Here is a 144,179-nt window from a genome sequence, read left to right as displayed (position 1 = left end):
CAGCTCCTTCGATGAGTACAGTTCCGAGCTGAAGTCTGGTCGACTTGAGTGGAGTCCGGTGCACAAGTCAGAGAAGTTTTGGAGAGAGAATGCTGTTCGTCTGAATGAGAAAAACTACGAACTACTCAAGTGGGTGGCTAATGTAGCATGACCAAATTGAATGAACTTTGCTGTTGACATCGTTTCACATTGCTTGTTAAGAAATGTGAGAATGAATGTTTTAATTACATTTGGTGCTGTGATGAATCTAATATGCATGGAATGAAGAGGACTTGAGTGGTTTTATTGTCCTGAATATTACAATAAAAAATGAGGGGTAGATAAGTATGCATAATGCACAATAACATTAAATTCTCTCTCTCTCTCTCTCTCTCTCTCTCGCTACCTACCTACCTATCTGAGCACTTTAATATAAAAACCTGTATCCCTGCCTGCTCAGTCATGCAATCAGTCAGCAATTCATCAATCATGTTGCAGCAGTTCAATGTAGTAACCACTCTTTACAACCATAGTGAGCAGAAAAGCATCTCAGATCACAAAAGATGCTGACAGATCGGCCACAAAAACAGTAAACCACAGAGAGTTCCACTCAGCCATGAACAGAAGGTTAATTGGGCACAAACTCACCAAATGTTTTGTCAGTCCTCAACTGACCAGTTTTGGTATGCTTGAGCCCACTGATTTGAGCCTTGAAGTAAATCAAACAAGATTTCTCATCAACAAGGCATTTCTGCCTGTAGCTCTCACCTTTCTGTCAAACTCCGTTAAAATATTTTAGGAGATGAGCAGTTTCTGAAAGACATCAGCACATGAAGCTCTTAATTTGTAGCTACATGATTATTATGCATCGTGTATACACACACATTGTGGATTTTAAGGCATTAAACCTGATGCAACAACTGATCCTTGTAGATCCTATCTACTTGTAGATGATTTTGTGTCTCCATCGTAAATGGATGTCTTTCTCTTTCAGTCACCTATTATATAGTCTTGCACAATTGTTCTAATTACCTGTGCTTTTTGTAATTGCAGCCCAGTTCATTCTTGGCTTGTTGTTTGCGATCTCTCTTCAAATCCTCACAGAATTACAGCAGCTTTATGTGTCCTTTCCATCTTAAATCACATGCTGCTGTTATCTTACTGCTTTGAACAAGAGCCTATATAAAGAACATCCTTCTTGATGCATGGCTTTGTATTTTATCTTTCTATTGAACGGACACGTCTGACTATAGTTCTCCTGCCCTAAATAGTCGGAATAGTATAAGGCAGAGACCTTTTAGGCTTGTGACTCACCTAAACTTTTATTTTCCAGTTACAGTTACACTGTTTAGATTTCTCAGTGTTTGTTACAGGGAAAAATGTCAAGACACAAAAGAACTCTTTGGTCATCAGATGAGATTGTGGTCGTAGAATGCACGAACATAAACGAACGATCGTGACAACTTCAGCTGAAAAGTCATAAAATCTTTTATTAAATCTCAAAAAGACATGAAAGTATGGCAGTGCCAGTGACCAAACATAAAATTAAATGTGGGATTAAAAAGGAAAACAGGTTGTTGAATCGTGGCAGCAGAGAGTCTCTTTGATGTCACATCAGAGTTTAATCTTGACAAAGCAAAAACGTACACAGCACGAAATGAAATAGCGGATGAATTATAGATTCATATATCCTGAAAGTCCACTTTGAAGAATTGCCATTCATGTTGTCATCTTTTACTCTGTCATCACTCCTCTTCACGTTTTCAAAGACATTTCTGTTGTGTGTTCACTGTGTGTGTGTGTGTGTGTGTGTGTGTGTGTATGTATGTGTATATATGTATGTATGTGTGTGTGTATGTATAAATATATATATATATATATATATATATATATATATATATATATATACATACGTATATATACATATATACGTATGTATGTATATATATATATATATATATATATATATATATATATATATATATATATATATATATATATATATAATTTTTTTTCTTTAATCCCAGGTCTGTCGTTAGAGTATCTTTCTCATATAAGCTCACATTATGTGTTTTTGCACAGTTGCTTCTAGAAATCTTTTACAATTTTATTAGGATCCTCACATACAGTGTGACCAGGAGACTCGCTCAAAAGACACGCAGTGTAAAACCGGCATCAGAGTTTATATTCCCCCAGATACCAGAGTCTCAGTTTTGATTGCAGTTACGAAACGAGCGTTTATTTGTACTACTGTGTCCCAGGATTCTGACCAGGCTGCTAGAGATGTCTGATGACCCTCAGGTTATTGCTGTGGCTGCTCATGATGTGGGAGAGTATGTAAGACATTACCCTCGTGGCAAAAGGTAAGCTGGTCTAGCAATCCTCTACAAACAGACTAGTCTAAATCTTTTTAATTTCCTTTTTTTAAGCTTTTAGTCATACACACATACATACATTCATACACACAAACACACACTTGTGTATACATTCTCGGCACAGTGACATTTACATATGGGCTGCTTCACGCAGGGAAGAGCCACGGTGGCAAAGCTCTTGTGTTGTTATCGGGAAATGACAAACTTCAGGGGGTTTACAACTGCATCACACCATCCTGTCACTGATTGTTTCCATTCCAACCTCCAACAGTAGGTGATTTTCCAAGAAGTACGAAGAGACTCTCCTGGTGATTATTATCTGTGGGTGTCCACTATAAGTGTACACATTTGCACTGCTTTTAACAGTGACCAAGTCGTTCTCTTGCTCTCCATAGGTGCTTAATGTTAAGAATCACCTCGGGTACTAACCCTTTAATTGGACCGTTCCAGAGCAATTTAGTCTCGCAGACCTGCGCTGCCGGAGATCAGGAATAATCCAGGATAATTACTGCCTTTTCATTTTTCCTTACTAGTTCTTATAATTCGCATCCTTTGTGTCTTTTCTGTCACATTTGAAAAGAGGCATTTGTTTATTCATGCATTTTTCTTTAGTAGTTTTCTGCTCTGTACCATTTTAACGATTAATTGAAAAAAAAAAAAAAACGTGCGCCATCACCTTGTAAATAAAAATGACATACCTAGGAGTGCAATTTCCTTAAACAATAGTGTTTTTTGCACTTTATGAGCCAGGTGCTTTAAATGCTCCTAAATTGATTCACTGGAAATTATTAGTGTGACTTGACATTAGACATGATGCTCAGTGTCATTGTAATACAGCTCCTTAATGCTCAGCTGAATGGACTCCTGAAATGAGCAGTTTTCAGATCTTTTAGTGAAGTGAAGTAGAATAAACAGCAATATCATTTTAACAGCAGCAGTGTCTAGACTTTCTAATGTTTAGATGACAAGATTAGATCAATCTTTTTGTCCTTTCCCTGTCAGGGTGATTGAACAGCTGGGTGGGAAGCAGCTGGTAATGAACCACATGCATCATGAGGACCAACTGGTGCGCTACAACGCCCTACTAGCTGTTCAGAAGCTGATGGTGCATAACTGGTAAGTTAAGCTTTGCTCAACAGCCCAAGTCATTTAAAATGTCAGACCCACTATTTTAAAATGTCATGTGCAGTGTTTCAGTAATGGTGCAGCAGGAACCCAAGAGTAAGAGACTGAAATAAAGCGATCAGCAGATGCAAATGCAATACGACAATAATCGAGATCTAAACGCTGTCAGAAGATGAGGGTTAATTTTCTGTAACAGCAGCTCAGACAGTATGGCTGGCAGTAATTTTAAATGACAGGTTCATAATAATGTGCTAATTTTAATCCAATTTTGTTTCTATAGTAACTGCTAATTCGTAGGGACTTGTTCAGCAGACGCAAAGCGCAAATCATGGCTAAGAATAAACACGTTATTTTTTACAAGAAAGCAACACTAATCAATAGTCATTGATGCAGCAAAGCCTAGAGAACTTTATTTTAGATTTATGTAAGGAGCTTCGGGTGTCAACGCTTTATAATAAGCGGTAAGTTTTCCACCACAGGAGAGTCTTAAAGACAGAAGACTTGGCACTTTATGGTTTCTTTGTAACATGACAAGGTTTCAGCAACATGAAATGTAACTATAAACTGATAAAAAATAGTATATGTCTTTTATTTAATAAATAAATAATATATAATTGTTGGCTGATTACTGTGGTGTAAGAGGAATAAAACACTGTATTAAAGGACTGTATGATTATTGGAAAAGAATTGCTATGGAAACCACCCTGTTTTTGATTAATGACCTATAATCGTCCATGATGTCATGTTTAATATCCTACATACCCATTGGCTAGTATTTTATATTCTAAAGGATACTTTACAACATGAAACATTTTAAAATGGTTCCATTTATAAGAGAGAATCTTGTAAACCACTGGTTTATCACGTAGCACTTGAAGAAGATGCGTTTCTTGGAAAGAGCTGATATTTTGAAATCATTAACAGTTTTTGTTGATGCTGTGGCTGTTATTGACTAAAAGCATTTGAAATCAAAGAAGAAGGAGAAAAACACAAATATTTGCTTTCTTTCTTATCCATGTCTAATCCCAAAGAGCTTACTTTAACCACAAATGAAGCCATTATGTGTTTGAATGAGTGACTCGGAGACGTGAAGTTTTGTAGTCTTTCTCAAAAAGATCAGATCAAATTGAAGGATCCTTTTGGATGTCTGTTAGAAATGTATTACGTATATTTCAGTCATCTTGTTGTCCACTTTTCTCTTATTTTGCGTGTGTGTAGAAGAATTGATTTTGGTCAAGGATAATGTCAGTACTTGAATTCATTTTTTTAAATTCACATTTATTTATGTAGCGGTTTTAACAATGGACAATGTCTTAAAGCAGGTTTACAGAACATAAGAAACATAATACAAAAGTTTAGTATAATACAAAGATTCACGATTAATATTAGACATAGTTAAATGTTTGTATTTAGCCCCAATGTGCAAGCCTGATTTGATTGTAGCAAGGAAAAACTCCCTTAGATAGAAGAGGAAGAAACCTTAAGAGGAACCAGACTCTAAAGGGAACCCATCCTCATTTGGGTGACACTGGAGAGTGTGATTATACATATAAAATACGAAAGTTGTGTATTGATGAGGAGGTTGTTGTCCTCAAAGACCACATGGAGTTGGCATCTAGTCTTAACTGTGCAAAATCCTCATGAAGCAGAATCCAACTGGAGCTGGAACATCTCTAGATGCGTCAGGATCCTCACAGGGTTTGGTTTCTTCTCAATGAAGGTCCATAATCTTTATGACACGAAACACAACTGGAGCTGGTACAATCTCTGGATGCCTCTGGATGGTTAGAAAGAGAGAAGCAAGTAAAGAGGAATTGGCATAGCTGCTGTTCATAATATTAACCAGCACTAGATGATATTGTGCATTTGATCAGATGTACTGGAGCACAGGATTATGGGAAGTATTATGAATATGCCTGGCTAAAGAAATAATGTCTTTAATCAGCATTTAAACTAGGAAAGTATGTCTGAGCCTCGAACACTATCAGGGAGGCTGTTTTAAAGTTTAGGAGCCTAAATATGAAAACGCTCTATTGCCTTTAGTAGACTTTAATATTCTGGGAACTACCAGAAGTCCTGAGTTTTGTGATCTTAGAGAGAGTGAAGGATTGTAGCGTGTTAAAAGACTAGTTAGATACATGGGAGCTAAACCATTTAGAGCCTTGTACGTAAGTAGCAGCAGTTTGTAATCAATTCTAAAGTTAACAGGTAGCCAGTGAAGAGATGACAAAATTGGGGTTATAACTTACTAATTAGGGCTTTGCATGCTGTTCTTAACCCCAGTTTATCATCGTTCTAAACCCTGCTTTTAACCCTGCACCAAGGAACCGTTCACACCTGGGGTAATGGATCTCCTGCACTTTTGCAGTGTTAATCCTTCATTGTAGTGCCAAACTTGTACAGTGTCAGAGGAAACAGTTTTATTTTTATGCTTATTGTCAGAAAAGTCTTTTTAGGACAAACCGGACGTCAGTCAGAAGTAACCGAGTATTTAAGGAACTCGCTGAAAAAGCGGAAGTTGGATATTAATGAATTTCTGGGCAACTAGACGGGAAATTTAAAAATGACAAAAAAGATGACAAAATCGTGAAAGATAACACTTCCTCAACCGAACAAACCACAGACAACGATGTGAATGCGTGAGACAATTTATTTTAAGCAGTCATACTGTAGTCTCTAAACATGGATGTTGTAAATAAGAAGGTTAAGACAGGGTGTAGGAATGTACAGTGTGAAACAACAGATTATGAAGAGCCAGATTAGCTGTTAACCTCTAGGTAAGTATGAACAGTGTGAAACCTGGAACATGTTAACACAGGTGTCTGTTTACACAGAGATTAATGACCCAGTGGTCGCACTAGGTCAGGTGTGAAAGCGTACTGTTTGCTGTATAAATAGTGTCTCACATTTGCCACATTCAAGCAAATAATTGTTTTGTTCAAGTACCAACGTTTTGTTCATTGCTCTCTTCTTTATACCTCTATCATACAGTTGAGGCCAAAATTATTAGCCCCCCAGGAATTTTGGAACATTTTCCTAAAGATCTTTCCAATGTTTGCAGCATTGATAAAACTTGATATAATCAAACATTCGCCAGTGCTATTTAGTAGCTTTTGGTACATTTTGGAATATAAAATACATTTTTAGGCTTGCTTTATAATCAAATATAGTGAAAATGGGGTGGTCAAAAATATTAGCCCCTTGTGAATATTTGCTTTCAAAACACACCCAATTAATCAATCAGCTTTCAAAACACACCTAATTAATCAATCAGCTTTCAAACCACACCTGTGCAGTCAATTGGCTTCCTAACAACACCTGGGCATTCAATCAGCATTAAAGGACTCCAAGGAACAGGGCACTTGAACACATTATTGGGAGAGACTACTTTTACTCACCATGCCAAAGACAAAGGAAATCAGTCTTGAGCTCAGAAAGAAGATAGTGGAGGCTCATGATAAGGGGGAAGGCTATACTGCCATTTCCAAGCTTTTCACAGTGTCTAGAACCGCCGTACGTTGCATCATTGCCAAGTACAAGGAGACAAATTCTGTAAGAAACAAACCTGGGCGTGGTCGTAAGCGCAAGATTTCAAGAACCCTGGAGAGGAAAATAGTCAGAGATATCAGCAAGATGCCCCAGACATCTGCCAAGATGATTGTTGCTGACCTGGCCTCTTCTGGAGTTGATGTTTCAAGGAACACAGTTGTGAGGGCTCTTCATCGTGGTGGGCTTCAGGGCCATCGTCCCAGAAGAACCCCTTTACTCCAACAGCGGCACATCACAGCTAGACTGAGGTTTGCCCGTGAACATTTGAAAGGTAAAGATGAGTTTTGGGAGTCTGTGCTTTGGTCTGATGAGACTAAACTGGAACTGTTTGGGCACATGGATGTTGCTTATGTTTGGCGAAGAAAGGGTGAGGCCTTCAACCCTAAGAACACAGTTCCCACAGTTAAACATGGTGGTGGGAGCATCATGCTGTGGGGCTGTTTTGCAGCTTCAGGCACAGGGAGCCTTGTTCGGGTGCATGGCATCATGAAAAAAGAAAATTATGTTGACATTTTGAGGGATAATATGCAGAAATCTGCTCGTAGTCTAGCCTTAGGTCGTCGCTGGGTCTTCCAACAAGACAATGACCCAAAGCATACATCGAAATTGGTCCAACAGTTCCTGAAGGATACCAAAACAAAGGTCCTGGAGTGGCCCGCACAGAGCCCAGACCTCAATCCTATTGAGAATCTGTGGCGAGTGCTCAAAGTGAATGTCCATGCTCGGAAACCACGTAATTTGGACCAGCTGGAGCAATTTGCAATGGAAGAATGGGCTAAAATCCCTCAGGAAACCTGTGCCAACCTAGTAAAGAACTACTCTAAGAGGTTGTTGTCAGTTGTGGCTCAGAAAGGGTTCACTATTGACTATTAATGACCGGGGGCTAATAATTTTGGACGTTTCATTTTTGCCCTTTCTTGTTTCAACTCACTATTTCAATTAAATATCCTAATCAAACTTAGTGGAGATTTTGTCTTTGTTATTTTGGAAACAAACACACTATAAAACACTTGTTGTTAATGGTCATTTCCATGGAGAAATCAAGAGTTTTGTCTAATTTCATAAGGGGGCTAATAATTTTGGCCTCAACTGTATATGTATCGTTATATGGTGCTATTATGTGGCTACGATTGCTTTGTGCAAGATTATGAAAATCTATATCGAATAAAAGTTTTTTTTGTTTTTTTTTAATGTGCATGATCAGTGATTCGTAAATAGCCTATTTATAACATTACCTCAATGTTTTTACCTCTGTTTACTAGCAAGTCTGAACAAGCTAGAGAGAACAGGGGAATAGAAAGAGATTTTAAGGCACTCATCTATGAGCATGAACCTGGTCATTATATAAAAGAAATCCTGATAGTTCACTCTCTGTAATGTTATCGGAGTCTCAGCAGCTCAGTGACAGATGGATAGTAGTGCTGTAAATGCCCATTAGGTGAATCATTTAAGAGTAAAGCCTGACAACGCTTATTGCGCGCAGAATAAATGTACATGTAAAAAAACAAAACAGGAAAGCCTTCCAATTAGAAGCTTAAAAGCTTTTTAAACATTTTTTCATATCCAGAGGGTTTGTAAAGTCTTCAGATTCTTTAACTTTTTGCACACTTCATTGTGTGTATTGTGTTTTATTTCACTCTCACATTCTCACTCATTTTCTACCGCTTATCCGAACTACCTCGGGTCACGGGGAGCCTGTGCCTATCTCGGGCATCATCGGGCATCAAGGCAGGATACACCCTGGACGGAGTGCCAACCCATCGCAGGGCACACACACACACACTCATTTACTCATGCAATCACACACTACGGACAATTTTCCAGAGATGCCAATCAACCTACCATGCATGTCTTTGGACCGGGGGAGGAAACCGGAGTACCCGGAGGAAACCCCCGAGCCACGGGGAGAACATGCAAACTCCACACACACAAGATGGAGGCGGGAATCGAACCCTGACCCTGGAGGTATGAGGCAAACGTGCTAACCACTAAGCCACCGTGCCCCCTGTTTTATTTCAAACGGATTGAATTTGACCATTAATTTGCTCCCAATTATCTGTACAGAGTAACTGAAAACACTAGAAATCTAACATTTAGACTAGTATTCAGAGATGATCTCGATGTATTTAGAAGGATATTGGAGAAGCACCTCGGATTCTCGCACTCTTCCTGGCAGAATTTCTCACATGCAGACAGATTGGATAAGAGAGTCTCTGAACTGCGTCTACAGGTCTCTACACAGATGGTCTATGAGGCTCAAGGAAAACATTCAGAGACTCGTTGCTAAGCTATTCCAGTGTTGTCACTGCTGTATTCCGTGGGTCTAAGAGAACCTTTTCAGCATGCTGTAAAAGATTTTCCAAAATCCAAGAACCTATTTGAAGTAGGCTGCACTTATGGTTCTTAATGTTTTCCAATGGATTTATACCCATGCCACGCTCTATGGCTCAACACTATTTGAACGCGGCAGTCAACAGAGAATTGTGGGACCTTGTGCACATTTATGTGTGTGTGCCTTTCGAAATCATGTGCAGTCCAAACTGTACAGGTAGATCAAAGTAATCAAAGCAAACACAAATGCACCAAAGCTCAGTTTGGAGTGCAAAGCCCAGGTTCTGGGAGATTTTAATAAACATAGCTAAATGAGACAAACAATTCTTAAACATTTTTGTTTTGCTATATACAATTATGTATAATTGTTTGTAGTTTGGGAGGCACGGTGGCTTAGTGGTGAGCACGTTTGCCTCACACCTCCAGGGTTGGGGGTTCGATTCCTTGTGTGTGTGGAGTTTGCATGTTCTCCCCGTGCCTCGGGGGTTTCCTCCGGGTACTCCGGTTTCCTCCCCCGGTCCAAAGACATGCATGGTAGGTTGACTGGCATCTCTGGAAAATTGTCCGTAGTGTGTGATTGCGTGAGTGAATGAGTGTGTGTGTGTGCCCTGCGATGGGTTGGCACTCTGTCCAGGGTGTATCCTGCCTTGATGCCCGATGACACCTGAGATCCCCGTGACCCAAGGTACTTCGGATAAGCGGTAGAAAATGCATGAATGAATGAATAAATGTTTGTAGGTCAATAGCCAAAAACGTAAATGATTCATTTGAAAAATGTAAAACAAAATGTGCGAAAAGTGAAGGGGTCTGAATACTTGGCAACCTGTTTGCTGTTCACATAGACATTGAGCTCTGTATGTAAGAAAGGCTCCGCAGGAACGTGTTCAAACTGATGTGTAAAAATATGTCAGCCAGAAGGAGGTGTCTTCAGACTTCAGTCTTCTCTGTAGCGCATGTTTAATGTTAGGGTTTTTATTTCACCCAAAGGAGAGACAAAGTGTAACTGGCGTAATTGTTGCCATGGGTTTGTTCTTTTAGAAGACGTTAGTGCTGAAATGCACTGTTTATATATAGCACAGACAGTCTTCACTGGACGCTCTGTCTTTAATCAGTAGGAATGACGTCTTGTTCAATCAGCTCCAGTGTTGAACTGTGTGCGCTACTTAAAGGAATGAACAGGAAGGAAAGCGACATGATGTTCACATATCTTCCTGACTTTTGTAAGCATCGGTGAGCTCTTCCAGTGCTACAGAGTAACAGATAAACACAGATTTTGCACTCCACCTAGAACAGGTCATGAGTCTCTGTGACACTTGCTGTGTGTGCGTGGTGTTTTAGCTTGTGCTGCTATTGAGGTGTCTTGCTCTCTCGGGGATTACTAGGGGTGCACAGAAACATGCTGTTATCGCTTTTATTTCCTTTTCTTTTTACCACAGCAGCTGTTTGATGGGTCGTCTCTTCGGGGAAACCTGTATTTCGGTTTAAAGATGATGTGATTTAATGTTAGAGCAATGCCTTTGCTGACCATTCCAGAGTTTTGACGATTCAGAATTATTCTATAAACGTTACTTCCGTTCATTATTTGCTTAAATCATCCGGAGCGTCTGCCATACTAGTCCCCGTGGTTGAGCTGTTGCTATGGAAACACTAATACAAGCCTATTGTTTGAATTATAGCCGGAACTTCAGTCCGATCTGATGTTCTAGAAAATTACTCAATAGCTTGAGAATAAAGTATAGCTGATGCATTATATAAAAAATGCTTAAAAAAAAAAAAAGAATCTAGTCCCTGTGCTCTATTGTAAGCGCAGTCTGGATGAGTATCAACAGCCATTTATAGAGCAGGATATGTTTCATTCATTCATTCTTTTTTTTTTTTATTACTTTTTTTTTTTTTATTAAAGGATTTATAATAGCTTCTCTCGGATAAGAAAAAGAATAGAGAGCAGATACATGTCAATGCAACGGTCTGTCCTTGTTATCGAGTCATTTGCTTAGCAACGGACAAAGCAAGCCAGAAGGAAAGGATATTTTCTAGTTCAAGATGGCGAGCTTTTAGGGCTTTTTAAAGCTTTTAAACAGTAAGCAGTTTCGCACAGTAAGAAATCCAAACGGTATTGTGTCCTGCTTATGAAAGATTTGAATAGCCTGGATCCTCTTCTGTAACAAAATGGATCCATGTGAATAAAAGATCATTCAGAAATGTGAGTTATATGCAGTACAATTGCAGTGTGCCACGTGTTCAGCTTCATGTAGGTCACAATGAACTTGCTTTGAAAGTGAAAGTGTAATTAATATCTCTTTGTTAGTCTACAAACGACTTGTTTTTTTTCCCCCACTCGACTTCTTGAAGCAAGTGGCTTAAAAGCTTGCTGCGGTGTCGGCTACATACCTGCAGCTGATTCAAGAAATCCATAAAACTGGAAGCAACAGGGAATGGTGTGAAAGGCTTCTAACGATTGTGTCTTGTTTTGCAGGGAGTATCTGGGCAAACAGCTGCAGTCCACAGAGCAGTCCACACCGGCTGTAGCCACCCGCAGCTGAACTCTCCTTGCTCGTGTTCGCATCACTGGATGTTGTGTGAATCTCTGTTATTGCTGCATTGTGGGGAAAAAATATAAAAAAAACTTTTGATCCTGTGTTGATGTACTGTGTTCGTGTTCATACAGTAAGCACACCGACTGCTCCAAGATTACTGAGCTAACAAAGCATGATTAACGAATATACGCTTTATGTTACAGGAAGTGTGTATAGTCTTCTTTTAGTTTTCCATCTGTAGCCACTGTTCACAGGGGCTTTACTCTCATTTGGTAGAATTTTCCTGCTTGTAATAAAACGATGAAGTAGTTTCCAAAGTGAGTGATATTTCGTGTTATTTATGTCTTATGTGTAATACAAGAATGCATTCCAATAAAGATTAAACATGAATAAACCAATCTTACATGGTCTGTTATACATTTCTGTAATGTTGTGTGAACTGCAGGCCACTTCATCTGCGTCTGCATTTATTCAGTCCCCAAATATTTATATCGGCCTCTGCATTCATATTTAATCTAGACGTGAGCGTGGTCTATACACGTGGAACAGTTGTGTTCGGTTTTCTTTTCTTTAGTACGTACCTCTGAAACATTGGAAAACACTGAAAATATTTGATTTTTCACACACAGATGTGAAAAACGAAGAAAAAAAACATCTCCCTTTTCCAGTTCCTAGATGTTTTTGGGCTAGTTCTTAGTGAAATTTACTGAGACCTTCCAGTCCTCAGTTGTCTCTGAAAGTAAACGTATGCTCTCAGAGGACTTGATTCGTCATGTAGGATCCTGGTCCTGAAACACACACCTTGTCTGAATGTGAAGCTTTTCTAGCAGGCTTTATTCAAACAAACAACATGCACTTCCTGTTCATTTCAGCATTTGTATTCATTTAGAACACATTATCTATTCAATTTTAATAATGCATTCACAATTTGCTTCCACTCCTAGTAAACTGGCATTAAACAGAACATCTGCTACTGAACAGAGCGAGTCTGAAAGCTTCTCTGTGCATTACTCTCCATCGTTCTGTGTGTATGTTTTGATCATCAGACCTTATTCACTCTTTATCTACGAGACTCGCTGATGGACAGAAGGTCTCCACCGGTTTCATGGTAACGTTAATATTCCTGCATGTCGATTAATGTAACTGTTTAGAAATGCCAGTGCGTTAATCTTTTTTCTCAGGGGAACAAAATATAACTGATTTCAAATGTAACCCACAAATAGGCTTCCTGCACATATTTGTCAATTGAGGAACGAGCTGACTGCACACTGCAGGTAGAAAAGATTTTAATGAATGTTTCGTGTGTCTCAGCCTCAGACCACACACTGTGAGAAAAATGGAAGGTTAACACTGATGTACATCATGATAAGGGTTTTTTCCCCTCCTCATAATACCTGTTGATGATGATTGTACTATAGTACTATAGTAATTTTGCATTACTCTACTCTTACATGAGCTATTTTTTTTACTCCTAAAACAGTCAGATACGTATAATACAGTATATAGTCAATACACCTCACTTTATTTTCATTGGTGATGATGTGCTATGGATGTGTCGGTGAAAGTGGTATAATTATAAATATAATCTCACATTTCGGTGGATGTTCTGGACATAACTCTGTCTCTGATGAGCTGCACAAATCAACAGTCTGGGCTAGAAAGAAATCAGTCCAGCATTGCTTCTTCGTATCATTTTATGTTTGTTTTTTTCCCACCACTGGTCACTTTGGAGTTCCTCCAAAGTAAACGAAGAAGGATAACAATAACCGCAGCAGGAAGAAATGTTTGTTATCAATGGTAGTTCAAACATGATGATAATGATAATGATGATGATGATGATGATGATGTTAATAATAATGATGATGATGATGATGATGATGTTTGTGATGATGATCAAACTCTACAGTGATCAAAACAACAAGTGTCATATCTCTGGGTTCACTGGCATAAGATGAACTAAACATATTGCTCTGATATTTTTTAAAATCCTTTTTCAAACCTCCTACTGTACAATGTTTTCATTACGTTTTTCACAATATTTCAGTAGATTGTTCTCAGACAGTGAAGACCAAAACTGAAGACTTAGTGCACTAAAATGAATCTGAGGTTATATCCCTGCTCGGTTTTGGCGCATTGACACCAAACTTTAACAGCTATACCATCAGTCTACATGGGCGGCATCAGAACAGCACCAAATACTGGTCCTGAAATATGGGATAAAATGCACTTTTTGCTTCTAACTTTTGAAAATTTTGTCCTAAAATCATGCAAGTATGTAGATTCAGGGAAACATACTCTACATACATTAAACACCAAGTTTTATTCCGTTGGCCATTTAGAAGTGATGTTAAGATGCTATAGTTTACAAACCCATTGAAATATCATTAATTATACAATTTAATCCAAATGAATCATATTTTTTACACATACATTTAATGTTCTTAATGTGTGACCCTTATTTTTATTATTATAATTAGTAAAAGTATTTTAAAGACATAGATATACAAAAACGCAGAGGAAAAACTGCTTGACTATAAAACATCAGCCATTTGTCTTGTCTGTAACGTGACCTTTATAGCACTTTAGCATTTACCTGCAGTATATATCATATATATTATTCTGATTGTTGCATGTACAGTATCATAATCTGTTTTTCTTTGTTGGATGCTGCTTGTAACCATTATGTTTGTTTCCTGAACCACAGTCCAATTTACACTATTTCCCAAATGGCCACCAAATGCTGTGTGTGCAGTGTGCAGGGGGATTGGCAGATGCAGCACCTGGGTAATTTGTGTACAGACACTCTAGCTGAAATGGAAAATAAGCCACGGAGCTGGTAGCTAACAGGTGGGAACCCTGTATGCTTTCTCTGTGTCCTGCTGGAAATAACCTTCCACCCTATTAGCACTGACTGATAACTCTTTCAGATGTGACGCTGTAAACAATGACATGTTGTGACCAGTTACATTTTTATGTGCTGCTTTATGTGGCCTCAGTGTCATTAGATTTAGAAGAAGAAAGATAAGGGTGTAAATGATGTTTATTTGGGTGAATTCACTTTTCCCAAGTCAATGCAGGGAATGTTGCTCTCTCTGTGTGTGTGTGTGTGTGTGTGTGTGTGTGTGTATGTATATATATATATATATATGTATATAAAATTAAGACAAAATTTCCTTAATAAAGTTGATCCGATGGTCTGACCATCCTGTGTGTCCTGAGCAAGTTATCAATTCACCTTATTGACTGACTCCCCTTGCGCTTGTTAACACAGGTCAGCGGATTGCCTGTTCCCTTGGTTACAATTAAAACAAGAGTGACTCTACAGTGTGCTGAGTCTCTGTGTCACACTGCCTACGCTTTGTGTAGCACCACAATGGGATGAATGAGTGCAGCCCAATGCATCACACTCTAAGAACTTACTCAGGGCAGTACATTAAAACACCTCAGCATCTCTGTACGTATGATTAGGCCTCTTTATTTGCTTCTTATAGTACTTGAAAAACAATACAGAGAAGGAGAGAGTCATTGACTTGCCAGATTAGTCAGTAAACAGATTTGCACATACAGTCAGCTTAATATTTAGCTTAATATTTAAGGACACCCCAACATGGGTTGCTATGGATGCATAGAAATTCACGTGATGTAGAAAAAAACCCTCATAGGGTCAAGAAAATCTCCTCTATTATGATGTGACTATCTCTCTGTGCTCTTAACTGTAATCCCCTGACTACAAATATTACAAAAGTTTTAATGCTGAAGATCTTTTAAAGTATAATCCACAGCACTTCTTTAGACAGTGCAGCATCGCCAATATGTCTTTACTGTGCTGTGTTACAATCAAGCGAGTGATTGGGTCCTCCTGGCGTTTTTTTGTAGCCGAGCCACTTCTTGCACAGATGAACCTTTCAATGCCGCCGGGAGGTCCTATTTAGATCCTGATTACTGACATCAGTGGTATTTCATATGAATTGAGCACAAAAACAGCTTTAACAAAGAACATCAGTCACTGAAAGGTGCTGTAGAGCAAAACCCATATGTCAGTATTCCTGCTCATGTCTTACCATAAACATTACTAGGAACCTTATGAATAATCGAAATATATTCCTATATAATGTGCGGTCCACTTAATCTAACCTTATATTTAGGCAACAATGAAATCAGTGACAGTATTTCATAAATGCTCCAGCAAGTGTAATACCTGATCTAAAAGGTTAAGATGAGCCTCCATTTCTCACTGAAATGGACGAAGGGTTAGCACCACTCTGTACGAGTCTATAAATTGGGCCTCCATTATTGCGCCATCAGTGCTAATGGCTTTAGTGAGAGCTCCATCTTTTGCTTTGTGCTTGTCTGACGCACAGGAGGACTTTGATCACGTTTCGTAGCCGCTGAACAAAGTATCTCTACTTTCAGTAATTTTCAGCTTCCTTGTAGAAGAAGACATGGTGAGAAATTTGAGAGATGGCATGTGTAATGTTCAGCCTTGTATATAGTGGTGATTTTCAGAAAATGCGTTTGTATACAAGACACGATCAGACAGGGTGACTGAATGCACATGAAAGCATGACAGAGTTGTCTGACTCTCAGTAAAACCTAAATAACGTATTAAAGGAAAGACATTTCATCTCACAGACGGTGAGGAGACTTTGTTAGATATTAATCACCACCTTCAGCACAGTAGCAGTAATTTCATTTCACTATGTCAGCTATTATGGTTGAAATGACAATAAAAGCTACTTGACTCTTCTTGACTCTCTTGAAGAGGAGTTCAGTGAGGTCAGTGAGGTTGAGGTCTAGGCTCTGAACAAGAGGTTCAAGTTCTTCCACTCCAACCTCCACAAACCATGTCTTCATGGAGCTGGTTTTGTGCACAAAGTCATTATCCTGCTGGAACAAATGGCTTTCACTTCTTAGATCTAGTAAAGAGAAGCTGTAACACTACAGCATATAAAGAAATATCAACAAATATAAATGTGTTTAAGATCAAGTGCTTTTGTTTGCCTGGAATATTGTGCACTTGTACAGCAGGTCTGCTCAGTAGCGCATTGTACATGATGGGAATCAATACGTTTCTCATCCTCTACTAGCTGTAGGAGAACTAGCAGAGACTGACATCCCTGATTGTTGACATAGTAACACAGGTAATATTATCCTTTGTGTGTTTAAGACTTATGACTGAATCACATCACCGGATCTATCACTGTCACGGGGTCAAATGAATATTTTTTCAACATTAATAACAAGTGCAAGCATAGATGTTGATCTCTGATATTGGTGCTCTGAATACTGTTGTAAATGGTTCATAAAAATATATTCTAAGGTGCTGTTGAATTCTTCAATCTGATTGGTCAAAGGAGTTTAGATTCATTTTATATAACATCTCTGAAAGTCTTAATGATTGCTTGGTGATTCATAGGTTTAGATCCATGCACTCTTTATGAAGTTATGACTACAAAATACAGATAATTTTTGTGAGAAAAAAAAATTTAGCGTTGATATGGTCATGTTTCCGGGATGGATATAAACATTTATGGAAGGGGTCTCTTGTGTCCTCATAACAAATCAGTAATTTGCACTGGATGTTTTTTCTGGATGAGCTCCGGATGAGGTAAAAGTACATCTTTCTTTACCAAAATAAAGAAATATTGAATAAAACTTCAGGACATTCTCTTATTGGAAAATAACAAACTTTTGGGATGAATATCAATAGCAGTAGTCCTCATCATGTTTTATTTTGTATCTAACATATGAAATACCATAGCCCAAATATTGCCATTTTCATACAGTTTATGTAATAGACATGGAATATATGATCTAATTTAATTTAAATTGCATTTTGTTAATGTCACCAATCCATTAGATAGGAGACTGAGGTGATATGAATAAATGTGGTTGTTCAAGCTTACAGATTGAGCGCCAGTTGTTTTCTCTGTCCATAATGGCTACCTTGCTCTCTTTTAGAGTGCCCCTTGTCCTTTAGGTATGGAAAATAATTACAGCTTAAAATGCTGTATGTAGTAAGTCTGCTACTCAAAGTAGAGTACCTTATTTTGTACACTTGATGGCCAGATGCTTGTGGACACCTGACCATCACACCCATATGTGCTTGCTGAACATCCCATTTCAGATTTAGTCCACTTAACTGTTATAATAAGTGTTTTCCACTAGATGTTGGAGTGTGACTGTGAGGATTTGTGATCATTGTGATCAAGAGCTTTAGTGAAATCAGACACTGATGTAGGGTGAGCAGATCTGGGGTGCAGTCAGTGTTCCACTTCATCCCAGTGGTGTTCAGTGAGGTTGAGGTCAAGGCTCTGTGCAGGATGCTCGAGTTCTTCCACTACAATCTCGACAAACCATGTCTTCATGCCACTGGCTTTATGTACAAAGGCATTGTCATGCTGGAACAGTAACACTACAGGGAAACTGTAACACTACAGCATAAAACAACATTTTAGACAATTGTGTGCTTCCAGCGTTGTGGAACATTTTGAGGAAGACCTACATATAAGCGTGATGGCCAAGTGTCCACAAACCTTTGACCATATATTATAGCGTATAAACGTCTGAACCAGATGCTGTCTGAATCTGTTACTGTGTGATGAGATGGTAGTTAAAGATTTTTGACACTGCTTCAGGCTGACAGCTTCAAGATATCTGTGCAGATGTTTTTATGCTCTTCTCTCTTCTGAAGCATACCGTAGTACATGCAAAATCAAATCTTCTTCCCACATTTAACTTTATTCAGTGGATCAGATAGTGTGTCGCCCCCAGACTACAGTCTTTAATTAACAAAGCACCAGTTGTAATTGCACTAATTTCTAACGCTTATTCAGCCCTTATTCACCTCACAGATCAAGGACATGAAGTTTGGAATAAAATCTTGAACTGACAGATTCCTGATGCTCTACAAGTAAACTCTGGTTGCCATAGAAACGTCACAGCCTCTAAACAAACTTGCTGCATTCAGGGTCCTGCATTCACACTTCAAGGTCATTATGAAAGCATGAGAACACTCCTACCTATATTTCTTTCTCTCTCTTCTTCTTTGCCTCTCTTTCATTCTCTCCTCTCTCATATGGACTGACATTTGAATTTTTTCCTCTCTGTTCCTTCATAACTCTTTGTACTTTCGCCCCCAAATATTTCTAGAACATCTATTTACATAGCAGAGATTGTATAATATAAAAACACTGGAAATATACCATTTTCTTCTTCACAGCCTTGTTGTTTAATAAACATTTAAGGATTTTAGCAACTCATCTATTTACGTTAGCGAGAAAACATAAGCATTAGTTGACTCATGATGTTTTTAGACGTGTTGTAGTGTCGGGTTTAGGACTCGTGAGCTCCTTTCTTGCATAAACATCACAATAACTTTGAAGAACTCTTCTTTAGACTTTAAGCGATGGTTTCATTAAATAAACTGTTTTTGTGTTGCTTCAATATGTACATAAAGCAAGTATCAGCTACTTGAATTGAGCCTCAGTGGAGGCTGAAGTACACTTGGCTCTTTTCTAACACGGACCTTTTAACATAAAAGCCAAATGAAGTTGCAGTCTGCCCCAGTAATTCTTTACATTAGGCGATGAGAGAAATGAGTGCAGGAACAATAAAGTGCACTACAGAAAAATACCAGTCTCTTAGCAACACCATCTTCGCATCATATTGTTTGGGGGGAAAAAGGTAAGTGGGTTCTAGACATTTAATAGTCATGTACAGTATATAGGTCCATTAGTGTTGTGTTTAGTTTAAATCAATACTGCGGTGTGCCACATGCATGGGAACAAGACCATTAGCAGACTCGCTGTTCATTTGCCCGGGTGCAATTTTCTGGTTCGCTAAGCTTTATCCTAGTCAACATGTAAGATCACTACTGGTTTCATTCGCAATGATATCTCTGATCATTTGTCAGGGATTAAAGAGAAAGATTTGTATTGTTCATTGAAGTGCTTTTTTCCCTTCTTTGTAATTTTACTTTGCTATGCATTATGCTCTTGTGGAGCCAATGACTGGCACTTCTCTTTTTCAAAGTCCCAAACTGCCTGAGCGAAAAAGAAGATAATTGCTGCTCTGGTATCCATGGTTACATCCAAGCCAGAATATGACCATTTTAAACAGACCCTTCTTTATTCACTAGGTCACTGACAAAGTTGCTATTTAAGGTGTAAAAGTACTATGTTGTTAGAGGCGCTGCTCATTTTCCTTGTAGTCACATACTGGTATAACTTATGTATGCAACTTCATTTATAATCGTGTCAAAAATCATAACGGGAATGGGAATTGAAATAGGAAAACCATTCAAAAATGTCTTTGCTTAGATTTGGTTCGATTTAAAAAAATACTGCTTTTCAGCCTTCATGTAAAAAACAAAACAAAATAAAACAAAACAAAACAAAAAAAAAAACACTTAAGTATGTTAGCAACTCAAGTGTTTTAAGGTATTTTAAATATCAGTCTATATCCAGTATATACATTTAAATCAGTCAGCAAATGAACATTAGTTGGCTCTTGTTATGATTTTAGACGTGTCGTGGTGTTCGAATGTAAATATCACAACACACAATTCTAAAGAAATTTTACTGAGGGTTTCAGCAAGTATCAGCAACATGAGCTGAGCCTCAGAGGTGACTGACGAGCACTGAATTCGACAAGACTCTTTTCTAAAACAGACCATTTAATGTAAAAGCCAAACGAAGCTGCAATCTGCCCCAATAATGTGTTGTTAGGAGTGAGTGCAGAAGCAATAAAGGGCATGAAAACAATAATACAAGCAACATATCTTCACATTATATTCACATCACGTTGAACATCTCTCTCACGGACATGTTGAAAGAAGTGAATAATTTTGAGTGCATGTCAATAATGCAGATCATGATAAGTAAGGAATAAAACACTACAGGGTGTGTGCTGTGCTAAGAAAATAATTAATAATAAAATAGTCACCACCCTCAGGTTCAATAGTTTCTAATATCACCAATTTCTATACAGTTTTCCCATCATTTTTTATTTTTCAACTCTTATCTCACAGCAGTTTGACAACAATTTCCAGTTTTTAGTTTACAAAACAAAGAATTATACAATAATAAATAAGAATTTCTTATAGTATCTGTTTATTATTAGTCTTAAGTTACACAGCACGTTATGGAAAATAAATCATCATCTTCTGACCAGATGTGAGAATTCAAGAGCGCTGAGGGTTTTTCTCCTCATCGGACACTGTTCATCAGATAGAATTCTGTTCATCAGGTACTGAAGAGGTTAATGTGGCTATGATAACTAACTAGTCCATCAATCTAAACACCTAGAATAGGAACATGAACATCAGAGCTTGGATCATGGGGTCTGGTGTGATGAATCATGGTTTCTTATACATGTGGATAGCCAGTGTGTGTCACTTACCTGGGGAAAAGAAGATACCAAAATGCACCTCTTTCTACCCATCCCGATTCATCCAGACATTGTACCAGCTCCGATCGTCTTCCGTGCGATGAAGATCTCGGACCTCCACTGAGATGAGGCCGACTCTGTGAGAATCTTGAGACATCTACAGATCTACCAGCTCCAGTTGGACTCTGTGATACTAAGAGGAGATCTGAACTCCATGTGATCCTTACACCAATACAGCATTTGTTTGACTATATATTTGTAATCACACCCTCTAGTATCAACCCATATGAGGATCGACTCCCCTTTGAGTCTGGTTCCTCTCAAGGTTTCTTCCTTACCAATTTAAGGGAATTTTTCCTTGCCACTGCTGCCTGAGTCTCCTCAGACTTGCTCATTGGGGATAAATACATATACATACATACATACATACATACATACATACATACATACACACTGTGAACTATATATATCTTGAATTTTTATTCATTAATATTTATATTTCTCCTTATGTTTACCTTCTGTTCTATGTTTATGTTCTGTAAAGCTGCTTTGAGACAAAGTCCATTGTAAAAAGTGCTATACAAATAAACTTGAAATTGAATTGAACTATGGGAAGAAGGCTTGGGCAGTCTGATGCTCTGGACAATGTTCTGCTTGGAAATTTTTGGCCATGGCATTCAAGTAGACGTTTCTTTGTTACTACATGTACCACCTATGAGTACACACATGTACATGGCAGCAGTGTTCCCTAATGGCAGTATGCTCTTTCAGCGGGATCATGCTCCCTGACACACTGCAATCATTGCTCAGGAAAAGTTTAAAGAACATGACAAAGACGTCAAGGTGTTAACTAGGCCTCTTGATGCGATCAAGTATCTGTGGGATGTGCTGGACAAACATGATTCATGGAGGAACCACCTCACAGGAATTGATTCCATTTCGTAATGCATTAGAGCTGTTTTTGTGGCATAAGCAGGACTGACACAATATTAGCCAGGTGGTTTGAATCTCGTGCCTGATCAGTTTATATCTCTCCTGCAAATATCATAATAATTAAGTTTTGCTTTCATGTGATTGCAAACCTTTCAGCTTTCAAACACATAGTCTGATTAATTTTGATATCTTTCTAATATCCCTTAAAACTTTTTTTTTTCAAGTACAAAAACAATACTTCTTGTAATAACTGCTTGCATAGCTGTTCAAAGCTATTTTTAGGTTGGAAAATGGTATTTACCTCATATTCATTAGCACATCTAGACAGACTGATATTTCCTAATTGGCATCTGGTTGTAGGAATTGGCTGCTACACCACTGCGGAAGTGACATGCAATAGTGTCCTTTTAAACAATGAAACCATGCCTGACACACGTGGCCTTTATCCACCACAACTCATATGCTAACCAGTGACATATTTGACACTAGTCAGACTCATGTCAGTGTTAACATTTTGTACATAGTTTAAAATGATTTACACTTTGGATGGGAAATTCTCTGAACAGTTAATGGACAGGTCTATGCTAGGGATTAGCAGTACGTTTAACAAAAGTCTGCACTACAGTAACAGTAATACTGTGGCTTAAATATTTAGACAACAATCTGTAGGATTTTTTTCTGGAACATAGTAGCACAGATCATTTGTACTTAATGAAAACATGAACTAATAAAGAGATAATAATGTCTCCGTGCAAGACAGCAGTGAATCATCATCATTTGTAAGTGTAGGCCTGCTGTTTCTTCATGTGACTTTAGTAATCCTATTTAGCATCGTATCAGGGATTACTTTGCAACTATGGAGTCAAGTACCTTAAATTAAATGACTTAAAATTATATTATCTTATCCCAGAAAGCCCCTAAATGATACCTCAAATTGTCCACTTAGAGAAGAATAAGAAGCCAGTGAATGAATTGACTCTATGATGCTTGCGTCTAGCTAGATTATGCCCACTGGTTTTATTCGGTAGTTAATTTACTGATGTAATAAAAAACAACTGCCACTGATTTATCAGGCAGCTGGGAAAAGCTGCTTGTTGTACCAACTGGCACCAGAGATAAGCTGTGGGTTTAGTGATAGCTACTTCATCACCTGCCAAGTTTAATGACAGACCACAGGAAATCCTCCTTCTCAAAACATTCACCATTTTCACCATTTCACTACTTTGTCAAGAATCAATCATATCCTATATCCTATATCCTAAGGGTAGATGTGCTTAAAAATACAAAATAAAGAGTTACTAGTTAAACTAGATGTTCCCACTCCTGAGGGAAAACTGTGAATATTTAGTATTTCTGATGTGGAGTTGCTGCCACTTTCTGTGCAATTAGAAACTCTGTGTTTAGGGGATGTATCAGGCAAAGCACAAAGTTCTCCACAGGTATCATTTCATAGAATGCTGCAAGGTGAGTTGACTCAAATAAAAATCAAGTCATATATCCTTGGGTAGAAGGTCACCCATAGTTATCTGGTCACCAAGGCAGGCAAGGCAATTATTGCCAGAGAAGGCAATTATCCTGCTGTTTTTAGAGATTCACATTTCAGATTGACATCTTGCACAGGCTTATAATAAAAGGACATAAAGGACTTTGGTACAAGGGCTGATATCCCACACTGGGCTTAAAAGTGCTTTCCGAAAGTCACTGAAAGCTGTAGTTGTAACAAACGTCTTTCCAGCTATCATGGGGCCACTGGAAAACAGTTGGTGACGCAAGTCATAAGCCTTTGCATTCTTTACCAGCAGGCAGTCTGGCTCTGCCAGGGAGAAGCATAACTGTCAATGTGTTTACTTAGACTGGCAAAAAGGTCTACCTGTGCCTGGCCAATTTGTCAAGTCTGGGCTTCCTCTCTATAAGGGCAACTATGAATGGGTCCACCTGAGGTGAGATCATCGACCTTGTGATTCTTTCATGGCTGATAACTCAACACTGTCTGAAAGAATGAGCACATGCTAACCTCATAGATTGAGTAAAACAAATCTGATTATCAGACAGACCACCTTCTGTCTGGTCCTCGGATCAGATATGTTCTCTGATCTTACATTCAGGGGCAATATTGCCCGATAAAGGACATATTGCCCCTGAACTTATATTCTCGTTGCTGGTCAGTTTCTCTCTCCACCTCTGTGTATTTGACACAATTTCTGAAACATATGCCCCTGTGGCATCACAGTGTCCCCATAAGCTTTGTTTCAGAAATTGTGTCAAATACTCAGAGGTGGAGAGAGAGAAACTGACCAGCAGGGAGAATATAAGTGCAGATTACCAAGTGGAAAGGAAAACTTATGCAGAATGAGCTGCATAAGTTTATAGAGAATGTAGAAAATGACACGGTGAGAGGCAAGGCGATGCTAATGATGCTAGACATGGGACTGCAAACTCATTCACACTTGAGGCAATCAAGTGTAGCCAATTTGCCTGCAAGCTTGGTTTGAGAATTGGGAGGAAACTAAAGAGGAGAACATGAACAGGAACTCCACACAGCACTAACAGGAACCACCGCTCAGGATTCAACCATGTATCTTGACTCCAATTTATTACATTTCACAGAGTTCTGTATAAACACTAGTGACTGTTTCTAAAAAACTGAAATTTGCTACCAACATCTATGCCACAGATCAAAATCTAAAAATGACACTTTTTCTTCATTCTGATGTTTGATGTGAAAAGTAATTGAAGCTCTTGACACGTATCTCCATGATTTTTTGCATTGCTGATTAGATCATTAGCGAAGTGCATGAATTTGCTCGTGTATATTCATTAATCTGGGGGGCACGGTGGCTTAGTGGTTAGCACGTTCGCCTCACACCTCCAGGGTCGGGGTTCGATTCCCGCCTCCACCTTGTGTGTGTGGAGTTTGCATGTTCTCCCTGTGCCTCGGGGGTTTCCTCCGGGTTCTGCGGTTTCCTCCCCCGGTTCAAAGACATGCATGGTAGGTTGATTGGCATCTCTGGAAAATTGTCCGTAGTGTGTGTGATTGAATGAGTGTGTGTGTGCCCTGTGATGGGTTGGCACTCCGTCCAGGGTGTATCCTGCCTTGATGCCCAATGACGCCTGAGGTAGGCACAGGCTCCCCGTGACCCGAGAGTAGTTCGGATAAGCATTAGAAGATGAGTGAATGAATATTCATTAATCTGTTTTCTGATTCTCTGAGAAATTTCCAGACAAAAAAGCCAATATGACGAATATATTTTATTGTAAAGAAACCATTCAGGTGTATTTAAAGTATATGTAGCTTGGAGGGAGGTATGATTTGGGATGTCACACCACTACATCCGATCCGACATGGAAATAAATAGAAAAGGGGGATTTCTTGCATTTTAAAGGGGTTCTACTTGAAGCCTGCTTTCTCACTCACATTCAGTAAGCTATATATTCTGGTTCACAGCAAATCCAAGGAACCCTGGGTATGAGATGTGAATACACCCTGGTTTGGATTCCAGTCCATCACAAAGCTCACAAACAGCATCACATACAAGCATGATTTCAGGAGGTGGGAACAATCCCACTTAGAACCTGATCTTAGGGTCAAACCAGAGGCAACAATGGAATCTATTCCTATGAGGAAAAAACCTACATAGTCCTGATATCTGAAGGGGAAAAGCATTAGATATTAGCAAATACCCTTTGTTAGTATTTAAATGGATATATACACTCCTAGAAAAGGGGTAGATTTCCTCATCAGTAAATTAATACCCTCAAGCTAATTAAAGGATTAAAAAACCCACAGTGATCCTTAAGACCATCCTTAAGGACACGACTTCTTATTCTGAGTGTGACATCAAACAGTCATGAATCTCAATTCATTGAGGTTTTTTCTTATTTTTTTCCTTCTTCTTCTCCTTCTTTTTTTAAATAGAAGAAATCGTAAAACCCTACAGACAAACACTTCCTGTCCATCATCTCCAAACTTCATCTGGAGTCTGTGTGCGTCTCTGCGTGCGGTTCAGTCAGTGCGCTGCGCTCTGATGTCATCAGGCGGCCACATCTGTATCGCCTCTGTATCGCCAGTGCGTGTGAAGAACGGATTTGTGTGTGCGGGAACAAACACTCATCACACTCATACTGCTTTTGTAGCATCGGAGAGTATCAGGCTTGTTTTTGCACTTCGCATATTTAATACGGTAAGCCTGCTGTTTCTTATTCAGGGTTGCACTGTTGCTCTACACCAGCCTATATGATTATTATTATTATTATTATTATTATTATTATTATTATTATTATTATTATTATTATAATCTTTACAGCTCCTGATTTTCATAATCAATCTTTTATTTTTGAATCCATTTTCGTGCGTAAAGTAACTATAATTGTTATTTAGGAACAACTGATCCAGTGTGATATGCAGATAGTTTTTTTTTTTTTTTTTTTTTTTTGCCATAGTGTCTCTAGAGGAGATGGATATCAGTGTGATGCAGATTTTTAAAGAGGATCAGTGTCAGTCTGCTGGTGTTGAGGAGTGTTTGGTGAACTTGGACTCGCTTTTGGAGGCACCTGTGAACTCCACAGGGAATGAGAGCTGGGCAAGCGAGGTGGAGACCCTCTCCCCTATCGTGCCTGTCATCACAGCTGTCTACTCCGTGGTGTTCGTCGTTGGTCTGGTGGGAAACTGCCTGGTGATGTATGTCATTATAAGGTAAGTTAAGGACCTGATGTCATTCACCTTATGCTATTATTCCTCTAAGATGTGAGTGTAGATGCAGTGTTTTTGTTTGAATGAGCTGTAGCTTGCAAAGAAAAGTCGTAGTCGAGATTGTTAGACTTGTTTTGAATATTGTTCTTGGAAACATTTGCTGGAGAAAAAAGTCTGACCAAAGAGCTAAGAACATTATTTTCAAATAGGTGATCTGGCGTCCCCATGTGGCTGTCAAAACTCATTGAAAAAAACAAAACAAAAACAAGAAATCCTCCCTGATTGTGTGCTGATTTTTGGATTGTGTAGCTTAAATGTACCAATCACTAGAATGTTGGCTTCCTGTCCATTCTACAAGGAACAAATACAAACATGAACATTGACCTCACTGGGGCAAAAAAAACGATGCCCATTATAATAACATGCCGGCATATATGTATGTTTTTTACTCCTACAAAAAATGCCTTACATTGTACATGGGATTGTGTGAGAAATATGTAATAAATTTAAACTCAAGTGTAAATGCAAGTAAACGCTTGAATCTTGAAAGATAAGATGTGCAAAATGAATCATGTAAAAATAATACGAACATGAATGAATAATATAAAATCTCGTAAAAATAAATGAATCGCTAGTAAAATCATATTCAAATATGAAAATAAATAAATATCAGATCATATACAAAGCATACATTACACGTGGAATTAAATGAATCATGTGAATCATGACAGTTACATAATTAAAATTAATTCATTAACTGTTTATCATGGAAAATCACATGTGAGTGTATGTAGGATTATTGAAGCTGTTTAATTTACATGTAGGAGGTAGTTAAAATTAACTGGTGGAATTTCCAATTATAGAGAATTTTCTGTTTTTTTGTGGCATTTGACACTTGCGATGTTTCTTTTAGCAAATATTCCTGTAGAAATGCTTATCATTTATGTTTTTCTAAAAGATTTAAAGCTTGTATGATTTCCTTCCTGCAAACTAATCAGAATCTAAATGAGTACTTCTTTACATCAGAATGGATGGATTTTTTAAAAAAATCATTTTGTGCTTTGTTTTACTGGCTCTATTTCAATCTTCTGGTAGATACACTAAGATGAAAACAGCCACCAATATCTACATCTTCAACCTGGCAGTAGCTGATGCCCTCGTGACCACCACCATGCCCTTTCAGAGTACAGACTATCTGCTCAACTCGTGGCCCTTTGGAGAGGTGGTCTGCAAGGTCTTCATCTCTATTGACTACTACAACATGTTCACCAGCATCTTCACGCTCACCATGATGAGCGTTGATCGCTATGTGGCTGTGTGTCACCCAGTCAAGGCCTTAGATTTCCGCACACCAGTCAAAGCTAAAATCATTAACATCCTCATCTGGGTTTTGTCCTCAGCAGCCGGCATTCCGGCTTTGGTCCTTGGAAGTACTCAGACCAACAATGGTAAACAAAACATTTCACATCCTCATGTTCCCTACTAAGGCCAGTATTTGCATTTACGTTAAACAATCTAATGGATATGGATCAATGGATATAAATAGTTTACACTTCCCTGTTAAAATGCCAGCTTTTTGCGATATATTCTATAAAAATTCTATAATATTCATCTCTTAAACTTTTCCAACCATGGTGGTAAAATTTTATTGTATAAAAATTATTTGCAAAAAAAAACAAAACAAAAAAAAAAACAATTAAAAAACAAACAAACAAACAAACAAACAGTACCATTAACGATGTAGCTGTGTTCAAAATGATTTTATTTTCATTTCCTTTTATATTCGTTGTATATCTCCATATTACCGTAACCAGTTGTTACATCCGTAGACTCACAAAGCCACAGAATTTTGTAATTCTCTCTATGCTAAATAATCAACAGATGGAATGTAACAAGAATTAAAATAACCTACTAGGAGTATATTTATGAAAAGCTCATTTTCTACCACATTAATAATTGGAAATCATTGACTTCTGCATTTGTCACACCAATAATTTCAGGCTAACCACACTAACCATGTATTGAAGGGAATCATCAACTGCCAATTCTGTACACACGATTCAGCAGATGCATGTGATTGTCTAGTGAGACTCATTAATAATGAGAAGAAAATTACCCCAAAAGCATGCTCACTGCTTAATTGATCACTGGCCTGCCTAACACATGGGGTAGGTTCACAAAAAAGCTTCATTGTGCCAATTTTTTTCGATCTGATGTAACCCATGTTTACATGAGCTAGCACCTGTTCCATCAAACCCCCCTCGTGTGCACATTGATTTCTAGGGCACTAAATTCTGCTCAAATGTCAAGTGATTCGCCAATTTATCCATTGTTTCATCCAATATTGTTTCAGCCGTCTCTGCCATCCATTGCTGTGTTGACACTTTGCCAACGCCGGATGAAGATGACAAGTGAATTCTGAGCTGACCGTTGACATTCATGTCACATATTAAATATGTATTGGATTTAGAACCTCATATGAAACTAGTTATATCCACACGATGCCACATTAAGGTAAAATCAGATTTGTGTCACATCAGCCTGGTAATATAAAGTAGTTTTAGACTGCTGCATCACTGGGGAGCTTCGTAAATGGGTCTTTTTGACCTAAACAGGATATAAAGGTTAAGAGTAATAGTTGTAATGGTTACACAAAGTTCTCTATAAGATAAGATGACTTTTTGTTCCTTCATTGTTCTTAGGCACTACGGAGTGTGCTCTGCAGTTCCCTGATCCCTATGTCTACTGGGACACACTGATGAAGATCTGTGTATTTGTCTTTGCTTTTGTGGCACCTCTGCTCATCATTAGCGTGTGTTACACACTGATGGTGTTGCGATTGAAGAGCGTTCGTCTGCTATCAGGCTCACGTGAGAAGGATCGTAATCTGCGGCGTATCACACGTCTTGTTCTAGTGGTGGTGGCTGTGTTTGTCGTATGCTGGACGCCCATTCATATCTTCATCCTGGTCAAGGCCCTGGCTCCTGATGTGCCGGAGACCACAGCCGTCATGGGTGCCTACTTCTTCTGTGTGGCACTCGGCTACACTAACAGCAGCCTCAACCCCATCCTCTATGCCTTTCTGGATGAGAATTTCAAGCGCTGCTTCCGCGATTTCTGCTGCCTGACTCGAAGCAAGGTAGACGGTGTGGGCGCGACACGGGTCAGGAGCACTCTCCGTGAGCACACATGCCAGGCAGAAACCAGAGGTGAGGTAGGTCGTGGTAGATCAGTATGACTAGCTGTGGAGCTCTCCTCCTTCCAAGGCCTGGAAATCTCCAATGACCTGGGATTGACACAGATCACCACCACCTTCTAATTAGGAGAGAGATGAATTCAGGCCTTTGAGGTGTGAGAGCCACATCCTTTGGGAGCGCATAAAAGGAACTGTTCCATAGTGCAGCGTCTAAAACAAGCATTTCATTCTACATACAGTTAGCTATATTCATATTCCTACAGTCACATCTGTAGGATTAATTATACATACTGTACTAACATCTTTTCTCAAACTGAACATATACTTATCAACAGAATGTCTGAAGGTTTCAGAGGAGCTTACAATCCTGTTGGAGTTTCTGGCAAGGACCTGATGCTGCAGGTATAAATCAGTCACCAGCTCCAGCCAATCTGCTGGCAAAGAGACTTTTTTGAGAACGTGCACATCCATTAATCCTTATTAAACCATCCTGATGTTTTGATTTATGAAATTTGATGAAATATTAGGTCCTTTCCAACATCCCACAGCTCTTTATATGCCATTTGTCCAGTATCCGAATGCTAATGATCCAGAGACCAGAGACAGTATCCAATATATCATGGATGAGGGTTGTGGGTGATGCTCCATATCTGAACATTACACAGCTGAATTCTATATTTAAGTGCATTATGAAAGAACACTGAGTTTAACGCAAAGGGAGTTCGATGCAATGGGATTTACTTCATATGCAGGAATGAAAATAAGAACTTTGTGGACATGTGAATGGGGATAAATGGAGATTAATGAAGACTGTGATACAAACATGGTATAATTTCACAAGTGAAACATGATCATATCTTAGAATAAATTTTTTTTTTTATTTTCATCAGTTTTCACATCTCTGTTTGCAGAAAATCATTAAGACATTAAGAGCCGCCGATTGCTGCTTTTCACTGCATTTTGTAAATGATCATGTGTATATAAAAAACTTCTTGCTTCTTAGGGGTTTATGCTTAAACAAATCCATAACAAATTTGATATTTAGTAATGGCTGGAAATATTTGATATCAAAAGAGGTATCTATAAACCTCGCGCTGCAAATCTTAGATGTAATTTTTGGACAGAGGGCTTTACAAAATCTAAACTTGAATCTGTAGTTATGTAATGTATGTTCAATACCATTTGGGGTCTTAATCAATAAAGTAAGATGATATTGACATAGTTCATGGTCACATTTGATCTGAATGTAATTGTCAGCAAAGTTGTGATTTCACCTAAAGATATGAAATAATCGTGTGATTAAATTAGTCTATGGTGTTTTTTTCTATCGTCTAAAGCAGCACATTGTAAGTTATTTTTTCAAATATTCACATATTTCTGTGTTTGGTTATGTTTGTTTAATAATCATGCAGTATACAGTAAAATATACAGTATAGAGTAAAATAATTGTGAGTGCCTATTGTGTAAATGGGTTTGACAATAGATATGGATTACCTGATTTTAAGGTACTCGTACATTATGTTCCCATTACAGCATAGTGCATTTTATTTCCCAAAACACTGTCAGATGAGATGAGTGTGGATTAGATTTTTAAGAAGAATCTGTCTTGTAATTTTTTTTTTTGAGCAGTCATTGTACTTGTGTAATGTGAATGTACAGTATGAGATATTGCTATATTATATATGTATGTATCTAATAAATGCTGCTTTGTTTATTGCTTTGATTGATGCACTTTCTTAAGTAAATACAGTAATTAACTATTTGATATAAGGGAGTCATGTCGGGGGCAGCACAGTGGTGCAGGAGTTTCACATGCTTTTCTCATGTCCATGTGGTTTTCTTTTAGGTTCTCTAGTTTCTTCCAGAGGTTTGTAATTGTAAAAAAAAAAAAAAAAATTGTACTCAAGTAAAAGTACTGTTACTTCAGAATAATATGACTCAAGTAAAAGTAAAAAGTAGACATCCAAATAATTACTTGAATAAGAGTAAAAAAGTACTTGGTGAAAAAACTACTCAAGTACTGAGTAACTGTTGAGTAACGTCTGATTTATTTTTTAACACGACAACAATCAGAGAGACAAAAATACAAAATAATCTTTAGGCAAATTATGGCTCATCCAATCAATAAAATAAATTAAAATTAATTACAAAATAGCTTAAATTAAAATAATTCAGGTAAATTCAAGTACTTAATAAATAAAATAATAAGAATAATAAATAAATATGCACAAGTAACACAAATTTCCAAACCTTTATACTTTTTTACCAGGCAGAACTACAACGAGGCAGCCCATAAATTCTCATTTACATTTACAGCATGTGACAGACGCCCTTATCCAGAGCGACGTACATAAGTGCTTAAATCTCTAACATTGAATACATTAATGCTGGCTCATTAAGTTACATACTTAAGATACCATGAGTTTAAAACATTTGTTCAAAGTTACAGTGAAAAAGTGTCAGGTTTTTTTGTTTGTTTGTTTGTTTTTTGAATGCAAAAGATAAGGAAAGAAGTGCTAGTTGAAGTGTTTCCTGAATAAGCAGGTCTTCAATCTTCATTTGCAGAGGACGGTTTGCGTTCATAGGTAAACCTGCCAGCAGTGTGTTGCAGTAATCCAGTCTAGAAATGACAAGAGACTGAACAAGTACCTGAGCAGCCTGTGTGGACAGAAATGGCCGAATCCTTCATAATGTTCTCATAAACTGTGTGTGTGTCTCCAGTGACAGAACAACAGAAGGAAACACACACACACACACATTTCATTTCTTTTGTGTTGTGATTGTTGCACATTTGATGCCTTGATGAAAGGGCAATAATAATGAAATACATCTCTACTCCTTTAATTAATTTCAGGAAGCCTCTAGTACTTTCCTTAGTTTCAGGTAAGCTAAAGCTTCTGGTTGCAAAGCTGTTTTTGTTTCTCAAAATATCTTCCTTCATGTTCATCAGAACAAAGAAATTTATACAGGTTTGTAACAACATGATGACAGAATTTTCATTTTGAGTGAACTATCCCTTTAAATATGTGTGTTCGGCGCTGCAAGAAACGACACGTGTGACCTCATCTGTTTGTCGGCTTCTTTCTTGCGGCGCTGAGTAAAGTTGAGCACATAAACTAACTAACTAACTAACTAACTAACTAACTAACTAACGCGTCCCGCCGCTGAGATTGAGTATAGTAACGTGACGAGACTGCACAACTACGTTTGATTGGTGAAACACAGTCACGTGGTAGAGCCTTAGCGGAAGTTTCTCTATCTGTCAAAATAAAACATTAAAATTGATGCGTAGAATACCAAAGAGGTAAAAAGAAAAGTAACGAGCTCATTGTAGCCCAATGTACCGGAGTAAGAGTACAGTTTCTTCTTCACAAATGTACTCAAGTAAAAGTAAAAAGTATAGTGTTTTAAAACTACTCCTAGAAGTATAATTATTTTTAAAAACTTACTCAAGTAAATGTAACGGAGTAAATGTAACTCGTTACTACCCACCTCTGGTTTTTTCCCACTCTTCAAATCAAAATGGTGGATTATTTGGTCACTTTCTATTACACTTAGGTGTGTATGTGCGTGTACCTTGTGATTAATTGACATCACACAGCATTCCCAGTTTGGCTCACCATCAACCCTGACCAGTATAAAGAGTCTGTTTCTGTAGCTACACTATTATGTGGCATGTATGTAACTTGTAAAAAATGATTATTAAATTAAAAAGTGTAACACAAGTGTTAAATTCTTTGTTATGGATCTGTTTTAATGAATAAAAAGCACAAGAATTACCTTATTTTTTTATTTATTACAATTTGTCTAGAGAAACTGTTTTGGCCACTAATACAGAAATGCATTAAATTACCACTGCTTTTTTAGTAGAATATTTATTTATACACCTGGTAACTACCTGCATTTACAATTATATGTGTTCATTTCTAAGTGTGTAATATATTTAATATCTATTTAATGTCTACATTTAATATACATTTAACATATCTACATTTACATACTATAGACACACACAATACTAGTTTAGCATGGGATTGAATCTGGAAACGATATAAATTATTTACATAATGCTATTATATTTGAATAGCATTATATTATAGCATTATAAATATATATTTATAGCATTATATTTAAAACACTTTTGCCCTTACTGTACCAGTAACAGTAAATCGACCTATCTGACATTTTCAATCAGTATAAACAAATGAATAATTTTATATTTGTTCATCAGTTATGGAATCTAAATAATGTCAACATATCATCCATGCTAGACTAAATCTGTCCATATGTACATAACGTACAAGTTATTAGCAAGTGGCAATATAAAAGAAAGAATTTTTTTTTACACAGCATTCAATTTTTATATATTAAATATTATATAGTGGTTAGCACGTTCGCCTCACACCTCCAGGGTCGGGGTTCGATTCCCGCCTCCACCTTGTGTGTGTGGAGTTTGCATGTTCTCCCCGTGCCTCGGGGGTTTCCTCCGGGTACTCCGGTTTCCTCCCCCGGTCCAAAGACATGCATGGTAGGTTGATTGGCATCTCTGGAAAAATTGTCCGTAGTGTGTGAATGAGAGTGTGTGTGTGTGTGTGCCCTGCGATGGGTTGGCAGGATACAGGGTGTATCCTGCCTTGATGCCCGATGACACCTGAGATAGGCACAGGCTCCCCGTGACCCGAGGTAGTTCGGATAAGCGGTAGAAAGTGAGTGAGTGAGAGTGTTTGTGCTGCCGTGCTATTTCCTTTATATTCCAGTATCAGAGCTTAGCACAGCTTGCAATTTCATATAAACCAAAGATGCAGGTGCTTCTTTCTTAATAATGATGTTTTGAAGTAGAAGGCTTGCTTTACATGAATACATGAGTACAGGAAATGTGTACCTTTGAATGTGAGTTCATTAAGTGTGATTGAGATAATAAGCGGTGAAGCTGCATTCCTAAAGGTCATCTATAATGATGTGCAGTGCACACTATAGTGAAGAGTATGAATAGCTTTGATATCTATGTGGACAGTGATTACACAACGGGACTCAAACCTTTCTGTGTGTCAGATCTCAAAGCTTATGCAGGTTTGCACTTTTCAAACATGATTATTTTTCACTAATATACAGTAGTGTACGTCAAATGTGATAAGAATAAAGGATTTACACACATACATGAATTACAAATTTGTCACGTGCACCTCTGTACCTGCTACGTAATTGAACTTCTCTGCTCCTTAGACAGTTCCCACATCACATGTTCGATCCCAGTCTCTGTACTTCTTATGCTGTGTTCACACATACAGTGAAGTGCAGAAACAAAGCAACCAAACCATTTTAGATTCAAACGCCAAATCTCCCCCAGAATGTTTCATTTTAGCTTATAGAAAACTGATATAGCGTGGTAGTTGTTCCACCCATCGATAAACATTATTACTATGGCAACTAGTAGTAGGAACACCTACTGGCAACTTCATAGACTGATGACTTAGAGAAATAAAATCAGTACATATGTGAAGGTAAAATAATAAGACACACCTGTATCCAATCGCATGCACCTTTTTTTACGATTCTGTTTATACATACTGTATATATAAGATCCACTTCTTAACCCTTCACCTCCTCCTGCACCCTCCCATCTGACTGCTGCTTACTTTGCTGCCTTCTTTAATGAAAAGAATTCTCAATCACTCTTACTCTTTCCTTAGCACGTTCTCCTCATTCTGCAGAAGAGATTCTGCATAATATCTGCTTCACCAATCCCAACACAAGTCCCAGACCATCTCACACGTTCTCCTCAGCTTTATCCTTAATATCTGGACAGCTCTACCAGTTTTCTCAGTGAGGTTATGCCCTCACATGGGTTTTCCTACCATTGCCATGTCGATGACAATCAACTTATCCTCTTCTTTCTTCTCTGACATTCATGTTTCAGAGCCAGATCTAAGCATACATTTGGCAGACATTTTTCTGATGGATCCCAGCAAGACTGAGCAGCTGTACATCCCTCTAGATCCATAACCATAACAGGAGCTTGTGATCTCCTTCGACAATATTCAGACCATATCATCTAATAATGTTTGTGTAGTTCTGGAAAACCAACTATTCTTCGAAGATGTTCCTTCAGGTTTTTTCAAGTGGACCCAACATCACTCAAGATACAAGGAGGACATGCTTCTCTGTCCTAGCACCCAGGCATATCCTGGCTCTCTGTTGGTCTTCAACCAAAACAACATTAAAAATTAAAAAATCAGTTTTATCTGTTTTCTTTCAGATTCGTTCTAACCTACTAGAATAGCTTGATTGTGTTTTTTAGCCCCCGATCTAGTGAACTAGTCTAGTGAACTGATAATAAATACTTGCTTGACACTAAATAAATACTTGTAATCAACCTGAAAGTTGTCCTTAAATTGCTAGATTTAGAATCTCAATCTCTTCTAATTTCTTTTTTCATCTTCAGAGACTTCATGCACATGCCTGTCCATTAAAGGACACTGTGCACACATATACATTCACACACTCATTTACACCTAGGGGCAATTTAGAATAGCGAGTCCACCTACTGATGTGTGGGAAGAAACTAGAGGCATGAGGAAAACATATGAGGTGTACATAAAGTGTGTCTTAGCTCAAAATCAAACCAGAGACTTTAGAGCTTTTGATGCTACATGCTGACGATCTCTTATAACAAACAAAAAATTCAATAGCTTAGATGCAAGATTGCACATCATCTAGCTTATTGAACAGTGGATCCGCAGCATTGTCATGGCAACCAAATTTACATCTGAAGCATTAATTTAGCTCAGTACAACAAACAACAGGCAAGAATCATTGTGTTTTCCACAACCACTCGCATTCCAGCACAAGTACTCTTCAGGCTTCACAGCCAAATGTGCTTGATTTATATTTATATCAGAATCCTGCATATGGGAAAGAGTTTTATTCATGTGATTGGAAGTCAGCCAGTGAATCCATATCTGCTAAAAAAAACAACAAATGCATTTATGATATAACCAATCTGGTCGTATTTGCAGACCTTGCCTCTAAGCACATTTTTTCCTTTTTCTCAGGGAATTGATGATGCAGGAGACAAGCGCAGCTCAAATTGGTCTTTAATCATTCTTCTTTTCCTAGTCATTTTTAAACCAGTGTTTAGACTTCATGTTTCAGCCCTAACACTGACGTTGCCATGGCACACTATGATGAACGGAAGCTGCAGTTCATGGTCGCTTGGAACAATTAGAAGACATTAATTCATCATCATAGCCTTAAATAATACGTTTGCTTAAATCTCTCTACTTTGAAAATGCATTATTTGTATTAATGAATTATTATAGAGCTTTCAACTTTCTATGACGTTTTCCTGTGTGTTTATTTTTGCGGTTGTAATTTTGTTTGTTTGTGCATTTATGCATTTTATGCATTTGTTTGTTTGTGTTTATGCATTCTGCTGTCATGGACACATATAAAGAACATGCTTATTTGTCAGATGCTATGGCTGGGAAACATCAACAACAACAATTATTCATTCATTCATTTTCTACCGCTTATCCGAACTACCTCGGGTCACGGGGAGCCTGTGCCTATCTCAGGCGTCATGGGGCATCAAGGCAGGATACACCCTGGACGGAGTGCCAACCCATCGCAGGGCACACACACACTCTCATTCACTCACACAGTCACACACTAGGGACAATTTTCCAGAGATGCCAATCAACCTACCATGCATGTCTTTGGACCGGGGGAAGAAACCGGAGTACCCGGAGGAAACCCCCGAGGCACGGGGAGAACATGCAAACTCCACACACACAAGGTGGAGGCGGGAATCGAACCCCGACCCTGGAGGTGTGAGGCGAACGTGCTAACCACTAAGCCACCGTGCCCCCCAACAACAATTAAAAAATACTAAATAAAATATAATAATAATAATAATAATAATTAAGGATACACACACACACACACACACACACACACACACACACACACACACTGAAACCGATGTACCAGCTTGGGATGTGCACAGCGAATGATCTTATAGGATTCGATTCTTCTGAACTATTTGATTCTGCTAGAACGGTCAGCATGGATAATTCTTGATTCGTTTTGATACTTCTGACTCACTCAGAAGAATCATTCAAAGGAATCACTTTCCGCACGAGTCTCCGAGCTTCCAGCTTTGGCCTGAAGCAGGATCAGTCTGTCAGTAACATTAAAAATGAACCGGCTTTTCGGTAGAAGCAGGAACCAGGCGCCTCCCAACCTTTCGGACTGTATCGGAAATGTGAGCCGTTTCTTAAATTGCTGTGTGTCTTGTAGTCTAGTGCGGTGTTGCATTGCATCGTGAACACCAGGGCACTGATGCTTCACTCATGATGGCCGCCGTTTCAGATCGATGCTCGAGCCGAGGTGATGGAGAAGAAGATAGCGAGGATCGACACAGAGCTCATCAAGTACAAGGACCAGATGAAAAAGATGAGAGATGGTCCAGCCAAGGTACATAAACACCCATAAACAGTGTTAATGCATGCAAGCTCACGCATTTGTCCTGCACAATCCATCAGGAATAAATGCATTGATGTATTAACTCTGTTTTACAGAATGCAGTGAAACAGAAGGCAATGAGGGTTCTCAAGCAGAAGAGGCTGTGAGTGTCGGTATTATAATGAAGCATACTGGCTTCATAGATTTATCTGTTAATGGTCTTTATGTTTACTGTCACTGTAACATGATGTAAGATTTCAGGTAAAGGGGAGCTGCTGACCATTATTGAAAATCAAAATAAATTCTTTATGTTTATATGCACTTATTAGAAATGTTTAAGAAAATGTACACATAGTTGACCCTAATATCCAGACTTACATTTTTATTTCAATTTATACAATCGAGGGTTAAAGGCCTTGTTCAGGGGCCCAGCAATGGCAGCTTGGGGATTTGAACCCATGAACTTTCAATCAGTAGTCCAACACCTTAACCAGTGAGCTGACACATCCCACATCTGTAGTACACTGACCTAGGTTTGAGAATATGTTTCCAAATAAATAATTTGTTCATAATAAACATATACCTGATTTACATTGCAATATATTATAAATATATGCCAAAATTTATGTTTTGAAAAAAAAAAAAAATTGCATGTTCTACAGTGTTTTTGTATTACTTGTCTATATGATTACTGTATATATATATATATATATATATATATATATATATATATATATATATATATATATATAATGCAAAACGACAAATTGTTGTATATTATTAATGTCTAAAAATAATAAAAATAGCCTGTCGTTAATTAATGAGGACCGCTGCTTTCTTGCATGGCTGGAGTCCAACACAATGTGCTGATTCCTTCCCCATTAACACACCTATTGAGATTGATTGCTTGATTCCATCGATTAACTGCTAAACCTCATAGTGAGCTAATGAGTTTGGTGTAATCGAGCATATGTAAATCATCTATGCTGGGCTGTGACTGAGAAAAACACGCAGCTGGACACCTGTTGTACTCTGTAGTGTATCTGATATGGGTTTCCTTCTTTATCCTGTTATGTTAAAGATATGAAAGCCAAAGAGATCAGCTTGCCCAACAGTCCTTTAACATGGAACAGGCCAACTACACCATTCAGTCATTAAAGGACACCAAAACAACCGTAAGCCTGTTTCCTTTGATACAACTAACTTGTCTCAAGTCTCCAGGTCTAGTATAATCAAATATGTTGAATAAATTTGTTACCACAGATGTGAAGCTAAGCTAATCTAAATGTGATAAAGATTACATACAAAAAATGAATGTGTGGTTTATAGCATTTTAATTGTTCTCTTATAGGTTGAAGCTATGAAGACTGGAGCTAAAGAAATGAAAAAAGCCTATAAGCAAGTGAAGATGGATCAGATTGAAGTATAACACAGTTTATAATATTCTGTTACACATAAATGCAAATTACTAACTAAATAATATATTCCTCATGTATTTTGTCTTGTATAAAGTTCTGTGGATTATAGAATTTCACCAAGTTATAACATAATTATGACTGTGGGTGTGTGTGTTTGTGTGTGTGTGTGGAGTGGGGGGGGTCCGTTTTAAGTCTATTGTTAAATGAATTCTGCTTATATCCTACTGAGCTTATGCTTGGCTATTAGGACTTACAGGACCAGCTTGAGGACATGATGGAGGAAGCCGGTGAGGTGCAGGAAGCTTTGAGTCGCAGCTATGGTACACCAGACATTGATGAAGATGAACTAGAAGCAGGCATGTTGTATCTAGGCATATCTGTGAATTAGAAGTTGTTCGTTCTTAGTTCACAGCTCACTGTGTTTGGTTTTGCTTCAGAACTGGATGCCCTGGGAGATGAATTACTGCTGGACGATGACAGCTCCTATCTGGACGAAGCCTCGTCTGCACCCTCCATCCCAGAGGGCATACCAAGTGACAGCAAAACAAATAAGGTTACAATCATATCAGTCAAGTCTGAATGTGTTTCTTCATCCCTTAGCATACTTTTATTTTACAACATGTTTGACTGTAGTAACACTTTACTTTATGACTCTTGTGAAACTGTCTGTATTGAAACATTCCTAATTAGATATAAGCAAATATATGGAGTATATATGATATATAAGTATATATGCATACTGTACATACTGTGATATTTTTCTGTTTCTCAGGATGGTGTTCTAGTGGATGAGTTTGGATTGCCACAGATTCCAGCCACATAGACCGGGATGAACAATGCAGATCTGTTTACTGAAGATCGTTTTAATAATTTTATTATCAAGGGTGTTTTGCCATGGCATGCTTTTCTAAAGAGCATTTGCTAATTAAGCATGTGACCTTGTATTTCTCTGTTTCGATTAATATGTTGGTCAACAGTATATATTTTTTTGCTGACACATCTAGTAAATAATCTTCATCATCTCATCATCATCGTCTTCATCATCAACATCATCATCAGCATCCTTTATCCACTATATTTATATATAGTGAAATCAGATTGCTAATAAATAAATCACAAACATGTACATAAGAACATACTAGGATACCTGTGTGCTTATTCATGATGTCAGAGTTTAGTCATTGTTGAGTATTTAACTTTTCCAATCTCTTAAAAACACCAACATTTTATTTCGGGGCTAAAAATGGTTATTTATCGACAGGTATTTGCTTGTCATTTTTACTGTTATATTTTTACGAAATTAGATGTTGGATTGCTTTATTAATTTATATTGATTTTGAGATATTTCCTTGCAGTCATTCATTTTATTATATGTCACATACACAGTTCTGGTCAGTATGCAACTTGCAGTAAAATGAAAACCCAGCCACTCCTTCTAGACTGTAAATATAAATAAACACAATATAAGTTCTTCATATAAAAAAGGAATGAATAGAAATAATAAGACAGAAAAGGATGAATGTAATAGAATGTAAGGTTGTTTACGTGTTACATGTACTAGCATGTTGTGCGATTACGTTAAATGTAGTAATGGTACAGAGTGCATTGTGCAGAGTTTTAATGGTGTAAATGAGTGTTTTGTGAGATGGACATGTCCATACTGAGGAGTCTGAGGGAAGAAGCTCCTCCTGAAACTCTCAGTTTTAGTCATTAGAGAAGGGAAGCGCTGAACTGATTGCATTGAGATGAACATGCTGTTCCCATTATGGGTGGAGTCTTTGATGATTTTACAGCCCTGGTGCTTCATCTTCAGTTGTACAACAGAACAGTTAGGTGAAAACAAAATTGGAGTTGCACTAACTTTGGTGCTTATAGTGATACAGCAGGTAGTGTTTCCTCTTCCCAGTCCAAGATTTTTTGTTTCAATACTGAGTTGATTGTTCTCCACACGTCTGGATGAGTTTCCTCCCGGGCCCTCTTGTTTATTTCCACCTAAAAGGCGGATTTGCTACTTTAAATTGCCCCTATGTGTGTGTATGGTACCCTGAGGGTTGTATTTTTGTTGCTGGGATAGGCTCTGGATCCACTGTTACCCTGACTGGCTACTGGAAATGAGTGAAAACCTAGAAATAAATATGCTCAGCCTGGTGGTGCAGTGGGTCACAGCTCCAGATCCCCTGGTTCATTCCTTATTTCTGCTACCTGCTCAGTGGAGTTTCAGATATTCTCCCTGAGATACAGCATTCTCTGCGTTCTCTGATTTCACTGATTTCATCTCCTAAAACATTCCAAATGACCTTTAGATGTGTGTGTGTGTGTGTGTGTGTGTGTGTGTGTGTGTGTGTGTGTGTGTGTGTGTTGTGTGTGTTGTCTGTGTGTGTGTCTGTGTGTGGTCTGTAATGAACATTTAGGGTGTAAAACAGGAAAAGAAAAGTATATAAATGGTTATAAAAGGTTATTACATGTCAGTGAAGCCCATAACACAGTTGTCCACTGGGTGGTAGTGTGAGACAAACGATGGAAAGGCATGCTTTTACATCACATCCGGTGTCCCTGCCGGTCCACTGCTATTGTGTGGAGATGGCGGACAGCACAATTACAGTGACAGTTGCTCATGGTAAACACTGTTATCTAACGGCTTTTGTCTTTATAGACATATATATTTACTTTTTTAATATCTACACCTTAACTGTTAACGACCTAAAGACGGAAGTTAGCTAATTATAGTGTAACTGTTGTAGCCGGCTAGTTAGCGACTAGCCCAGGATTTGTGTTTATATTTTTGTGTTTTGAGTCTTTTTTTTTTTTTTTTTTTCAAAATTCGTAGATTCTGTGCGTATCTTTTTTTTTCCCATGAAAAAGATATAACCATGACATCCGTGTTTGTTTCTCAGGAAGCTCCAAACACAACATCACACTAACAGAACAGGATGGAAAGGAGCCAATACTTAAAGACCTGTCAGAAGCTCTGGCCCAAACCACTGGAGTACCACAGGCTTGTCAGAAAATAATATTTAAAGGTAATAATATAAATAACATTCCTTTTTTAGCCTTGTTTTGGCATATAAGTTTAACACGAGTCTTTTAAAGAAAAGGCAGAAAATTAGGTCTTGCATTTATATATATATATATAAATGCAAGACCTAATTTTCTGCCTTTTCTTGAAAAAGTATATATATATATATATATATATATATATATATATATATATATATATAATGCAATACCTCATTTTCATTGTATATATTTATTTATTTATATCTTTTATTTATATATTAATATAACATATTAATATTTATTTATGTATATATTTTATTATATATAAAGTTATTATATATATGTGTGTGTGTGTGTATATATATATATATATATATATATATATATATATATATATATATATATATATATATATACTTTTTCATTGATATATATATTAATATATTATTTATTTTTATTTATTTATTTATTTTTGCTGTAGGGAAATCCTTGAAGGAAATGGAGGAAAGTTTGTCCAGCCTTGGAATAAAGCAAGGATGTAAACTTATGATGATTGGAAAAAGGGTAACGTCTTTATATAAGTAATCTTTAGAAAGAGATCATCTTTTAAAGGTTTATTGATTTAAATGTTTTCCACTTTCACTTGCTAGAATAGTCCAGAGGAGGAGGCTGAACTGAAAAAGCTGAAAGACATCGAGAAGTCTGTGGAGCAAACAGCCAAGAAGTTGGAGAAAGTGCATGGTGAACTGACCGGACTGAAAAATGCATGTATTCATTCTTTTCAGTGTGAATGCTTGTAGATTCCTCATCCTATATTCTGTGTTTATTTCTTGGTGTTGCTTATTATTCATTTTTTTATTATTATTTTATTAGGGCTTTTTAGCAAAGGATCTACAAGCTGAAGCGCTTAATAAATTGGACCACCGAGTAAAAATATCTGCTGAGCATTTTATGAAAATCCTTGAGGAGCTTGATTCCATGGTAATTATTTTTTAGTTTGCATACTTATTTTGTTTGGTCTAGTATACCGAAAGGGACAGCTTGACAACTCACTATGAAGTTTTTTGGGGTTTTTTTTTTGGTTTAAAATTTTCTGACCAGGAAAATTTCTTTCTCTCTCAGCCAAACTAGAGCAGCTCTGAAATGCACCTATTGCTTTAAATGGCACTTGCAACACACACTTTATAACTTGGTTATATCTTTTTTTGCAAAGATTTTTCTGGTATAAACCACTTTTCTGGAAGTGTGTGTAGCATTGGTGCACTTATTTATCTCATTTGCAGGGATTTAAAGCTTTTCTCTTTGTTTAGAATCACGTGAGTCTGAAATCAGACCAATGCTACAGGGGCACCAGCAGCAATCACAGATTACTAACACTCACTCATGCTATGTGACGCAAGTCTTGTGTATATGCATCCCTAAGAATATTCCAAACAAATTGTTTACATCCAGTACTTTGAGGAACATAATGCGAGCACAACCTTCTCATTCAGATTAACACACAATATTATGTACACATCATAGTTAATGAATAATTCTAATGCAAATTTCTCACTTTATTTGCAGACTGTACCTGAAAATTTTAATGACTGTAGGATGAAGAAAAAAGGACTTGTAAAATCTGTACAGGTATGGGTGGATTTTTATACGTATATAGTTACAACTTGACCCACTGTTTAAGTGATCATAGATCAGTATATCAAATCTAATTTGTATTTTTTCCCCTCTTACAGGGATTCCTTGCTCAGTGTGACAAAATTGAAGCCGGCATATCGGATCATCTGGCAAAGATTCAGAACAAAAACTTAGCCTTGACTGAATAACGGGAAGTTAACAACAGCGATCACATTAATATTTGCTCTGTGAGCGACTGAGGAACAATCACACTGAGCTTCAATACTGGAGCAGGTTCAACAGTGTTTATTTATGTATTCGTCCTTTAAAGGGCAGCTTAAATCCTGTCGCAGTGATCTGGAGATTAAAAGGTGTAAACTGATGCAGAAAATTAAATAGGTCATTAATTATGCCAAATCACATCATCATGTTTGTGTAAATTATTTTGCTGTGGGCAATAAAATGTTTGTTCTTTTATGATGCCTTCAATATTAATCAACAACTACTCATGTTTTCCTTTCCTACTCAAGTTAAAACTTTAAACCTGCAAAACATTACATTTGTTCTTTAAGTGGTTTAATAACTTTTGGAATATTGTAAAAATCATCTGTATCTATAGACACCAAAACCAATATACCAAATAATTACATGAATGCTCTCTTTGTGTCTGTGCAGTTTTCCTCTGTGTTGTCTCAGTTTCTTCCCAGCTCCCACAACATACAGTACGTGTAGGTGGACGTTGCCTAAATTGCCTCTACAGGTGTGAAACGTGTGTGTTTGTGTGTGTGTGTTTGTGTGTGGTGTTTCCCATGATGTTGGTGTTTTCCTGCCTCTTTGGATATCCACCATGACCAGAAAATACATCAATGAACAAATTTGTCACAAAAAAAAAAAAAGATTGAAACATTTCATATTGGTTACAAAAAATACATATTTACTCATTGCGTAGAAGTAAATTATTAATGCTAAGTATCCTAATTCAGCGTTAAATGTAGGATAAAAACAGACCGGCTGTGACATTTGATCTAGATGTTCAGGTTTAAGTTTAATAAACTAATACAGTAATAAAGGATGTTAGACTTCGGAAGCAAAGTTTACTTGTCTAACTAAGGAATAACATTCTGTAGTCCTAATCCTGTTTAGTCAGATTTGTTTAGCTGTTTTACTTTACACAGATGTCTGTGTTTACACTGATACGATAACACTCTCTTTTCATTACAGCACCATATCCATCTTTTATTTCATTGTATTCGTTCCAATGAATAATTCAATAACTTACAACATGAGCTGCGTCTTAATATAACACAAAAATAAAACCAGTTATCTTGGGCTAGCAAAAGGGCTAATGTTTTAAATAACCCGCTGTATTACATATGTAGACGGGTTTTCTAAACCTGTACAAATACAGTCATGTGTAAGATGGTTAAAGCAGGATATGAGAGAAGGGAATTGTTTGTAAGGAATTATTTTTAGTGATTATTTAATCGGACATGTCGAATCTGGCGCGTGACACCTAGCATTTTAGCTAAGCTGAACTTTATTAGCTGATTTTTTTCCCCCTCCAAAACACGTTGAGGCCGAAATAAAAGTTCCATGTTGTTAGAAGCAATTTTCAAACAAACTTGGACTGATTTATGGTTAATGAGGTGGGGTTTAAACGGTGTGCCAGGCCACATACCCTGGACTGAATCTGGCAACCTTGCAAGTGTCCGTGTCCCTGTAGGCTAAATTTAACGCTCCGCTCGCCATACAAGGTCGCGCTGCTCTCCACCGAGTGTTCAGCATTATTTTTGGCCTCTGTGCTCCCGCACTCCGCTCTGCTCCCCCGCACCGCACCGCACCGCTGCCTTGCCCGGATTTTGGCCACTTTTGGAGTCGAGTCACTTCTATCTTACTTTTTTGTCCCCTCTCTAAAATTTGGAGTTTGGTAAGAAACTGCATTTTATTTCCTTTCAATGACTGTCTTCTTGTGTTTTGATTAGCCTTAATGACAAAACATAATGATCTGGGATTAATGTTGTGTTACAATGTCTTGTATATATATGCTTACTGTTCTTCTGATTGAATTTGCCTGATTTTAGAAGTTGGAATTTGTTACAATAGCCTTTAGTTCATATTCACCTGTTATCCACTTTATGTTGTATTAGATTAAAAGAGTAATTACTAGAATATTGTTATAAGCACCACCATAATAGGTGTAGATTGGCAGCCAATCTAGTTATCCAGTTTAGATAATACTCTCCTAGATCCTTCTCGTGTATGAATGAAATCTGATGAATCTTTCTTCAACACTGATTAAGTCTAAATGAATTTCTGTACTATTTTTAATCCTTGTGGGTTTGTTGTGAACCAATAACAAGTCAAATTTCTGAATAAAATCTTATTAGGCATTTAAGGTATGCACAACGCAATGCGTTCGGTCTGAAATGCAAAATAGGCCTTTAGCCTAACATTTGAATTGATCATTTGATATTGAAAATGTTCATGTCTTGACCCAAATGTGATGGAATTGACCCTTAGTTAAACTACAAGTGCACCTAAAGCAACAAATCGAGGAGAAAACAGGCCTCCGGGATACTCGGAAATCAAGCTCGAGTCAATCCAAGATCCACTCAGGATGTCAGGATCCGTACAAGTGCAGCAACAGGAGCTGCAGCGGCGGAATCTGGAGACTAAGTTTGAAAGCAGCTACCACCAAAGCTCGCTGTCGTCCTTTAGCCACCAGACGTATGCAGCTCACATGAGCAGCATGGGGTAAGAGGAGCCAGTGGTGACATGTCACTGTGCTCTTCCTGGATGTGTGCTGACTGGTAGACTAGCACCTGGAAAGCTACCTCACACTACTGCTGCTTTTTAATCATGGCGCCTTTAACCGGCCTAGAGGCTTACATGCTTATATATAACAACTGGTCTTCCTTACTTATCCTTACACGTTGCTCAGGATAAGACCTCTCTTCTAAACATTATATAAAGACAAGGGAAAAAGTTGTTTCCTGTGTATTGTTGGTCTTTCAGCCTAATCCGTGTGGCAAGATTATATGTAAGACCCTTTAAGCAAAGTTTTCTTGGCTAACCAAGTAACAATTTAACGATGAATGGCTACCGAATGGATAGAGTTAGTTTTGTGAATAATTATGTAATTTTATTTCAGGTATATGTATATTGATTAGCATTATAACTTCTTTGTAATGAAGTGCAAGTGTAATGCTTGATTAAGCCATGCTCCAGACCCTATTGGTCAAGTTCAAATCGATTCGGCTGAGTTTTATTTATATATAGCTTTTAATAATACATGTTGTCACAGTGTAGAGGAGACACTGGCAAGGAAAAACGTCCTCAGACGACGGGAGGACGAAACGATAAGAGAAACCAGACTCAAAAGTGAACCCATTCTCATTTGAGTGGCACTGGATAGTGCGATTATAAATCATTACCCTTATACAAGTGTATACTATAAAGTTGAGCAGTACTTAGTGTGTCGAAAGGATACTCAGAATGAGCTGCATGTTGTTCATGATTACAGCAGCAGTTCCTAAGTATAATAATACACTATCTAGGTGAGATAAATTGGAAATAAACTGTACTTGGAAAGTATAATCTTTAGGGTATCCACAGCATCGGTTTAGGTATCTGTGCAGTCATACGCATAGTTTTCTCTAAGTTGCAGGGTTATGTAAGCCTAGAGCTTTTACAGTATACTGATGAAAAAATATTACATTCTTTGCTCTAGTTTTGTCCTGCAGACAAATATATTACTGTCCATCTTGGATATTGATACAAAGATACGTTGATTTCTTTATTTGTGTTGTGCATCATATCCTAAAAGTACATTCAGCATTAACAGATTTCTGAACTAGGACAAGACTTTAAGTCTGTCGAGAAACCGATGCTCTTAGTTACATTTTGAATTTCCAAGAGTTTTATGACTATAAATCATCACATGCTGAATGTGTAATAATAAACTGTAATACTGTCAAATCAGATTCTTTTAACTTAAATTTTTATTGCTATTAACCTGTTAAAAGCTTTTGTCTAACAAATGGCTTCCTTCAATAAGTAAAGTGATTTAGTTCTTCATAGTTCTCCATGACCTAACTAGAGGAGGAAATCGAACCTCTCTGCTGTAAAGAAAAAATAAGCCAAGGTTATTAATGTGTCTCATTGCTATATGTAGCTCGTGAGAGGGAAATGTAGAGGCTTATGATCCCTGTTACTGTACAGCGACTGTACAGCCACTTTATCACTTGGTATTGTAAATATGTGTAAAAATGAGAAGGACACAAAGTGACTCAGATGCTGTTTTGTTTTTTTTAAAACTTCCAGAAAAAAATCATTTGACATATATACTTTTGGATCGGTTCGTCTTTATTACAAGATTACGGAAAACTTCATCATATAAATCCCGTCAGATTCTGTGATAAAAGCTTCGATTGCAGGGTGTAATAGCAGATGAAGTGATGCTGAGAATAAATACAATTCGAATTGCTGTGATCCTTCTCGGTAATAAGGTTAGTGCTGAAGGCTGGTGTAGTCCAGAGAGAAATTGTGACACTGTGAAGGATGAAGAATGAATCTCCACAGATAGCAGAGCTTTGTGCACAGCAGGATCTGTTTGTCAGCACATCAACAGTAGGAAGCCCATAATACCTCTGGCAGGTGGAAATATGTGACAGGACTATTTACATGCCTCCAGATTTATCTCCTGCTTCCATCCAATTCAGACGGCTAAAACAACAAACTTTTACGTGTAGAAGTGCAATGTGTAAAGAGGAGGATTATGAGTTAATGAGTTAATAAATCCTCAAAGTTTAAAACGAGTAGCAACATTATATTGAATAGTAAATGTTTACGTTGTTTAGGCTAGTCTGTGCCAACTAGTTAGATTTGCTTTAAAATGTGGAAATGATTCAGAGTTGAATACAGTAAGGCAATAACCATATAACCAAGCCTTTATTTTAACCCGTGTAAGGTTACAACAGGCCTGTGTACAAGACAATGGACCTCATTTACTACAGCAGATACAAGCAATTTTTCTTTGTTTATTATTTGTACTTCTTAAAAATCCATTTAGGAAAAAAAGTTTGTATCCTATGAGTGCCCCTGATTTTCTGTAAGTTTATAGTCAACCTTCAAATATTATAAATGACACCGGTAATTGATATTGTATATAAGGATTGTGACGTTTGGTTTAAATAGTGTTTTTTGAATTGCATAGACAAATGCAATAAAAAAATTTATTAATGACTTGAAAGAAAGCAATCCAAAGACAAATACGTCTAGTGTCATGAAATTGGAGGTGAAAACCACCAAAAAAAAAACATGAAAGCAAGCACTACAGTATATACGATGGCTTCACCGGACAATCACAACATTAACAACAACAACAACAAAAACTCGACAAAGAAACACAGACACCAGAACTAAATTTGGATGCGAACATGGAGTTACACGAAACAGGCGCTATCATGATATCTAGCTTACGGTAGCTGAAGTGTATTATTGGGAGTTATAGCACATGCTGGATGTTTAGTAATCATTTTGTTTTTAGCTCTGTGAGCTTTGCCTTTTAAGGAGATTTGTGGGTGTCACTTATGGGGGCGATGTAAATCGGCTGTCCCCTGAACACGGTAACTAATCTGGAGGCAAAGCATTTATGTACGACTTTGCTAAAAGATAAATCAGGCCCAATAACAGCAAAATCAGTTTTTTTTTTACATTGTGTTATAGCAATGCAATGTAATGCAAGTTTTATCCCTGTGCTTCACATAGTTCAGTATTTTTAAATGTTTAACAGTTTTGCTTTTGCATAACTATAGATCAGTGTCTAATCCCATTTAAGCTTTCATTAACACACTAAACAAAATCATCAAGTAACATTAATCTTTTCATTCCATCCAAGCTGCAGGAACTGTAACATTATTGTGTGTTATTGAAACAAGTAAAAGAAAACGCTGCTAGTTTTGGTTTTTATCATATTCTGGATTTGTGGCATGATTGATTTTTTTTTTTTTAGGGTGCAAACTTCAAGCAAAAAGCAGGAAAAGAAGCTGAGCTCTATCTCCGGGTTAGCATGGATTTATTAATCAGAACAAACACAAGGATAATAGTTTTGATGAGAAATAACACTTTCTTGTGGTGTGACTGCTGTTTCTCTGTGTTTAGGGTTCATACTTCAAAGAAGAAGCAGGAGAAGAAATTGAGCTCTACCTTCAGGTTCGTCACTCAGGTTGCTATTCTTTATCAATGCAAGTTCAGGAGTATTACACTTGATAGTAAATAACACTGAATTTGTTTATTCTCTGCTGTTTGTACTGTGACTTCTGTTGGATTTTTTTGCTTTAGGGAGAAGTCTGCAAGTAAGAAACAAGAGGAAAAAAAGACTTTGTACACCAAGGAACACAAGTGCGCCTGCCTGGCACTGGACAAAGAGGAGAGTGTTATTGGATACGTGGTTCCTGTTTGTAAAAGCAGGTGGCTTTCTTTCTTATTCATTCGTTTCTTCCTCTTCCAAACATAGAATACTGGCTGAATTGTTTCAAATGTACCAAACAATGTATTAGGGTTATTTGTAAACCTACCAAATCATCTCCAGGGTCACAGTAGCTTTTGTAAAAGATAATTTGGTAGTTTTTGGAGGATTCTAATTGATTCGCTTCTTGGACTGTTAAAATGAAATGATCTGAGCTTGTATTGTCCATTAAGTCAATCAAATTTCTTTTATCAGTTATTTAGCCACACAGGATCTGATGGAGAGCCAAGAGGATGTGAAGGAGGAAGGTCTGGGCTACGTGGTCATGAAAAACCTCTTCTCCAGAGACTCTGAGTACCAGCTGAAACTGGTGAAGAAGAGCCGCAGCACAACCATGAGGGAGTCTGCAGAAAAACTGACCCTTACCAAGAAGGTCATACTTCTGTATTTGTTCTGAAGCAGATTCGTTGTAGCTGACAGTCTTTGTGTTGTGTTGTTGCCTTTCTGTTGTTACACAAGCTTTCAGGAAGAACAATAAAGGGGTTTTTCCTCAGTGACGCCATTGAGGAACCGTTTTTGGTTCCCCAGTGAAATTTTCAGTAAATGGTTATTTAAAAGAATCTGCTTTTCTTAGTGCCTTAAAGGACATTTTTCTCCTACTAAGGACCTCTTGTGCAATGGAAACGTTTCCCAAATGTTTACGTTTCTTCATAAAATCATTGACCCTCTAAGAGAACCATTTAAGAGCCAGAGTTTTTATTAATTGATAGATCTTGTTTATGCTATCTGCCCTTCAGTGATCATGTGATCAAGCAGGAAGTTAAACAAACACTGTGTTCTGCATAAAGATGTCCAAATCGTTGCTAGCTAATAGTGATTTCTACACCATGAATGAATCAGGTTGTTGGATAGCTTACATTTACATTTACAGCATTTGGCAGATGCCCTTATCCAGAGCGACATACAGAAGCGCTTAAGTCTCTATCATTGAATACATTAACTCTGGTTCACTAGGTTACATACTTAAGATACCATGAGTCTAAAACATTGTTCAAAGTTTTTTATTTATTTATTTATTTTTTATAAACATATGCAACAAACAAGGAAGGTAGTGCTAGTTGAAGTGTTTCCTGAATAAGTAGGTCTTCAACTGCCGTTTGAAAATAGCCAGTGACTCAGCTGTCAGGACCTTTAGGGGAAGTTCATTCAACCACCTTGGTGCCAGAATAGAGAAAAGTCTTGTAGTATACTTGCCTCTTACCCTGAGAGATGGTGGGACCAGTCGAGCAGTGCTGGTAGATCTGAGGGTGCGGGGTGCAGAGCGAGGAGTGATGAGGGCTTTGAGGTAAGAGGGAGATGGTCCATTTTTGGCTTTGTAGGCCAGCATCAGTGTTTTGAATCTGATGCGTGCAGCTACTGGAAGCCAGTGGAAGGATTGCAGCAGCTCTACTCTAGCCCTGTGTTTGTAGTTTTCTCATACTGGTGCACTGATGCCTCATACTCATACTGTTTATTTGGCTTCTTATTACAGATTCATGAAAAGCACGAGTTCCAGAGGAAGCTGAACACGGACAATCTGGCTCATCCTCCGGAGTTTATTGTGAAGCCGCGTGGTCAGACTGTGTGGGAGGGAAAGAGTGTGACTCTACACTGCACTTTGGCTGGCTGGCCCAAACCTCGCGTGGCCTGGTGAGGCCTCATGTTCTGTGTTTATTGCTTACCCTGACTGTTTCTTTCAGTTTGTGGAATAACTATTGATTTTATATCCATGTAAACAACATTTATCTACAAACATGCCAAAGGAAATATGATTCTACTAAAAGAATTTTTAAAAATAGATTTTCATAAAGAAATTGAGCTTAGAACTGGAAGATAAATATTTAAATGCCCTATATAAGTTCATATATTTTATTTTATTTATAAGTTTTTATATATAGATCATAACAAAAGCACAGCAAAAAAATCTGATCAAGTGAAGAATCTTGGGTAAAGGAAACATTGTCAGGTAATTCTTATTGTGAGATTATTGGATAATGAATCCAAGGCCATTTTGCTAAACATATTTACTAGTTATAAGATTTTAATTGTTTAATTTTGTTGGCAGATCATTTTGGTTCTTTTTTTGAATAAACATAGGGGAAAGGTAAAAATGTAGCAGCTCATCATGGAGCTTTTTTACCCAGCAGCCCCAGCATGTCACATGCCCATGTCAAATTACTAATCACTCGTGTGATACCTCTAATTAGCATCCCTGTAAAAGTCCTGTGTTTGATCGTCGTTGCTGTTGTCATGGTGATTTGTGATGTGTCGTGTCCATCATATCATATCATGTGTCACAGCCTCATCCTTAGACTTCAGGATTCTTTTTTTTTTCTTGATTTCATTTTGGTTGTTTTTTGTTTGCCTTGTACTTTATAACATAAGTTCTCTACACTCGCGATCACCTTCACCTTCTATTTCGTGATGTCTGCCAATAGAACCGAAGCATTTTAAGACTGAGTTTAGTAACAATATTTGGTTAAGACAAAATCCAGTGAAGAGAAACATTAGACAATATTAAAGATATCTTTACTTGCAAAGCTATATTTTTTGCCATGAGGATAAAAACATGCTTTCTTCTTTTCCTCCTCTGTGATCAGGTACAAAAATAATGTGCTCATCGATGCAAAGGCTCACGCTGAGAAGTACACTGCAGAAAGCAATTACAACATGCACTCACTGGAGATTAAAAAGTAAGAGTCTTGTGTCACTCGCCTCTTGTTTATAAACCTTACGACTTTTTAGTTACTTTGACTTTGGTGTGGAACTGATACGTGTTGTGACGGACAATATGGATGTGTTTATTTGGAGTAAAATTCATCTTGTTATTGCATTACAGCTGTGATTTCAACGACACGGCTGAATACCGTATCTCAGCACTCAATGTGAAAGGAGAGAGCTCTGCCTTTGCCTCGGTCATCATTAAAAGTAGGTGAAAACATCTAGAACATTATTTTTTTTTTGTTTTTTTAAAGTTATATGGTTTTATTGCAGTTGTCCTCGACACAAAAATGAGACGAGCACTTCAGGAAAATCTCATTCTCTGTATTATTATCATGAATGACCTACATAGGGCAAGGTGACATGGATTTGCAACATGTTTTGGTAAAAATGTTATATTCAGTACATTGTTTATGAAAAAAAATTAAAATCTAGATTTTGTAAATCATATTGTTCAGAATTTGTTTTATGACTGTAGCTTGCCTGGGGTGTGAAGAATGTATGTGTGTGTATGTGTGTGTGACTGTGTGTGAGTGAGAGACTGTGTGTGTGTGTGTGTGTGTGAGAGAGAGAGAGAGACTTTGTGTGTTTGTATGTGTGTGTGAGTGACTGTGTGTGAGTGACTGTGTGTGTATGTGTGTGTGTGTGTGTGTGTATGTGTATGTGTGTGTGTGTGTGTGTGTGTGTGTGGTGTCCTGTGATGGATTGGCAACTCATCCAGAGGATCTTCCTACTTAGGGTTTCTGGAATGACCTCCTGATCCACCATGACCCTGACCAGGATACATGAGATTAATAAATGAACACACAACTATTAGTGCTTAAATACTGTATATGAATTTTATTTTAATTAAATTGAATTGTTTTACTTATTTATATTTAATTCATTTCACATTGTACTTTTCTGAAACATCTCCTTACCTGATTGGTGGATCATTTCCGTACTCTAATGCATTATTTCCCACAGTGCAACTAATTCTTTTTCAAATGGACTTGTGTGGAGCAGGCAGGCATTTGAGTGAAGTATATTTGGAGCAGAACAGCCAGCTGACCCCTTCTCAGACTGTTCTATTTTAGGCCGTTAGCACCCTGCTTTCAGAGGTCACTTGCTTGGGTTTCTTTACAGAATAATTCAGTGGCATGTTTGTCATGATAAGGCTGAAATACAGTGCTTACACATCTTTAGAAGAGCTGTGCATTTTTTATTAGATATCACTTTTATTTCCTGTAGAATCTTAAGCAAAAATGAAAAACTTTTTTTCTGTGTATTAAAGCCTTAAAACAGGAAATGATTCTTGGCCTTTGCTCGTCTACTCGCTAGAAGACTAATACAGATCAGTTGGGAAAAAAATCACCAAAAACCTTCCTCTCTTTCTAAACGGATTACTCACTCATTCTCACTCATTTTCTACCACTTATCCGAACTATCTCGGGTCACGGGGAGCCTGTGCAGGCGTCATCGGGCATCAAGGCAGGATACACCCTGAACGGAGTGCCAACCCATCACAGGGCACACACACTCTCTCATTCAATCACACACTACGGACAATTTTCCAATCAACCTACCATGCATGTCTTTGGACCGGGGGAGGAAACCAGAGTACCCGGAGGAAACCCCAGAGGCACGGGGAGAGCATGCAAACTCCACACACACAAGGCGGAGGCGGGAATCGAACCCCCAACCCTGGAGGTGTGAGGCGAATGTGCTAACCACTAAGCCACCGTGCCCCCCCTCAACGGATTAGAGATACAATTTTTGGTTTAATTGGAGAAGATTAGACTTTTATTAAGTGGTACTGCTAATGCATTTGGGAAAATATGGGGCCCTTATTTAACAGCTGGCTAAGAGGTTAGATTTGTCCTTGGACTAACGTGACTCATGGTTTGACTGGGCGCTAATATCGTGACTGGTGTACTGTAGCAGTGTTGATGGTACAGTATGGTAGTTTATCTATCTATTGCAGAGATGCCTGAATGTGAGTTGAGAAGATTTCTTTTTATTTCTTTTTCATATTATTTAATTAATTTTTTTCTATGTTTGTCTTCTTTTTTTTTTTTTATCTTATATAAAATGTATCTATAAATAGTCTTATTATTCCTTATTAATGTTGTGTTGACAACTTTTTCGATTCCAGTGAATGCAAGTTATTTATTCTTACAGAACTGAGGTCTGAGGTCTGTTTACTTCTGTCTTTTACAGGATTTAAAGATGGAGAAGTGATTGAAAGACCCCGTAGGTTTCTAGATTTGAATCATTTATGCAAACTGTTGATTATTGTGTTTATTACACTTACTGGACATGGTATAGATCTTCAACTAAACATATACACCAAACATCTTCCACTTTAAAGGTCTAATTCTTAACTGTCTTCCTCTGCTAAGATGGTTTCAGTCCTGAGTATGGCGTCACCTTCAGGACCTCCATTATCGATAAGTTTGGAGTGGCTTTTGGCCGGGAAGGAGAGACCATGAGTTTGGGCTGCACTGTCATCATCTATCCCACTGTGAAGCGCTATCAGCCTGAGGTGCTGTGGTACAGGAACGGTGGGTAGGCACTTGATATAAAATGAGTCAGTATGCTGTTGTCTTTCAGTGTGAGATGTTTTGGATTATTTGGAACATTTTTATGAAAATCTTGCCGCTAGTCGGCTACGTGAAAACTTGATGAAGCTACTTAGGAAGCTAAAATTCCTGGCAGATTTGATAAATGTAAATCAGCCTTAACGTAGCAAGCATATACGTGACACAAATTCATGACAGTAGCACCGGCAAAACTTCATAAAATTTTACAGAGTAAAAAAACGACATTATATACAACTTATACAAATTTTTTCCAGTAATGCAGATCAGCCACTGCAGCTAACACAGATACAAGTCTTTCTCCTTTATCTCCTTTTAGATTGTCAACTAAATCTGTGTGTAACTGAAATAATAAGCAGTTTAATCATGCCTGTAAAATGTGTGCCGATTATACCGATAAATGTTATCTGTTACACACGCAGTTATATACAGTACAGTACGACATGTTTGGAATAAACGCATGTTAGTGAAGGTTCATGTTAATGAATCTTCTTATGTATACACGTAGGAGCGTTTCTAGGCTTCGAACATTCCCAGTGTAGGGAAGTACGTATGCTAAATGAATTAGTAATTACTGTATGATGCTAAGTCTAAACTCTTAATTCTGTTTTGCTTCATCGTTATCGGTCAAATCATTTGAACGTATCTATTTAATTAGGTGTTGTTCTGGAACCATCCAGATGGGTGCAGATGCAGTGGAGCGGCCAGCGAGCCACGCTCACTCTCATCCACCTCAACAAGGAGGACGAGGGACTTTACACTCTGCGCATCAACACCAAGTCAGGCTTCGACTCCTACTCTGCTTTTGTGTTCGTTCGAGGTAAAGCTCACTGTTAACCACGACACTTTATAAGGCTCCACTTGTATCATTAATGATATCTTATTCATATTCAGGTGTAAAGTTCACTGAATACAATCAATGGTTTCGGTGTATAGTAAGTTGTATGTAAAATGCTTGTTACGAATTGTTAGCACCACTTTTTTAGCCAGAGTTATGAAGTCCTGCTCTGAATATTGCAGTATTAGTCCTGCATCCCACTGCTAAACATGTACAGTGTGAAATGATGAGGTGTTAATATTTTACAGCTAGTTGCCTAGCAACAGACAACCAATCAGCAACTGAACAGTACACCATACATTACATGATATGTACAGTCACAATAACTTTGGGTCTTTGTCATTTTGCTTTTGTGCTTCTCGGGAGATTTAAGAAAGGGGTATTTATGTGGCAACATTTTTCCACACTGATGATCCAGTCATGATTGTTGATGCCACGAACACACGAATAAGAAGATTAAGAGAGGGTTTAGGAATGTACAGTGTGAAACAGTCAGGATTTATTGTTTACAATCACCTTGGATTAACCATCTATTAAGGTGGATCGTGCTATTTGAGTCAGTATCAAACAATATCATGAGTCAACAACAATAAACACCACACTGTATTGGAGTGACAATAGGGGGCGTTCTAGCAGTGTGTGTCTTGTGCCATGTGTTTTTGTTTGTATTGTGCTCTTGTGTGTTTGGTGTCTTGTGTGTGTTGTTTGTTACCTTGTCCTTGTCATTGTGTGTCGTTTGATACCAGGTGTTCTCTATTTTATATCTTTGGCTTCTGTATCTTTTTTGTATTAAAGTTGCTAGTTTTTAGTTTTTTCCCCTAATTTTTTCGTGATACCTAATTTTGATACTTTTTAATAAACCACTGTCTATCATCAATGCATTTGGGTCTGAAGTTTGATCCTCTCAGAGGAACCCGTTTCATGACAGAGGGCACCAATGTGTTATTGTATACAGCCTCATAACCATTTTAAAACATGAAGAAAACGGTGTGTTGATAAATATAAAGGTGTGTAGATAAATATCTGGTGGCCTGGTGAAATGTTCACGTCTTCTACTTTATAATGTTTTGAAAGCTGAAATTTTAAGATTTTAAAGATTTTATTCCAACTCTACCCTGAAGTCACCAACACACTGTATTCCGAGTCTATAGACTTTTATTAAACTGGCACCTTATGTACAAAATGTGATCATTGCAGATCTCCTAGTGACTTGTAGAATGGTTAAAAAAAAAATTTTTTCCCCTAGGCTGCCACACATTTACAATTTTCTATACACGGATAAAAATGAATGTAAGAATAATAATCAGCTGAAATGTATTCGATTTCGATAAATTAGGAAAGAAACGCTAGATTTATGAGAGGTTTCTTGTCTCCTTTTCTGTCTTTAAAGCTGAAGTCACCAAAAGGTTTGCAGTGAAAGAGTATCTGTCAAACATTTCCGATATTCAGACGCAATATTTTTCAAGTTTTCAAAATCAAATTTTTCTAAGAAATACTGCTGTATGACTTTATCACATGTAGTGACAACAACAAGTAAATGTGTGTATGTGTTTGTGTGTCAGATGAGGACGTGGAGGTTGAAGGGGTCCCTGTTGCCCCTCTGGATGTAAGGTGTCAGGATGCGAATAAGGATTATGTGGTGGTGACCTGGAAACAGCCTGCGGTTGAGGGCAGCAGCCCCATCCTGGGCTACTTTATAGACAGGTCAGTGTGTGTGAGCAAGTCCAACTGCATGAAGTGAGTCAGACACGTTTCAGGAAACTATTAAGCCCCAGATCACGCTTGTCTAAAGGCTATTGTGGGAGGATGTGGAGGAGCACAACTTCTTTGATAGATAAATGTGGGAATGTTCTGTTAGAACAATTAATATGAGATCGAATGTTTTTTTGTTGCAGTGATAGAACTGTCAGTGATACAGCTTTTGGACTTTAAAAGTATATTTTTCAAATGGAAAGTTGAATATAGTGTAAGAAGCTGTTGATTTATAGAGTAAATACAATCTTCTTCTCCCAGTGATTAGGAAAGATATAAATGATTACCCTCTTTTTTAATGTAAAGAGTTTTCAGCAGTTCTATAATAGAAATGTGACTTCTGTAGGTTTAGAGTGCTTTATTAAGCTCCGAGGGGAAATTCTGCATGTCAGTACACACACAGAGACGGATACAAGCGCAGGCTTGGCAGTTTAATGAACTCTGTGGCAAAGGTGCAGAATCGGTAAACAACATGGACTAGGCAAGGCAAATGCACAATGATCTAGGGAGACAGTCAAAAAATGTTGAGGCTTAGTAATGACCGATAAGAATAACACAAAGTGTACACTTCACAAAGTGTTTGGGTAGAAAAGTTTCTTATAAAAGTGTTGATAGCCTGGAAATATGATATTCTTTTTCATTATTACTTGTTGGTTTTCATTTCCATATAATCCAAAATAGACAGGACATTTTACAACTATGAAATGGAAACATTTGCATCATTATTATCCACCGTAAGCAATATTTTGACATTAATGGGATCAACATCTCATCGAATTATAATACACAAAGTCTGGTTTGCTTGCTGTTCATATACTGTAAATCAAAGACAATTACAAAATACTGTGGTGCAATTAGGATAATAAGTGAGGAAGAGGAGGTGTGTTTCAGGCACTAGATTAGTTGATTTATTTCATGGAAATATAATGGATCATTGGAGAGTTGAATGTCGACAGTGTGGTAAGGTTTTATAAAATGCTTTTAACGTAGAAAATAATTAACGTGCTGTTTGCAGGTGTGAGGTTGGCACTCATCACTGGAGCCAGTGTAATGACACTCCAGTAAAATATGCCCGTTTTCCAGTCACCGGGCTCATAGAGGGACGCACTTACATTTTCCGAGTGAGCGCTCTGAACCTGGCCGGGGTGAGTCGCCCTTCTCGTGTCTCTGACCCTGTAGTTGCCATGGACCCAGCTGACCGGGCCCGTCTCAGAGGTGAAAGATGTTTCGCTACACTATTTCTTTTTTTGTTTCCTTTTGTTCAGTGCTGTATAGATTGATGTACTGTATGGAATTGTCTTTCTTTCTTATTACTCTTATATTAGCTGGTATTTCTGCTCCGTGGACCGGTATGATCAAATTCACTGAGGAAGATCCCACAGGTAAGAACTAATCTAATCAATTGTAATACAGTATGTGTGTATACTGTAAACATTTGCTTTCTTGCGTTTGTTATAGTCGGAGAGATCTACAATACACATAAAAGCAATTTCAACAAGAATAGAGGTTATTAAGGACATTACTCCTCTCCCCCTTTTTACTCTCTCTCTCTCTCTCTCTCTCTCTCTCTCTCTCTCTCTCAGTTGGTGTAATCCCTGGTCCTGCTACTGATCTAGCTGTGACTGAGGCCACTAAGAGCTATGTGGTGCTCAGCTGGAATCCTCCTGTGCAGAGAGGACATGAAGGAGTTATGTATTATGTGGAGAAGGTGAGCAAATATACTGTATGAAAGGACATGCCATGTCCTGCACTCTCACTTTCTGATCATAACGACAGATACGAATTCCCTACGTTTATATGAATCCGTTAATTTGTTTATCAGAGGAAGGATCATTTTTACAGCTGTATAAAGTTACCATAATAAAAGGTTACCAGACCGAATCACAGTGAAGTGCCGTGAAAGCAGAACGAGCATCTGTGACAAAATTGCACTTTAATCTTTGTTGCATTATTTGACCAATAATAATAATAATAAAAGTTTTATGTAACGTTATGATAGCGTAAATCATTACCATTCAATACACCTTCATATGTGAAGAAAAATCCACAGATCCACAGAATACCTACTTATATTCTGTACATAATCCATCCATTTAAATATTAGGCTTTTTTATTTAAGTAAGTAAAATAATCTTACAATATAATTTTTATTAAAATATAATATATAATATCGTTTTTCATTAGATTTAAATTGCCATTATTTATAGACCTACTTGTTAATGAGTTATTGAGGTGGATGAAGATATAAAAAAATACAGGGATCACAGACCCTTTGTCTTTGCTTCGAGACCCCTGATTAAGAAACGTGACAATAAACAACAGAAAAAACTTATCTTAATCCTCAAACAAAGCTAACTACCAAAGACGCTGGTTTCAAATATCTTTCAAATCCGTTTCCCTCAATTATTCTTGAATCTCTCCGTCGTCAGTAATTCATGTGAGTACTTCACACTGACAAGAAATACACTAAGAACTGCTTTTTGAGAAATCTTCTGTGAGATTGAACACAACCTTGACCCAGTTCTAACACTGTGACTGGATGTACTGTTTGTTCATTCACAGTGTATGGTTGGCACCGACACCTGGCAGAGGGTGAACACAGGGATGCCAGCAAAGTCACCTCGCTTTGCCCTTTTTGACTTGGCCGAGGGCAAATCCTACACCTTCCGCGTGCGTTGCTGCAACTCCGCAGGTGTGAGCGAGCCGTCTGAGGAAACCGGAGCCACGACGGTCGGCGACAGATTGGGTAAGAGTACGACCTTAATGTCACGAACCTGTGCTGTGCTGATATCCACACTGAGTTATTTATTTATGATATTGTCCTGTATGTCAGCGTGCCTCATCTGTGTTTCTACTAATACCACAGATTCTTGAGTTCACCAACAGGAATGCTTTTACTCAGTTGATGGATTTTATACAGTATATCTGTGTTATTTCTATCCTTAATCCTTGATTAACATTTAAATATACATAAATATCTCGTTCATAACCCATCAGCTTTATTTGTATACCTTTGATCGGCAATTAACGTTATTACATGTTCTGTACATGATGCTTATACGTATAGAGTTAATTACTATTGGGGCTCATCTTATAGTGTTAATTGGTATGATCTTAATTGTTTTTTATTTATATTGTTTTGTTTGTTATTGGTAGTGGGCTAGGATGGTGGACTTTTAATGGGTTTTTGGACCCGAATGTTGTTTGGGTCGTCTTTATCTGTCCTCACTCTTCAATCCTTTCAGACCTGCCCTCAGCACCAGGCCCTATCGTGCCCATCAGGAACACAGCCTCGTCTGTTGTGGTGACCTGGAGGGCTTCTAAAGAGTCCAGAGAACTTGTGCGCTATTACGTGGAAGTCAGCGTCGTGGGCAGCAATGTGTGGGTGCCGTGCAACAACAAGCCGGTCAAAGACACCAGGTGAGTCTGCTCTTTTAAATATCTTCTTGCATATTTATTACAAGTTGTTCCATTAATTTAGGATGAATATTTGAGTTGGAACTTTGACTTGTAGGTTTGTGTGTCACGGGCTGAAAACGGGAGATACCTGCGTGTTCAGAGTGAAGGCCGTGAACGCTGCTGGCTATAGCACTTATTCCAGCGAGTCTGAATCCTGCATTGTAAAAGCGGCTATTGGTGAGTTCCATTTTAGTCCAAGTTAAGGAGGAAAACAAGTCTTTATAGGTTAACGTAGGTGTCCACATGCACTTTCTTTCTGCGTGCCGGATTCGTTTCTGGTGAAATGGCTTTTCTTTATTAAACTCTTATCTGACTGGTTATTAAACACAACATGGTGGCTAGTCTCATTTTCAGAAAGTTCAGCTTGGTCTCTATTCAGTTCAATTATATTTGTATAGCGCATTTATTAATGGACAGCTCTACAGAAATGTATAAATTTAGGATTTAAATTGATCACTAATAAGCAACCAGAGGCGATGAGAGTAACGAAAGAGACGATACGAGGAAGAAACCTTGAGAGGAACCAGACTCCACATGGAAACTTGTTGCCAGCTTATCAGTTACCAGCTATTGACTGATGGGGACTTGAGTGCAAAACTGTATGTCTATGCATTAAAATAAATAATTCGAGACATGTAAAGTTACAATCAGACACGCACTATCAGTATTAAAACAAAATGTGACTTTTGATCTTATGATTTTTTCACAATCGCAGTTACAGTTTTGACTTTTTGCACACCGCAGTGCTTTTCCGGCATCTTTGAACTTTCATTTCCTCCAGTCTTCACCATCACTGCTCCATCACCATTTCCCCATTTTTCACAAGACCTCACAGTACATTATTTGTTTTTTAAAGACACATTTTGACACAGCCAAATGATGCTGTTCACAATCTGAAGTGGACTTGCTGCATGTGCACTGCTCTCTATTAACAGATATCTCTAATATCTCGCCCTGTTATTCAGCACTAAGGCCTAACCTCATTGAGCTCCACGACTCAAGCAGCGATGTAGTTTCCTTGTGTGTCTTTCTCACTAACCTGCCTTGAATTCAGAGAGCGAATGGTTCGAGCTTCTCGGAGCGTGTGACACCGTGTCACTCTACAATGCAGTATGTCCATGCTGTGTGTCTCTTGCTGTGTTTCATAAATGACTTTAGGGCATGCGGTGTGTTGAACTTGAGGATGAGAGTCCAGAGCCTTCCCAGAGTCCTGGCGGTGGGAGGGTCTGGGGGGAGAGCAGAGTGAGTAGAAGCATGATTGGTACTGAATGTACTGTCGGAAAGTCATCTCTCTTATTAACTGTTAATCCAGCATATTAAAAATGCATAACAGGTGATGTGTGGCTTTTTTTTTTTTTTAGATCCTTAATAAAACAATATCTGCACAGAATGTTTCAATGTACTGTCTTGGATGGTTTTAAGGTTTTACAAAGTATTATCAGTACACTTTAGAAAGGTTTCTATTTCTATTGCTGGAAATTTGTAGTGATGGATCTTAGCTGAATAATTTAAGAAGATGCAATAAATATATATCGTTAGTGGCATCAATTTTCTTACTTAACTGTGTACAAATGTACTGATTTTACCGATGTAAAAGGTATTGTTTAAGAGCAACAGCATCATTTTGCACATCATTTATATAGTAGTACACAGGATGGATAATATTGTGTGAATTGAGCCTCAACACAGCATAAATCTGGGATATTAACCTGAGCTGTTCCCTGTGCAGAGGTACCGTGTCCTCCTTCTGCTCTCACTATGGTGGAGCGTGTTCGTGACACCATGGTGTTGAACTGGGAGGCTCCTGCTAAAACCGGAGGAGCCGATATCAGGGGCTACTACCTGGACTACAGGTCCGTTAAGGGCAGCGTTGTGAGCAAGTGGCACGAGATCAACACCAAGGCTGTGACTGGAACTAGCTATAAGGTAAACTGTACAGCAAACCAATAGGCATTAATGCCTAAGAATGAGGACGCCCCTGTATGAAAGTTTATTTCATGTCAGATAAATCGAGCAGATACATTCACATCCTTCATTATTACAATCTGAAAGGAAAGTTCAATCAGCGCACACTCGTATCCGAGTAGGAGGCATGTGGATTTCTTAAGAGCCTTTTAGAGATCCCGAATGATTAAAAGAAAGTATGTGAATTGTAGACATCAGCACTACAATGTGGCATTTGACACAAATGAAATTTCTAATATGTACTTGTGAGAAGAAAAGGCATTCTTGACCTCAGTGGGATTATTAGTGTAAATAGAGGGAACGAGGAGTTTTCCAGTGTTTGGGTTCTACTGGGATTGATCCACCGCCTACATTACAAAGCAAAAAAATTGTGTGTGTGTGTGTGTGTGTGTGTGTGTGTGTGTGTGTGTGTGCATGGCTCTGTTGGCCTGCAGGGGGTCCCACAGGTCTGTTTATGGATTAGAGCTGTACTGAGATCTACATTGCCAGACAACTTGCATCCATATTAAATATTAATGTTTTAATTAAAGAATGTATTTTTAAAAATGAATCTATTTAGGAGAGCATTACACACACTTATACTTATGTTTAGACAGTGTTTTGGTTTTTTTTTTAGATTTAAAACCTGTTAAAAACTTCTACTACTATTACTACCTGTTCAGTACTAATAATGTTTCAGTACTAAAAATGTACATTTTCAGTAAATAAATATTTTACACCATGTTAAGGTTTCTGGTAGAATAAGAATAAGGGGGTGTAGTGCTCCTCTCTGACCAGATCAATCACTAATCCGGATAATCCACTAAGTATAGAGAAACAATTAATAAAGTCATAACCTGTGATTTAATACAATATGATTTAAAACTGTTTAAAAAGAGGTAAGCTCTGTAAAGCTTAGAGTAGGAGGCTCTCAGGCAGAGAGAGGCAAGAAGAGGATATAGCAATAAATTTACTAAAAAGAGAGAAAGAGTGTGTGTGTGTCTGTGTGTGTGTCTGTGTGTGTCTGTGTGTGTCTGTGTGTGTGTCTGTGTGTGTCTGTGTGTGTGTCTGTGTGTGTGTCTGTGTGTGTGTGTGTTTGTGTGTCTGTGTCTGTGTGTCTATGTGTGTGTGTCTGTGTGTGTGTATGTGTGTGTTGTGCTATTGTAATCTAAAGTGGTACAGTATATGCAGTCACTTAGGAGCCATGAGGGAGCTCTGTAGGAATGCAGGATTTTATATTTATATATTTTGTGAGTGTATGGCTCTTAGCATGGCTCATAGTTTCACAGAGGCCCAATTGTGGTTTTTAGCTTGAGATTATGGTTGGAGTGCTGGTGGTGCTGGTGGTGGCGGCAAATAGTGTGTCACATAGAGCCCCAAAATCTAAATCTTTCCATTGCAGTGTTATGTTTTTGTTTCTAAGTGTGAATAAAACATGATTATTCTGCACGGAATTTAAAACGACCTTTAAATGACTTTCCCTCTCTCCCTGTGTTCAGGTAGAGAACCTGAAGGAAAACGTATTGTACCAGTTCCAGGTTCGTGCAGTCAACCAGGCTGGTATTAGCGAGTCCTGCATCACCAGTCTTGCCTTCGAGTGTAAGGAGTGGACTGTTGCATTGCCAGGTAAATTATTCAGCCGAACCAAACTCTCCTGTGTGATGATGCTGGATGAAATCAGCACCTAGTTGTTCAGGTCATCGTTTCGTGTCAGTCAAATGATTCACAGACTGTCTTTATTGAGCTTGTGATGGTTTATAGCTAGTATCAATCACTTAGCATTAATGCAATAATCCTTTATTGATTGCTGTGTATATAGTTTTAAAAAGTCTTTCAGATCTGCACATTAATAGTAATTAATACCTGTGTGTCTGAAGGTTGTAATAAATGGAAAATGGCCTACAGGTGTCTCCATTTACAAGCGTATAGCGTGTGATTAGATGACATCCCCAAGTCCCGACTAATCTTTATTCAGTGTTTGATTATCACACTACCCTTTTAGTACATGCTGTAAATCAGCATTGTTAAGTTCTTGTCTTTTTGTCGGTGTAACGCAGGCCCTCCTCATGGGCTTCACATGCTGGAGCTGAGAAAGGATTCACTGGTGCTGCTTTGGGAGCCTCCCACGTTCACCGGCCGCAGCCCCATCACCGGCTACTACGTGGACATCAAGGAGGGGAATGGCAAATGGATAGGCGTTCAGGATAGATCCACCAGTAATACATACCTGCAGGTTAGGCTGGAAAGAAATGAACAGTCGTGATGGAGTGTGTAGGTCTGAAACTGAAATATGTTTCTCAATCAGAAGTATATGTTCTGATTCCATTAGAAAATGCACAGCTTCTTTTACCTAACATACTAAAAGGAAAACGACTAAATTTGAAAGAATTATAACATGAAAGCATTCTGATTATCGGCATTTTCCATATCTGTCTCCGTGTCATCGCTTTAGGTAAAAGGCATTTGCTGAATAATTTAGTACGATTTGTTAAGTCACTTACATTTGTAAATTAATGTAATTCTTTTTTCTTTGGTCCTTTAAACCTTGTAGAACTGTGTGTAAGTGCTCTTCATGGGTTTGGCCATGTGATGGCGTAGGAACATCACAGACCAGACAATCAGTGCAGCAACATTCCAGAAATGTTCCAGAGATGTAAAAATACTATTACAATTTTAGGAAATCATAGTTTTGGGGATCTTTAGGAAGCCACTTGTGATTTAAATAAACCTTTATCATAAATGAAAAATAAAATGTCCTTGCCATTTTAATATAATTTACTTATGCTTTCTAAAATGTAGCTGCAGCGATGGCTGATTTTTCCAGACCAATACACATATAGCTAATGAGTGTGTACCACATTAGAGACAGTTTCTCCTACATGGAATATTAAATAACTGTTGCATAGACTGTTATGAATGCTGTTATGATGTGTGTTATTAATACTAGAAACCTTTCTGTGACCCAGATATCTGGCCTAAAGGAAGGTGCGTCCTACACACTGCGTGTCCATGCTAAGAACATCGCAGGTGTTGGTGGACCCTCTGAAGCTACAGCCCCCGTCGTCGCGCAGACTCGGCCCGGTAAATATAGCAATTGAATAAACTGATCTATCTCTTTCATCACGTTTCCCAGGATTGAGATTAAAATGCCGTTTTCATGACTCCTCAGGCACTAACGAGATTGTGGTCGACGTGGATGACGACGGCGTGATCTCGCTGATCTTCGAGTGCTCCGAGATAACTGAAAGTTCTCAGTTCGTGTGGTCAAAGAACTACAAAGCTCTCACTGATACATCCCGTCTCACTGTGGAAACAGTCAAGGGAAAGTAAGTTTTCACTTTACTTATTTCCTTTTTTTCACACCTCGTGTTGTTTATCTGGCTTCGTGTTCTCAGGAAGATCTATAGTCCCTTTGTTCTTTGGAGAAAGGTTTAGTCACGTGGCACACGGTAGACATTTAGCTGTTCGTTTGGGCCGTTGGACAATGCTGCGTGGGCGAGAGTGTGAGGATGAATAGTGGCAGGCTGTCGGGAATCCAGAAGAGACGTGTGTCACCTTTGTTTTGCCAGATGTGCTGCGAAAACCGTGACAGTGGTAGGCGAAGTAGGGAGAGAGAAAAAAACAAGGAACTGGTGTAGAAATGGAAATAATATGCCAAATTAATTGGTGTCGTTTAACCTTTGAAGAAAAGAAAAAGGCTAATTAGTGTTACTGAAATTTTAAAAAGCTTTCTTTGGAAAGCATCTTGCACAATTTAAGCGATATACACTACAGTTATAACAGTGTCTTTCTGCCACTCATCACAGTTGATGTGTCCTCAGATCCAGAGCCATCTTTAATGATCCTTCACTGGAGGACCTGGGCATCTACTCCTGTGTTGTCACCAACACTGATGGCATTTCTGCCAGCTACACACTGACAGAGGAGGGTGAGTCACTCTCTCCGACTCTCTGGCTAATGATGGAGATATTCTATCTCCTTCTCATAATATTTTCCAGAAGCTAATGCGTCATGTCTTCTTTTAAACCATAACAAGTGAAGGACATGCATGCACACATCAAAGGCTTGCATGTAACTTGCTTGATAAAGCGGTGCAGATTGTATTCAAAGTAAAAATACAGTATGACGTACGCACAGTAACGGAATGCATTTTTATAATATTCTATAGGTCTGAGGCGCTTGTTGGACATCAGCCATGACCACAAGTTCCCCAGTAAGTACAGAACAATAACAAAAACAACAAAGTTGGCATTTAGCTCAACGCACTTCCTCTCTGATTATATGACTATTATGCTGTACATTTCCATGATATTTTACAGCAATACTTATAACCCTAGTGTTTTCTTTGTAGTTATTCCTTTCAAGACCGAAATGTCTGTTGAGCTACAGGAAAAAGGACGTGTGCGTTTCTGGGCACAGGTTGCTAAGTTTACCTCCAAATGCCAAGTGGAGTATGTTTTCAATGATAACATCATTACTCAAGGAAAGGTATGTGACTAGACTTGTTTTTTTTTTTTTTCATGGTTTTTTTCTGTCACACCCTGATCCACTCATGATCCTAATTCCTTAGAAATACACCATGAATTTTGACACCAAAACCGGCATCATCGAGATGTTCATGGACTCTTTGGAAATCACCGATGAAGGAACCTTCACTTTTAACCTCGTCGATGGCAAAGCTACCGGTCGCACCAGTTTGGTGCTCATTGGAAAAGGTAGTAATAGTAAAAATGTCCCTGTAACCTTTCATCCTGTCAAAACCTTCTTCAGAAACTACTCTGTGTAGTCAGGCATGTCCTCTAGAGGGCAGGAAAAGATCATACAAAAGCGTGCAGCTCTCACAGAAGTATTATTAGTGGCTTAGTTCAGGACATCCATTAGCATACACAGCATTCCCTTAACTGCTGATTGAACTTTATCAGGCTTTACTGATTGATCATGGTGCTCCATTATTGGGTGCCACTGTAGCACATTTAGCTCCTAGTCCATTATCGGCTAAACTCTAACGACTGTTCTTACATAGTCCATCTTATAGAGCGATACCGCAGCTTTGTGCTATCTCTTCCAGGTAAATTAGTGGTATTTATAGGTCACTGCTGGTACTATAGCTCAGGAGGAGTGCAAACTAATGTCTGAAATTAAATTCGATATCTGATCGAGTCAAACAAAAACACAAAATCAAACAAACGGCACTACATTCGGCGGAGATCACAATTTTTAAAAGGTTTTTACTATAAAAATTTTTTACTATAGTTCTGAAAACTACAGTATTGTTTCTATTTTACATGTATCTCAACCTCAAGAAAAGATTTCATCCCATTAGTGAAAAAGGAAAAAAACTAAGATTGTGATAATCCTGTCTGTCACAGTCATCTACAACTGAGTGTCCAAGAGAGCAAAAAACCATCCATGCTGTCAGGAAGAGAAGGATGGGAAGTTTTGCTTTCCTGTCAGTCACAGAAACACTATACGGTTGTGGGTGTGTTAGAGCACGTGTACGTAGAAGAGGGCAGATGGCATATTCCTCAGGGTCGATACATAGAGCTACTGTACTTATGTCTCGCTAGTAAAATAAATGTGCCAAATGTATAAATCCAGACATTTTGTTTTCACAAAACAGAGTTCACCGAGCTTCAGAAGAAGTCTGAGTTTGAGCGAGCCGAGTGGGTCAGGAGACAAGGTACTCCACGTAGCATTTCAATGCTGAATAACTTCTTAACCATCAACTTTTTCAGCAATGTCACCCTGTCGATTCTCACCTCCAGGTCCTCACTTTGTGGAATACCTCAGTTTTGAGGTCACCCAAGAATGTAATGTGTACCTAAAATGCAGGGTGAGGTTGTGCAAGATTTAATGAATTTTTCTCCCTCTCCAAGGTCAGTAGGATTAATATTTTATCTCCGCTTCTTCCCCTCAACACCCCCTCCTTCTCCTACTCTCATCTCTTCAGGTAGGAAATATCAAAGCTGAAACGGAGATAACCTGGTTTAAGGATGGAATTGAGATTGCGGAGGATGACGAAGATGCTCAGAAAATTGCCATTGCAGATGCTGTGCTGTCCTTCAACATCGGCAAGGTCAGGCAGCTGCAAGGCATTGTGGGGGGAAATGTAGGGTGAGCTTTGCTGGAAGCTTTGCTTCAGGCTTTATCTGGTTAAAATCTACTCATTTTACAACACTGACGCATTAATAATGGGACGTTTTTTATTTTCAACTCTGTATCACTTCACGGCTTTACACTATAAATATATTTCTGAAATCAGCTTCTGACGGCACACAAATAGCCAAATAAACCGTTCTCTGTGTCACAACACGATTCCGAGAGCGAATTATCATCTAGGTTCCCATTCATTACTTGTAAACGGTAAACGATGCCAGAAACGATTAACGCTGTTGTGTGTTGGTCTGTGGAGGTGAGCCTCCCACGCCGCACTTCCAGACTGCTATCGGCATTAACTTCAATATCTGTCTAATTTACAGCTCGTTAAAAAGAATGAAAAAGAAGTGAAAAAGAAACCTGCCGCTGAAGGAACCCCGAAGAAGCCCAAAGTTTGCAGCTTTTTTCTTTCTAAGTTATCGCCGAGTTTCATGTGATGTGGTGTTATGTGGTTTTATCTTTGTCGCCGTCATCTCCTAGTTCTATGGCGTCCCTGTTTGCCTGCAGCATCCGTGGCAGGAGAAAAGCTTGCCTTTTCGGATATTTGTGACTGTTTTGTTTCGTTTTCGTATTCAAACCTATGTCGTATCTGCACTGTGCTGTGGCCCTAGCGATGTTCTTCTCTTTCTCTGACTTCTTCTATATTTCTCCATACAGCTTTCGAAGAAGGACGCAGGTGTGTACGAGGTGAAACTGTTGGACGAGAGAGGAAAAGATAAGACTTTGCTGGATCTGACAGAAGCAGGTAGAAGAAGTGTTTTATAACTGCTATTATTCTGATCATGTACAGTATGAATCTTATGTGTTTCTGAAATGCTGTATCTGGGCTAACGTGTAAATTTGACTCTTCCTTGAAGGTTATAAGGCCGTGTTGAATGAAATGTTCAGAGTTATAGGTGAGTACTTTTTTTCTGGAAATGCTCCCTGATGTTAATGTGACAAATGAAAGGAACAACCTGATTAAATGAGTGTTAAAGGAGTACTGCGTGATACAACAGAACTGTTTATTTCCCACCGTGCTTAAAAGCATGTTTAAAAATGCTTAGCAGGCCCAGATGAGGTCGATTTTTGGATCAAAATGGCAAAAGGACTTTGAAGTGACTTTGAAGCAGGCTTTATTACTGGGGTTCAATAATCAGGCTCAAAGACTGCTAAACTGGCCGAGTTTCAATCAGAGCACAGGCTAAACTGATGTCTGAATTTAGGTCTGTGGGAAAGGTCTCAGTAAATAGGGTTGAGGTTTTTTTTGTGCTTGAAAATGCACATTGATCATGCCATATTTAAGAACAAATCACAGTGACTAAGCACTTCATGTTGTTTTTCTTTTAATTCGTCACTCATCGCTGTGTCATACTAATTCTCTCTTTTTTTTCTTTCTTTCTTTCTTTTTTGTCACAGCACACTCATCTACCGAATTGAAGGTTCAGAGCACCGAGCATGGAATCATCCTCTACTCGTTTGTCGTGTATCACACTGAGGAGCTCCCTGTTGGCTGGTTTCACAAGTAGGTTTTTTTTTTTCACTTTCATCTGTGTCTTTTTTATGTGAAAATGTTGCTGTGAGAGTTAGAATGCAGACAGGCTGCGTTTCCCAGTAATAATCCCAGTAACAGCTGCTTGCAGACAGTGTTGAGTTCCATATAATGTGCTGATGGTGCGTGTAATATGCAGCTTGACACTAAGAATTCACATTACTGCAGTTTGTCTCAAGATTGCTGATGTTAAACAATGGAAATGAATTCATATTTAGTAACCACTTCTGATTTCTGGCTGATCAGGGATGTACTGTATCCACATCCTATACTGGGAGTAGTGGAAATGAGACAGTAAATGGGATGGCAGTCTATCAGAGAACACACCTTCACACATTTATTCAGTAATTTACTATCAACAGTCCACCTACCAACATGTTTTTGGGAAACCAGAAGACCCAATGTGAACCAGTAGAACTCACACAGAAAGCTCAGGATCAAACTGAGGACCCTGAAGGTGTGAGGCTGTTGTGCTACATAATGCACGACCAAACCGGACATAAACAGGAAATATTTAAATAAATCCGCAGAATATGAATTGCTAACTTCTCTCAGGTCATATGAAATTTGCCTCTAGACAGCTTTTTATCTCCACCGCAATAGATCCACAAATGTGCAGTCAGGTGTGTCTTTTGAGAGCACAGCACTTTGAGGGAACAAAAGGCCAGAGAAAGTTTCTCTCTCGTGGTGAATTTGACAAAGCGGTTTGTGTCGTGCATTTACAATCCACTACATGAAAGTCGGAGCACACAATGAAGTTTCTGCACATCCCTAAATGCTGGCAGGGTGTTTTTTCCCTGTATGTCAGCTGTAGCAGTTATTCATCTGTATGAGTTTGATCGGGTGCCTCGACAGTGTCCTCTGACTCATACTCATTTGTGACCATTCAGAGATGGCAAGATTTCATACTCAGACAGAGTGCAATGTGGAGTCACAGGAGAGCAGCTGTGGCTGAAAATCAATGAGCCCACAGACAAAGACAAGGGCAAGTATGCCATCGACATCTTCGCCGGCGAAGGCAGCGTCAGAAGAGTTCTTGACCTCACCGGCCAAGGTAAAGGCCTCGGGAGTTTCAAGCATTGTGTAGCTACATGTACATTGCTATGTGTCTCAGTGTGATTGAACTGTCAGTTATAGACTAGAGGTTATTATTAGTCTACATATTTTTCCAATAAATATTCTCTTCAATGATAAAACAGTTGTGTTTAACAATATCTACTCTATTCTATTCAAGTATGGGAAGAAGCCTATTCAGAGTTCCAGAGGCTGAAGTAAGTGAATTATTATATAATAAATTATCTAAATAATTAATAATAATTAATTATTACTTTCAGATATCATTCACAAATTCTATATATATATATATACTTATAGAAATTGTTGTTTTGACAAGAAGGAAAAAAAACTCCTACTAAAGTCCTAAAATAGAAAATAACATCTGAGTACATCCTTATGACATAATCGGCTCAGGCTTTTTCTGACACTGCTGTATGGAAGCTGACCGTATCACCTTAACAGGCTCTGATGCTATTTAAAGCCTTCACTAACAGTGTGCTTATCCATTTCCTTCCTCAGGGCTGCAGCTATTGCAGAGAGAAGTAAGTGATTGTCTCTGCTGTCATAGTTGTGTTCTTTCCTGCAGACAGCTTGCTTCTGAAAGCATGTGGATGCTATTTCAAGCCATTTCCTTACCTACTTGTGTAGGATGCGTATATAGTAGCGACGCAGGAAGAGATGCGTCTCCTGTCTGAATGTCTTGGGAATGTTTAGAGCCTATAGTCTGTGCTGTGACCTCACTTCATGTTTTCAAAAATATAATGACATCGAGGGTCAGGAGTAAGAAATTCCTTCAGATTGTACATTGATTTCCAAGAGGTTTACTGACTGCTTATTTTTTTATTCCACAGACCGAGCGCGTGTGATTGGAGGTCTGCCAGATGTGGTCACTATCCAGGAGGGCAAGGTAATATATCCCCAAGTACCCAGGATGCCAAAAAAAACAAACCTCGTTATCAAATTATCTCATTATTACATTGTACCTCATCCTAAATTTGTTTTGTTTAGACTATTACAGAATCAAACGAGTTTGTTTGAATGATGTTATTTGTACAACAACTCTGATTGGTCAGAAGGTGTGGTTAGTTTTCTATGAAAGCAGCACTGATGATATTGACAGCTGTAGTTCAAATCACAGGTTTATATCGAAGCAGACATTACTGTTCCTAGAGTAACAGCTTTATTTTCAGCGACTGGTATGTTGGATGCACCATATAAATGTGTTATTGGCAAATTGTTGCAATAAAATTGGAAAAGAATCAACTTATGATCACATCACTCTGCTATTAATTCTTATTCCATAATATATACCGTAATTCCGTGTGTGATGTTGGTATTAAGGATTCTTATATTCTTTTCCTGTTCAGTCTTTGAACCTCACTGGCAACGTGTGGGGCGATCCTCTGCCTGAAGTCAGCTGGCTGAAAAATGACAAACAGCTGGTTCCTGATGACCACATCACACTTAAGCTAGAGCACGGCAGGTTTGCCAGCATCAACATCGCAGCAGTCAGTTCGTCTGACTCAGGCAAGTACGCCCTGCTGGTGAAGAACAAGTACGGCACCGAGGCTGGCGAGTTTACCGTCAGCGTCTACATACCAGAGGATGAGGCTGAGAAGAAAGAGTAGAAATATATATATATATACGCAAGCTGAAGGGGCCGTGATAAGACCAGTGTGCATCCTAAAGCATTTCACTCCAAAGCATGCGCAACCTCACTACATCATACGCACACAGACACGATAAAGCTGCTGACCAATTAGCAGTAATAATAAACATCTGATATATAATTCATAATAAACTGTGTGGTGATTTGAGTAGCAACAGATCTGAAACTCTTAGCTAAAACACTCAGCACATTTAGACAGTTTTAATAAACCACTTACTCTGTTTTTCTTAGAAAACCATTGAAAAGGTGAACACGGTTTGAAATAAAATGCTTTAAATGTCACCACATTCATACAGAAAACTAGCACGTGCCTTTACCGTTTTAAAATGTTACCTGTTTGTATTATTTGTGTCCATGTTATTTCCTGTTTAAACAGAATTGTTACCTATGGGTCATCTCGCTATGACTGAGAAAAATCTTGAGCAACAGATCAGCTAGGAGACGTAACGTTTTATTATTTTATTTTTTTTGCTTAAATGTATTCATTGTAATAGTACTGAAAGGAAAACTCTTGGAGATGATTACATAAGAAAGCCAGCACATTGTAGTAGTGTAATGACTTATAACGTACTCTGTAGCAGGATTTTAGGTTACACTAGTATTATATGGATGTGCTATGGCAGTCTATATGAAACAAAAGGCTTTCAAGGTTATACGCTGTCTGTTTATATCTTTTTGCAATATTGATGGTCAAATGCCACTCTGCATATGTCTTAACGACTGAAAAGAAAACACAGTGTAATGTGACCACCACGAATAAAGCCTTGAAATGCAAAATAAAAATGTATTTTATTGTTTAAAAATCTCGTAACCGTTTGAGACCTTGTCTCATATTAATTGTTGTGTAGCTAATGTACATATACAGACTCAGTCATTGTGTATTACAAACCAACTAAAACCTTCATATAAAATAACACTCTTCTATAGCAGAATAACTGCTTTGACAGAATAACACTGTGCTGTGACAGAATAACTCTCTGCAGAATAACACTCTTCTGTAACAGAATAACACTCTTCTGTAACAGAATAACACTCTTCTGTAACAGAATAACACTCTTCCGTGACAGAATAACACTCTTCTGTGACAGAATAACACTCTTCTGTGACAGAATAACACTCTTCTGAAACAGAATAACACTCTTCTGTAACAGAATAACACTCTTCTGTGACAGAATAACACTCTTCTGTGACAGAATAACACTCTTCTGTAACAGAATAACACTCTTCCGTAACAGAATAACACTCTTCTGTGACAGAATAACACTCTTCTGTAACAGAATAACACAGTGCTGTGACTGATTAACTCTCTTCTGTGACAATAACACTCTGCTGTAACAGAATAACACTCTTCTGTAAAAGAATAACACTCCGATTTGACAGAATAACACTCTTCTGTGACAGAATAACACACTGCTGTGACTGATTAACTCTTCTGTGACAATAACACTTTTTTGACAGAATAACACTCTTCTGTGACAATAACACTCTTCTGTAACAGAATAACACTTTGCTGTGAAAGAAAAACACCCTATTGTCACAGAATAACACTCTGCTTTGACAGAATAACACTCTTCTGTGACAGAATAACACTCTGCTGTAACAGAATAACACTCTGCTGTAACAGAATAACACTCTTCTGTAACAGAATAACACTCTTCCGTGACAGAATAACACTCTTCTGTGACAGAATAACACTCTTCTGTGACAGAATAACACTCTTCTGAAACAGAATAACACTCTTCCGTGACAGAATAACACTCTTCTGTGACAGAATAACACTCTTCTGTGACAGAATAACACTCTTCTGTGACAGAATAACACTCTGCTGTAACAGAATAACACTCTGCTGTAAAAGAATAACACTCTGCTGTAACAGAATAACACTCTTCTGTGACAGAATAACACTCTGTAACAGAATAACACTTTGCTGTGACTGATTAACTCTCTTCTGTGACTGATTAACTGTCTTCTTTGACAATAACACTTCTTTGACAGAATAACACTCTTCTGTAACAGAATAACTCTCTACTTTGACAGAATAACACACAGCTGTAACAGAATAACACTGCTGTGACAGAATAACACTTTGCCGTGGCAGAATAACACTCTTCTGTGACAGAATAACACTCTTCTGTGACAGAATAACTCTCTGCTTTGACAGAATAACACTCTGCTGTAACAGAATAACACTCTGCTGTAACAGAATAACACTTTGCTGTGGCAGAATAACACGCTTCTGTGACTGATTAACTCTCTTCTGTGACTATAACACTTCTTTGATAGAATAACTCTCTGCTGTGACAGAATAACACTCTTCTGTAACAGAATAACACTTTGCTGTGGCAGAATAACACTCTTCTGTGACTGAATAACACTCTTCTGTGACTGATTAACTCTCTTCTGTGACAATAACACTTCTTTGATAGAATAACACTCTGCTGTGACAGAATAACACTCTTCTGCAACATAATAGTACTTTGCTCCACACCAAATACTGGACTGGGTTTATGGACAAAAGACCAAAAACACACTGACTTGTCTACTGCTACTGTAGTAACAATTAATTTCTGTAAAAGTAAAAAAAAGTAATTTATGCAGTCTGATGAAAAACTACTGAGTAATTACTGTCTTCATTTCTCTTTTACATGTCTACAATTGACATAATTAATCTGACAGCATTGTATAGCTAAGGAACATATTTTTCCATAACTATATTAACTAATCAAGTAAGCAATGCTGATGTAATCTGAAGATTATCAACACTATATACAGAAAGGTAACAGCTATATTATTATTATTATTATTATTATTATCATCATTATTATTAATAATAATGATGATAATAATAATGATAATGATAATAATAATAATAATAATAATAATAATAATAATAATAATAATAATATTAAAAGAAATAGCTATAACATGACATCATAACATGATAACATGTATGCTGGGTAAAATTCCAGCACCCTCAATGTAAAACAGCTCCCTTTATCCCTGGATCATTATCTCGCTGGTATCCTTTGAAGCTCTTGAAATTGAAGACATCTCATAAATTGTACGAGGGATGCTCATCTGTCTCCATTGTCACAGATATTGCTGCTGCTGACTAAACATTTGGTGCCTGACATTTTGGCAGGGAACTGCTTTATTTTGATATGGTCTCAACATTAATATTATTTAAACTTAACACATACTGCACGTACTGCCTTTTAAATGGCTTACAGTTTTTTGATATATATATATATATATATATATATATATATATATATATATATATATATATATATATATATATATATATGTACACACTGTATATACACACTGCAGCATCCTATTCTAATGTGTATGGCTGACCTGTACACAGTGTTTTCACAGTGTTAATCAAGATGTCATATATATATATATATATATATATATATATATATATATATATATATATATATATATATATATATATATATATGTATACCCCTGATATATATAATAGGGGTGTATAACACAAAACGGGGTGTGTACACTTTGCATTCAGCTGTATTTTTCTTTGTATATACACACCCCTGTTTTGCGGTGGATATTGGATATAATCGAAATTTCTACCTATATATATATATATATATATATATATATATATAGATGTATATATATATATATATAAATGTATATATATATATATATATATATATATACGTATATATATATATATATATATACATGTATATATATATATAGCTGAATGCAAAGTTTACACACACCTGTATATATATTTTATATAGATTTTTTACAAATTTCCATTTGAACAATTCATTTGACAATTTCCATATTTTAATCCACAAAACAGGGGTGTGTAAACTTTGCATTCAGATGAATATCATAAACACAGTGTACAGGTCAGCCTTACATACTGTATATACAAAGGAAAATACAGCTGGATGCAAAGTGTACACACCCTTATTTTGTGTTATACACCCCTATTATATATATATATATATATATATATATATATATATATATATATATATATATATATATATATGACATCTTGATTTTTTAGAGGTACAAATTTCTATTTGAACAATTCATTTCCATATTTTAATCCACAAAACAGGGGTGTGTAAACTTTGCATTTGCTTTGTGTATAAACTTTCAGCTGTATATCATAAACCCAGTGTACAGGTCAGCCATACACATGAGCATGGGATGCCGCGGTGTATCATGGGTAGGGTCTTTTACAGCGACCACTGTCGCACGTCACACAGCGCCTCACCGCCGCTGTTTCAGCCTACAGGACGCTGGTTAAAATACATCAACTGTCTTACGATTTAGCCAAAAAACAACAACAACAAACAAACAAGAACAAAACACGTCTTCCCGCGTGTTTCTGATGAAGATCAGCATTACGTCTGAGCTCCAGAAATGACAGGGTAACGTTACCGTCGGCGAGGAAGCTAACCACAAAACGGAACGTAAACAGCAGCTCATCTCATCGCTACATTACAGCGTCTTCACATAAGGTGATTATAACCGTGTGCATTGACATGCTCTAATCTGTCACAATAGGTTTGTGTTCTGTTCTAAACCTCGCCGGTTGACGATAAAACTTAGGTGTTCGTGTAGCTAACCGGCTAGCAGACAGGTCATATGATCTTATGAGTGACTGTCGCTGTGTTAGCACAATGCTAACATTCAGCTAACGTCAGTGGTGTTGGATTCAAAATGGCCATTAGCTCACTTATACGTAATATAGCGCGTTTTATACGCTGGTTTATTTGATTAACGTTATACTTCTAGGTGTCTGGTGGTTATATATATATATATATATATATATATATATATATATATATATATATATATATATATACGTAATGCTTTAATAAAGGTTTAGTGTCCTGTTTACATTTTAAGTGAAAATATCCCAATTTTTCGTACCGGTGTAACGAGTTTAACGGACGCCGGGTTGTTTCCAGGTAACAGGCAACGGACGCGTTATGGGTTGACAAGCTGGTCTAGTTTGCATACGAATGATATAGCTGTATATATGTATATGTATATATATATATATATATATATATATATATATATATATATATATATATATATAGTGTACATTACTGCTACAGTGTGTTGAAGTTCATTCACTTTCTTTGCCAACTCATCATTGCATTGAGCCAAAGATCATGGCGGCGTCTCCTCACATAATTTACTGTAGGAGAAGTGAAAGTTTCCCCCCTCCTTTCCTTTTCATAAAGCGTTTTGTACTAATTCAGAAGTCTTTTAAACTCAAAAAAAGTGCAGCATTGTGCTTAAAATAATTGACACAACACTTCTAAGTTTCACTGAAACAGCTGGTATGTTTTTGTTCAAGATAATCCGAGCAAAATGTTCAACTTAGAGATGTTTCGGTCATTGAGAACATGTTTATACTCTTACATTTACACAGAGCATGGGGGACTCGAGTCATATGACTTGACTCGAGTCAGACTTAAGTCGCAATTTTGAGACTTGAAACCTGCTTGACAAATATTTAAAAAAGACTCGACTTGACTTTGACTTGACATTCATTACTTGAGACTTGACTCGGACTTGAGTTAAATGAATCAGAGATCGGGGACTCGACTTGACTCGAGTCAGACTTAAGTCGCAAAGTTGAGACTTGCTTGACAAATATTAAAAAAAGACTCGACTTGACTTTGACTTGACATTTATGACTTGAGACTTGCTTGTGACTTGCACATGTGTGACTTACTCCCACCTCTGCATTTGCATTTACAGCATTTGGCAGATGCCCTTATCCAGAGCGACTCATATTATCTCTCTTTTTTTTTTATACAGCTGAGCAATTGAGGGTTAAGGGCCTTGCTCAGGGGCCCAACAGTAGCAGCTTGGTGGACCTGGGATTGAACTCACAACCTTCCGATTGGTAGCCCAACACCTTAAACACTAGGCTACCACGTGCCCACTCACTGTTGTATGGGCAAATATGTTCTGTTTCTGTTCTGTATGTTATATGAATAAGTAAAAAAAAGTAAAATGGCAGTAGATAGACGTTAAAAAACTTTTATTTTTCCCTCTCTAAACAAATCACACTTTTAAGTTTCACGACTTAAAATCTTTATGTAAACTGGAACCAAATAGGTGGCTAAAAGGAGATATATAGTTTTCAGTAAGTTACAAAAATCTTGGCTGGAAATCACATCTTTAATTTGCTATTAATCGCATGACCGTGTGAGTTTATCTTTGGCATTTGTCAAAGCTGAGTTAACCACATAAACCTGATCAAATAGAGATACCTTTCCCTGAGATGTTTGTTTTTTTGGTGACATATTTGAACAAATCATGATCTCCAGATATATATGCTTGTATCTGCCACCTTTCAAGAGGAATGCAAGATACAATAACGTTTAACACTAAAAGTTATATTTGCGCAATGATTATTTTGAAGTAATTGACTGTACTGTAGGTCATATTGAGTTGTTTGGATGGCCAAAAGGACCAAGACGGTATATTGTAATACAGTTACAGTTGAATAACAGTTTAATAATGACACTTGAATAACCATGATATAATATTTCCTATTTAAAACTGTTTAACTCAGGCTTAGGCCTTCTGTTTGTGTAGCACTGTTTTTCTTTTAGTGAGGAGCTGAAATGTCACGCCATATATCAGTTAGGATAAAGGGTAAAATTCCACTCTGTCCTCAGTGCTAGTTGGCTGCTTTCGCAGAAGCCCAAGATCCTCATGTTAAAATCATTAACAGGGCTGTGCTGTTTTTTGAGTCAGGAAAAGAAGCCTCTCGGTGGTGGTGGAGTTCGTTCCTACACGACACATGCATGCACAACTCTTATCAGCAGCCTCCGTACCAAGAATCATGTACTCTTATCTGTCTATAAAGTGCTGACTCTGTGTCCCTGTCCTCACGGGTCACACAGTGGGCGTGCATTCACCTCATTGGACGACTGGACTCGCAGCATTAGTGAAACATTTGAGAAAACATCATTACGTGAAAAATTTATATTCAATAAGGCCAATCATTTTGTGTTTGTACTTGCAAAGCCAAGTGCACACGATCTATGAGGTATATTAGTATGACAGGGAAAGGGAAGCACTTGGAGGAGTTTAAAATGTATTTGTGGTGTTATCTGTAATGAAGCGATTGCATTCTGGGGCAGAATTAGACTCTCCCTGCAGTGGGACTGAGGAAGACAACAGAGAGCATGATGACTCTTCAACCCTAAAGGCAGCCTGGTCTTTTGTAAGTAAACCCATGTATGGGTCTGTCAGATGGCCTGGACCTGCCACATAAACTCCTTTCTGATTATTTTATTACCTAATATGCATAAATGTCAGGTGCATAATTTCTCTAGAATAGTAAATTTGGACTAGATTTAGATTATTGATATGTAGGGTTTTTATTTTTCTTCATTCCTTCTACCTTCTTCCTTCTATTTTTCTTCTTCCCTTTCTTGTTCTTCTTTTTTTCCTTCGTCGTCTTCTGAACATATAAACTATTCAAAGCTTCAAAATGAACGCTCACGTTGCTTAGAAAGCTAGTTTCCCTTTTGCTTTCAGTACATGTTTACTTCTCTGGGAGGTTTACCAATTCACCATGATAAGGAGTTTTTTTTTTAAACCTTATCACAGTTTTATAGTATTGTTAATCGGCACAACTGTAAATATTGGCATGTACATTGATTAGACTAAAAAGTTGAATGGATAATTATTAATAACTCCCCAGCCTTCACATATTCAGATATTTTTAACCACAATTAAAGATCGGCCTACCATTTTAATGAACCCGTTTTTTTTATGTTGCATGGCAATGTATCAACAAAACATCAACAGAAGCCTCTGAAATAGTCTGAAAGGTGTATATATATATATATATATATATATATATATATATATATATATCTTCACGTTTTTGCTTAACAAATCATCCCCAATTTTTTACTTGTGTGTAAAGTATAAGCGACCGCCTGAAAGTAGTTTAAGGTGTTGTAATGGCACTTGTAGTCTTGCTATACATCGTAAAGTAAACTTTCGTCTTTCTTTTTCAGCAGGTGTTTATCACTGTGGTCCACGAACGATAACGAGTCTATTAGCATGGACTCCCTGGCACCATCAGAACACTTGCAAAAAGTTTTCTTTCTTTATTCTGTTCACACGTGATTCTCTTTGCTCATCCACTGTAATCCTGTGTTTAAAACACTGTACCTGATTTCGGTGTCAGCCAGTGTGGACCGTCAGACAACAATATAATCTTTGTTTGTTGATATAAATAATACTTTGGCAAAGCATACACATCTTTTTCCCCCCCTGATTACAGAAACATTTCATGCTAGAAGTTTAGAAGCAGGGTTAGCACGGATTTACTCAGGGCACCACTTTGGCTACGTTAACCTTGTATTGTGCTGCCAAATGTGTACAGTGTGAAATGATGCAGTGTTAGAACATTATGGCAAGATGATTAGCAACAGACACCCAGTCAGAAAACGAACAGCAAGTACCTCAGGACGTAATAACACTTAAGGCTTATTTATTAACTTTAACAACGGCTCGGTGTTGTAACCCGACAAGGTAGACAAGCAGAAGGTCTCAGTGAACTAATAGCGAACTACACGACAAAAACGACCAGAATATGATTGGAAATCTGTGAACAATAATAATACCCAGCAGACCTGTTGTCCTTCCCCCCATGACTAACGCAAACCCTTGAGACGAGCCGTATAAAGCCGCTCAAAGACTTTATGCTGTCATGGGTTTTAACACCGCAGGTATGCAAACAAGAAGGTATAGCAATATAGCAATAGCTTTAGAAATGTAAAAACCCCATAAGTACATGCGAACTGCCCCCGGTGGTGTAATGGGAGCCTGTTCAGTACAGTAGTATGCAGTTTGAGATTCATTCTCTACTCAGGATGGCTGAATATTGCAGAACATTTTATTGTGCCCATGAGAAGGAGTTACTGAGTACTGGGTGAAAGAGCAAAACCTCACAACGAGAGCTCGACTTATACCGCAACTGGGCTCATTCTGCGGACTCGTAAATAACACTCATCATGCACAGTGTACGAGTCTCCTCGCTGTAGCTAGCTTGATAAAAGAAGGACAGCAAAAGAGCAGCTCAGGTCTAATGGGGACACTGTGGGTTCCGGACCTGCAGCTAAATGTAAAGGATTTTTTTCCCCTCATGGCTAGTGTAGAGTTCAAAACCATAACATCTGTTTGCTTACAAGTGTTTACTTTTTGTATTTTCCAATCTACGTGCTGTGTTTTTTTTCTACACTGTGTAGTTCTTTTGTCCACAGAGGACTAAAAAAAAAACCAACAACATACTGTATATCAGCCAAGCAAAGGGACTGAATCACTTCTCATCCAATATAACAAATATTTAAACCAGGCTACATGAATACACAATGTAGGTCAGGGTGACTCACAAAAGCATCGGAAGATTTTTCTTTAAGACTAAACAACAGCAAAATAAATGAAAGCCACACTAAGTTACATTTTTCCCCCCTCTAAATGGGTCTTTTAATAGGTCAGAGCCATTTTTTCCCCTCATAAATCTTAAATAAAACATCAACCATTCAGTGTCTAAAAATCAAATCAAGTAATTCAAGGTTTAACTTAAACCACTCGAAATGTTTAACTCATGAGTGCTTTGTCAGTTTGGTGGAAATATTGACTTATGTTTTGATGATGTGTTTGTGTTCACACAGCTTTTTTGGGGGGAAAACAGCAATGTAGACTATTTCTAGGTCTTCACAAAATGAAGCGGTCTAAATAAGGAATGACCTAGATTTACTCGTTTAGACTTCACACTGGTGGCTTTCCTGAAAAACACCATGCCTGCCACCAAGACTAAAATAGATTTGATGTATTTTGTTTTTTGTTAGACGTTGCAGGCGATTATCCTCAGTGAGCCAGCCGGCTTTTCACACCTGCTCCAGATCAGAAGAACGTACCGGATTCAGTCCTGTCCGCGATTGAGTAAATGCTTATTTAAAAAGTGAACCATAGGTTAGTAAATCATCAACTGTTTAAATGTGTGACCACGTTGGATAATTAAACCACTTTAAGAGCAAACTTTCACACAGGGACATTAAAACAGCTCACATGTACAGTTGCTGACGTGAAAGCTGGCATGTGGGCCGGGAAGCGTATCATGGTACTGAACTCAGGGCTACCTTTAGGAGGTGGGCCGAGTTCAGGCTGCACTCGAACTGTGCCACGATTTCCCAGGAAAGTGAACGCAACTCGTACTCTGGTCCGTATTTTCTTCAGGAAGTAAAGTGTGTGTAAAGTAGCTGCTGATGACATCATTAGTTTAGCAAATGTGACAAGGAAACATTGTAGAACCTGAAAGAAGGGAGATGTTTTAGGCAAATTTAGCATAGTAAAAATGTCGGAAGGAAGGAATATAAAGTAAACTAAGTAAAATGTTGGCAATATTTACACTCGTGACCCTTATTTGCAGCGTGCAATGTGACTGAGCCTCATAAAAACAAACTAGTATTTTTTTTTTTTTACACACCACTGTGATCCTGACTAGGAAGTTATTAAGGACTTCTTCTACTGCAGCTCCTAATATTACTGTATCTTAACACCCCCCCTTTTTTTATTATTTTTTTTTAACACATCATCTATTCAGTTTGAATAGCACATACATATTTGGTTACATCACAAGTTCATAAAGCAAGTGTCTCTTGTTAAAACAGTCTCTCAGGCATGTTTTTGTTCAACATAAGAGTTGTGGTTCTGGTTCTGCTTAGCCTTGGGGTCCAAGCATGCAGTTTTCTCATCGCCACTTGTTTTGAAATGTGAATTAAACTTTTACTGCCAACAGAAACAGCCTGAGGAATGAATAATCTGCTTATTCATAACAACTTCCCCACTGTTTGCCTGTACTGGTCATGTAAAAACACAGAGAGTTTTTAAAAAAAATGTAGTGCAGCATGTTTTTTTTTTTTTTTTTTTTTTTTTTTTTGGTAAAATCTGTCCTCTGAATCTAATTCAACTTTTATGGATGTTGCTCATTATTAGTTCAAGCTTAGTGGCACTTATCATGTTATCTGAAACTGACATGTTGTACACTTCACTTAGGAAGTTGTTAATGGTAATGGATCTAATGATGGCGTTAATATGGGACTAACATTCTGATAGGAAGTGCTGATGTGTGCTGACCTCCTCCTCTTCACTCCTTGTGTTTCTGAGCAGGCAGACACCATGAACTATGTGGGGCAGCTGGCAGGTCAGGTGCTGGTGACAGTGAAGGAGCTGTACAAGGGCATTAACCAGGCCACGCTGTCAGGCTGCATCGACGTGGTGGTGGTGCGGCAGAAGGACGGGACCTACCAGTGCTCTCCTTTTCACGTGCGCTTCGGGAAACTCGGAGTGCTTCGCTCCAAAGAGAAAGTGGTGAGTGAGCGGAAGAGGGATGTGAAACTCGTGCTGTAAAGTCTGACCGGTAGCTGATTAAATCCTGGCTCTTTTAGATCCTGCTTGCAAGTATCTTTAGAGCAGGATCGTCATGGTAACCGCTTCCGCATAACCCCACTCTGCTGTCATGTTTCCAAAGCTGTACATGAAGAACATTTGTTTAGAGCTTTTTTTTTTCCTTCCAAAAAAAGCTTTCATGTGTTATGAGTTCTGAGATTACGTCTTTTTATATATATATATATATATATATATATATATATATATAAAATTATGTATATATAATATATATATATATATAGAGAGAGAGAGAGAGAGAGAGAGAGATAACAGATTAAAATGAGTTGGAGTGACCTAGTCTGTAAATCCCCCTTTTACTTATTTTTATTTCTTTGCTAATTGCCCTGAGTTACACCCTGGCCTAACCACCAAAACAAGTTCAGTGAGTAGAAGCGTTTTATCATCAGTGGGCCTGCGGAACACACATTAACAATGTTATGAGTAGGCTGGAAATGTATCATCATCATCACGAGTTATGAAACACCATCCCTTGTTGAATGGAGAAAAGACACTTTCACTACATCCTCTGGAAATGAGTGTGTGAATGTGTGTGTGTGTGGGGGGGGTGTCAGTGTATGTGCATGTGCTTGTGACCTTGTACTGCTTTGTTTTTTTTTGTTTAGTTTTTTTTGCCTGTCATGGCCTAAAATAGAATGTAACCGCTTATATAATGGCCTCGGAGTGAAGACAGAGAAGGCAGTAATCTGCTTTACATTATGGGAAAGTTATAACAGGCTCTCGCTCTAAAAGTACTGCACAAAAAAGTACTGTGCATAACACCGTTGTGAGCACTGAGCACGGATTAACGTAACCGTTTTAAAATCTGTTCGAAAAATATAAACGCCAATAAAATGGCCAGTAACGTAAGCATGAATTAATAATCAAGTGTAAAGTAAAACACTCTGATGCATATTAGAAGATCGAGTAATTCATGAATCATTAATAACACAGCTAATATGTAATACCTCGGATAAACCAGTTTCAGACCCAAAACAAAAAAGCTCATAAAACTCCGACCTTGAGAAGTCTTTAAACAAATGAAGCCTATAAAAACCAAAACTGCATGTTTTTTTTCCAGGAAGCGTTTGAGGTTAGACTGAAGCTGGGGTAGCAGTGTTAGGTTGTCATTGACATCAAGGTCACATCTCAAATGTCTGCCTTTACAATCGTCCTCTTTATTAGGAACACGTGTACATCTGCACACTAACGCAGTTATCCAGACAACCAATCATGTAGCGGCTGCACAGTGCTGAATAAGAGCAGTTAAATGTTGGATAAAAGACCAGGTGATGTTCCAATCTTTATCTTTTCAAGCTGGGTGAGCCTGTACCCGTTGTAACCTGAGATTTCTGTTCTTATCTGACAGGAGTAAAATATGACGTGGTCTTTCATCAACAAAGTGTTTTCGCCCACAGAGCTAGTGTTTTGTTTTCTCACACCCTTCTGTGTAAACTTTAGAGACTGTCGTGTGTGAAAATCCCAGGAGATTCGTAGTTTCTGAAATCCAAACTTAAACCAGCCCATCTAGCACCACCAACAAGGTCAGAGTTACACATTTCCCCCTCGTTTTGATGTTTAATGAGGACGTTAACTGGAGCTATTCACTTGGATCTGTGTGATTTTAGGCAAGTTGGCTGACTGGATAACTCCAGAAATGTGCTGATGGTATTCCTGGTAAAATTGGTCAATAACTGCATATATGTTTAAATAAGCAGTTACATGGGCTGGAATACATTTCAGACATTTCAGAAGAATCTTTATTCATATACACTGCATAATAACTTCTGTCCCGTTTCCTTTTGCCATTAAAAGATCAAGTGCATTTCTATGTAGTCGAACAACAGGAAATGTAGGCGGACATGCAAAAAAGTGAAAAAAAAAGAAGAAGGAAACAGAAATGATGGGGGATGAAGTGGCTCTCTCAACCCACAAGTAGTGAGGAGATGCTGAGAGGGAGGTTGCTATGGCAACAGGTTTCTTCGAATAAGAAGTGCCTGCCAAAGGAGGAGTGGGAATAGTACCATCAAGGTTACTTACATAATAGGAAGACAAAGAAAATGTGACAAAATATTTTCCCGTGCTCGTTGAGAGTCGTAAATGTCTCTAAATGCCATATTTTTTTACCTGACCGTCCCTCATCTCAATCATGTAGAGGCTGCCAGGATTCAAAAGAAACAAACCCTGATCCTTCATTCAGTGCAGGTATTAGCGCGCCTTTGTCTGGCTTTAAATATTTGATATTGGGTTAGCATGAGGGACAGCTCTGCTTCAGACTCACCCCACAACATCATTAATGGCATCGTTAACATTCTGCCCCTTATTTCTGAACAGGATGCCCAGATTGCCTAGCAACCTTGAAACTGGATTCGAGAGGCCTTTCCCCTGAGTGGGGGCAGAAAGACAGAGATTGAGTAAAACAGAGACTGGGCGGATTCTCTGTAAGAGTCCAAAACAAATCAGTATTCACCAGAGGGTTTCGATCACTGCTAATGTTTCCAGCAGCCTGGCTGATGGATGAAAAGTGAGCATTCTGCATACATGATTTGGCAGTGTCAGGTGTGAGATATGATCTCGGCGTCCATGACCAAATGCCAGCACACCGGTCCCATTTTGTATTTGTGTGGCATCATTAAAAATGCATCGCTTTAGCGGTAACCCAAGGGCTCTGTTTTTAAGAAGCTTTTACTCTGATGCACAGAAAGCAGACGCTGTAGTAAAAAGGGTTTATTCAGTAAGCGTTGATCATTTCTATACAGTACATGTGTATCTGTTACCAAGACCAGATACTAAATAGCATTTAATAAAAGCTATCAGATCATTCTCGGTGACATTCTGTACTTAGGTGCTATGATATTTAAATGGCAAACATCTTTTTTCAGCTATTGAATATTCTTTTCGACTGATGTGAAAACCAGGGCGAGGTACGGCTCACTCACGGCTCCAGGGTCCCCGGTTCGATTCTGAGCACGGATTACTGTCTGTGCAGACCTTTTATTAGTTCTCTCGGCGTGCATGTGGGCTTCCTCTGGGCTTCCTCCAGGCTTTCACATGGGTTTCCTCACCTCACACTGTTCATACTTGTAGGAGGAATGGCAACTCTGAATTGCCTCTAGGTGCATGCGTGTGTGTATAAGTGTGTGTGTGTGTGTCCACTGTGACCTTGACAAGGATGTAGCAATATCTGAATGTGAAATAATGGAGGAAAGTTTGGTACAGAAGGGCAGCAGGAAGTTGTACAATTTCAAAAACAAATTAATTTCCCAACACAGTCCCCTGCGCAGATATCAGAAGGGCAAAGCCGATTCTTTTCTAGAAGCTGTACACTAAAGAGATTTGTTTTTACGAGATCAAAAGATAAATATGAAATGATGTATAAGAATTACAGCTCTAAATTCTTGATATGTACATTTACACGTGTTACTCAGCTTAGAATATTGTATTAGAACAGCTTAGTAATGTTATATTAGAGCATGTGATTGACGGGTGTTTCTCGTTGCTCAGGTTTGTCCTGTTACATAGCTTAAATAGTTAAACCTTTCAAAGGATGAAAACTTCTGGACGTCCCGGAAGACGCAAACATCAGTAGTGAGAATCTGAAAACCAGACTGGAGCTCATAAAGAAAAACAGAGATGAGCCACAAAAGATATGGGGCCGAGATGAACCGGGGGTGTGTTTATCGTGCAGCAAGGCAACAACCTAAAACACACTGCCAACTCAACAAAGCACTTCATTGTGGAAAAAAATGAAAGGGTTTAGACTGAGTAAGTAAGTCACCAGAGCTTAACGCAACTGAGCAGCATTTCACCTCCTGAACAGGAGACTGATGGGAGAAACTGTCAACCCAAACAATAGCTGAAAGAAGAAACTGTGGTACAAACCTGAAAAAGCGACAAAATAGAAGAATAGGTCAGTGGGTTGCCAACTTGATGCAGTTATTTCCAGCATGGAATATCTAACTTAATATTAATTGGTTATTTACTTGAATTTACTCTGAGACTCTTTGTTCCTATACTTTGCGCACCAGAAAGTTGTGTGGGCTTCAACCAAAGGTGCCATGTTCTAGGTTCTGTAACACATCTGGATGAACATGATAGGAAACCAAACCTTGAAATTTTGATCTGTCGTCTCATGTTGATCTTTTGATCTCAAAAACAAAAGGTTTGGCCTTGATGTTCCAATGATTTCAGAGGGGACTGTATATCATAATACAACAGCAAGGAACGTATCAAAAGTTCACAAACTTGAATAGGAATGTATCAGAAGGTTCTTATGGGTTTCGTGAAGATTATTTATGATGAAGTTTTGATCTTTCGTCAGATTGACATAGAAATAAATGGAGACCCGGTGGATTTACACATGAAGCTTGGGGACAATGGAGAAGCTTTCTTTGTCCAGGAAATGGAGGTGCAGGATGTGAGTATTTTCACAGACTCTTCACATGAACAAACACATTCCCCAAATTCATCGAAGGCTACGTTCGAATCCTTTAAATCAATCTTTTACATTGTGTCTCATTTTATTTGCTTAAGGTTTTATTAGGTTTCTATTCCAGAGGTACGGTTAAGGAGCAATAATGTGAGTGTGATTTGTTCCCTTAAGCTTAAAGTACACTTCTCTCCAATACAGGAGACAGTCCCAGCTCACCTGGCCACCTCTCCGATCCCCACTGAGAGTCACATGTTCTGGGTTGGGAGCGACAGGGGTACGACTCAGGGTCTAGACAATGACCCTCTGGACCTTGAGGAACCCCCAGAGCTCCCGGTGCCCAGTACAGGCACGGCCAAAAAGAAAAAGAGGCGGAGAAAGAAGCATAAATTAGACCCCCGGCGTGAAGAGATGACTCCTCCTGCCTCTGTCAGTGCCTCAGCCAATACAGACGACATCTTTGAAATGGATCTCAGCACTGATGAAGAAGCCACTCCCAGCACACGGTGACCGTTCACTTCTCTTCCAGTTTTTAGTTACATTTTCTGTGCAGTTACGAGAAACATGAAAGCACACGATTGAACTCAGTGCATTTTATGTAAACGAATCTTTAAAGATAAACTCTGTCCCATTTTAGATCATCTTCAATTAGCACATTAAAAGAAGTTGAACCCAGAGTACCAGCAGTTCGTCATTCTCCAGAGAGCTACCCGTACTCTGATGGAGACTGGTCACCTGATGACAGGTAAATACTCATTTGATCCCAACACACAGGACACACTCCGTGCTAGATAGTGTATCAGGAATTCACTTTTGCTTTCACCTCCTATGTAGTCACACCATGTCTGAGGTTTTCTCCCCCAAGAGCGACTCCGAGCTGGTGATCCGGCCTTCAGAGAGCATGCTGAAGATGGAGTCTCACATGCAGTGGACATGGGGAGAGTTCCCAGAACCCACAAGGGTATGTATAATAAATCAGTGTAGGACTGGGTCCACATTTTGACTGAGATACAGATGTTCTAGTTTATCCTGTGGCCTGGTTAGGGAAGGAGAACACTGTTTACGGTGACATTATATAATTCAAGTCTTTTGCATTTTATTGTTTTGATTAAACAGTGTTAAGTTAGAAAGAAATTCAGGTTAGCGTGATTCATTCTAGCGTGATTTATACCCCAGTTCTCATAGGAAATGATTCATTTCTTGTAACAGCACAGCACTTGCAGTAGCACCAACAGAAAGGCAGCAGGTTTATATTAATGTGTTCTCCGTTTCTATAGTAACCGCTAATTCGCAGAGATTACTATGAGGGACGCTATACATAATCTAAGATTGAAAAAGTCTTTTTTTTTTTTTTTTTCCCCCCAAAAGAAAAATGTCTAAGCTATGATTTAGTGAAAAGACATTTACTTAACATTCATGGAAGTGTGTTTTACACTGGAAAGATAAATGTGAAGACTTTCCAGTAACAAAACTTTATTTGTTCTTCAAATGGTATAATACGGATAAATTAGGTCATTTATGCAATGACACATTCAGAGAGCTTAGTTCACTGGTTCTTTGCATTATAATGTCTACGCTTATCTGTCATTGTATGTACATTCTATCCCCTTATCTTATGGCGTGACATATCAGGTCAGAACGCCCTGGCCCGGAGTACACTCACAAATAATAAGAATCAGCAGAAAGAGAATGAAGCCGATTTTAAGCTGGAATAGTCAGCTTCATTTTAATCGTGTACACTTATGGGTTATGTTTAGAATTTATCACTCCTCCTTTGCTTCAAAATATTTCCTCTAGATGGCCAAAAAAGACAAGACGGAACTGCCCAAGACTGTGAAAATAACCCCATCAGAGAACACTCATTTCAGGGTGATCCTAAGTTCCGAGGCCATGGAGCCTGAGGCTGATGTGAAAGACATAATGGAACCTGCCCCCGTTTGCACTATTGTAAAGCCCGAGCCTCGTACCCCAGCTACCCCAATCACCCCACTAATATCTTCTGACTGTATCGCCGCTTCCACACCCTCTGAGCCCCAAACGACGGCCCCCAACCCTCAAGGTGGAGCTGTGATGGATGTCTGCCCAAAGACAGACTCTCCCTCCAAGAAGAAAGGTGAGCTGATTGTAATCTTATTGATGTGCTTTAGTGGCCAATGTAATCATTGTCTCTCTTATCCTTCGCTAAGCAGTTACAATGTGCAGTAATCTTTTTTAAAGGAAGCCAAGAAGGGTTGGGATGGCGGTGTGTATTTAATGCTTAATTGGCAGCGTTTACTCTTCCTGATAGGATCTAATCCTTTGTTCTGTCAGGGTCATGATGCTGGTAAAAGTGCTATAAATGCATTGATTGGAGACTGCTGAACTGTGAATGATGCTATTTAGGAGCATTGCTTTTGCTATTTGTTGTGCAGGAGTACCAAAGAGAAGTCAGCACCAGGGGCCTGAGGACATCTACCTTGATGATTTGAACGTGCTTGAGCCTGATGTGGCTGCACGCTACTTTCCCAAGAGGTACACAGAAGCTAGTATAACTTAAAGCCTGTGGCTTTTTAAAACGCCACGTCATGTCTTTCTGTACAGTGATATCCGAGTTAGCAAGTAAAAGCTCTGTCGTGTAGCTTTTTTTTTAAGAGGAATCCTGGATCAGCCTTTTAAAGTTTTTACTGCTAGCTGGTCTGTGAGAATAGCTGACTGGGCTTACCACGGATCTATTTTAAAACCTGTTTGAGGACAAACCTTACGCGTGCGTGTGTGTGTGTGTGTGTGTGTGTGTGTGTAGTGACTCAGACTCTAAGCACTGGATGGACTCAGGGATGCATTCAGGTTCTCAGTCTCCTCAGTCAGTGGGCAGTGCTGCGGCTGACAGCGGAACAGAATGTATGTCTGACTCGGCCTCTGATCTGCCCGACGTCACGCTGTCTCTGTGCGGGGGGCTTAGTGAGAATGCTGAGATATCCAAAGGTACACACATCAGTTTTGGGTACAGTATGGCCGATAGTCTCCATTTTTGCCGAAAGAGTTTAACACATCATGTTAACTTTTGTTTGATATCCCTCTTTTTTTTTTAGAGAAGTTTATGGAACATATCGTCACTTACAACGAATTTGCCGAAAATCCAGCCATTATAGACAATCCTAATTTAGTGGTGAAAATAGGGAACAGGTAGGAATGTTTTTAATATTCATTCGAAAGTAAAAAAATAAAAATAAAAAAATCCTTATATTTGTACTTATCTCTGCATACCTAATATTTTAAATACATTTTCCTCTCACAGATACTACAATTGGACATTAGCTGCACCTTTGATTTTAAGCTTGCAGGCTTTCCAGAAGAATCTACCTAAAGCTACCGAAGAGGCTTGGGTTAAAGAGAGGATGCCAAAGAAGTCTGGCCGCTGGTGGTTCTGGAGGAAAAGAGCAGATAGCACTATCAAGCAGGTAATGCTGTTCAAATTATACAGTCAGCTCATCAGTTATCGGCAAATTAGTAGTAAAAATGGGTTATAAATTGTCTTAAATCTTAAAGAAGTTTACAAATATCTTTGTGTTTAGTTAGCATAATCTCACCTAAACTTTAATTGAAGCAAATATATACTAAGAAAAAGAAAGCCTATCTAAACATGTCCGTTTTAGCCCACAGATAATTAGTATTCTGCATTCAGCATGTTGTGCATCTAGCCAACTGAGCACTGAGCCTTCTCCTGTAATGAGAGAGGGGAAAAACAGAACAATCCTCTAGTCTATCGTCGGCTCAAGCTCACCACACAGGTTTACAGAAGGGTTTTAGTCAGGGAACTGAAATGACCATGTCAAAAGCTTGATTCTGTGATATGTTGTAGATCACAGGCCTCCTGGAAGATCCTGCCATAAACCAGTTATAGCTTCTTGGCAGAGGCAGTCACAAAGAAAAGGCTTTTTTTTTCTGGCATGTCCTCCAAGTAGTCTGTTGGCATGGAGGAGGTCTAATTATAGATTTGTGCAGATTCTCTTCATATATCCAGCTGTGAGCCTCGACGAAATTTTCGCCCGTCTATCCGTCCTCCTCTCTGCGTGTAGGGACAAAATATCCTCGTGTCCTCCTCCAGAGAGGTTCATTACAGATCTCATTGTTTTGAATGCCTTATTTATTACCCTAAATATATCTGCTTCTATCTAAATAAGCCACACTTTTCCTTATTTCATTTGTGCATTCTTTTATCTTTCATTTATTAATAAGGCCATCTGACCTTTTGTGACAGCTCATATATTTTATTTAGATACTTGCACGTTTTTACTCACGAAAAATGTGTTTTACATTTCAAATAAAATACTTTTATTTTCAACGAGCCTAAGCAAATGTATTTAAAAAAAAAAAAGCAAGGAGAGATGTTTTTGTTCGCATCCGAAGCCCCTTTATTTACTCTAAAGCATCTTCATTTGCTTGCACGTCACCGTGTCTACCTCCATCCTACAGTTCGGTAATTGGGTGTTTTACAGGCTCCGTGATGATGGAGATAAACTGAACAAGTAGCTCATTACACTGAAGGTTTTTCATCAGGAACAAATTGAAGGGCTTTTGATAAGCGTAGACTTGTGTTCTTATTCACGTGGGTCTTTTGTGGTGTGTGTGATTTTGCAAGACCAAATAAGAAACGGCGAAAAACAAAGTGTGTGTTTCTGTAAGAAATGAATCTGTGTTTCGTGGTTCATTCAATTGTGTACTAGGCTTCTGCCACCTCTCATCGTCTTTCTTTGCCGTTTTTGCCTTTAGTCCGAGAATGCAGGAAAACTGGAGATGAAGGAGGAGCAACTGAAAGAGGGTGAAGCCTCTCTGGAAAATGATCCCTGCAAGTAAGACACCACATCACTTCCTGTCACATAGCTTACTGTCTGCGAGTTAAAGGGCAGAGTTTCAGTATGGTAAACAAAGGTGAAAACCAGATAGATCGCCTTGTGTTAACTGTAAAAAAAAAGCCATCTGCCAAACGCAATAAATGTAAATGATTAATTGACTTATAATTTTTCCCAAGTTGCTGACTGGATGTTTCTCAGGCTTGCCTTACAGTGAGATAGCCTAGTTTCTTTTAGATTTTAAGCTCTATGCAGTTTCAAGGAAGACTTAATTAGAACTAGTAAATGTTAGTAAATCTAATTCCCTGACCAAATGATTACTGTTTGTTCAGAGTGGAGTCTAGAGAATCGTCCAGCGATGAGGAGGGGAAGGAGGTGAGCGCAGCTGCTGCCTCTCTGGAGCGCTCGGCTCAGACCGAACCCCAGCCTCAAACCCAGACTAGCACACTTTCCTACAGGAAGTCCTTGCGCCTCTCTTCGGATCAGATCGTGAGTCTCCGATACTTTAACTTCTCTGCTAACGTAAAAGAAGCTCTTTTTTTCAGCTAGTTTTGCCCCGGAAAATTCTCTAACGTGGTAAGTCATTTAATGCTAGATAATATTCCCACAATCATCCAACATGTACCAGTTTGCCTATTTATATTTGAATAAATTTGCACTTTTCACATTTGCAATGCAATGTATGTCATTATTCTGTCATATTCAAATATTTATTCATTCTGTATTTTTAGTCATTTTGTTCATTAATATGAAACTGACCTTAACACAAAATTGGCAATATAGACAGACAGTGATGTCATAAAAGCTAATCCTTTTTTAATATCATTTCAATCATTTAAATTGGTCAAGACCGACCTGCTATGAGTAACACGACTGTTCCTCTAGAAGGTGTAAATTGGTCTAATTTTATTTTATTTTTTTTGCCTAGTCCTGATGAAATATTTCATAATCCTAAGGTTAAAACCACTAATTAGAGAAGTGGCTGTAACCATAGATACAGTAATGGCAGCAATTCTAACTGCAGTTAAACTGGCTATCCATGTGTCTGTATATACACATTCTAACATGTTGGCTGTTTTGTTTTTGTTTTTTTATGTCTGAAATCACTAACGTTTTACCACGGCTTGTGACTTGTCTTAAAAAAACTTGTTCACCGTGAAACTTGTAAAACTTTGTAGACTCGTTTTCCGTTAATCACTTAAATCACAGTACCTCCCCGAGTAAAACTAAGCTTAAATAGAGTTATAGGTACGAGTAGGAAAATCCATTTACTCTTATCCCTTAGCTTCTGTGTAAGTGGTGTTAAAAAGCTTTAGCCTTTTAGGCTTTACTAATCGATACGTGCAGTGGTTCTTCAGAGTCCACAAAAGGAACGAGATCTTCGTCTAATGCCCTATTAAAGGCTTTTCTGTGAAAATAAGTTATAATCTATCCCATAAACCTTTGCTGCTGTTATGTAGACTAATATACATCAGAGTGAATCGTTTTGAAAGGATTGTGTAATGGCAGTTATTTTGATATAGAGCTCCCTCTCCTGGCTTCAAATCATCGCAAACGATTAGCTGGTAAAGGAGTTTGAGTTAGGAGTGCTCGTAGCTCAGAAGGTTGTAGCTCGGAAGGTTGTGCGTACAAATCTCATGACCGCCAACCTGCCACGGCTGGGCCCCCTAATCGAGGCCTTGTAACCCCTCAACTGCTCAGCTGTACAGATGAGATAAATAAATAATTATGTGGTATCACATGTAATATTCGATATTGTGCTACGTCTGATTGAACGTGCACGTGCTATATGAAGTAAACCCTTGATCTTAGCTATTTAACCATGCATTATTAAATTAGAAGCCTATAATTTCACATGGCTTGACGTTTCTTGCCCTTCGCTGATTTTTGTAGCTAGTTTACAATGTTTGCGATCCAGGTGCAGAATATGATGTAATGAATGTCTGTGTCTCACAGGCCAAGCTAAAGCTGAAAGATGGGCCTAATGATGTGACCTTCAGCATAACCACCCAGTACCAGGGCACATGCCGCTGTGAGGGCACTATCTACCTGTGGGACTGGGACGACAAGGTCATCATTTCGGATATCGATGGCACCATTACGAAGTAGGTACTTCAGTGATACACCTTTCTCCTGCTTTTTTTCTGTGTTTTTTAACAGAAAGCATGAGAAAGTGCTGTGCTGTTGCTTTTAGTGGGCCAGGTGCACTTTATATATAAATCTGTGCTGGTGAGACTTTCTCAAGACCTCTTGGTTTTCGGTTAGTCAACACATTGTTTTAGAAGAACAGAAAAATGAAAAGCCATACAGTGTGTAAATGTTACTATTAACATTTCACTTACAATGCATAATAATGAGCTTGGCTCTTAGCCTATTCATGGAGGAAATGCCATTACATTTGAAAGAGATTGAACGAATACCAATTGGTGTTTGCACAGTCTAACAGATACCGACTTATTGAATAATCCGGAGTTTGTTGGCGCTCACAGCACTAATTTTAGCTCAAGGCCAGCCTGGGGTTTTAAAGTTTTAATTGCAGTGAAGGCAGATGTTATGTGCATCCATATTTTTTTAAAAAAAGGACAGTTTTCTACCTTTGTTCTTGCTAGAACAGTGGGTGGGCAGCATTAAAAAAAAAAAAAAAGAAGGAAAGAAAGATACATAAGTGGCGCTTATTATTTTGTGCAGCGTCAATGTGGCAAGAACAAGGCAGCGCATTTGGACCAGGCAAGAGGACGTCACCATAATGAGCCAATTTAAATCTAGCTCTGCTATACTGCCACTCGGGTTGTACACCAGATAATATGTTAAAATCAGGGACCGGTTCCTCATTAGCAGATTACATGGTTTAATCCTCATCCAAATAGTGAAAGATGTGGGGGTTTTTCTTTTGTTAATATTTCAAAGAAAGACACTTATATGGCTATATTTAGATCTATATTTAATTAGTGTGTGTGTGTGTGTGTGTGTGTGTGTGTGTGTGTGTGTGTGTGCGCGCGCGCGCATCTACAGATCAGACGTGTTTGGGCAGATTCTGCCTCAGCTGGGGAAAGACTGGACTCACCAAGGCATTGCCAAGCTTTACCACTCTGTAGCTGAGTGAGTTCTTTACAGATACAGTTCTTGTTACTCTGTCATTTTAACGTCAAAATGTTAACAACTTTACACTGATTTGTAACGTCATGTTTTTAAATCCTGTCGCTGGGTTCTCTGCAGGAACGGCTATAAGTTCCTGTATTGTTCAGCGAGAGCTATCGGAATGGCCGACATGACTCGTGGCTATCTGCAATGGGTGAACGATGGCGGCACTATTCTGCCCCGCGGACCTCTCATGCTTTCTCCCAGCAGCCTCTTCTCTGCATTTCATAGGTACCACAACTATTCAGATAACAAATATGACTCCCAAGTGGTGTGACAGGAAAACGTTTGCACCTTTTTACGGTTATAAAGATGAACTTTTTCTTCCTTTCCAGCCATTTTAAACATAAAACATTTTCTGAAGTATTGTCAAGATGTTGGGCCACACATTTACATGCAAACTTGTTTCTGTATTGTGAGCAGCGCTTCATCCTTAAAGCGTACAGCATTGCTGAGTTTGTCTTCTTTTCCCTTTACAGAGAAGTGATAGAGAAAAAGCCAGAGATTTTCAAGATTGAATGCCTTACTGATATCAAGAACCTGTTCCAGTCTAACAAGCATCCCTTTTATGCTGCATTCGGAAACAGGACCAACGTGAGTTGTATAGCTTTGAGCTCTGTATTGTTATCGCCTGCCTTTAGACGCTAGTGGCAAGTGTGATGTATACAGTAGATTCAGGATTGATTGAGGTGTGCTGTCTGTCATGCAACTTGCTTCAGCCGGATGGAAAAACAATTTGGCAGCAGATCATAATTAACTTCATTGACGGATCAAATATCGTCTCTGGCAAAGTCTGTATTTGGAGCTGTCAAGCAAAGGTGGATATATTTATAGCTTTAGGAGAGTTGTGGTTGCACAGATGCACAGTTGCACATGTACAGTGCTTGTAATCACCTGCAGAGGGCAGAATGCTCAGCAAACACATGCCAGCATTTCCAACAAAGCGTATGACAAAGCTTCATGCAATATGTCTGTATCCTTGAAACATTCAGGACAGTTGCATCTTTTCTTTTCGAGACATTTCTCACTGAAATAATAATAATAATAAAAAAAAAACGGATTCTGTTGGGAATATTATGCTTTGGGATAATTGACACTATAATAAGATGAGCAGTTCAAGATCGTACAAAGACAGCAGGATTTAAATTGATAAATGTATTTTCCATAATAAACATTAAACTCCTTGTGTTGGTGATACTCTGCCTGGATGGATTAGGTCATAAAGTATTGGCTCCTTCTACAGACATGATTCCATCTGTTTTTCTGTCTGACATTTGTCTTGTTTATGCATTTTGTGGAAAGCTGTTCTGTAACTTTCCATAGCCTGTCACGTAAGTCTGGCTCACCTTTTCGTTGTAGGATGTTTTTGCCTATAAGGAAGTTGGAGTGCCTGTTTGCAGGATCTTCACTGTCAACCCTAAAGGAGAGCTAATTCAGGAGCAGACCAAAGGAAACAAAACCTCGTAAGCATATCCACTTCTCACAAGGCTGTAATCGAACGAATCCAATTTAAATGACGTTCAGGACTCACAGAGCTTTCACTGGTTTTTCGAACCTTTTAACTCGAACAAGACGAAAGGGGTTTTTAAAATTTAAATGAATGCATCTTTCTTCTCCCTTCAAAAACCACATACATTACAATAAATATTTGAAGCTCCGAAGTCTTTTGGCCTTTGCTATCTTGCTGAAATGCAAAAGACTTTCTACACTCTCTCTTATTTGAGTCAAAGTATTGTTTCTTGTGAGCAACGTTTCATCTCCAAACTGTTTGGCTTCATTTTCAGGCGTTAATAACTTTTAAACTCTTACTGAAACAAACATGCACTGGATTATGTATGCACTGGATATGCAAGGTCAAGTTTTTTTTACACACACATATAAATGTGTATATATACATAGTTATAAATATATATTAGTGAAACTAATAGATAGTGAATAATTTCATTGTATTTATTGCAATATTATGCTTTAAGGCAGATTTCAGAATAATAAGCTGGGATTTATTTTTCTCTGCGCATTTGCTTTATATGCTCAATGACTTTTATCATTTTTCCAGCAGCTCAAAATTGTGTTTCTCTCTCTCTGTGTGTGTGTGTGTGTGTGTGTGTGTGTGTGTGTGTGTGTGTCTGTGACATTTTTATGTAGGTACGGCAGGCTGAGTGAGCTGGTGGAGCACGTCTTTCCATTACTGAGTAAAGAACACAGCTCAGCGTTCACCTTCCCCGAGTTCAGCTCGTTTTGTTTCTGGAGGCAACCCATCCCTGCGATCAACCCAGACGACTTACTCTCATAGGCTAGACATTCTCTCAGTCCCTGCCTCCGTTTGCCCTCGTATAGACTGAAGTAATAATCCTCTAAGGTAATTAGGTAAAGTCCTCGCAAATCCAAATGTCCTCACTACCTGTAGCTGCACTCTATCCAGCCGAGGCATTGTCTGTCCAAAACGATTGTAGAAAATCCATCCGCACATCCAAAACGGAACGATGCCTCGCTCTCCCCTTTAATCTGAAGTCCACGTTGAACTGTGGGGGTGGAGACGGTGCAATTTCCCCCACATTTTCACACACATCAGGGATATTCGAAGCCTGCCTGAGCTGAGTGCTGGAGCCTCTAACAGATACCCTTATTTCTAAATTAACCATTTAGTGTGTGTGTGTGTGTGTGTGTGTGTGGTACTTAATATAGCTGTATCATAGCCTTAGTGCTGGTGTGTCTGATACTGGCGGACAATAAACCCTCCAGGAGCAGCAGAGGTGTTTATTTCTGCTGTGGTGGTCCAGCGTAGGCTGGTGTTTACAGTCCTGTGGCCTAAGCACTTACCAGTTAGTGTGTGGGAACAATGTGTGATTAGTAGGAAACAGAAAATGAGTCACGTGGCAGAGCATGCAGGAGCACAGAAATGATTAACAAAGATATTTATTTACAAGCGCTAATTTATTTTGTTCTAGGATAATTAACTATTATTAATTATTATTACCAACATGCACTGCCTCTAACATGTGGTGGAAGAATATTCCTGCATGACTACGTGTCTGTAATGAGGTTTGATCAGAGGCTCTCTTGAATGCTGATGCTGCTATCAAAGCAAGTCGTGCCGCTGAACTTTCCGCCCCGCCCTTTTATCCTTTCGCACCGTCTTCAGTCTGACGGTGCATTTAAGGCTTTTAGTCGTGCTGGAAAAGCCCTGAGCACAGAGCAAGGCTTCCATCTGTTTTCCAGGTGTTTTCCACTCGTTAACAATTTCATTGTCTGGCTGCTTTCGAATGCCTTACTGATCGCACTTTCTGCAGCAGCAGCCAAGAGAGCAGCACGGATCAGCTTGCAGTTAATGAAGGGATCGTCTTATTGTTGGAAGCTATTCAGCAGCCTTTTGCATAGAAGGTTTAAAAGCCTTTTTTTTTTTTCTTTTCTTTGTTATGAGGCGAAAACAAGATTTGAGTGTTTTTACACTACACTCAACCCTACTTAATGTGTGTAATAAAAAAAATAGATCTGAACTGCTAATGGCTTTTGATTTCCCAAGACGATTAGCTTTAGCATCAGTTGATGTACCTTTTTTTTTCTTTTTTTTTTTTTTTTTTGAATATAGGTAAATATTGTTTTTTTTTCTGCTCTAGCACTGTAATGCACCAATTTCAGTGTTTTGTTTGAAGAGACTGATCGCAGCTGTTGTGCAGAAGGAGTGTCCCTTATTATTTTCCTGGACATCTTCCAACTGATGATTCTCTGTGGCCAAGGGAAGGAACGTGTCCTTGTCATGAATAGTTAATTATCAAAAGCTGGTCTGTGACTCCGTGTAAACCAAATGGTGTATGCACATGTCTTTTTTGTTTCTAGTTTCTTCTTTTAAACGTAGACGTAGAGCACTGCGTGTTAGTAGCATGCACACCGACTCGGAGCACAATAGCAAGTATTATAGTTACAATAGGATATTTGTATGTGGTAACCGTTGTTTGTTTGTTGAGGGGGAAAATAAAAGGGAATTCCATGGTTGTTTAATTTGTTTATGCACAAATGTATTATCACATTTGTTTTTGTTTTTTTTTGTCTGTATGAAGTGTAGAAGTGAAACGTCTGTTAATGATTAACAAAGCGATCCCATTCTTTCTATGAAAGTAATACTACTTGTGTGGGATGGACACACTCATCTATTGTTAAAAAAAAAAAGTTGAAAAAAAAAGTTACCTCGAAGCAGATCGTTTATCGTTCATTACTCTTTTGCTTTCATGCTCATAATTTTATAAGCTTTTATTTGTCGACGTAAGCTCTTTACGGAACAGAAAACAGCTGTATCTTTGATTGTATTGTTTTCAGTGTACAAATTAAACATTAGTGCATCTGACCACTCTAGATACCTTTACATGTATACTTACTGTATGGATTTATGGAGTTATCATTTTGGAAAATGACATGAAAATCTATTAAAATGCAATTGTTACAAACGTTTTCACAATTGTTTTACTAACCGACATCATCGGGTTTTTTTTCCTTACGTTTCCTCCAGGGTGATGTTTAGTGTTCAGTCAAAGAATTGGATGACAAAGTTAGGTAAAAAAAAGAGGGCAGAAATTAAACGAATGCTTGCGATTGAGTGGTTTAATCAGGTTGGGGAGAAAATAATCTCAGGACAAACATTTTCTTTATTTATGTAGCAGCAGAAAAATGAATATGTTCATGTTTTTTTTTTAAATTTTATTTCTTTGTCCAGCAGTGTAATAAATAAGATGGAATAGCCAAAGGCTATAGAGTTTGTATAAGGGGAAATATCTGTCTTCCGTTGTTATGGGATTGCGTGATAAATCATGTATAAATCAAGCTGTTCTACCCAAAGTTGAACAAAACCATAGAGCTTGTGGCAAATATAAACAAATCTAGGACTTTTATATATCATCCTCTCAGCTTCATGCTGTCGCTTTATCCTTAAATTCATGATTTTGACTTTGTCGGTTTGTCATTCCATTACAAAATATCATTGTTTATTACTAAATCACTATGAAATGCTTGATTCTGGTCAGAAGATATTGGATTAAATAAAAACAACACAGAACCGGTGATCTATTTGTGTTTTTGTAGGTTTATTTAACATTTCCGGAAGGTGAGGTGACAACATCTTTGTGGTTTCATGGTAACATTACAAGCTGCATTCATTGTATTCAGGAGAGAAAAAGTAATAACAGAACCTACTATGTTCAGCAGACATTGTACAACATTAACAGTAACTAGAAATGGTTGAATGCACAATGTGTGTGTTAATAAATAAAACTTGCAATCTTTGGTTAATTCCTGTGGAATAAGAAGAATAAAAGCCTTTAGGACGTGTTATCTTCAGAGTGGTAACAGCATCACATCATCCAGGCCTTTATTATTGTCCTATTAACAGCACAACTGTTTTATTCCTTACGTATAGCAAAATAGAGACGAGACATTTATAATACTGCTAGGAATTTTTAATTAAATGATTCTATACAGTCCGGTTTGTTGATTAAAGTCACTCAGGATAAACCACCTTTTTATATTAAGAATTGCGGTGTAAGTAAATACATTATATGATGAAAATATTTGGAGTATGTCTAAAAAGCTCAGTGCACTGCTTCCCATGGTGCAACCAATGCAATGTGTGGCACTTTGTTTTTCTGTAGTCGAGCCAAAGCCAAGCAGTGATTTCGTTGCAGTGTCGTCTGGCTCGCCACGGGCTGCCATGTAAATGTGGAGAGCGACACAGCCAGACAGTCGTCTGCAGTTTATTCATTCCTTTTCCTATTTGCTAGATGTTATCTGTGAACCTGAGTGGAGTATAGGAAGACCCCGCTGAAGGTGGAGAGGATCTCTTTGGCCTCGGAGAGGGCCAGCGTGCCGGCCGTGCGCACTAGCGCGACTCGATCGCCTGCGCGCAACGAGAGGACGAGGCTGAACGAGACGGAACTACCACACTGACAAGGCCTTGATGCGTGCTGCCTGTCGTGTCCTCCATAGCCTGCTGAGTCTAGCTTCTGCACGCTGCGCTCAGACACAGAGAGCACAGCCTCGAGCCGCCCGTGCCGTGGTGCCGTCAGCACGGCCGAGATTAGATAACGACCGTTCACAGGCACCGTGAAGATTCCTGCAGAGTAAGCAAGGAGAGATTACTGTGCTGCCTACTAGGACTGGCTGTTTTGTAATAAGTGAGTGTAACCTTATATCATCTTTACAAAGTAGTTCAAACGTGGATTATATATTTCAGCTATAGTTAGAACCTTTAAAGTATGAAGTCGTTAAAAAAAAAAAAAGTAGATCTGCAAATTTTTATTTATTTCTTTATTTAATTTAAAATATACCTGTTTGGGGATTGTAGTGCCCTCCGTCATTAACTAGCACTTTATTAAAACGGATGATTCCAAAGTCTCCTAAATGCTCCTGACGTGTGAGACCAGCTGAGAAGGAAAAGGTGTCTACCGCCGTTCTTTCATACGACACTGCGAAAGAGAAAGAAAAGTGGTGGTGCTTAGATTTAAATACGCTCCATTAATGTGTGTGGAGGAAAATAATAACACTTTTGCACACAGTAATCCATTTCTAATGTACCTGGTGATGCAACAAGCCTTTGTGCAGGATTCCAGAGCACTTGGTTAGCTAATGAAAAATATAAAAGACAAAAAAGTCATACTGATTACAAAGAAAGATTGATCAAAGACAATATATATCTTACCTACAGAGAAAAGCTTTGTACCTGTGACCGGGTAGGGTTTATACGCCATGGGATTTACGGGAGGATAGCTTGCTGTGAAGATGCAGGACATTTGTTTTTTAAGTTTAATGTAAAACATAGCAGAAGTGAATTACAAGAACTTGTGTGATCTCTGACCTGGTGCGCCTGCAAATCCGTTGACGGGTTTGCCTAAGTCTTGGGATCCACGCTCCCGTCGAGAGGGGACTCTTTGCATGTATCCGGGCGGTCCGGCCACACCAGTCAAAATGACTTGATTGGGCTGTTGGCGTGGACTTGAGGGTTGAGGCTGAAGAGGGGCATAGGGCTGGCGTACAAACGGACGGGAAGTAGCAGGCACTGTCCTGTGGGGTATCCGCAGAGGAATGTGGATCTCTGGAATATATCTCCTCGGTGGGAAAGCAACGGGTTGCTCCTGCTTCACTGGCACTCCTGAGAGAGAGAGAGAGAGAGAGAGAGAGAGGGGATGACAGACATGGCTCATCTTGTGGGGGTAAAATCCTGGCAGATAAAACACTCAGGCAAAGAATATATCAAATTCAAATTGAAAAATCAGCCATCACAAATTAAAAATATGAACAGAGTAGACTAGATGACCGCATTATCTCATAAAGATATGCATTAGGGATGTAACACAATATGAAGAGATAACGTACAAAAGGATACAAATACAGAGGGCAGTAGGAGGTGCATTGTTACTTCTTTCTGTCTTGTATTCTCTCTCTCTCTCTCTCTCTCTCGCTCTCTCTTCTTCCTATCTTTCTTTTTTTAAAGAATGCTTGCCAGAAAGGTTTACTGAACATCTGGTTAAGACTAGAGGTGTGCTTCAGGATTGGGATCCCACAGGATGCAACAAAAAAGTCATGCGAGTGGAAGGTTTTTACTTTCACGTGCCCAGGAGCAAGCAATCACATACTGTATGAAGCTCGTGGGAAAAAAAAAACCAAAGTCTACAGATAGCAGTGTAGCACAATGCAGTGCAATACATCTACCACTTTCCTTGGTTCTGCCTAACTGCCTGGTCAAGTTTGTGGTGTTAGAAATTAGGCCACAAGTTTGTTTTTTTGTGAAGATTAGAATTAAAATGATTGCACTGGAGCATTGTAGCTGAGGTTCAGGAACTGTTAGGGCTCACACACCATGCTGACACTGCTTTTCAAACATGTTCGAGGACGCAGTTGAAAATATTTCGAGTTTCGGTCACATCCAAACTGGGTTCCAGTCAGTATACAGATATTTGGAGCGTACACAAGCATTTGATAAACCTTAATTAGGTATTTAGCCCAACATTAAAATTCTCTGCATGATTTGTACTGTAATAACTTCATTTTCACTATTATGTCCATTATAAAGGGCAAAAATGCTTTGCTCGAGGATTTAGCCTAATGGGCAAAAAACAAGTTCCATTAGTGGCTAGATGTTTAACTACCGTCAGCAGCCTCACACTGTGATGCTTCCTCAACCTAGCATGTGTTGTCCATCACACAAGGGTTTAGTCAACACTGTAATTGCATTTTTTCTTCCTGCTTACACCCGGCACGTGTACAACAAAGGACCGAATCCCATGAGCACTCAACCTGTTTCCTGCGTCATCACCGTTCGTAACACCAGGTATCTCAGAAACACACACGTAAAGCCCATTTCCCATGAGATAATTGCTATCTAAGTGTTTCCCACGGGGGATCTGTTTGGAACAGCAGAGGAAATCACAAGCTACTTTGTGCAATGGCTCAGAATACTACACACAGATGTGGCATCTTAACCAACAGTGACTCACTAAGATATTATCAAGCCAAAATTACTCCTGGTTCTGCAAAACTCCCTTCCTGTCTGACTCCCTCATCCGACACATTCTGGTAAACATGATCAGCTGTATTGAATTATAAAACTAATTCTATAGCAAAGTCTTCGGGAACAGAGTTGGTGATTGCTGGTGTAAAAGTATGCTATATACGGTGGTGTTGACTTAGATGTGGTGCTTGTGTATGGAGGATGAGTTTGGGTTTGCGCTTGGTCTAGGGAGGCTATGTTTACAAATTACCAACATGGGAAGACCGGATTGAAATGGGATAATTGAAATTATCTGCAAATGCTGGCTTCCATTTTAGCCATTAGTTTGGATGGCAAAAACGGAAGGAAGGAAGTGATCTTACACACACACACACACACACACAGTGTTATTAACGACCACAGTTCTGCACCTCAGTGAAGTAATCTCACTCTTGAACTGATCCAATAAGAAAACATCCAGATGGGGCTGTGGACCCTGACACAGAACTCTGACCCAGCACTTATTCTTCGCTTGCTGATTTCTCCACCAAAGTATCTGTTATAGTGATACTAAAAATAGTCACCCGTCCTAAAGTCACTCAGGTCACCACAGAATGCACTGATAGTGGGAAAGGGCGAGAGATACTTTTGGCATTTTATACTCGCAAGATATCAATCAGCCGGAATAGCAGGACAGGAAAGAGGATAAGTGTAGATAAGCTGAAATATACAGCATAACAGACAACTGTGGGGATTATTTTCAAGGTCCTCTATTCCAGAATTCCCTCAAGTGGTTGTTTCTTGTATGAGCTGTGAGCCTAGTAGTCTTCTACACGGACCGAAGGTCAGAATCTTATATTGTGGTGAGAGTTATTAATTTGTGAAAGAGACATTTCGCTATAAACTATTTAGAAATCAATGAAGAGGATTGGATTTAAGAAAGCGATCCACATACTTCCCAGCATCTTGTGTCACTGAAAGAATAACTGTATGAACCGGATCCAGAATTGCACAATGGCGCACCTTTCCCCCAGACTGCTTGCCAGAAGCAATGAGTAATGTTTAAGACTCTGAAAAAGCGAGCCCAGTTAGTTGTCTTGTTGGCTATGATACTTAATTTTTTTTCCACCTTTTTGGGCCTGTTTAGAACTACAAAATGGTTTGAGTGTGCTCTTTCCCAGTCTGTTAGGGAAAAATGCCACAAAAAATATTTTGTAGGCTAATAACTAACTCTTTTTAGTGCACATGTGATGTTTTAATTACACTGCAAAAAGCTATGAATGTTAATTTCTGAAATACAGGTGTTTGAATTCCTGAGGAAAAAATTGTCACGTTGCTGGTGACTCAAAATAAAGCTCACTGTATTGTATGTACAGTCCAGTAATATACATACTTTGAGTTCATTCATTCATTCATTCATTCATCTTCTACCGCTTATCCGAACTACCTCGGGTCACGGGGAGCCTGTGCCTATCTCAGGCCTCATCGGGCATCAAGGCAGGATACACCCTGGACGGAGTGCCAACCCATCGCAGGGCACACACACACACACTCATTCACTCACGCAATCACACACTAGGGACAATTTTCCAGAGATGCCAATCAACCTACCATGCATGTCTTTGGACCAGGGGAGGAAACCGGAGTACCCGGAGGAAACCCCTGAGGCACGGGGAGAACATGCAAACTCCACACACACAAGGTGGAGGCGGGAATCGAACCCCGACCCTGGAGGTGTGAGGCAAACGTGCTAACCACTAAGCCACCGTGCCCCCCATACTTTGAGTTAATATTTAGGTATGTAGCCGGATTTAGTTCTATACCTTACCTAAAAACAAACCGATAATGTCTTCTTAAATGAATATAGAGTTAAATAGGAAGTCTATAGGAGGACTATTCTTTTTTTTTTGTTTTGTTTTTAGCGTGCCATAGAGGTTCACAGGGCATCTGGTGAAGATTAGAAGTATATGCATTAGTACTGTATCCCACGGAACCTAGCAACCAAGTCGTGACACACAAAGGCACTGCGCAATACATTTCCAGCATCATCAGTAACTGCAACCGCAGGGTTGTTGTGGTTTAAATTAGCCTATTAGTTGGTATGTATTTTAGGATGTACAACTAAACCAAACTATCTATATTCATTAGAATATATCAATATGTCTATATGCCTTATATTATCATGTGTCTTGGAATAAATTGGACTTGTGCCGAACACGAACTTCACGCTTGCTTGGGAATTAAAAGTACTTTATATCCACCCTGAAATGATGACATCAGACTGTACAGGGAGGCTCCCAGGAATCAGCGTGCAGGCGTTACATCACGGACGGCTCATAGCCCAACATCTGCACCGGGGTGGGGTAGTGAGTCTGGTTTACAACACCGTACATCCAGAGGCCCAGTCTCTGCTGGTTAATGAAGACCAGACCCATACAAACATACACATACTGAACTTCCTACTCATTTCCTCATTCTGTGCAGGGAAAACTAGTGAACGACCAGCAAAAGGACATTTGGATGGACCACACAACTCATGAGCTCACAAAGCTCAGAAAAGCAGGAGAAGGGAGAGGAGTTGGAGAGGCACCCATTCGTCAACCTACAGAGATTAGTTTTGCAACAGTGACATAGGAAAAATTTTGTTAAACCTACACTATGACTTATAGGTTTAATGAATATGTCCAATTCTGTAGCAAAGCAGGTTTCTTTAAACATTACATAAAAGCTAAATCTTTTCGACAACTATCCAAAACATAGCATGGTTGGCATAGCAACATCACATCACGATTAGTATCACTTGTTTATGAGAAAGCCATGATTGTATCTGGCTCCATGCCAATGCTCATAACTCTCATTTTTGCTATATGTAGGGAGGCCCGTTGCCTTTCGGCAGCTCTGGGGAATTGTTGGCTTTTGTGCTCGCGTTGTGGATATTATAACACTTTTTACCTTTAGAATTAACTTCAGACTGTTTCTCAAAAACCCTCCAAAACATTGGAAGGACAGGACTGTGGATGGATAAATGAGTCATAAAGATACACTTAAATCCCTACAACTGAAAAGTGAATCATAATTCCTAAGTGTTGAAGCAATCCAATTTCCATTTAGGGGCTTTTTTCCTTTCTGTCGTGTCTGTTTTTGAATTGTAATCTAGTGGTCTTGAGACATGGTACAAGTAGAATATAATAGATATTTACATCGGTACAACACATTAAGCCTGGTGGAGAAAGAAATAGTAGTAAATCTTGATATATTTAATATTAGATCTGTATCTGACCCTGTATTATTTTCTTTCCCCGAAATAAAAATGATACCATTAATAGGTTGGTATCACCAGTCGTTTACTGTTTGTTGTTTGTAGTACACCGTTTCAAAGCTTTTGGATATTGGTTTTTGCTTTACTTACCCTGCTGTTTTGTGGTATGGTTCTTAATGTTCGTAAGCTGTGTCTGAACATTGTGCAGAGTGATCTGGAGGTTACTGATCCCCCGTGAGTGTATTTGCAGTGTGGAGTTCATCTGAGCCACGTTTCTTTCCAGCTCCTCGTTCACATCCTGAACTTGATTTCTTTCATCATTTCCCTTCCGACACAATTCTTCTAGTGTAGTAATCCGGCTGCCTACTGCGGAGATCCCTTCAGCCGCACCCGCTGCCTTCTCCTTACAAAGGGTCAGCTCTGCAGTCACCTGGGATCTCAGTCCGTCTAGTCTGTTGCTGAGCTCCTCCAACTGATTGTGGATTGGTTTGCTTGCCTCATGGGACAGAGGTGGTACCATTGTTGGTGGCTGAATCGGTACTACCTGCACTTCTTGGCAGCAACTAGAGTTCAGGGTCTGAATATCCTGGCTATATCTGCTCATGACATCTCCTAATCCTGTCACAGCCCCAGTCAGACCGTTTACATTATCAGTCAGAGGCTTCAGCTTGTTGTGCACATCCTGCATGCTAACGCTGTTCAGCTGATTGTCCAGCTTCACATGGTCAACTGCCCTGTCTAATTCTACAAGCTTTGCCGCATTGTTTTTAACACTAGTGCTCAGGACATCCAGTTGATTTCTACAGTGACGCAGATCCGTCTTAATACTCTCCAGGCCACCTAGGTGTTGAGGGTCCGTGGATGGTCCTGTGTTGCAGCCGGTGGTGCAGATCTGCTCAACGGCATTCAATTTATCCTCCAATCCCTGAAACACATACTTGAATGAATTAACCTGAGTTTGCAGGGCATCAACAGACTCGCTGAACATCCCTGGGAAGGAGGTGTTACTCATCTCGATCAGCATTTTTGTAAACTGGTCCTCCATAGAATTCAGTCTGATGTCCAAGAGTTCTTGGATCTTTGCTATCTCTTCGTTTAGAGCCTTGGTTAGCTTCTCATCCACGTAGAAGCAGTAGGTTTCTGCGTTTCTCTCCGTCACATTCATCCTGTCTTCAAGCTCCTCCATTCGAGGGCCAAACATATCTTCCAGCTTTAGCATGGACAGATGACTCAGTTCATTGTCCACACGGGCGTTTAAGACTTTCTGGGCATCTATCAGGAGCTGAATCGTATTTCGCATATCAGTGTCATCCTCTTTAAATGGAGCTGTTTGCCTGTGAGTACGCACCAGTCCGTCGGACATAGCCATATCCAGACGTACCTCGCGTATCTCTTTCCTGAGCTCGGCCTCTTGACTGTCCAGCAGATTTGTCAGGTTGTCAAAACTTCCCTTCCATCCCTCTGTACAGGTCTTCTGACAAGACAATATCTTATCATCACATGCGCTCTTCAGCTTTGTTATCTCATCCTTCATATCCAAAACCAGCTCCTTCTTTAATTTCTCAAACTTAGTATCAATGTAGGACTGAAGGATATCTATGTCTGAGGAGGCAATAGCAGTAACCGTTGGTCCCTGAGAAGCATCCATTAGCATTCGGATCTGGCCACTGTTTCCAATCACAGCCTCCCGCAGCTCCTCGATTACCCCTTCCTTGCTTTTCAGAGCATCTGTCACATCATTAAGCCTGGCCAGCACTTTTTCCATGCCCCTCTCCTCTACTCCTCTTGTGGCCTGGTGCCCATCCAGATGCACCTCGCTTTCCTCTATGCCTCCTGTTTTTGCACTGTCTTGCACATGCATGTTGCTGAGGAGACTGACGAGCATTTTGCTGGTGTCCTCCTGTAAATCGGTGCGTAGGTTCGCCGTCATGCTAGTCATGGCTGCCTGGAGGTCCAGAACTGTCTGAGAAAGGCGTTGCACTTCTTCTTCCAGTTGACGAGTTTTCTCAACCTCTTGGTAGGTGTTGTACTGCTCTGCCTCCTGACTCTCTGGCCCTATCACAAGAGAAAAGATGGATGGCAAATAGAACCTACTTATAGGAATATACCGTCTGTATGTATGTATAATAATCTGAATGTCAGATATTGGTTAACAGATACATTTGGTTTTCAAATCTGGATTAGATTCTAAGCATTCATTCATTCATTCATTCATTCATCTTCTACCGCTTATCCGAACTACCTCGGGTCACGGGGAGCCTGTGCCTATCTCAGGCGTCATCGGGCATCAAGGCAGGATACACCCTGGACGGAGTGCCAACCCATCACAGGGCACACACACACTCTCATTCACTCACGCAATCACACACTAGGGACAATTTTCCAGAGATGCCAATCAACCTACCATGCATGTCTTTGGACCGGGGGAGGAAACCGGAGTACCCGGAGGAAACCCCCGAGGCACGGGGAGAACATGCAAACTCCACACACACAAGGTGGAGGCGGGAATCGAACCCCGACCCTGGAGGTGTGAGGCAAACGTGCTAACCACTAAGCCACCGTGCCCCCCTAGATTCTAAGCAGAATAAATATTTACTATCAAATCTGTAACCAAGAGAGAAGACAAATTTCTTGACTATCTTACTTTGCGAGTTTTGTGTGTATCCAGTATATGGCTGATGATGTGGCTTTGGTTGAGGTTTTACTAGCATCTGTTGATTTGGGATGCCTTTAAGTTCTTTGCAGTCTGGACCTTGATATCCTGGACAACACCTCCATTCCAGTTCAGTAACTGTCTTATAGGAAATTCTGTAAATGGGTTGGAAATGGGTGCGATACCTGGAAAATAAAACGGTTTGCCAAAGTTTACAACACTTAATTTGTTAATGAAAGACACATTGCACATTTTAAATGGTAAAAGACCAGACGATTTTTTTCTAATCTTCAGCTGTCTTGTTTTAGTGAGTCTGTGGCCAGTGTAGCCTCAGATTCCTGTGTTCTTGGCTGATAGGAGTGTAATCCAAGTGGTCTTCTACTGTTCTAGCCATTCTACCTCAAGCTTTAATGATTTTGTGCATACTGAGATGTAGACAGTTTTAAAACATGATTATTTGAATTACCCTTTGTGTTGTCCAAACCAGTCCGGGGATTATCCTCTTGTTTCCACCGATAGAATTGCTGTTCTGCAACACTCACTTTATGTTTTTTGTTTCTCACACCATTTTGTGTGGAGAGAAGCAGTTTCTAACCAGCCTATCTGGCACCAACAACAATGCAATGGTCAACATAACTAAGACCATTTTCCCCATTCTTATGGTTGATATGAACCTGAAATTTCCTGAAGCCGCTGGGCCGTATCTGTGTGATTTTATGCATTGCATTGCTGCCACACAATTGGCTGATTAAATAATTGTAAGAATGAGTAGTTGTACAGTTTTGCCTTATAAAGTTCTCAGTAAGTGTTCCTGGAACAAATACATAAAATTAGCTAACTTTTTAAAATGTAACCTCCTTAAAAAAATGTTAAATAAATATACTCCATGGCAACTTAGCCCAAGTCTAAAAACAAACCATTTCCCTTAGACCAAGTGACTGAACACACACACACACACACACACACACACACACACACACACACACACAAAAACACAATCCCTCTAGCTCTGTAATAATGTACTTTGATTTGTACTTCTGAGACAACTGTGACTCCCTTTCCAAAAACATTCCAAGTACACCCACCTTAGACTGCTAGAACCATTAAAAAGTGTGTTTAGTAATTATTTCAAACATTCTGCATAAATCTGCATAAATGCACCTGGTTCTCCATGCACACGATTAACTGGAGAGTAACACAATTAACTCCAGTGAGACACTGGATTCCCATCAGTAATACAAAATGAAAGTAGGCAGTGGCATCATTTCCTGTGATGAGGAAGGGAATGGGTCAGTTTTCACATCTGTGAGCGCAATTATGGATGAAAATAACGTGTGTTCCCACAAAAATCTCCCAGATAACAAGCCATATTCTTTTCATGGTAACTGTTTACTAAGTAACATGTTTAAAAGGAGCGGTGGAAGAAACGTCAATATGAAATAAGATGTGGAACATAAGGTCAGACCTGCATGAACCTTTGTTGTTGTGTTGTGTTTATTCATGTTTGTGTTACACCAACGAATCTTAACAATTCTTATACAACACACACTGTCAGTCAAAAATAACATAATTGTTATTTGTAAGATGTCAAAATCTAAGCAAACAATAGGTATAATTGATTAAACAAATGTTAATGATTAAATATTTAGTCAATTGTGAAATGTTAAAAATGATATTTTGCAAAAATGTTTAGATTCTAAAATTGTTCACACTAACAACCCTAGAGTTGAAGTCAAATTTGCTTTAAACAGTTTTATTTGTAGAACGCTTTCAACATTGGACATTGTCAGACAGTAGCGTTAAAGAAATATAAAAATGCGGAATAAAGATAAAAAAGATTTGTTTAAAATTTTCTTATATTTATGAGCAATGAGCAAGCCAGAGGCAACAGTCGCAAGGACAAACTCCCTGAGACGATATGAGGAAGAAATTTTGAGAGAAACCAAATTCCAAAAGGAGACCATCCTCCTCTGGGTGACACAGAGGGTGTGAATACAGATAACATGGATCACATTGCCATGATGGCTGCCATGTTAAGATCATGTGACCAGTCCCCATGGAACAGGAGTCTTCTGTCATATCCACAAAAGGCCATTGTGCCTTCAGGCTTTCATTCCAGCCAAATAGGAGGCACACTTGTTAGTTGATTGAGTCCAAAATGAACTGATTAAATAAAGGAAAAACAGAAGTGACTCTTGCCTGATTAGAATGGAAGCCTGTAGCCACACTGGCCCTTTGAGGACAAGATTGAAAACTCCTGCCGCAGAGATTTTTGCACTCAATGGCTGCTAATTCCGCATTAGGCCCTTTCCCAAATGTCATCTTTTAAGACTGCACTTTGGTGACATCAACAAAGTACAAACTAATGATAAGACCTCAAGCATGCACCAGAAAATCATTTGGGACAGTCTTTGTGCTCACTGTGCTACACTTCAGAGCAATAGCTGAATAGTGAGTTGTGTAATTGGAAGTTATATAAGAATGAAAATAATCAAGGACCTTAATCAGTACATTAATAGTCAGCAATCTTCAGCAATTAACAAAATGCTATTAAAAAAAAGCAGCAAAGAGAAATCAGTGCTCGTTTTTTTTTTTTTAAATCATGAATCAACCACGTATGTTGTCACTGAGAATGATTGCTTGCAGTTTTACACTCTGATTAAAAATTTAAATTCAATACACAAAAACTCAACTGCTTGATAATGCAGCGTACAAATAAAGGTCTACAGAATTTGAGTACATGCACTGAGTTTATTCAGATATATAACTGTGGATAAGAACTGAGCCGGACAAATATTCTTTGCTTTTTAGCAGGATTTCTCTTAGAAACAGAGATAAACACAGCTAGGGTGTGTCACAAATACTGATTACAGCGGTTGCTTCAAAACACTTGAAACCAGTATAACTTTTCTGCTAGTCTTCACTGCTGTCAATATTCAAATATTATATCTGCCAATTCATAATATAAAAAGTACGGCTGCTTGATTGGCATTTAAATCACAATTCTGTGAATTGTAAAAGTGAGGCCTTCACGGAGGCATGAAATAAAGATTAGTGTGAACATGTTTAATGATACAAAACATGTAGACAGCAATTCAGATTTAAGCACACGACCCTATACGGATGTGTGTTTTTTTTTCTTTTGTAGAATATAACAAATAGAAGACTGTTATCAGATAATAATTAGCTGAGTTGATGTGGGCAAAATGGGTGCATTTCTGTGCTCTGAAGACTGACATCCCCTCTCTGGTACCTTCAAGCTGTTTTCAAGTTGAGAACAGTGATGTACATTTACATTTCTGCCATTTAGCAGTGATCCTTATCCAGAGTGAGCAACTGAGTAATTGAGGGTTAAGGGCCTTGCTCGGGGAGAGGGAGAGGGCAGTGGACCTGGGATTCGAACTTATGACCTTCCGGTCAGTAGTCCAACACCTGCAGGATGACCTGCAGGACATCTACAGCACACGGTGCCGGACCAGGGCCAGGAAGATTGTAAAGGATCTCAGCCATCCCAACAATGGACTCTTTTCTTTGTTGCATCCAGGGAAACACTTTTGCTCCTTGAAAGCAAACACAGAGAGAAAGAGGAGAAGCTTCTTCCTGCAGGCCATTCGGAGTCTAAACCAGGAAACACCCAGGATCTAGTACTGAACCTCTCCATCTCCATCACCACTGTTTTTCTGCACACCTTTTTTGCACTATGACACTTTAACTCTGGACTGTCACTTTAACTCTGGACTTGCACAGCACAGTGTCACTTTATACACTTTATACACACACCATACTGCACATGGACACTTTAAAGACAATCATTCAAAACTGTACGCATTTATGTGTATTTATGTATATGTATGTACATTCTTTTTTTCACATATATTTTCATATCTTCTATAGTTTTTATGTAGTTTATACTTTTTATTTACCGGTCAAATTCAAAAAAGCCTTTCACTGCATGTCGTAACCTGTATGTATGTGTATGTGACAAATAAAAATTGATTTGATTTGAACACTTTGACCACTAGGCTTCCACATCCCTATATAATTAAAATAAATGTAATTAAGATGCAAATGAATGTCTAATAATTTTACACTATGTGTGTGCTCTGTGTGTGCCCTGTTACTAAATAGCTTTCTGAATCACCATAGTATAAACACTAATAGCACGGATGTACAGCTCTTTTTGGTTGGTGGTGCAGTCTTTGGCTTGATCTCCTAAGCCACACCCTCTCCCTATAGTATTAGCGTCACTCATAACGGTTCATAAGGATCAGACCACGCCCAGTGCCCCGCCCAGTGCCCCGCCCCTCTCCTTGGTACTCACATCACTGATGGCTCGCAGTCTGGCTGGTTTACAGGACAGGGCGCAGCTTCAGCTTCAACCGCTGCGGGAAAATCCGCGCGCACTGCGCAGCTCACGTTCTTCTGCACGATAAACGCGCACCAGTTTCTGACAAATCATAAAACAGTGGCGATTTATAATCATCCAAGACATGATTCTGGATGAAATTCATACACAGCGACACTATTATGTAGACTGAAATCAGAGAAAACGAGCCAAATTACGCAATGATTGTATCCAATCACAGTGTGACGTTTAAGTGCGCAAACACATCTGGAACATCTGGTCTCATAGTTATGATTTCAACCAAGACTATAACGTTTTTGTTGCGTTCTTGTTAAAACGTCTAAACACTGTAAAACTCACTTGTCATCCTGTCATTTAAAACCTGTGTATTAAGCAAACGCGTTTTTCTTTTACGCACAAATGATTGTGTTAATGTCTTCAGCATTAAATAAATGTAGATAAAGTTCAGCATCCTGACATGAAACAAGCTTTTAAAGCATCATATGTTCAGTGTGTTGGAGTTGATACCCACTTGTTTCTGAGCCTGTGCGAGTTGTACTGAACACTTAAACACACCACGCTTCCCAAAAACAGCAGCGCGAGCCACAAACTGCTCAGATGAGGTTTAACACCCATTGTGCGTCCTGGTCATTAAAGAGCAACACAAACAATTACAGAAAAAAAAAAACCTTACTAGGGTCAGCCTTTCCAAAGCCGACGGACAAAAAAAGGACAGTCCAAGCTACTTCCCAAGTTTGAGGAAAAGTTAAGACTTAACTCTACAGGGGTCCCAAAAAAAAAATAAGGTTGCCAGATTGTCAGTTTTTGTCCACAATTGTCTTTTCCCACAATTCTTTATTTCTTGTGAACTAATACGTGCTACAATTGATCATGTTATATGTCACTTAAAACAATTAAACAAACAAAAAACAACAGACTTTATTGCACATCATAACTATTTAAACTTTTATACCGACACAGGTTGTATGTGTCCCAATCTGGCAACGCTTTACACAGACTTAATGGGGGCGGGACAAGTACACAATAGACACAACTCAATAGAGGACTTAAATGCCCCACAGCACTTTTAAACGGACACAACAATGTAGTGACTTGAGGCTATGTGTGTTTAGATCTCTGTGTTTCACAGTTAAACATCTTCAGTATTATTATTATTTTAATAAAAAAAGACAGAAAGAGAGAGAGAGAGAGAAAGAGAGAGACAAAGAGAGAGAGACCAAGAGAGACACAGAGAGACACAGAGAGAGGGGGAGAGAGAGGGGGAGAGAGAGAGACAGAAAAAGAGATAGAGACAAAGAGAGAGAGACAAAGAGAGACAGAGAGAGACACAGAGAGAGAGAGGGAGAGAGAGAGACAGAAAAAGAGATAGAGACAAAGAGAGAGAGACAAAGAGAGACAGAGAGAGGGGGAGAGAGAGGGGGAGAGAGAGGGGGAGAGAGAGAGACAGAAAGAGAGATAGAGAGACAAAGAGAGACAGAGAGAGACACAGAGAGAGAGAGGGAGAGAGAGAGACAGAAAAAGAGATAGAGACAAAGAGAGACAGAGAGAGAAAGACAGACAGAGAGAGAGAGAGAGAGACAGAAAGAGAAAGACAGACAGACAGACAGAGAGAGAGAGAGAGAGAGAGAGAGACAGAAAGAGAAAGACAGACAGACAGACAGACAGAGAGAGAGAGAGAGAGGGAGAGAGAGAGAGAGAGAGAGAGAGAGACAGAAAGAGAAAGTCAGACAGACAGAGAGAGAGAGAGAGACAGACAGAAAGAGAAAGTCAGACAGACAGAGAGAGAGTGAGAGAGGGAGAGAGAGAGAGAGAGAGAGAGAGAGAGAGACAGAAAGAGAAAGTCAGACAGACAGAGAGAGAGTGAGAGAGGGAGAGAGAGAGAGAGAGACAGACAGAAAGAGAAAGTCAGACAGACAGAGAGAGAGTGAGAGAGGGAGAGAGAGAGAGAGAGAGAGAGAGACAGACAGAGAGAGAGAGAGAGACAGAAAGAGAAAGACAGACAGACAGACAGACAGAGAGAGAGAGAGAGAGAGAGAGACAGACAGAAAGAGAAAGTCAGACAGACAGAGAGAGAGTGAGAGAGGGAGAGAGAGAGAGAGAGAGATTAAACGTGTGTCCAACATGACGTCACATCTACAGACACGCCCATGCACTAGACCCTCACGGCTGTCAGTCATCGCGTCTTGCGCGTAAACATTTTTTTGGATGCTGCAGTGACTGATATCGCTCTGAAAATGGAGACGCTGTAAGAGAAATGAAAGATGCATCTATCTGACTCACACTTAGTGACTACAAAGACATCTGATGACACCGGTGTGGCTCACTGACAGAAACGAAGTTATCTCTTTGTTAAAGGACCAGAGATCCGTCCTCTCTTTGCTCCTTATACACAGCTGTGTGTGTGTGTGTGTATATATATCCTGTATATAATTCCATTTCCTTAAGCAACAGGTCACACCATTATGTTTATAATAATAATAATAATAATAATAATAATAATAATAATAATAACAAAAACAACAACAATAAAATGCATTTTTATTAAAGCAATCTGTAATTACAGCGGTACACGACACGGAAAACGTAAATCAGCCTTTATACAAGTAAGTTATAGACAGTTAATAGCGCTTTTCCGTCAGCAGAGGGCAGAGTTGTTACACGAATCGCACCTCGCGGAGATTAATTGCTTCCATTAACGAGCCGCGGCGCTTCCTGTCACTGGTGCAACATATACACACATCTCCTGACGTTTCTGTTTCCAGCGTGCAACACTGATAAGTGAGACAAATGGATGCTCTAATGCTACGCATTCGAGTTTATAACTACTGTAATGTGTAATTTCACAAAATGTGATTAATTGCAATATAGTTTTTGTTGAGGCTGAAAACAGAGGCAGCACATAATCTTATTTTACTTCATAATCAGTTCTTTATTGTAGGAATTCCTAGTAGGAGGGAATACCTATTGATTTTTTTTCTCCCTGAGAAAAATGGTCCTATTACATTACTTTTTCCCATATTGTGCTTATATTCAATTTCATGGACATATTGATGGGACCAAACGGCATTTTATACCCTCCATGAAAGCAACAGATCATGAATGTAATGAAAGAACTTCTCTGAATGTCTAAAACAAATGATCTAATGTGACTAGAGTGACCTGGGCTCTATAGGTGTTGCTTACATTGGGACACACATCTTTCTTTGTTGCTCTACAGCATAGGTTCCCAATTTTCTTTACATTTTTCCTGATGTGAAGTGGAGGCAAAATGGGGGCTCTACAGGTCCAGGACTGGAAATTATGTAATCTAGGAAGTGTGTGTTTTTTTTACTGCAGATAAATTGTTTATCCCATTCACAATTTACATTTGATTGGACATGTGGCACATTTTAAATGGAGATGAACTGTATGAGACACTAATGAAGACCAAATAGTAGCCTAGTTCTAGTATATGGCTAAAAGTATGTGGACACCTGATCATCACATTTATATGCACCTTTTCTAAATTTAGCCTGCCTTTGTTGTTTTAATAACCTCCTCTAGGCTTTCTCCTAGATTGTACAGCATAACTCTGGGCATTTATACTGCTCACACAGGTAGAAGAGCATTAGTGAGGTCAGGTACTGATGTGGGTGAAGAGGCTTGGTACACAATCAGCGTTCCAGCTCGTCCCAAAAGTGTTCAGTGGGGTGGGGTTCAGGGCTCTGTGCAGGACACTTGAGTTCTTCCACTCCAACCTTGGCAAACTTCATGAAGCACGATTTGTTTGAAGAAGCTCCACATGGGTGTGATGGTCAGGTGTCGACTTACGTTTGGCTTTATAGTGTATGTCAAAGTGATATAAAACAAAAAAACAAATAACTACAACTAACATAGTAAAGGCGTATACACAAATATATCTTTTGCACACTAGCTTTGCACTGTGGAATGTGGTAGTACAATGGTTAAGGTGTTGGACTACTGATCAGAAGGTCATGAGTTCGAATCCCAAATCAACCAAGGGGCCCCTGAGCGAGGCCCTTAACTCTTAGTTGTATCAATTAAAATAATAATGAAAGTCCCTCTGAATAAGTCTGTTTGATAAACGTACTTTTGCATCTTATTACCTACAGTAATTTAGATTATATATAGGATGTATATATATATAGCTATATATTATATATAGCTATATATTATATATAGTTACTTGTCCTATAGTAACATATGTACGGAAGAAAATAGCACTTGATAAAAATAGTAGATTTTTTTTAGAACATGTTCAGTACGTCATTAGGACTGCGTATGGTCGTGCATCGTGAACCGTATGGAAATCATAGCGAAGTGGTTGAGATGGTGAGACACAGGAGGACAGGTACGCGTGTGTGAGCGCGCAGCTCTCCAGGCGCGCGCTCCGGTCGTGGCTCATCGCCGGCGCACTGACGCTCTTCTGAGTCACCGTCATCTCAGCGTGTGTGCTGCTGCTCGCTCCCTGCCGACAGCGTGTCGCCTCTTGGCCGCGACTCGGCGCCACAGATCGGCCCGCAGGCCGAAAGAGCTCACGTGCTTCTGCGGCACCACCGGCGCAAACGTGTTTCATTGTTCTGTTGTTTGTGTGAAATTCTCCTCCTCCTCCTCCTCCTCCTCCTCTTCCTCCTCCTCCTCCTCTTCCTCCTAGCAGCGCCTCGCCCCCAAATCACTGGACGCTTTGTGCTTTTCCCAGAGAAGAGGGACAGCGCTACTCTCTCACAGCTCTCACTGTATCCCACTGAGAGGTTGTAGGGCATCATGCAGATATTGAGAGCTGGTGTTAGGTTTAAAATAATAATAATAATAATAATAATAATAATAATAATAATAATAATAATAATAATAATAATAATTATAATTATAATAATAATAAAGAAAAGCCCATTGGTGTTCCAATAAATCCACAGTGCATGATGGACTCACATGTTGGATTCACGCCTGCATTTTTATGTTAACTCCAGTCTACATTTACTTCCCATTTACATTTCCAAGTGGTCTCATGCTGTCTGTCTGGGTTCTCGTCATGTCCATGGAGTGCTCTGGTTTCCTCTCATCTAATCTACTCATATTTATTTTTAATATCATGCTATTAACATGATAGCTACTGTAGTATCCTGACTCACACGAGTCACTTTTGTTCTTGCTCCACAAATGTAGCAGTCGATCACATGTCTGGTGATCTCATATCAATGCGTTAGTGGTATACTAGATATCATTATTATTGAGGGTTCTATAGAAGGTCATTTTTGGATGATTCTTTTTTTTTGGAACTTGAATTTAGTGCAACAAAGTTATTTGAACTCCATGAAGTGTGTTCTGAGAAAAATGCAATTATCCATTAATGGAACTAAAATGCAACATTTCAAAATGAACTGGACCTAATTAATGGTACATTTAATCTAAAAAAAATTAAATAAAATAAAATAAAAATTTACAGTGTGTAATTTTCAGTGAATATAAAAAACAAATTGCTTTATGGAACAACACCAAGCCTGGCTTTCCACTCAGATAAATAACACATTCACCTACACAAGAAAGCAGAGTGTACGTACTGTCTTGTTCTGATACTGTTTTGAACAAGCTGAGAAACACACACACACACACACACACACACACACACACACACACACACACACACACACACGCATTAATTTAGGTTACCGCAGTTTAATGACTCTAAAATGTTAATATGGTCATAAGCCTTACTCCAGAATATTTGATTAGGGTCATGACAGATGCATCACCTAAAATGCTAATGAGCTAAAATGGTGCACAGGAGGGACGGTTTCTGTCACACAGTGAACAAACAGTATGGATCAGCTGAATCTATAAGATCCCTTGACTTTAACAAGACCAGCAAAGGGCACGCACTTCTACTCGGGTTGTGCCACAGCGCCGGACAAAAGAGATAATGACTTGTACTGAGCAGATTAGCAGCTAGATGAAGCATAATGAATCATTTGGCTTGTGTGCTGATTTTTTGTTTTTCTGTCTTTTGCCCCACCCATGTGTCATAGCTCTTATACAACTACAGTTCATTAATATCTCAGTGTCACATTTGGTCTGTGTACTGAAGAGATGTGACGGAACTTGAAATCATGGTCCTTATTGAATCAGTATTTATTCAATAAAAATCTGAATAATGAATCAGATCGTGTTTTTTTTATTATACTAATTGTACCACTATAGCATTTTACAGTATATGTTATTTCCTATATTTCCTGTTATTTCAAGATGTGCACTTTGCAGAAGGTATCAGCTGAAGGTATTCTTGATCTTTTTCCTTGTAGTTACTAAAAGATTCGTAGCACTTTCTGAATATGAATAAATGAATATTAAGCTTGGTCAGGATCAGAGGTGAGTTTTTTAAATTTCATACACAATGCCGTTATGCTCCTACAAGACTTTATTTTACTACTTGTCTTGCTGCTACACTTTTCTCCATATGTTTTATACACACGCAGCATGATAGATAGTACAGAGTCAACAGTTTGTAGACGGTTGTTTGCTCTAGTTTCTTCCATTCAGTACTGCTCTGTTTTCCTGCCAGTCTTCTTACAAGCTGTCCTGTGTGTTTATATTCTTCTTTATTATAGTTTATTTATTATCTAATTTGCATCACCATTTGCATATATTTTCTCTCACACTGTCTTGTATTTGCAATTTATGTGGTGTTGAGTACAATGTTGTTGTATTATGCGTTGCAGTATAGTCCTTAAAGAGAAAAAAACAACTCAACCAAACTCTATATTTCACTCCAAAGTATTCTTTTAAGGAGGATTTGCAATAAAAACCCAATTGTTTTGACTTAATTAGACTAAATTGCTATAGAAATGATGCGTTCAGATGGATGTTTGCATATTTTGTTTGACGGTAGTTACTGAGATGACTATCATAAGTTATAATGTCTGTATAAGTTGGAATAATTCAATACCATAAAAATGTACTGATGGCATAATTCTTTATTTCGTTATGCACAATGACTTGGCTGTCTCACCTCATGGTGTATTTTCTACCTTCCCTGTTTTACTTTTGCCCCATCGGGTGACCCACCGTACATCATACACTACAGTGCTTTTAAAACTCATTATGCCTTGTCAAACACGTCAAGACTTTTCTCTGCTTTCAAACATCAGATAAAAGGATAACCTTGAGCGTTGGCATGGTGTGACTGTGCTCGCCTCCGTCAGTTTAATTAAGTGGTTGTGTTCGCATGAGCCCGCAATCCCTTATACTCAAATCCTACCTTTAATGTGTATGTGGATGATTCACACTTTAAGACTGAAATGTCACTTGAAGAAAAAGTGCTAGATGAAAGTCACAAATCTCCAGATGTATGTATTACTTACAGTTTCCATTTCTGTCATTAATCATTTTTACTTTAGTGATATTTCATTCTTTTTATGAGTAGCTTAAAAAAATCTCAGTATTCTTTATACACACAAGTTGATTTACCTTGACTTGAAGACATTAAGAGAATTAAATTATATGCCATCTTTGTATCATTATATTATTTACACGATATTTACTTTATCTTATTGTCAGGTATCATCATGCATCTTAATGTGTTTATGACAACATTATTTGTGAGTCAACCAACTTCCCATAATTGTTAGAGTCCTCAATATTTCCTCTGTCAGCATACATTCATCCATCCTATTTTAGGCTCATTTGTGATGCCATCTAGCAATTGATCTTTTGTCCCCAATGACTCAACTACATGAGTAGATGTTGGGATGATCTACATGTCCAAACAGATTGCAGAGGTGATGTCATAAGTTCTTACATCACTATGGAGCATATGGCCTCGCCTTTCGTCTACCAGAGGATTGGCCATATACGGTATTGAAATCGTTTCCAACCTGATCATTTTTTTCCAAGCAGAACAACTTTTTGACCTTCATAATTTCATTTGAATAATAAATAATGTTTTATCTCTTATCTATAAACCATATAAAAGAAAGCACAGACACTGAGAGATACTCCAAGCTGTACTTACAGTATGCCCATCTGCATCAAACAAAAAGGGCAAGTGTCCGGTTAAGCGATAAATGAAATGTTACTAAAAGCTTCCTACAAATACATCAGACTGTAAATCTGTCCTGCATTTAAAAGGTATGAAAAATGTTATCTTTAAAAGAGATAATGGCAAAGTTTTACAACATCGTCCTTTGCAGCCGTTTGAGAGCTCAAATAAGCACTTTGCCTCGTGGTGCTGTGAGGCCAGGAGCTGTGGACTTGGTGATCAGTAAAGTCCAATCAATAATTCATGTTAAAGACCAGCTAATGCACATGCAGACAGAGAGCTTTTGCTATGTGTCAGCCACACAAAAGGAGCACTGGAACAGAAGCAAAAAAAAAAAAAAAAAGCTGAAATGAATGACCAGGCAAACAAATGACATCAGGACTGACAGGGTCGCTCTGTGGTACACGGGGCTTGACTTGTAACAGGTTAAAGCTGTCCACACTCTGCCAGGATCCAAGATGCACAGGATTGCAGGGTCTGATTGAAATGAGATGGCCTTTATTTGATTAATGTCCTATTCCTCTATCTAAGTCTGAAGAGGATGCTGCGTGACAAGGCAATATTTCAGAGACACTCACGAAGGAATTTATTTTTATCGACCAGAGAAACCCAAAGTCAACAAAGCCACAAGAAGTGGGAAGAGGGGACAAAACAAGCTTATTGGAGCCTTCACTCAGAAAAGTCTCCCACCTCATCCTAATATTGCTGTAATGCTTCAAAATCAATAGTGGGCCAAAAAACAGGTCAAGTGTGCAATCTGTCCAGGAAATAACGCAAGCGGAGAGCAGAGGAGTCATCTGGAGGGAATGAATTCTTGCTCGGTCAGAGAACACAGGGTTAATGCATTTCCCTCATCCCCAGAAATGCCAGAAAAAGACAATGAGCTAATTATCTAATTAAAAGTGACTGAACCAACTGTCAGTTTCCTTTTCTCAGCTCACTCCTCCTTAGTTCTCCCTCATTTCCAGGACAAAGCATGGAAGTACAGCGCTCTATTGGCCATTAGCCCATAATGACTACTGAGTGGCAGAGTAAGCGTGCTTTACAGTGACTGTGTCTCAGCAGGTCACAAGCCTAAACTGCCAGCAAGTGGCAATAACACGCATGCCATTCGCCAGACTTCGCTCTTACATAACATACTGGCAAATGATCGCACTGAAGAGAATTTTCTACTGTTCAGAAAGAAAAGCTTTTCATACATGTTTTCATACAAATGCTATTCATCCTGGTTTCAATCTGGACTGACAGTTATATACTCTGTAAACCCTGCCGCCGTGGCTGTCAAGGCTTTAAGCTTCTTATAAGCCTCATCCGACGCTATCCATTAGCTTGAATACTGCTCTCACACCTACGGATGCGATCTGTTAACTTGTTCGGTTTGGAAGATTGCGCAGTCGTGCAAGAAAAGCAATCAGAGCTTCAACGCATAAGCAGAGAGAGGAAGGCATTGTACTTGTTGATTAAAAAAAAGCGTTCCCAGGGAAACGCAGATGAAACTATTGAAATGGTTCTGCTGAAGACCTTGGTCACTGTGAGAGTGCGGTGTAACACAATGTGCTTTTTGCCTCTTTGTTGAGAGAAAGACTGCATGATTCCAGTACCCAGGTGGTATTCATGTGAAAACACTCACATAAATATTGGTCCATGACATGAGAGGACGTCAAAAAATATGTAAATGCTATAATTTTTCTAAAGTCAAAGGTTTTAGCTCTTTGAAAAACCAGTGACCCTGATATTCTTCAATATATGACTAAATGGATACAAATACTAACTTGCAGAAAGTAAACTTGTATTTGTTCAAGGCCTAATAAAATTGTTTATGAAGCTACAGTCACATATTTGATTATATTTCATATCAGATGCCATAATGTAAGTTGCTTTGGATTTTACTTTTAAAACTGTAGAGATTTGTTTGTAACATACATTTATTTCTCACAGGGGGCATGAAGGCTGGGTGGTTAGTACAATTGCATCAGACCTCCAGGGTTTGGGAGTTTGATTCCTGCCTCCACTATGTGTGTATACAGTATATGCAGAGATTGAATGTTCTCTTTGGGGATTTCCTCTGCTTACTTTGGGTTCCTTCCTCAGTTCAAAGACATGCATTGTAGGTTTCTATATATGTATGTATATATATGTATATGTGTGTGTAAGTTGGTTCCTAACATGTTCACTTGCTTGTTAAATATTTTACAATTTTTATCTTCCACACTTTGGCCTTGGAATGTATGGAAAAGGCCAAAGGATTACAAACTGCAATGAAAAGCTCTGTCTTGAGTGATGTAAATCTCACCCTGTTGGACCTGGAGCAGTGTGTAGGCATTAACCAAGGTCAGGAATAATGGACAGTGTGCAAGACGAATGTATCTTTGTTTGTTGTATTTTTAGAGAATGCAACCTGCCACAATGTGTTATTCCAGCTATAAGGTAAAGTGGTAATAACAATGGTCTAGCTTTATAGTTTCATTAACCCTCACCAGTTCCAGTAAAACACAGCATCACATTCCACCATTCTAGATTGGTCTACGTTTCATATTTTGTGGCAACAAATCCTTTTCATGCTTTGGAACAAAGATTGGTTTTGGAAAGGTTTTGTTGAGTGCAGACTAAAGGAACATAATATGACAGTATTATGTATTAGACAAATATGCTGTTTGGAAGACATATCCAATGTCAGCTACCACCAGTCCAGTTCTCATTAATGTTCTTCATGTTCAGATCCTCATGGACATTCAATATTTTTATATGTTATTATTTTCTTATGCAATATGTCTATTTATTTTTTTACTGAAATCTATCCTGGATTTTTCCTTCGCTTCCATTATACTACACAACAAATTACAGACATTGCATCTGTGCCATCACAGAAAAGGGTGAGGTTAAACTACGAGAGTATATTTCACCTTATATGAGCTGGCTTCAAGCATTTAGCGCACTGCCTTGCAGAAATTGGCATGGCATTTTCATTTCACCTCAGGGTGACATCTACGTAATGGGAAACCATCTCAGTGCTATCTAGGAAACCGAATGGATTTCAATCTCAGATGCATGCATTGATATGCAAAATCTGTGAGATGATCAGCCAGACAGATACTTCTGTTAAATGAATGTCACTGTTGCCTCAGAATAGCTCAATTTCTGCAAGTAAAAAAAATAAAAACAAATGATTTTAAAGGAGGGCTTGATATTTCTACCTAAAGATCTTATTTGGCTAAATGTAAACACTCCTGGGTCACTGCTGCACTGCTGCCTACACAGTTCTAGTTTGCTTATACAAAATCCATGAAGTAATATCTAATTTCTCAAGTCGATAGTTGGGCTTTATATAACGACTTCAAAACTAAATACAGTTTACAGAAACTAAAGCGTTCTGAATTGTTTACTGTATATTACTATTCACTCAGATGAAGCAACAGGTTAATGCCTGTTGCTTGAGCTATTATTTTTCTCACCTGGTTCCAGCTAGTTATCAAATCAATTCAAAATGGAAAAGCATCTTGATCATTACTCACAGAGGACAATAAATCATAGGATGATTGTTTTAGATATACAAACTTTGTCCTAATGTTCCGCATACGTTTCTCCGAGGATGAGGCAACACAAGTCAGTTGGATGCGATTAAAAATGGAGATGCGAACGTCACCTAGAGGTTTTCATTTTCTCTGCATGCCTCGGATAAAACCACTCTTATTGCTATTTCCGTTCTTGCCAGTGCAGGCTGTCACAAGAAAATATTTCCCTGGAGTGAGCGAATACAGGCTTTTGGTAAATTTTATTAAACAAAGAAATTAGCTGCCTTAAATTGCCTGGTACTTAGATGTTTATAGGGTATAGAAATGAAGGCAAATAACAGCAATTCTGTGAAAGGTAACAAAATCTTTATTGTAATAAGTGTGCTGTTTTTTTGCACAATTAAAAATTTGTCTGAAATCTTTCACTCTGTTGCAAATCCAAAGTCCAAAATATTTCAGAAGACAGTGCAAAGGTGAGCTTCTTGTCTAAAGCGTTTTATTTGATTATGTCATTAGCTGGTAATCACAGAGAGAGGGTTTGAGAGAAGGTTTATTGTCTGTGTTCTTTATCTTTTTGAGATCAGTTTCAACATGGTATTAAATAAGCTTTCATCAAGTATGATAAATGCCTTGTCAGAAGAAGTTATGAGAAAGTCTGGCCACAGGAGATCACATTCGCCTCGGGTTCTTTCACAAGTTGATTAACCACCTTCAGTCATGTATTATCCACAGGAGGCATGAAGGAGTAACTCATTAGGAAGGAATGCAGCACGTCTGAATGATTGTCTGTCTGTTGCTCACAACTAACAAGATTCAACACCAGAGCATTGTTTGCCACAAAACCTGTTGCTTCAAAAAAGGAATATATTTGTTTCAGTTAAGATCATGACGCCATTCTTTTCTGCAGTCGTCCTAAAGAGACAATTACGACGTGTCGTCTAAGACGGACGGCCTGCTCGCTTTTACACAGAATTGTGATATTTACAGAAACGCAACATCTTCAGATATCAGATATTGTAAGATGTTCTTAATCCAAAGTAAGACATGATACAAAGATCTAGTTGTTTAAAGGAAAAAAACAAAACAAAGCAAAACAAATAAGCCACTAAATGATAAAAGTAGTACACAAGATTAGAAAGACTTCCAAAGTTAAAAATGTAAGGTTTTTTTATGCATCCACATTACACTGCTGTTAAAAACACCACGTGCAACAGAACTAACAGCATTTAGCAGACACTCTTATCCAGCGTTTCTTACTTTTATCTTATTTGTACAACTGAGCAATTGAGGATTAGGGGCCTTGCTCATGCGCCCAGGAGTGGCAGCATAGTATACCAGGGATTTGAACTCACGACCAGCCGATCAGCAGTGCAACACCTTAACCAGTGAGCTGTTGCTTTCCTGACAGTCCCTGTGGTTGCATAAATAATACAAATCAAATGAGGCTGAGGCTGATTACTTTTAAGCCCAGCCTGCTGATTCCTGTAACCATATTTTTCTTTAGAATTCCCCTACCACATTGTTAGCAGTAATTACCGGATATAATACGTCGGTTAACCATAATAGTTTCATTATCATTCAGCCATTATTGAATAGAGCAATACAAAACATTGTACAGTATAATATCCTGATACACTGAAAAGTGCATGGCAAAAGAGAACACACAGACAGCATAAACAACACAAAAGTTTTTAGAAGTTCTGTGAAAATCCGCAATGGCAACAAATTTAAGTAGCTCATTTCATCATCGCAGGAGAAAAACAATGTGCTGGTGGTATGAACAGGTGCGCAGGCCAGAGACCCGTTTTTGTGCTGCAAAAAATTGACCTTTTCCTTAGGGAATACAAAAACATGCCTCTGAAACTGTTTATAAGACAAAATATTAAAGAGTTCCTAGGTTTAAGCCTGGAAGAGCTTGTAATTTACAGAGTGTGAAATGCTCCTTTGGCATCTCTTCAAACAAACAATTAATATTTCCACACGATGCAGAAAGTATTAAATTAATTAGGTGAACGTTGCCAAGAAATATTCAACAAGACCACAATGTACGTGTAAATATCCTGTCCATACTGTGTCACTCTCCAAAGCACAATACAAATTATTTAGAAAGGGTTCAGGTAGTATTTAATGAACATTTTATGTCTATGTTTATCAGTGTAGATAGAATTTTATGCGGATTTGCTAATGGTCATTGTGTTATTGTATTATACTAATAGTCAAAAGTCCCTTTGCATTCTTTTCTTAATGACATTTTGCATCTTTAAATTATTCAGAATTCATTGTTCAAGTCAAGTCAAGTCACTTTTATCGTCACATCACCACAGCACATGTGCCTTGGTGAGTGAAATTCTTGGGAGCGAGCTCCAGAAATTGCAGAAACAATTTACATACAGGTGAAAATGTGCAAATGTGAAAATGTGCAAATGTGCAATATGCTCATGCATAGCCAGTACACACAGTGTACTATTAGACATACTTACAATAGCTCTACGCATTATATACAATATGTACAATATGTAATATTTATATATATTATATATATAATATATATATATATATATATATATATATATATATATATATATATATATATATATATATATGTGAGTTATATATATATATATGTGTGTGTATATATATATATATATATATATATATATATATATATATATATATATATATATATATATATATATCTCATATATATATAAAATGTTAAGGTGCAATAGCAGTGTATGATGCTTACTTTAGTTTACTATTAAAATGAGTTAAAACACATTAATCAAGCTTAGACATTGGTAATTTGTAGAAGCTACTATTCAATAAAATTAATAATCATCTACATCAATCAAATCATCTAAATCATTTTCTCACCCTTGTTGTATATTAAAAATAGCACATTATGGTATTTTTACTATTCGCAGCCACTTCACCATACAACATAACAAATCCTCCTAACTTTCCATCTTCTGTCATGATACAGTTGCCAAGGAAACAGAAAGAAACTTCATGAGACGGTAATCATCTTGTTCAAACCCGACATTAAAAGATTGAGTGAGAAAGAGTGTTAAAAATGAACATAAAAGTATAGATCAGTTGAAATGGAGGATGATACATGAGCATATGGTGAGCATGGATGTTGAAAAACCCCTAAAATATCACAGAATTATACAGTTCAGTTGATTGATGTGAAAACCGGAATGTCCTGACAAAAAAAAAGGTGATTATAAAGACAGTGAAGTTGAAAACACCTGTCATCTACTTTAAAATAAGGCAGTGGGATCATTTGTGACTGCTTTGTAGCTGATGGTGCAGAGGGGCTGTTAAAGAACATAAATACTGCTCCCAGGGTTTCACAGCTTAAATCCTGGTTACCTCTGCCAGGAGGTTATGTCTCTGCAGTACTATGAAGAAAACTAAATGAATGCTGAAGTTACATGTAGTTAATTAGTTCCAGCAAATTAACACAGAATGATTGCATTGTCTTAAAATCGATGTGTTGAAAGGCCACCACAGTCTCTGGATTTTAGTCCATCTCAAAATGTCAGAATGGAAGTAAGCAGTTTAGAGTAACAGAGCTACGAACAACAAGAATTCTGTAAACAGGATTCTTGTTCTTCTACCTTGTTAGACATTACAGGAAATGGCTTATATATATATATATATATATATACACACACAAGACACACACACACACACACACACACACAAGGGGGCAACAGGTCATATTACATGCAGCTGGAAACACATTTATTTCCCAAAGGAGATTCAAATGAAGGAGCAGTAATTATTTCCTCTAATCTTCCAGTCGGCTTTGTTCCCCACAATACAGTGACCCATCTGGGACCGGCCGCAGAGACCATGAGCTTTCCTGTGTGTTTATTCTATTTGAACGGAAATAAGTTATTTAAAATGATTAAGGAAAATAAGCATTTATATTGCAATTAATGGTACCACTTTTAACATTATTACATTTTAAAAGCCTCATTACATTTGCTTACACAATTCATTAACAACTAATCAGTTTAAAACATCTTTCTTGTATATCATGTAAACATTTCTACATTATAATTTATGATTTTGGCAACTTATCGTAGTCCTCTGGGACATTAGAAGCTTTTGTGGTATACATCTGATCTCGTATGTAGACCACTCAACTTATAGTATTATAATGGGAAGCATCTGACCTCAGACGTTGAATTTTATACTGAGAATTGAGGAGTGCCATTGGGAATGACGTCATATCAGACTTCATACACATTATTTATATAAGGTCTAAAGATACATACACTAATTAACCAATATAATGAGTATGTGTTTATTAAGTTGACATTAACAAGAAAGGAAGTCATCACATTCTCTACTTTTTGCTCTACTGTTTGCTTTACATGTAGTACGTCAACCTGGAGTTTAAAGCTCCATTAGATTTATTAGATTTATTGCCATCTTTAAATTATCTGTAGTTTGTGTGTATATATGTGCTTTGAGTCTCCTGGGACAGGTTCCAGGTTCCTCCGCAACCAAGTAGGTCAAGCGGTATAGAGAATGGATGGATGGATGGATAATCACCTGCAGGAAACATATTATTTAAACATACCAGGCTTAAGGGGGCATGGTGGCTTAGTGGTTAGCACGTTCGCCTCACACCTCCAGGGTTGGGAGTTCGATTCCCGCCTCCGCCTTGTGTTTGTGGAGTTTGCATGTTCTCCCCATGCCTCGGGGGTTTCCTCCCCCGGTCCAAAGACATGCATGGTAGGTTGATTGGCATCTCTGGAAAATTGTCCGTAGTGTGTGATTGCATGAGTGAATGAGAGTGTGTGTGTGCCCTGTGATGGGTTGGCACTCCGTCCAGGGTGTATCCTGCCTTGATGCCCGATGACGCCTGAGATAGGCACAGGCTCCCCGTGACCCGAGGTAGTTCGGATAAGTGGTAGAAATGAGTGATTAAGTTAAAATGACCACTCATGACAGCTCAGGATGGAGGTTTAAAATGTTTTCATTTATACAATTTTTTTTCTTTGCTGTACATGTCTCAGAAATAACACTAAGCAAGATAAATGTTCTTTTCATGAGTTAAGCACTAGTGCAAATTAGCACCTCAGAAGTCTGTGAATGATCCCGGTTAATAAAAAAAAAATTTTTTTACTTCCAATGATTAGAGACAAGTCTACAAAATTCCTCACCCTGACTTGACCGCAGTCCACATGCCTTGAGGCGTAGGAAAAGGGTGTTTTGTTAAAGATCAGAACGTTCTCTCTCTCGCAGCTTCGGCAGGGTTACTGCAATGTTTGCTCACTCCAGTCCATCAAGATTTACTGCTGAGAACAGATCAGCAGTGGATTGGAAGACACCGAGGTTTAATGTCTGACTGGTATTCAACCTGTGAAAGAGAACTGACTTAAAGGTGAAAAGTGTAACGTAGCAACAAAATGCTAAATTCAAATTAAATCTTAATTAAAAGACATACCATTTATTTAATCTTGGTAATAATTTAGAAAATAGAATTTTGCATTACTCTGACACAATTCAAGCTTTCTGTCAAGTAACAGCCATCAATTCAACATTCGTATTTTCAGTTTGTTTAAAAGAAAAAAAGAGCCGCAATTACCGCACTCATATGTAGCTTGATTTAACACAATGTGCACTATATTCAATTTCATATATACCTCATGGATATGATATCGATTTTAGATTTAATATTTGAGAGCAGAAAAACGTGAGGACTTCTAAATTAAATTTCTTGAAGGTTGATCTCTGTGCATGTCATCATCCCTGTGGACAATAAATGTCAGTCTTGACATCATCATAAATCCAGTTAATTCAATATAAACTGAGTAAACATATCTCCTTTCTATTTATTACTTTATTGCAATCCAAAAAAAAAAAACTGAAGATGTTTGGCATAACGGATGTAGAACTCTATATATTGTATGAACTTATAATAATGTACTGACATCCTGTGCAGTCCCAAACTATATATATATAGAATATTGAATAAAACACTGACTATGTATATACAGTACCACCTGCTCATACTGTTCATTTAATTTAATTCAATTTGAAATTATTTGTGTAGCGCATAACAATGTCTTAAAGCAGGTTTACTTAAGTTTAGTATAATACAAAGATTCACGATTAATATTAGACATGTTTAAATGTTTTTATTTAACCCCAATGAGCAAACCTGAGTTGACTGAGGCGACTGTAGCAAGGAAAAACTCCCTTAGATAGAAGAGGAAGAAACCTTAAGAGGAACCAGACTCTAAAGGGAACCCATCCTCATTTGGGTGACACTGGAGGGTGTGATTATACATATAAAATACGAAAGTTGTGTATTGATGAGGAGGTTGTTGTCCTCAAAGACCACATGGAGTTGACATCTAGTCTTAACTGTGCAAAATCCTCATGAAGCAGAATCCAACTGGAGCTGGAACATCTCTAGATGCGTCAGGATCCTCACAGGGTTTGGCTTCTTCTCAATGAAGGTCCATAATCTTTATGACACAAAACACAACTGGAGCTGGTACAACCTCTGGATGCCTCTGGATGGTTAGAAAGAGAGAAGCAAGTAAAGAGGAATTGGCATAGCTGCTGTTCATAATATTAACCAACACTAGATGATATTGTGCATTTGATCAGATGTACTGGAGCACAGGATTATGGGAAGTATTATGAATATGCCTGGCTAAAGAAATAATGTCTTTAATCAGCATTTAAGTTGGCTATACCAACGTTTGGGAGCTAATAATTTCAATGTTCATTCTGCTAGGCCTTAAATAAAAAAATCTTAGGAAATACCTGTTTATATCTATCTCTGACCATCTGTGCTACTGAAAGGCTGATTTCTTACCATCGTTTACAAAGCATGTTGAACTTCATTTATGCTTTATATATTCACATATATATTGCTGCTGGGTGAAATTTTGCCTACTCTGGAAGAAAAAAAAATTCAATGCAAACCAAGAACACAAGGTGGGTTGTGCATCCTACAGATGCAACTGTCAAGTCAACACACCTTCATCAGAGAATTCAATGCAGCCAAAATAAATCCCAATCCACATAATCCAAAGTAAGAAGAGTGAACTAAATATTTATGACTCTAATAATGTACTGATATCCTGTGCAGTTTGGGATATGGCCAAAGTATTTGTGAGACTGGAGATATGATTGTTGTTTCCAGTATTACATAATGGGAAATAATAAATAAAAGGCATTTTCACTGAGGACCAGGTGAAAATGCAAAACCTTGTGTTTGCTTCGGTGTAATCTGATAGCACTCTATGTATCTGCTCATCTGCTCATGTCTGCAATGCTAATGCCTCCACACATCTCCAACATAGATAGAACGAGACTAACATGCTAACTTTTTCATTTAAAACACAATGCAGAGAACAAAACTTTCGTCTCTGGTCACCTTCACTGCATGTGTTATTTTTAATCACCCAATCTGTATTCCCAGGAGTTTTACTAGTGACCGTTTAGTTTAGTATAAATTTGGGGATTTCAACTGGAAGTCTATGGCCACTTATAACTTACAGATGGACAGACTTCAGGACAAAATAAAATATATATATATATATATATATTTCATTTTCTCCTGAAGTGAGATCCCGGATGCATTTAAAATGAATATTAACTCTGAAGAACTACAAACAGTGATTTATCTGCTGAAAATTGTTTTCGATAACAGATAAAACTTATTTTGCTGCACCAATTTACCTGCAAAAAGAGAACATAAGTGAGCTTGCACACACATCTTAAATATTTAAATTATGTGTTTAATTTCACAAACTGGAGTGTCTGATAGGTCTCCTGAGCTCTCATTTAATTTAAATTTTGCCTCAAAATAGCGCAAATCATTTTAAGCCATTTTTAAAGTCATATTTTAAAAGTTATATTTTTCTATCTTAAATGTTTAAATGAGAAAAAAAGACAGCTTCTCATATGCTCCTCCCGTAAACCTTGTTTACAGCTCAATCTGTTTCCTAATGATCCATTACACTGCTGGTGAAAAATAATCTTGCCTTTACCCAAAGGGAATCATTGCTGAGAAATGCTCACTTTCAATTATTTGAATTATTTCTCCTTAATAGTCGCATGTGGTTTAGAGTTGAGCTCATCAAGAGGACTCGATTTAAGTGCAGACCACATTATGCTTCCCTCAAATTATTTCAAAACCCTATGATTCCCTATGGTCAGGTATTTTATTTTTAATTACTCTATCACTAAAATCCTGTTTCAGTAATAAGTGCAATAAAGACATGGGATCTGCATTTATTCTGTCCAGACTTTTCAGCTTATAGAGTTAAAAAGTGTCTACGGTTCTGTGCACTCACATTCACGTCTAGTCCAATCTACCACCCACATGTAAGAAGCTATCGCTTTACTTCCTCATCCTGTCCATAGGTGACACACAAATCCATACCATCATCATGACATAGATAACGCAAGGTTTTATTTGTTGTCTCTTTTCTCTCTTTCCCTCCCTGAGCCCCCACAATCATTAGGAATATTCCTAAAAAGAGGCGAGTGACATTTTAACAGTCATCACAAAGAGGAATGAGTTTCATTAGATGCAATTTTCCCCTTTGAGAGTATTTCAGCTGTGCCACTATTGTGTCAGGGAGAAGGCAGCAGGAGATTTACATAGAACTGTTGCTTGCAGAAGCGCCCAGGGCCACAGTACATAAAATGCTAGCCATCTATGAAGAATCCTTCATAATCAGTCATAATCCTATCAGTAGACTAGCAGGGCCTTAATCTAATCCTGTCTTTGCTTCAGAAATATTTGGCCATTTGGTCATCTCACTTTGACTGTGCTGATGAAAAGTATAAGATCCTCTGTTCACAGGTTCAAAGACTGATATAAAAAAAAAAAAAACTGATTATTTATGTGATTATTTGTTGGATGTTGCTGCAGTTGAATTCAGCTAAAGGCAAAAATGATGAAAAACATTTTCCTTTTGTCCAAAATTCTGCCATAAAAAAGATTCATATCGTTTGAATGCTAATAATAAAGGGATTAAAGGGACACAAATTATTTATTAGCAATTATTTCAGTGAACAGTGATCATTTAAGTCAACACAGTGATGAGACACCAGTTAATCAAATGCTGTGATTGACATTTACCTCAAGACATGAAACTAGAGAGGCAGATATACATGTAAACAATGCTAATGATCATAGCGATTATTTATTTTCCATCATAAAATGATAATCTCTGATAAACTGTCACTAAAGTTCCAGAAATAAATGTAGACCTAGGTGGGCAATTTACTTTCAATATAGGATAATAATAAACCAGATTAACATCTTTACAAAGGAGAATAGATGGATTATAGCGTAATTGAGGACATTTACATTTACGACATTTGGCAGACACCCTTATACAGAGCGACGTATAAAAGTGCTTTGGCGTCTCTATGGATGAATACATTAACACCTCTAGGTTACAGACTTGGGACTTTTTTTACTTCCTAATTTTGCTTACAATGTAATAACCTGGAAAGTTAATTTTCTCTTTAAAAAAAAAAAATAGAAGAAGAAATCATCTGAATGTTGATTGTTGGTTGGAATAAAGGTTTGTATAAAAATAGATATTAATTTGTGGTTGCATTTATATATTCAAAACTTTTTAACATTTTTATTTATTCAATGTTCAATTACATGCTAAATTCATCAATTCTGTTTAGAGATGTTGCTTTTAAACACTGAGCTGATGTCTTTCAGTTGAATGGAATTCTTAAAATGCATTTTTTCCCTTTTCTATTTGGGAGTAAATTGCTATAATTTAGCAAATGACCTATATGTAAAATTCAACAAAATATTTGTATAGCAGAAAACAACTAAAATCTGACAAATCTGACAAAAGTTGCATAGAAGACTTTTTTATCGCCACATATACATACATTAAAGAACTATGGAAATCTTTTTCTTCTTTTTTTTTTTCAGTGCCCCTGGAGCAGTGAGCATTAAGGTCCTTGCACAATTGCCCAACAGGGGCAGCTTGGCAGTGCTGGGGCTTGAACTCTGACCTTCTGACCAACAGCCCAGCACCTTAAACACTTGGCCCACCACTGCCCCTTATCTGGAATAGGAGTGGGTGGCTAGAGTTAGACCATAATGCAGAATACATTACAGTGCTGGAGATCAGAGCATTCCTGACAGGCCATGTCAGTTACACTGCACATCCCGTATCAATAACAAACAGCTTATACACGAACATGAACACATATTCAAGGCTCAACTGAACATAAAGTGTCAAAAGATCAGATGCAAGACACTGTATCTGTAAGTACATAGTCTCTTTCATTGTCAGTTCATTGATGGCCCCCACAAAACACAAAGTTTCTTTAAAAAGGATTGATACCCATGTCAAACTGCTTGTAGAATTTCAGTCACTATTACAGAAATAGTCGTACTGGATGGACAAACACAATTAGTTTGATTATAGATTTGAAAGATGAATTTCCACATTAATGTGGTTTAAAAGGGATTTCCCCCACTTCATCAGCAGAATGATGTATCCTTCCCTTTGGGTGTTCACAAAGTGTGTGTGAGTTATTTCAGAGCCTCTGTAATGTTAGGGCCTGTGCATACTTCTTTATCTGGATAATTGGCTGCTAGGTGGACAGTCCCATCAGCAGGAAGTGCTGGGACTTAAACAGTGACTTGGCTGAGGTCTGATGCCTGACAGAGTGTGTGAAAAAAAGACAAAGGCATAAAAAATGTTTAAAAACGATTCTTAAAGTCAGTGCATTAACATCCTGAAATCTGTGTGAGTCACACTAACACATTTTAAGGAACTCCTAAGAATTTGTGAAGTGAACAGATGCATACCTGTCTGGCTACCTATCTCACTAATACAGTGAGAATAAGTGAATCTGATGCAAAGGGGTCTGAAAAATTACAAGGGAGCAGAACTAAGATAAATAAAGACCCAGAGAAAAAATTGCCAATATGGTTCATAAAACAGATAAAAGAACTGATGCACAAGTATAGACATGAATATATGCCATTACCTTTGCTGTGGAAGACACTGCAGCACATGGGACAACCAGTGTGCTGATAGCCCCATTCTGTCTAAATAGACAATTATTCTGAATGTTAAAATGAATGATAGGCCCTCTGTGCCTGCTACCAGTCAGTCCAGACCTGCAGTCCCAGACAAACAGCTCTCAGTGGTACCACACACCTTGGAATTATAGATCTGACCCCAGGAAGTAGTGACCCCCTTATTCAGCCATATACATAAAGAATGCAAGTTCAGAAATAAGAAATAAGAGTTCTCAAAAAAAGTAAGAAGGGGAGAAAATTGTATTTTTAGATTTTGTTCCAACCACAGTACAGAAACATTGAAAGCTTCTATCTGATTATAAACTGAATTAATTAGGCTTTGGTACTTTTTGCTATGGCACATAGCCAAAAAACTTGATCAAAACTTGTCTAAGAAAAGCATCTTACATCATGTTCAGACATTTTAAGCAGACTCAATGCTTACTGGAGCAGTCTAGCAGTAGATATCAGACTCGTCCTTCTGTTTTCATTTTTAAATCAAAGTTTGCTGGATATATTCCATTGCTTTTAGGAAAGATTGAATCCATTTCACATGTGTGTATGATTTTTGGAATTTGTACACTATGTGGCCAATAGTATGTGGATCCCAGATTATTAGACCCATATGTGCTACTGTAGTTGAACATCCTATTCCAAAAGCATGGATATGGAGTTGTTTCCCACAGATTTGTAACTATAAAAGCCACCACTCTTTTGAGAAGGTTCTGGAAAGGATCCTCCACAGAAGCATTAGTGAGGTTGGTCACTGATGTCAGACAAGACAAGGAAGCCTTGAGTGCTGTCAGGATTCCAATTAATCCCAAAGAAATGTTAGTCAGTAAATAAAACTGTCTGCATAATTTATGTGAAGTAAGGTTTCTTAAATTATACATATTAAATTAAATCATATCAAATAAATCAAAACCCCAATTTTGGCCATATCCCAATATTTTTTTCCTCAGCCACTGCAACATCTGGGGTTTTTTCCCAATCCTCCACACATAGATTAAAGGTGGGGTCTCCAATGTTGACATTTGAAATCACCAAAACAAACACACCCCTAACCCAAATGGGTCCCACCCCTGTTTTGATAGCTCCGCCCCACACATACACCAGACAAGTATAACCCAATTATAACCCAGACGAGTATTATGGCGGAACCTGTTACGGCAGCTGACCGAGGGTATATTTTTATCAGTAAATGAACTCAATGAGTAATACTATGGTAATACAAATATGTTTTTGTAGTACTGTGTGTTGTAGCGTGAATGGTTTATCTCCGTTTCACGTGGAAGACGTTCAGTTCTCTCCAGCGCTGGAAAGCTGAGCCTATATTAACACGGGTCCTACTTCTTGCCTTATCGTAAGCCTTTCTTTGCTTTCTTTCTTTGTTTTTATCCTCCATGTCAGTGTTAAAACCGCTTTCTGCTAATGTCACACATGCGCACTGAACACTCTCTCTGCCCATATTGACAATACCCGCCCCTTTCTGCTCATTGGCTACACATTAGTTTTGTTTTTGTTTTGTATGGCGGCCCAACGCAGCATTTCTCAAACAATGGAGACCCCACCTTTAAACAGGGCACATTATTATCACATTTGCCCTGTATGAGTTTTCAAATTATCGTTAGCATTTTTCTTTGCAATTCTAAATGTCCTGCTCCATATTTTAGAAAGTAACTTTAAGGTAAATTGTTATGAGTGGTTTAAATGCATGCAATAACCATGGTTTTCCTGTTTAGGTGGATATAGAATGAGAAAGAACAATGTGCAAGTACATAGCTGTAATTAATGCAGGAAGCTTTCATTGCAAGGATTACTACTTCAAAGAATGATTAATTGTCCTACTGAAAACCTCATCTAGCTTTTAGGAAGCTTTAGGCACCATATAATGTATTATTACAATGCAACATTAAATAAAGTGGCTTAAAGTGCCATAAGTGCAATAAATTGCCAAAAAAGGTTTGTTTTAATCACATTATGGATTGCTTTATGGCAGTGGTTTTCATGTTGGTTAATTGCTGAAAATATACTTCTCTTTATCTTTGAAATTGTCTTCACCGCCTTGCATTTTCGCCTTGCGAACGATGCATTTTAGGCAGCTGTCATAGAGCGTAAAAACTGTTAGTTTATATAATGTCTGGTTTTGGTATTCCCAAATGAGATATATCTCAAAGGTCATGATATGCTGGCAGACCAAGAAGCATTCTCTCAAAGTTAAAGATTATCTCAGCGCTGCAGCACTTCGGGGATGCCAGACACCATCTCACTAAGTGTTCATTAGTGTGATCTGTGGGATGAGTAAGAATGGGATTTTTTATAGTCAGACTCAACAGGTCAAACAAGTAGTTATTAGTGCTTAAATCTCCTTCTTTATAAAATGACATTAGTAGTCCAAAGCTGCTTCTCGATAAGATGAGCTCACGTGTATGTAGTTGCATGCAGTTTGCAAATTTCATGACAATGATTAGTCTTCGCTATGTTTAATATTCATGGTTGTTCTGTTGTTTTTGCGCATTTAAATCAGGCTTTGCTCATTCATGGAAATGTGCTTAGCCATTTGTGCAGGAAGAGTAAAAGTCATCCTGTTTGTCCAAATGTAGCCTCCAGAGAGGGAGGCAGTGAGCGGGTCTTCCGAATACTTTCATGGCTGTCTGCTTTTCCATTAAAAAGAAAATCCCACAAGCATACAAAAAGACAACAATGTGGGCATGCTAATTAGAGCTATCATCTGCTTGACAGGCACTAGAACTGTGAGATGGAGCATGTAGCATCATAAGTGTCTGATGTGTTACACTTCCCCTATTGCAAAACTCTCATTTTTGTTCAAAAACAAAAAAACTAAACCCATGTAAATCATTTATTTATTTCTTAAAATTAATATTATATTATGAAATGATTTGTTAGAGTATTATCATGGCACAGCTGGTAATGTTGCACCTGCAGAGCTCCAGGCTCCATGCTTCAATCCTGGCCTCAGTTTACCATCTGCGAATAGTTTCACAAGTCATCCAAAATTACAGTTTTAATAGTGAATGTGTGTTAAATGTGCATGTTAGATTAGGACCTTGTATGCATAACACAGAACGTATGCACAAAATAGAAAATAGATTTTACTCAGACATTCTGCGTTAGATGAGAACTGAACTGAATGTGAAATTTAATGACAACCATTTAGGAGCTCTAATTTTAGCTCAAATTGCACTATTAAATATCAATGCGACAACTTTTCAGAAGAAGAAAAAGAGAAAAAATTTCCACTGTGTATGACACTGAGGATAATGAGGGCTCATTCCCTTAAAACTGGCCTACATGCATGTTTGTGTTTGTGTATGTGTGTGTGTGTAAGACAGGGAGAGAGAGAGGGAGAGGGGTGGTTTGTGTATGTGGTGTATCATACAAGGGCTGAAATGGCTGTAGATATAATGGGCATCCATCACCCACGCAAACAGTGGGGGTGCTTGGCCTTTTGTGCTCTCTGCTACTTTAGATACAAACACATATACACAGAGTAGGTTTCCAATCTCCCTGCTCAATTAGTGAGCAATGACAGTACTATCCCTGCCTAATGGCTACTTCAAACAGTGTGGCACAGTTTATAATAGAGCACGCACACACTTCATTAGTCTCATTATGATCCACGACTTAATCTGAGCTTAGTGTCCTTGAAGTACAACTCGCTCCCATAGACATGCTCTGAATTTGATTTAGTTTTGGTCAATTGGTGTAGGTTACTTTTGCTTTCATAGATTTAATTGTATTTGTGAATTTGTCAGAGTGGTTCAAAAAAAACCTTGTCTTAAATCTCTGCCCTTTAAAATGGATCGGATAAATTTTAACAGGGTGGATATTCTGTGCTCTAATATTTGAGTTTATACTACATTACTAACATGCTGATTTTAGTCAGCTACTAGAGATCAACAAACCAAACAGGCTAGAGCTTTAAAAACAAGACCACCTGATGAACCCATTCATTTTCCACCATATCACTTCTGGGTGGAGGCAGCAGTCTTTTCTTCCCAGAGCAACAGTGAAAAAAAGATTCCCGTTTAAACTTGAGGGATTTTCCGTAGTGGATATGAATCGCCATGCTGCAGTGCTGAAGGGAAATGTGCAAGAGGATTTT

The 144,179-nt window shown here is 38.4% G+C and overlaps 7 protein-coding genes across 12 annotated transcripts in view; 6 read left to right on the top strand and 1 right to left on the bottom strand.

The window, feature by feature from the left end:
• The window catches only part of atp6v1h (ATPase H+ transporting V1 subunit H), a 36,299-nt gene extending 24,005 nt beyond the window's left edge, over positions 1 to 12,294 (top strand). The window contains exons 11-14 of the mRNA XM_060874139.1: positions 4 to 129; positions 2,241 to 2,342; positions 3,357 to 3,470; positions 11,836 to 12,294. Of these exons, the coding sequence (XP_060730122.1) occupies positions 4 to 129; positions 2,241 to 2,342; positions 3,357 to 3,470; positions 11,836 to 11,902 (409 nt within the window). The 3' untranslated portion in view covers positions 11,903 to 12,294. The remainder of the gene's footprint in view (positions 1 to 3; positions 130 to 2,240; positions 2,343 to 3,356; positions 3,471 to 11,835) is intronic.
• Positions 12,295 to 26,205: 13,911 nt separating this feature from the next.
• Positions 26,206 to 31,466, top strand: oprk1 (opioid receptor, kappa 1). The gene is made up of 4 exons (XM_060874148.1): positions 26,206 to 26,400; positions 26,660 to 26,912; positions 28,005 to 28,357; positions 29,612 to 31,466. Exons 2-4 carry the CDS (start codon positions 26,674 to 26,676, stop codon positions 30,145 to 30,147), a joined length of 1,128 nt encoding a protein of 375 aa, XP_060730131.1. The 5' UTR covers positions 26,206 to 26,400; positions 26,660 to 26,673; the 3' UTR covers positions 30,148 to 31,466.
• Positions 31,467 to 38,229: 6,763 nt separating this feature from the next.
• Positions 38,230 to 41,054, top strand: chmp5a (charged multivesicular body protein 5a). 2 transcript variants are annotated; one of them, XM_060874162.1, is made up of 8 exons: positions 38,230 to 38,368; positions 38,476 to 38,580; positions 38,685 to 38,731; positions 39,650 to 39,743; positions 39,920 to 39,991; positions 40,234 to 40,342; positions 40,424 to 40,539; positions 40,759 to 41,054. In XM_060874162.1, exons 1-8 carry the CDS (start codon positions 38,303 to 38,305, stop codon positions 40,807 to 40,809), a joined length of 660 nt encoding a protein of 219 aa, XP_060730145.1. In that variant the 5' UTR covers positions 38,230 to 38,302; the 3' UTR covers positions 40,810 to 41,054. The 2 variants fall into 2 exon arrangements, with proteins under 2 accessions (XP_060730145.1, XP_060730146.1); XM_060874163.1 differs by having other exon boundaries at positions 38,255 to 38,318; positions 38,404 to 38,580.
• A 1,431-nt stretch (positions 41,055 to 42,485) lies between these two features.
• bag1 (BCL2 associated athanogene 1) lies at positions 42,486 to 45,259 on the top strand. The gene is made up of 7 exons (XM_060874160.1): positions 42,486 to 42,603; positions 42,881 to 43,006; positions 43,465 to 43,547; positions 43,634 to 43,747; positions 43,857 to 43,964; positions 44,550 to 44,612; positions 44,717 to 45,259. Exons 1-7 carry the CDS (start codon positions 42,504 to 42,506, stop codon positions 44,804 to 44,806), a joined length of 684 nt encoding a protein of 227 aa, XP_060730143.1. The 5' UTR covers positions 42,486 to 42,503; the 3' UTR covers positions 44,807 to 45,259.
• A 1,126-nt stretch (positions 45,260 to 46,385) lies between these two features.
• On the top strand, positions 46,386 to 75,565 carry myom1a (myomesin 1a (skelemin)). The gene is made up of 39 exons (XM_060874091.1): positions 46,386 to 46,524; positions 47,118 to 47,351; positions 50,611 to 50,661; positions 50,760 to 50,810; positions 50,940 to 51,068; positions 51,322 to 51,499; positions 52,598 to 52,755; positions 53,706 to 53,798; positions 53,945 to 54,033; positions 56,026 to 56,058; positions 56,208 to 56,369; positions 57,064 to 57,225; positions 58,806 to 58,947; positions 60,011 to 60,210; positions 60,321 to 60,377; positions 60,579 to 60,703; positions 61,558 to 61,741; positions 62,241 to 62,415; positions 62,510 to 62,631; positions 64,184 to 64,380; positions 65,898 to 66,024; positions 66,456 to 66,631; positions 67,365 to 67,479; positions 67,568 to 67,724; positions 68,220 to 68,326; positions 68,567 to 68,611; positions 68,750 to 68,886; positions 68,969 to 69,113; positions 70,019 to 70,078; positions 70,164 to 70,231; positions 70,349 to 70,474; positions 71,212 to 71,299; positions 71,412 to 71,450; positions 71,953 to 72,058; positions 72,976 to 73,139; positions 73,320 to 73,356; positions 73,661 to 73,683; positions 73,993 to 74,048; positions 74,509 to 75,565. Exons 2-39 carry the CDS (start codon positions 47,215 to 47,217, stop codon positions 74,767 to 74,769), a joined length of 4,482 nt encoding a protein of 1,493 aa, XP_060730074.1. The 5' UTR covers positions 46,386 to 46,524; positions 47,118 to 47,214; the 3' UTR covers positions 74,770 to 75,565.
• A 3,477-nt stretch (positions 75,566 to 79,042) lies between these two features.
• On the top strand, positions 79,043 to 103,147 carry lpin2 (lipin 2). 5 transcript variants are annotated; one of them, XM_060874100.1, is made up of 20 exons: positions 79,043 to 79,327; positions 84,710 to 84,833; positions 86,031 to 86,231; positions 90,628 to 90,723; positions 90,937 to 91,241; positions 91,373 to 91,480; positions 91,570 to 91,696; positions 92,533 to 92,848; positions 93,147 to 93,246; positions 93,515 to 93,696; positions 93,804 to 93,897; positions 94,010 to 94,172; positions 95,485 to 95,564; positions 95,897 to 96,053; positions 97,521 to 97,669; positions 98,577 to 98,663; positions 98,781 to 98,933; positions 99,182 to 99,296; positions 100,062 to 100,165; positions 100,848 to 103,147. In XM_060874100.1, the coding sequence occupies exons 3-20, from the start codon at positions 86,040 to 86,042 to the stop codon at positions 100,993 to 100,995; spliced, it is 2,676 nt and encodes an 891-aa protein (XP_060730083.1). In that variant the 5' UTR covers positions 79,043 to 79,327; positions 84,710 to 84,833; positions 86,031 to 86,039; the 3' UTR covers positions 100,996 to 103,147. The 5 variants fall into 5 exon arrangements, 4 of the variants coding, with proteins under 4 accessions (XP_060730083.1, XP_060730082.1, XP_060730080.1 ...); XR_009648734.1 differs by lacking the exons at positions 79,043 to 79,327; positions 84,710 to 84,833 and adding an exon at positions 81,814 to 82,065 and having other exon boundaries at positions 100,848 to 102,083; positions 102,356 to 103,147; XM_060874101.1 differs by lacking the exon at positions 79,043 to 79,327 and adding an exon at positions 81,949 to 82,065.
• Positions 103,148 to 103,760: 613 nt separating this feature from the next.
• emilin2a (elastin microfibril interfacer 2a) lies at positions 103,761 to 118,194 on the bottom strand. Its single transcript, XM_060874096.1, has 9 exons — positions 117,965 to 118,194; positions 117,409 to 117,534; positions 113,079 to 113,272; positions 110,585 to 112,489; positions 105,544 to 105,837; positions 105,409 to 105,459; positions 105,264 to 105,311; positions 105,017 to 105,154; positions 103,761 to 104,802 (listed from the first exon to the last, which is right to left on the bottom strand). The coding sequence occupies exons 1-9, from the start codon at positions 118,066 to 118,068 to the stop codon at positions 104,474 to 104,476; spliced, it is 3,189 nt and encodes a 1,062-aa protein (XP_060730079.1). The 5' UTR covers positions 118,069 to 118,194; the 3' UTR covers positions 103,761 to 104,473.
• Positions 118,195 to 144,179: the final 25,985 nt, after the last annotated feature.

The sequence above is a fragment of the Tachysurus vachellii genome, chromosome 7 (assembly GCF_030014155.1).
Source record: "Tachysurus vachellii isolate PV-2020 chromosome 7, HZAU_Pvac_v1, whole genome shotgun sequence".
NCBI lineage: Eukaryota > Metazoa > Chordata > Actinopteri > Siluriformes > Bagridae > Tachysurus > Tachysurus vachellii.
Note: the sequence above shows the minus strand (reverse complement) of the source record. Positions and strands in the feature narration are given on the sequence as shown.

Excerpts from the sequence above, each read along its gene's own strand:
- myom1a (XM_060874091.1), top strand. The coding sequence starts at position 47,215 with ATGTCAGGATCCGTACAAGTGCAGCAACAGGAGCTGCAGCGGCGGAAT. Across the intron at positions 47,352-50,610 it reads GCTCACATGAGCAGCATGGG|GGTGCAAACTTCAAGCAAAA; the intron begins GTAAGAGGAGCC and ends TTTTTTTTTTAG. Across the intron at positions 69,114-70,018 it reads TTTGGTGCTCATTGGAAAAG|AGTTCACCGAGCTTCAGAAG; the intron begins GTAGTAATAGTA and ends TTCACAAAACAG.
- lpin2 (XM_060874097.1), top strand. The coding sequence starts at position 81,958 with ATGAAGCGATTGCATTCTGGGGCAGAATTAGACTCTCCCTGCAGTGGG. Across the intron at positions 93,697-93,803 it reads GAATGCTGAGATATCCAAAG|AGAAGTTTATGGAACATATC; the intron begins GTACACACATCA and ends TTTTTTTTTTAG. Across the intron at positions 95,565-95,896 it reads CTGGAAAATGATCCCTGCAA|AGTGGAGTCTAGAGAATCGT; the intron begins GTAAGACACCAC and ends CTGTTTGTTCAG.
- emilin2a (XM_060874096.1), bottom strand. The coding sequence starts at position 118,068 with ATGGGTGTTAAACCTCATCTGAGCAGTTTGTGGCTCGCGCTGCTGTTT. Across the intron at positions 105,460-105,543 it reads CGGATTTGCAGGCGCACCAG|CAAGCTATCCTCCCGTAAAT; the intron begins GTCAGAGATCAC and ends GCATCTTCACAG. Across the intron at positions 105,312-105,408 it reads TAAACCCTACCCGGTCACAG|CTAACCAAGTGCTCTGGAAT; the intron begins GTACAAAGCTTT and ends ATTTTTCATTAG.
- oprk1 (XM_060874148.1), top strand. The coding sequence starts at position 26,674 with ATGGATATCAGTGTGATGCAGATTTTTAAAGAGGATCAGTGTCAGTCT. Across the intron at positions 26,913-28,004 it reads GTGATGTATGTCATTATAAG|ATACACTAAGATGAAAACAG; the intron begins GTAAGTTAAGGA and ends ATCTTCTGGTAG. Across the intron at positions 28,358-29,611 it reads AAGTACTCAGACCAACAATG|GCACTACGGAGTGTGCTCTG; the intron begins GTAAACAAAACA and ends CATTGTTCTTAG.
- bag1 (XM_060874160.1), top strand. The coding sequence starts at position 42,504 with ATGGAAAGGCATGCTTTTACATCACATCCGGTGTCCCTGCCGGTCCAC. Across the intron at positions 43,007-43,464 it reads TCAGAAAATAATATTTAAAG|GGAAATCCTTGAAGGAAATG; the intron begins GTAATAATATAA and ends TTTTTGCTGTAG. Across the intron at positions 44,613-44,716 it reads GACTTGTAAAATCTGTACAG|GGATTCCTTGCTCAGTGTGA; the intron begins GTATGGGTGGAT and ends CCCCTCTTACAG.
- chmp5a (XM_060874162.1), top strand. The coding sequence starts at position 38,303 with ATGAACCGGCTTTTCGGTAGAAGCAGGAACCAGGCGCCTCCCAACCTT. Across the intron at positions 39,992-40,233 it reads TGAAGATGGATCAGATTGAA|GACTTACAGGACCAGCTTGA; the intron begins GTATAACACAGT and ends CTTGGCTATTAG. Across the intron at positions 40,540-40,758 it reads GTGACAGCAAAACAAATAAG|GATGGTGTTCTAGTGGATGA; the intron begins GTTACAATCATA and ends TCTGTTTCTCAG.